At 48.1% G+C, this 118,240-nt stretch overlaps 7 protein-coding genes across 14 annotated transcripts in view; 4 read left to right on the top strand and 3 right to left on the bottom strand.

Annotated features, from left to right (window-relative positions):
• Positions 1-430: 430 nt before the first annotated feature.
• Positions 431-1,856, top strand: TAF10 (TATA-box binding protein associated factor 10). Its single transcript, XM_032641868.1, has 5 exons — positions 431-700; positions 840-994; positions 1,235-1,299; positions 1,388-1,502; positions 1,686-1,856. Exons 1-5 carry the CDS (start codon positions 469-471, stop codon positions 1,773-1,775), a joined length of 657 nt encoding a protein of 218 aa, XP_032497759.1. The 5' UTR covers positions 431-468; the 3' UTR covers positions 1,776-1,856.
• ILK (integrin linked kinase) lies at positions 1,825-8,458 on the bottom strand. Of its 5 annotated transcripts, none has more exons than XM_032641862.1 (13): positions 8,342-8,458; positions 7,775-7,959; positions 4,493-4,658; positions 4,215-4,310; positions 3,931-4,027; positions 3,749-3,832; positions 3,552-3,637; positions 3,309-3,418; positions 3,071-3,198; positions 2,858-2,979; positions 2,659-2,758; positions 2,420-2,550; positions 1,825-2,236 (listed from the first exon to the last, which is right to left on the bottom strand). In XM_032641862.1, the coding sequence occupies exons 2-13, from the start codon at positions 7,861-7,863 to the stop codon at positions 2,087-2,089; spliced, it is 1,359 nt and encodes a 452-aa protein (XP_032497753.1). In that variant the 5' UTR covers positions 7,864-7,959; positions 8,342-8,458; the 3' UTR covers positions 1,825-2,086. The 5 variants fall into 5 exon arrangements, with proteins under 5 accessions (XP_032497753.1, XP_032497757.1, XP_032497755.1 ...); XM_032641866.1 differs by having other exon boundaries at positions 7,775-7,909; positions 8,342-8,438; XM_032641864.1 differs by having other exon boundaries at positions 8,207-8,349.
• Positions 8,459-8,461: 3 nt separating this feature from the next.
• RRP8 (ribosomal RNA processing 8) lies at positions 8,462-32,850 on the top strand. Of its 4 annotated transcripts, XR_004351216.1 has the most exons (9): positions 8,462-8,754; positions 9,956-10,325; positions 10,529-10,982; positions 11,073-11,202; positions 11,361-11,467; positions 11,552-11,648; positions 11,877-11,992; positions 19,825-21,171; positions 31,438-32,850. XR_004351216.1 is itself a non-coding variant. In XM_032641860.1 (8 exons), exons 1-8 carry the CDS (start codon positions 8,656-8,658, stop codon positions 31,463-31,465), a joined length of 1,401 nt encoding a protein of 466 aa, XP_032497751.1. In that variant the 5' UTR covers positions 8,462-8,655; the 3' UTR covers positions 31,466-32,850. The 4 variants fall into 4 exon arrangements, 3 of the variants coding, with proteins under 3 accessions (XP_032497751.1, XP_032497752.1, XP_032497750.1); XM_032641860.1 differs by lacking the exon at positions 19,825-21,171; XM_032641859.1 differs by lacking the exon at positions 31,438-32,850 and having other exon boundaries at positions 8,614-8,754; positions 19,825-26,073.
• Positions 32,851-34,417: 1,567 nt separating this feature from the next.
• Positions 34,418-100,732, bottom strand: DNHD1 (dynein heavy chain domain 1). Its single transcript, XM_032641580.1, is given in 58 exon segments — positions 34,418-35,026; positions 35,029-35,076; positions 35,262-35,405; positions 35,407-35,477; positions 35,480-35,723; positions 35,725-36,050; positions 36,274-36,423; positions 36,585-36,676; positions 37,465-37,666; positions 37,751-37,873; positions 38,067-38,253; positions 38,453-39,415; positions 39,548-39,726; positions 39,902-40,054; positions 40,277-40,363; positions 40,366-40,557; positions 43,808-44,279; positions 44,495-44,856; positions 44,859-44,929; positions 45,051-45,097; positions 45,099-45,227; positions 45,479-45,595; positions 45,597-45,629; positions 49,319-49,421; positions 49,497-49,701; positions 49,900-50,108; positions 50,291-51,890; positions 53,053-53,155; positions 53,157-53,342; positions 53,573-53,765; positions 53,936-54,113; positions 54,314-54,545; positions 54,547-54,678; positions 54,680-55,051; positions 55,054-55,110; positions 55,112-55,606; positions 55,608-55,679; positions 55,681-56,860; positions 56,862-57,211; positions 57,316-57,413; positions 57,711-57,836; positions 59,220-59,427; positions 59,966-60,060; positions 60,434-60,632; positions 60,734-60,861; positions 66,453-66,799; positions 66,801-66,937; positions 67,434-67,591; positions 71,981-72,224; positions 72,314-72,579; positions 83,377-83,428; positions 83,562-83,699; positions 83,809-84,063; positions 89,265-89,421; positions 91,423-91,533; positions 91,613-91,816; positions 96,529-96,702; positions 99,986-100,732. Coding segments are annotated over 58 exon segments (13,956 nt in total). The 5' UTR covers positions 100,483-100,732; the 3' UTR covers positions 34,418-34,723.
• Positions 100,733-107,282: 6,550 nt separating this feature from the next.
• Positions 107,283-109,920, bottom strand: TIMM10B (translocase of inner mitochondrial membrane 10B). Its single transcript, XM_032641886.1, has 3 exons — positions 109,820-109,920; positions 109,537-109,632; positions 107,283-109,339 (listed from the first exon to the last, which is right to left on the bottom strand). Exons 1-3 carry the CDS (start codon positions 109,856-109,858, stop codon positions 109,163-109,165), a joined length of 312 nt encoding a protein of 103 aa, XP_032497777.1. The 5' UTR covers positions 109,859-109,920; the 3' UTR covers positions 107,283-109,162.
• A 118-nt stretch (positions 109,921-110,038) lies between these two features.
• On the top strand, positions 110,039-114,861 carry ARFIP2 (ADP ribosylation factor interacting protein 2). Its single transcript, XM_032641814.1, has 8 exons — positions 110,039-110,156; positions 110,960-111,100; positions 111,358-111,454; positions 112,187-112,305; positions 112,482-112,703; positions 113,217-113,374; positions 113,524-113,698; positions 114,127-114,861. The coding sequence occupies exons 2-8, from the start codon at positions 111,002-111,004 to the stop codon at positions 114,280-114,282; spliced, it is 1,026 nt and encodes a 341-aa protein (XP_032497705.1). The 5' UTR covers positions 110,039-110,156; positions 110,960-111,001; the 3' UTR covers positions 114,283-114,861.
• Positions 114,862-117,074: 2,213 nt separating this feature from the next.
• TRIM3 (tripartite motif containing 3) overlaps positions 117,075-118,240 on the top strand; it is a 24,606-nt gene continuing 23,440 nt past the window's right edge. The window contains exon 1 of the mRNA XM_032640664.1: positions 117,075-117,237. The gene's annotated coding sequence lies outside the window, so the exon portion shown is untranslated. The remainder of the gene's footprint in view (positions 117,238-118,240) is intronic.

Genomic DNA, 118,240 nt, shown 5'->3' with positions numbered 1-118,240 from the left:
CTGTTGCCCTCACTTCTTTGGGCAGCTGCCAGGGAGAGAGGCTATCCAACTCCACTACAAACCCTTAAAAGGCTGAATAAAGGGACTAGGAAGGATGCAGACTGGCAGGCGACCAACGGTCGAGAGGTGTCGGGGCGATGGGCCCCAAAGCAAGGTTTTCGGGCGTCAGGCTGGGTGAGGGGTCCCAGACCTACGGAAGAGACTCCTCGACATTCAAGCGTTCCCATCCCAGCGGATCCGCCTAGGAGAAACGTTCGCACTATCGCTGTTCTCCAACACTTTGTCTCCGCCCGTCGGCCTCCGTCATCTAGCCGCCGGAGGGGCCGCGGAAAGAGGCGAGCAGCCTAAGGGAGGAGCGAACGTGACGTGGGAGGGGCGAGTCGCGAGGCGTGTGACGCCAACCCTGGTGCGTGCGTAACGTGAACGGAAGCGGAAGCGGTTCTGTTCGCCGCCTCTCCCACCGGCCCGATGAGCTGCAGCGGCTCCGGCGCGGACGCCGAGGCGGCGCCGGCTTCTGCCGCCTCGGCCTCGGGCCCGGCACCCGCGGTCTCGGCCCCCGCCGCGCTGCCCGCCGGCGTCGCTGCGGAGAACAAGGCCAGCCCCGCGGGGACAGCTGGGGGGCCTGGGGCTGGAGCCGCGGCAGGGGGCACGGGAGCCGTGGCGGCGCGGGCCGGGGAGCCGGCCGAGCGGCGCGGAGCGGGTGAGGGCCGGGACGGGTGAGGGCGAGGGCCGCGCCTTGGGCTGGCCCCAGCGGCGGGTGAGGGCAGAGGGTTAAGGCGGACCTAGCTGGGCCCCCGCGCCTCCCACCTCCGTGTCTCAGTTTGCTGGTTCTCCTCCAGCTCCGGTGACGGCGGGCGGCGCGGCGCCCCCGGAGGGGGCCATGTCTAACGGGGTTTACGTGCTGCCAAGCGCGGCCAACGGAGACGTGAAGCCGGTGGTGTCCAGCACGCCTCTGGTGGACTTCCTGATGCAGCTGGAGGATTACACGCCTACGGTGGGCTTCCCGCCTGAACAGGCTGCTGGCCCGCTGTCACGTCAGCTTCTGCCACGCCGCCTGTATTTGCAGCGTCCTCTTGCGTTTACTCCCCTACTAGCTCTTGTGATTTATCCCTTCTGCCCACCCAAATGAGGAGCTTCCTGATAGCCAGGCTTGCCCTCCATTTCCCTTACCCTCCCACTCTCAGCCCCACAGTACACGGGGCTAACACTGACAGTCGTCTGATTGACTTCTTAGATCCCCGATGCAGTGACTGGTTACTACTTGAACCGTGCTGGCTTTGAGGCCTCGGATCCACGCATGTGAGTAAACTCCGGGCAGGTTAGAGCCTTGGGTGCTTGTGTGGAGTTTGTTGTCCACCTCCTTCTCACACCATCTTTTTCTCTCTAGAATTCGGCTCATCTCCCTAGCTGCCCAGAAATTCATCTCAGATATTGCCAACGATGCCCTACAGCACTGCAAAATGAAGGGCACAGCCTCTGGCAGTTCCCGAAGCAAGAGCAAGGTGTGAGGCGAGGCTCGTTGAGTCAGTTATTACGTCCTACAGCAGCAGAGGCTTAAATTATACTGAAACCCCTTTGAGGGAAACTAAGCCCTAGGGGAGGTGAAAGACCTACTCAGGGTCACCCACCTGGGATTGAACTCTGGAATTCCTGTGTTCAGTTGGTGCTCTTCCCTTTTCCCTCAGGACCGCAAGTACACTCTAACCATGGAGGACTTGACCCCTGCCCTCAGCGAGTATGGCATCAATGTGAAGAAGCCGCACTACTTCACCTGAGCCACCCAATCTAAATGTACTTGTCCATTCCCTTGTCCCCACACCAGCCTGTTTTCATAATAAACTTTATTGTGACAGGCAGGGCTGATCCCTCCCGTGCTGGGAGACACCGTGTGGCAAGTGACAAAGCTTTAAGCCCATTCCCTTTTTGGGCCACAGTGGTAGGGATGGGGGCAGGGGATGGGCCCCATGGCTGGGGTAGTACCATGACTAGAGGCAGGGGAGGCAACCAGAGGCCTGCTGCTTTGGGGAGGTGCGCTCCCCTAACCGTGTCCTGACACCTCTGGAGTTCAGACAAGGACTTTCCAGCCCTACTTGTCCTGCATCTTCTCCAGGATAGGCACAATCATGTCAAACTTGGGCCGCTTAGCAGGGTCTTCATTCATGCAGATCTTCATGAGTTTACATACATGGGGGGAAATGCCTGGTGGGATGGTGGGCCGAAGGCCTTCCAGTGCCACCTGCAAGCACAAGGGAAAACAACGTGGGTCTCAGAACTTGAGTCTCATGTGGGGAGCGGCCTCTAGCCCTCAGGACAGGATTCTGTATATTTGAACAAATGTAGGAAGAGCCCAGCCCCACTACAATTATTGTCACTACCACCACCATTCCCCCAACACAAGTATATCCAGTTGTGCTCTCACCTTCATTCCAATTTCCATGTTGGAGAGGTCAGCAAAGGGTACCTCCCGTGTCACCAGTTCCCACAGAAGCACTGCAAAACTCCACATGTCTGCTGAGCGTCTGTTTGTGTCTTCAGGCTTCTTTTGCAGAGCTGGAGGGACAGGACTTAACTGTTCCAGCTGCCTATCCTGTCTCTGCTTCCCTTCCATTACTACTGAGCTGCCCCTTCTCTGCCTCCCAATATAATGCACTCACTCACCTTCAGGGGCCACCCAGGCAGGTGCATACATGCGTCCGGGGCACTGGAAGGAGAACTTGACGTCGGCCATACTGATTCGAGCAGTCATGTCTTCATCAATCTGAGGAGGAGAAGATAGTTGTGTGGAAGGAGGTAAGTCCTATTCTAGATAGGGAAAGGGCTTCTGGGGCCTGGGCCGGGAGCGAAGTTGTGACCTCACCATTACACTACGACTGTTGAGTGCATGTCGTGGGATGAGGGGCTCTAGCGTGTGTAGAAAGGCCATGCCCCTTGCCATGTCCAGCGCAAACTTCACAGCCTGGCTCTGGTCCACAACGAAATCTAAAAGAGGAGGCAAGAGTTAAATAGTTTGGAGAGGCTTACACTTCTTTCCCCTCCCCCGCCACGACGAGATTTGGCATCCCCTACTCACTGGTGCCTTCGTGTAGCACATTGTACAGGGATCCATATGGCATCCAGTGTGTGATGAGGGTGGGGTGAGGAGCAGGTGGGGACTGACAGGCACCGAGCACTGGGAGCACATTCGGGTGGGAGAAAATCCTGGAAGAGGGAGAGAGTGTCCCTGGCTGAGACCCAGCATAAAAGATCTCCCTCTGGGTGCTGGGCAGGGTTCCTTGGAACCCAGGCTTCCAGTTTAGGCCTTGCCGCACCTGAGCCGGGGACACTCCTCGTTGAAGTCCCTACTCTTCCTTGTACTCCAGTCTCGAACCTTCAGCATCTTCACGACGATGTCATTCCCCTGCCAGCGGCCCTTCCATAGCTGAGGGACAGATATGGGTTAGAAGGCTTTAACTAAGGCCACTGCTTTCCTGCCCACTAACTGGAGGAAAAACTTAAAATGAGTGCAGAGCAGGTAATGTGTCGGGGGGTGGGAGGGCAAGGGCAGGGGTCACCTCTCCAGAGTGATTCTCATTGAGCTTCGCCAGGAAGTTGAGCTGTTTGAAGTCAATGCCGGAGTGTTTGTTCAGAGTCCCATTTCCTGAGGGTACGGGCAGGTCAGGTACTTCCCTCTAACCAGCCTCCCTCTCACCCAGCCCCAGGAGCCCAGGCTTATTCTCTATCACCACCCCTCCCCTCACAACTGACTCACGGGGCCGAGTGCGGGTAGTCCCCTTCCAGAATGTGTCCTTGTATGGAATACGGTTCAGATTCTGGCCCATCTTCTCTGCCCGCTCTAGGGAAGAAAGACAAACAGTCTTGGCCTCAGCTGTTGTGTGGTGGGAGGAGATAGGTTGAAACATGATAAGACACGAGCGGTGGGTGGGGACAGACCTCGGAGAAGCTCTCTCAAGGGTGCCTTGGCTTTGTCCACAGGCATCTCTCCATACTTGTTACAGATGCTGACAAGGGCCCCATTAGCCACGAGGTCCTGTAATTAAAAGGTGGCTGTGATGAGGGCAATCACAACCAACCATCAATGTAGATGCAGTACAAACCCTGTGAATGTCGAGAGTACTGGGCAGTACTCATAGGATGGGTTGAGGGTCCTAGAATCTCCCACTCAAGCTCAGACTTTGCTTCCCACCCATCCCAGAACTCTGGGCCTGAGTACTCACCTCTGCCACCTGATCTTGGCCCCAAAAACAGGCATAGTGCAGGGGCACATTCCCATGCTCATTCACTGCATTGATGTCAGCTTTGTACTGCAGCAGCTGGTCCCCATGGCCAAACGGAAAGAGGCAGAAGGTACAGTCAGTCCCAAATGAGAGGTGTGTGTTGAGGCATGCAAGGAGGGAGAAGAGTATACATACTTTCTATGGTATGTTATAGTGCCTATGGCTGACTTCCAGGCAGGTACGTCAAGTAGATGACAGAGGCAGGGGTTCATACGTACCTTCTGTACAATATCACGGTGCCCATGACTGGCTGCCAGGTGCAGAGGGGTGTCATCCCCACGGTTCATCACATTGATTCGTGCCCCGCGCATGATCAGCATCTCGACCACAGCAGATCGGCCTTCTCGGCAGGCCCAGTGCAAGGGGGAGAAGCCATGATCGTCCCTTTGAGGAAGGGGCAATGGTCATTGATCTGGAGGTGGGATGGGGGCAAAGGCTTTGATACAAAAAAAAACTGATAGTCACTCTTCATACTCTCCCTGAGAAACTTTACCTCTAGGACTTTGATTCTCATTCATGCCAGCAACTCCCAAAGCTGTCCAATTCAGACCTTCCCCTGAGCTTCAAACCCAACCAACCACTACCTGAAATCCCAACAAATCCACATGGTTCATTGTCTCCATCACCAACTCCCACTAGCCTTTCTTCCCTGGCATGCCCTCATTACATGGTAACATTCTGCATCTGGTTTCCTTTGCACCCCTTTTGCAACATCTGTTGGTCCTTTCTGTTTTCCGCTGCATCTGGCACATCCCCCTACTACGGTACTTGTCACACTGGATTGTAAAAATCTGTTAGTGGCCTGTCTTGTCTATTAGACTGTAAGCTTCTTGAGAGAAAGGAGTGACGGCAGCTGTTCAGTGCACATTAATGGGAAGGAGGAGTAGGTTTGAAAAGGAAAGCCGCAGCTCATGGGAGAGGAAGCAAGCTTACTGATTGGTTCTGATACTGAAATTAAGATCTAAAAAGGGAATGGAGTTAAAATGATGGTTTGGAAGGGTTTATAATGAAAAGGAGAAATGCTTTTGATAAGTCATTCATGATGAAGTAGATACCACCACATAAGACAGGATTCCTCTACTCAAGCAATCCTGGGCACAGAAAACAAGAAAATGAGAATGGCTTCTTTAGAAAGAAAGCTACACCTGACTTTTTTCTTTTCTCAAGAACTTGTATTTTATAAAGTAAAAGAAATGTACAAAAAACAAAAACAAACAAAAAAAACCCAACTGTGTGGAAGCTAGGCCGGCCTGACAGCCTGGGGCCATAAAAGGAAATTCCCTCCAGTCCTGGGCTGCAGATCCAAGGGGCGGAGCAGGGGGGCAGTCCGTGGTCTGGGCCGGCAGCCTCGGGATGCCTTAGTGCTGCGGTCACTTCCCGTGTGCGGGCTCTGGGCGGGGCCTGGAACCGCCACCGCGGGCCACCCAGATGTCCACACAGCCAATGTGGGTGGTGGGTGTGGCCTTTAACTTAGATTTCCCTCCACAGCTGCCCTCTTCTGCTCCCAAAGATAGCCAAAACCTTTCCTGGGAGGTGGGTCTTCCCCTTCCTCTTCCTAAAGCAATCACCACCCCCTGCCTATCAGTCAGTTTTGCATCCCAGCTCTTTAATTTGTGCCCCAGCTTATCAGCCTCTGGCAGTCTGTAGCCCCAGAGCAGGCCAGAGCCTGAGAGCAAGAGCAAGAGTATAGGCACAAGGGTTCTGCCCACTGTCAGGCCGCCGGTCACCTCAGAACCTGAACTTTAGTCCTGAAGAGGCCAGCAGGAAGTTCACCCTCACTTCATATCCAGCATATAGCCAGTTGGGCCCTATCTACTCAAACCAGCACCAGTTACGCTAATGCCACCCCTTCACCTTTTGGCAGCTGAGTCTTCCTAGATGCCAGGCTCACTGGACAACCTCACCTGACCCGTTACAACCCCACCAACAAAATACTAACTGCACTCGCTGTCTTTATCAGAGCACCCTTTGAAGAATTATATGAAAAACGGAAGGAGTGACTGCGAATTATGGAGAAATAGCATAGAGCCTAATGGAAACCTGTAAAGCCTGGATGAAGATGACAGGTGATCCTTACCTCTCAAACCTAAAAAATAAAATCTTCCCAACCTCAAAAACTAAAATTTTAAAATAAAATTAAAATCCACCATCCTGAATCAACATCACTACTGCTTTTCTTGTCCTTTCTCAGCCAGCCTTAAAGAACTTGTCTACATTCACTTTCTCTACCTACCATTCAACCTGTCACAGGGCTGCTGCCTTGAAGGCGAGCATTATGTCTGATTCTGGACCTCTAGCACCCAGCACAGAAGTTCAGTATAGTTCTTTAAATGAAGGAACCTAGTCTAGTTTCTTCACCTGTTTTCCTCTGAAACAGCCCTCACAGAGATCATCAAATATATAATTAATTGTAAATTCAGTGGTTACTTTAAAGTGCTCAAGTTCTTTGACCTCTCAGCAGTCTATAGTACCGTTGACCACTCCCCTTTTGTTGAAACATTCACTTCTCCAAGCCTTACTAGCATATTTTCCTGTTTCTCCTTCAACCTCCAGTTGCTCCTTTTTGGTCTTGTAGGTTTCTCATCCCCTCTGTTTCACACCCTCCTCTTCAGGTGCCACCTACATGCTAATATCTCCCAAATCTGTCTCCAAGTCATATCGCTCTCTTGAAATCCAACAGCCTACTCAACATTTCCACTTCACTGTACTGTCACTTTAACATGTCCAGAGTGGAACTCATCACCCTTCAGTCTTGTCCATGTCAGTAAAAGGAACCACCATCTACCCAAGTGCCCAAGCCAGAACCCTGGTCATCATCTTTGACCTTCCTCACTTCCCACACCAAGTCTCACCAATTCTTTATCCTAAAGATTTCAGGAATTTGATCATTTTTTTCTTTTTTACCTGCCCCAATTCCAGTACAAGCTATCACCACTTCTGCTGCCACTCTTCACATCAACCACCTGCTCTTCACAAAGCATCCAAGATGACACTTAACAAATGGACAGTCTCATCATATCATTACATGGCTTTAAACCCTTGTTCTTGGAATAAATGCATTATTATAGTCTAAATATTGTTGCATGATCTGGCTGACCCTTGCAGACCTTTCCAATCTTATCTCCTGTCGTTCTCCGCTTGTACCCAGTGCTTCAGCCCACAGAAGCCCACAGAGGTCTTCTATCCTCTAGCCGTATGGAACTCCGGACAATTTCTGGGCACCCTCTTCTGGGTGTCTTGCCCCCTAGCTTTTGCCCATGCAGTTTACTGAGGCTAGAAAAGTTCTCTGCAGCCTCTGCCTGTGAAATTCTTATTCAGTCCAGATTCAGCTCAAACAACAGCTTCCTGTGTGGAGACCCTCTGCCCCGCTGACTGGCTGTGCTTAGTCCTCATCACACTGGATAGGAAAGTCAGCAGCCCGCACCAGACGTGAGCACCCCACATCAAGGAGAGGAGCATGTCTTTACCCTTCCTCTCCCCCACCAGCCACCTCAGCTCACCCCTGGTTGAGGTCGTTCTCCGTGTTGTCCAGCCACAGGCGGACGGCAACCGCATTGCCCTCCCGGCACTGAGTGAAAATGTCGTCCATAGCAGCGTCCCGGCGCTGAGTCCCCTCGATTGGGAAAGCGTGGGGACTGTAGAAGGATCCAGGGAAGGGGGGGGGGGTGAGCCCCAAGCCTTGTCCCTTAAAGGAGAGAAGTGTTTGTGTTGGGGTGGGGGTCTGCGTCCCCGGCTACTGGAGGTCTGTGAAGGGGTTAGGGGGGCAGCGGGATGATCCCGTACTGTGTCCCCTGGGCGCGAGGGAAAGGCGGGTCGGGCGAAGTAGGGGGTGATTAAGAGGCAGTACCTCCCGAAGGGATGTCAGAGAGCAAGCACAGAGACCCTACCCGCGGACAGAGCTGGGGGGAGGGGGGAGTTTAGGCGCCCTATACCCTGGGGGAGGGGATCGGAGGTCCTTCCCGGGGATGGCCTTCGTTCCCCACTCAGAACGGAGTAGGCGGAGTGAGGGGTGACCGCCTGGTAGAGCTCGAGACTTGGGGAGGGGGCACGGGTGCTCCCACACTCACCGGGACTCGGGCTGGAGGAGCCTTCTCCGGGGAACTCCCGTCCGGCCGCGCCCGCCGCCCGGCCCCGCCCCTGGCCCTCTCTGGCTAGCGCGGGCCTCCTTCCCCCAGCCCTCCAGCCCGCCTTCCTTGACCTTCTAGCCCACCAGTGTCTAAACTCGGTGGTTTTCGGCGCTGAGCCGGCTGCTCTAGCCGCTTTAGCCTTCACTCTTTGGTTTCCGGCCCTGTGTTGGAGGCTCTGAGCGCTTTGACTCCTGGAGACTGGCTGGGCACGTGGAGAGGCTGGTGGACCGCGCGACCTCGTTCTCCCCAACCCCATGTTCGAGGAGCCGGAGTGGGCCGAGGAGGCCCCAGTAGTCGCGGACCTCGGGTCTGTAGCCTTACGGCCTCGGACCACGGCCGACTCGCAAATCAAGGTGAGTGGACCCGCAGGGGCACTCGGAACGGACCCCGCTGGATCCCAGAGATGGGGCGCGCCGCATGTGTATTAGGGGGAGGGGGGCGCCTGCGACCGCCCGAAAATCCCGGAACTTCCGAAAGAAAGTGACGTTGGAACTGAGAGAGACTTGGTGAGTAGAAGTTAGTGAAGCAAAGAGGGTTTCTTGGAAGGAAAAGCACGTGCAGAGACCCTGGTGTGAGAGAGCACGTTCTGCTAGGGTCACACACCTACACAGAAATAATCTGTGTAGTTGGAACGGAGAGAGTGAGAGGGGGTGCTGTAGAAATTGGAGAGCTAGATTAGAAGCTTTGCATACGGTAAAGATAGAGAGAAGCCAGTGGAGTGTTTTAGCAGAGGAATGATTTCTTCAGATTTGCATTTTGAAAAGGTCCTTGGGTGCTGTGTGGAGACTGGAGAGAGCAAGAGTGAACGACGTTGAAGGGTTGTCAGTACTACCTTTCAAAGGGAGGTGGTGCTGAGGGGAGCTCCAAGATAAGTGCCTGGCTTAGGACCGCCCAGTAGGACTTCAACCTAGAATGGCCTCCCAGACAGCAGACCTTCTCCTTTAAGCTTTTGCCGATGTGAGGGCTGCTGCACTTGCTCAGGCTCTTTCTACACTTCGGTCAGCCTCCAACATGGAATCTGTCCGCTTTATTCCCTCCTCTTCAACCCCTCAACCCATTGCTGTAGTCCGTGCCACTGGCCTCTGTCTACAGCTTGTCCTTTTCAGTTTGTTCTCTACACTACAACTATTAAAGGAGGCACCTTTAATACACACACGTGTGATCCCGTTACTCTTGTTTTCAGAAACCTTCCTAACTTTTATAAAAAGGTATTAGTTAGAGGTAGAAACCTGAGCGTGAGGGTTGGAACTCCTGGTCCCTGGCCTTGATCTTGTAGCTTGGAAGGAAAATCACGTGCAGAGAACGTTTCTCTGGGGAACCCCATTACCTCATCTGCACAATGAAGAAAGTGGGGTGGATGATTTCTCTGCCCTCCTTGGGATGGCGACTTGAAAGTTCTTCAGGGTCTGGCAGTCTTCATGACAAGTTAAGTTGACTGGGAATAATCCATATGCCTCTAACCAGTGTCTGAATGAGGTCCCCATCTCTCCTTTCTTATTCTCCAGGCCCCATCCATTCTCCTTGCCCCTGCTCTCATACCTTGTTTTCCCCCAGGGCTCCAAGCACCGCCAGCTCTTGGCCACATTACGGGCCCTGGAGGCAGCATCTCTTCCCCAGCAGCCCCCCAGTCTGCCTGGCAGTGACGAGGAGGACGAGGAGGAGGTGGTGCAAAGAAAGAAGAAACTCCCAAAAAAGGTCTTGTTTGCCAGCACTTCTCCTGAAGTAAAGAAGAAAAGGAAGAAGAAACGTCAAAAACAGGGCCCACCTAGCAGTGACTCCAAGGAAGAGGAAGTGGAAAGGAAGAAGTGCCACAAAGGGGCTCTTCTTGGCAATGACTTTGCTGCAGAAGAGAAAAGAAAGAGGAAATGCCAGAAACAGGACCCTTCAAATCCTGCCCAGCCCCTGGACAATGTTGACCAAACTGGTATTAGTGCATGTGGGACAGGGAGGGGGGATCGGCTGATCCTAAATATGACAGAGGTTATCTGCCACCACTAGGTTTGGGGTTAGGGAATAAGAAGTACTTTCATCTAGGCCACAACCTCTGTCTCAGGTTTAGTCTCTTGCTAAGCCTCTGAATTCAGGGGATATTGCCCCAAATATGCCTTCCCATCTCACTCCCTGCAGGTTCCAAAGCCTGGAATTCTAGTGCTGCAAATGACTCCACCAAGCCAAGCCCTGAGACCCCTTGCTCTAATCCTCCGCATACCTTGAGTCGCAAGCAGTGGCGGAACCGGCAGAAGAACAAGCGTAGACAGAAGAACAAGTTTCGGCTTCCTCAGGCGCCAGAGCAGGCCCCAGCCACAGCCGCCGCAGAGGAGACAGAGGTGTCTCCTGCCCCCAGTCCAGACAGCCATGGAGCCCGGGCGGAGGCTCTGCGAGCCCGCATGGCCCAGCGGCTGGATGGTGCCCGGTTCCGCTACCTCAATGAACAGCTGTACTCAGGGCCCAGCAGTGCTGCGCAGCGCCTCTTCCAGGAAGACCCTGAGGCCTTTCTCCTCTACCACCGTGGCTTCCAGAGCCAAGTCAAGAAGTGGCCACTGCAGCCAGTGGACCGCATTGCCAGGGATCTTCACCAGCGGTGAGTGGGAGTTGGGCATTGTGAGAAGCGAGGTGTGTCAGTCACGGGCTCAGACCAGACCAGTGAGCTGTTCCTGCCTTCCACTTCCAGGCCTGCGTCCCTGGTGGTGGCTGACTTTGGCTGTGGGGACTGCCGCCTGGCTTCAAGTATCCGGAACCCTGTGCACTGCTTCGACTTGGCCTCTCTGGACCCCCGGGTCACTGTGTGTGACATGGCCCAGGTAAACCCCACTCCTTCCACGTATCTGGCCTGTGCCCTAGGCCCAAACTTCATGGGCTAATCTCTAACATGCCCTCTCTGCCCGGCACCCCTAGCACTCGGTGCTGGCTTTCTCCTCCCCGTAATGTGTGCTTCATACAATACTCTCACCCTCCATAGGTGCCTCTGGAGGATGAATCTGTAGACGTGGCTGTGTTCTGCCTTTCACTGATGGGAACCAACATCAGAGACTTCCTAGAGGAGGCAAATCGAGTGCTGAAGCCAGGGTAGGAGTCCCCAGGAAACAGATGCATGCATATGTGCACATGCGTGTGTCTGTGCATTTACCCAGAACTTTCCATCCTTTTCAGGGGTCTCTTGAAAGTGGCTGAGGTCAGCAGCCGCTTTGAAGATGTTCGGACCTTTCTGGGGGCTGTCACCAAACTGGGCTTCAAGGTCATCTCCAAGGTGAGGGCCCCAAGAAGTCTGTCTGTATTTTTGTCACATGTGTGGCCCTTCAGGGTAGTAGTGGTGTTCAGGATGGAGGTCATAATCAGACACAGACGTTTGCTCCTTGAAGGCATGACTTGTGGGAGAGCCCTGGGAAGCTTTCTGGGCAGGGACGGGATGTGGACGGAGGTGGTTTGAGGAGCTGGGGTGAGGATTTAGAGCTCACTGGGTCTTTTCTGTCCCTAGGACCTGACCAACAGCCACTTCTTCTTGTTTGACTTTCAAAAGACTGGGCCTCCTCGGGTCGGGCCCAAGGCTCAACTCTCAGGCCTGAAGCTCCAGCCTTGTCTCTACAAGCGCAGGTGACCTCTGGACCCCTCTTGAAAGGGGAGGCAAGTCTTAAACTCCAGGCTCAGTACTCTGAAGTACTCAGGCTGTGACCCGGGGCCTGGTACCACCCTTACTCCATCCCAAGAACAAGATGTAATGAAACCCCTGGCTCAGCCCTGCTCTAATGAAGGCTTCTTGGTTCCAGGAAGCATGAAGTCATTTGGGCTAGCTAAAGAATAAGGAGTTACTGTGAGAACGCAGGAGTATCTGGGAATTGTGGATGCGCCCTTAGTGTCATGGAAAAGACATGGTTTGGAATTCAATGCATCTCTGGGTGTGGCTCCTCTTTCCATCTCTCAGGAGCCACGTGGGCTTTCTGTCCTAGCATCTCCACTCTCCTCTATTGTCCTTTTCCTGTTTGCGCATCAGCTCCTTCTGCTTACCCATAGCTTCTACAGCTTTGGTCTGCCCAGGCCTTGAAGGCCTGGGGCAGGCATTGCTTCTTGGCTCTGGGGCAGCTGGTAGCCCACCAGCATCCTGGCTGAGCACGTCAGTCTGGGCTTCTAGGTCAGGATGGTTTGATTGTCCCTGTACTGAGTGCTTCTTTCCCCTGATCCTTATCTCCATCTTTGGAGCCGTATGGCCCAAACTACTCCTAGTATCTGTTGTCCCATAGGGCCCTGGTGTGTGTCTGGCTGAGGGCACAAATTTTGGAATCAGGTAGGCCTGCCACTGATTGCTGAGTCTTTTAATCTTTGAATGTCGTATTACTCATTTGGAAAATGGTAGGATTCTTGTCTCATGGGATTGTCGTGTGGTGTGGGTTAATGAGGAAATCTGTAGCTAGGGCTGGGTGCACAGGAGGTGCACGATAGACTGTAGCTCTGGCTGATGTGTGTCATAAGCATTACTGCTTTCTAAAGACCTTCTCCAGGCAGGGTTAGGGGCTGAAGAGTAAAGAATGGACTTGTTGACTGAGGAAGACTCTGGGAGAGCTCAAGGTAGGCCTTTCAACAGGCTTATTTTATAGGATTTTTAGAGATTCTTGACAGATTGTGAGCTGTTCTTGGAGGGGGGGTGGTGCAGGAGCTGGGCCTCTTCATAAATCACAGCTGATTGATGCTATTTGGGGTGGAGATTGGGCTGTTCATTGGCAGAAGAGTCTGTCTGTTGTTTCTGCCTTGTAGTGGGCCCAAATCAGCATGTCTTAGGAAAGCTATAGGCAGGGAAGGCTAGTGCTGGGAGAAGATGGACTGGGATGATAGGTCCTTGGCCCCTTCCAGAAGGCATCTGCCATGGGCCCAGGTATAAAGATATAGCCTGTTCTACCTATTTCAAAGAACAAGAACTGAGAGTGACCACTGAGACACAGGTTCCAGGGCTCTGAGCCAGTTGGGTGCCTCCAGTAAGGTGGGTGTTTTGAGGCAGGCTGTGTAGGCCAGAGGGCATGTTTGGAGACTGGGCTATGAACCATCCAGCAGCTACTGCTCAGTACCTTTGCATGTGCTTCTCTCTGCTGAATACTCATCTGATCAGCAGAGTCTTACTCATCCTTCCAAACAGCCTAGTTGTTTCCTACTCCGTTACTCCCAAAGCAGAACTAACTTCCTCATCCGCACTCCCAAAGCGCTACGTGAAGAGTGCAATTTCAGCATTTAAATACTGTGTGGCAGTTGCTTTGTGCATTAGGCTGCAGTCTTCTCGACTCTTTATCTTTGTATTCCTGAGCTGGTCACTTGAGATCCATCTAAGGAGGTGATGAGGATGACAGGGTCCAGTTGAGTGGGACCGATGAGAAGCAGGGGTGTTGCAGGAGCCCAGGTTCGGGCACATGATGAGGGCACTGTGAACTAGTGACGGTGGAATAGGCGGAGGCGGTTGGGAGAACTTCAGTGAGTAGAACTGGTGCGACATTGCAGCTTGGTGAGAGAAAGGAATCTGAAGCAAGTCTTGGGTTTCTGGCTTGAGCAACTGGTTGGGCTGGTGACGCCATTCAAAAGGTTGGGTTTTTGGTACCTTGATGTTCACTTGGAAGTGGGACAGAAACTCAGCAGCCGCAGGAGGTAACTCAAGTCATAGGAATAGATAAGGTATCCAAAGTAAGAGAACGAGAAGAGAAAGTGGCTTGGAATAGAACTCTCAGGAGCATTTAATGGATGAGTAAAGGAAAATGAACCAATAAAGGGGACAAGAAGAGAAGGTGGGGCCAGAGATGGAGGAGTAAAACCAGGAGAATGAATTTCTTAATGTGGAAGGAGTGGGGAGGTTTTCGGCCGACAGATGCCGTTGAAAGGTCTATTAAGATGAGAGAGAGGTCAGGTCGCAGCAGGGAGAGGATTGCTGCATAGTGTTGAGGGCCTGGGGTTTGAATTTATAGTGGGATTATTCATGAATTTATAGTGAGCCCAATGCTGTGGTTCTCTCTACGTACTCAGGAATCTAGGTGTAGCTGTGGAAAAAATGAGTACTGAGGGATCATCCAGAGTTGGAAACTTGCCATGCAATTGAAATAAACGAGCAAAGGAATTTCAGACCGTTCGTAAGTAAGTGATTGCTATGCTGGACCATGGAATTTGGTAGAACAGGTGAGTGGAGTAAAGACAGGAGTAGGTTGTTGCAGTGGGGGTAACTGAACAAGTAACCTAGAAGGATGGGAGACTGTGGTCAGAAACTGGAATGCCTGAATAATTCATATTGGAAGCAGAGCAGCTCCAGGCAATGGCTAAGTTTAGAGTGTAGGTATAGGGGTGAGTGCCTGAGAGGCGTGCAAGGGAGGTTGCCCGGAGATTGGTTAATGCATGGAGGCCTCAGGTATTGAGAGAGGTTCTGCGTGGACTTTGAAGGTCTCCAGTATGATGGTAGACATAAGCGTGGAACAGGTGCCAACCTCTTGAAGAAGGGGGCAGATCCAGGAGATCTGCAAAGAGTAGGAGAGGCGGGATAGCGTGAATTTCAAAGGGACAGAGGGTTCACACAGCCTACTAGAGAGACTTCCGTCTTGGGGGTGAGGTGAGGCTGGTGAGTGGAGCTGGCTACCAGGCAGCCAAGACAAAATACCCTGACAGTCCTCTCCAGCTTGGTAGGATTCACTGGGGATTGTTGGGGAGACAACTGTTGTGGCAGCTCCATGGGACAGGAGTCTCCTGGGATAACAGGGAGGGAGGCAAGCCATAAAGTCTAAGGGATGTTTTGGAGTAGCAGGGCATCTGTCTCACCGTAGTGCACACATCGCCTTTTTATAGGCGATAAATCTCTGTTTCCCAAGTGTTATTTATATTCCTAGATCTTGATTAATTTTCCCTGCTTTATTATCATGCTCAGCAGGACAGCTGGGGTCTGCCTTCCTCCCTCTTTTGCTTTCCTCCTTTACTTAAAATTTGGATTCTTTCTTTGCCTGTTCTGGCTCCAGCCACCTACATGAACATCTTTCTGGGTCTCACTCAGGATCCCGGCTCCCCTAACTCAGCCAAGCCTCCATCTGCGTTTCTATCAATTCTGAAAGCAGGACTTTCCTGAGTCTGGGTCCCCCCGGCTCCATCGTCAGCTTCAGGACGAGCTGTTCTTCAAGTCCATGCCTGGGCTTCAGTGTCTAATGTTAAGAGCCTAGACTGAAGAGAGAATAATATATATTTCTTTAAGAAATAACAGCATGCCAGCTGTTTAAGGAACAGTGAGATCAGTTTAAGGAACAATTGGAGAACAGAATGAAGGAGTGCAGTCATAGTAAGAAGTAAACAAGAGTGGGAAAGAGTGTAATTGGAGATTCCACTGGGAGCATTTGGGAAGCCTGAGGTATTTATTCCTAAAGCCAAGAAATGGTGAACGTGGAATCTGACTCCTGCCCTGGAAATGCGGAGGGCAAACAGAGATTCATTAACTGTTTCAGGGGTGGAGCCAGGGGAGTGCTGCTGCTTTTGCATTGGGCTGTGTTCCCAGAATTTGCCGTGGTAAGCCATGCATGAGTGTATCCTTTGCACCTTGCAGGAGAGGGAAGTGTCAGCTGGTCTTGAGTCCTGTCCGGTAGGACCATTTGAAGAGGCAAGGAGACCTTAGCACAAAGAAGCTAGGAGTGTGCCATGTGGGATGAGGAGGGAGTCTCAGGAAACCGCCCAGAATAAAGCTGCATCCACCAAGGTAAAGGGGACTGCAGAAAAGACACAGCACGATGCTCCCTTTAAATATCTAGCAGGCCCGTGGGGCACAGAAACACCCAGTCAAGCAAGCACTGTTTTATCCCCTTCCTCTCTGCAGTTGGGCCCAGAGCAGTCAGCAGCTCTTAGGTGGAGAGGAGGTGAGAAGAGCAGAGAGCATCCAGACCATTCCTCCCTTCCCCAGTGCAGGCTCCTTGACTTAAGTGGGACAGAGCTGGGAGGCGAAAATAGTTAAAGCTACAATAGGTGCAAATTATTTATTGTAACGTAGGATTAGACGTTGCAATCATCTGAGACTGGCTTTGTATCTGAAACTGATTCTAAGACATCTGTGAACTAAGAATGAGCTGAAAAGTCACAGGCTTGCTGCAGCTTTTCTCTAAATGAAAAAGGGTTGGAGGGGTGGTGAGAGACGAGAATAAAGTTGGGTTTGGCTAGCAGTCTGTGCTTATGCTTCCTCAGCATCCCTTTTAGAGGCTTATTGCCCCTGCAGTCATCGGGGTGCTCCAGCTTTTGTTCCTGTAACACTGTTCTAAGGGAGCACAGTTCCCGAAGAAGCAACATGGTCTTGGCAGAGACACAGCTCGGCTCCAGTCACTCAACCACTTACGTAATTTCACGAAGCCCTTTACAGATTATCACAGAGACCTCTAATTACGTTGTCCTCCATCCCTGGTGACCTCCCAGGCTGTCCACCTGGTTCTAGGACATTCGACTACTGCAGTAACCACCTTACTGGTCCAGTTGCTTCCACTCCTGTCCCCAGAGCAATTCATTTTCCACTCAGCCAAGTGAGCTTTTTAAAATGTAAGTCAGATATGTCACTTCTCTGCTGAAAATCCTTCAGGGGATTCACAGTGCTCTGAGAACAAAAGGCAAACTCCTTCCCAGGCCCTATGTGATCTTGCCTGGGCCTCCCTCTCCAACTGCACCTTAACCCACTGCTTCCACACGACACTGCAGCCACACAGGTTTTCTTTCCATTCCTCAAGTGTTCCAAGCCATTTCTACTTCTGGGTCGTTACATTTGCCACTCCATCTTCTCAGGATACTTTTCCCTGGTGAGTTCATTTTCATCTTCCAGATCTTCACACCAGCATCACCTTTTCCTCTGTGGAAAAACCGGGCTAGATGCTCACCAAAATGTCCTTTTCCTGGACACACAGTTAAATTACATTTCCCAGCACCTTGCATCAAGGTGGGGCTGTGTGCATCGTCCTCCCCAGTGGAAAGGGAGCAGAAATGACGTTTCACTACCAGACCAAGACAGTTTAAGAGTGGACGAGCCTTCTCCGTGTTCTCCACCCCCTCCTCTGCCTTCCAGGGTGACCTTGAAGCACGTGTTTTGAAGATGGAGTCAGAGCATAGAAGGACTCTGGATATTTAAGTCCCTGCTTAGAGGAGAATTGCTTGATCGAGAATATCCACACTTCTTTGAACAAGGAATAACCTCTGTTGCATTAGTGTTTAGCATGATATGCCCTGGCTAATATAGCTTCTCTGGCCACCCTGTCCACCTTGTCTTGATCACAGAACCCTTTCTGTTTCCTTCAGGGTGCTTCAGACATTTAATTAGCTTACCAGATGCCGGTCAACACTTCCCCAGTCCTATGAATTGGACTCCTAACTGGGGAAAAAAATGCTCACATGAGGAAGTTGAGATACTGATTTTATCAGTTTATCAGTTACATTTTGATTGTGACAAAAGCAACAACAAAAAAAGGAAATCCCCCTAAAGAATATCTTAAACAAAATAGATTTTTCTTCTAAAACTAGAAACCTGATGGTTGGTGGTTGTTGGCATTGGTTCAGGAATTCAAGGATGTTAGCAGTTAGGTCTGTGTGACTCTTGATCCTCATGGTCACAAGATGATGTGTTTTGATTAAGCAGAGACACCCTACTTACTATTACCCTTCTCAGGAGTCTCACAGGTAGCCACAGCCCCTATCTTTTTGGCCTTACTTCAAGGGTCCTTCTACATTGTTAGTACTCTGGTGTAAATATGTTCCATTTATTCCCTATAACATGGCTGAGACCAATCTGAAATATTACTATTTTAAATATATTTGTCTCCCCCGCCCCTTCCCACATCTCAGTGGCCTGTCAGCAACTCATCCAATTCAAAGCTGTTCTCCCTGCAGCTCAGTGGGGTGGGTAAACCTTCATGGTCTGTTTTTTTCACTCATTCTCTACCTCCTCTATCACTTCTAGGACTGGGATGGGGGAAGGCATGTTAGAGGCACAAAGGCTAAACTTTGATTTAGTTTAGCTTCATCAGTGTGTTCTACTAAGACAGGCATTTAAATGTTGGCTCAGTGTGTGAGGTATTGGGGTTCTCTGGAGTCCCGCCATGGCACTTGCGCACTAACTGGTTTTGGTTCCCTCCTTCCAATACTCAGCCCACACTCCCCCTTGGCTCTTCAGCTCCTGACACTGACAGCGTATGCACAGCGTCCTAGTGCTGAAGTCCCTCACCCTGGCGGGCAACCCTCCTGGGAGAGGTTCCAACAAATACCTTAGGAGTGGTTACCTTTTTGGGAGCTCCCGGGAAACTCATGCATGTTTGTCCTGCCGAACAGCAGAAGTGCAGCCCCGCCGGCAGCTGACTCCCCTTGCCCTGTCCCAGCTAGCCTGACTCTGACCTCTCCATATCTCTCTCTCTGGCTCCAGACCCTCACAAGTGACTCAGGTTACTTTCTCCCAAGAAGCCTCTGCCCCAGGCTCCACCCCAGTGGCCACATGGAGCCGGGTCTATAAGTTTCTGCGTGTAGCAAGCGTCTTGCTAGAGAATGTAATGCTGGATGAATATAAGGCCCCTCCCTCTCCTGGAAACATGAAATGACTATAAGCGGTTGTGTTGGAGCCCTCCTCGCTTGATTTAGGATGGCGGGGACAGCGCTGCTTCTTTACCTTTCGGGGAGAACTTCTCTCTATTCCTAGAAATTCCCGTCAATGAAGCTTGCATTTCTAACTTCACGTACAATAGGAAGGTTGGTGGGCCCTGGGTCAGCTTTATTACCTTAGAGTAAATTCTATGTAGGTATATCTAGCAGCCTTATTTAACATCTTCTTACTTGTGCAAGTATTCTTGTAAAATGTGAACTGTTCTCATGCATGTGCTTTATTTATAGAGTATTGTCAACAAATCTTGTCTTCTTTTTTTCCATCACTCAACTGTGTTTTTAATATTCATCTATGTTATCAATCAGGGCCCACTCAGGAAAACAGAAACCATACTAAGTGTTTCAAATAGAGGGCATTTAATGCAGAGAATTGATTACAAGTGATAGAGGCTGAGACAAAAGAAGATGCTTGATGTAATTAAAAATTAAGAACTGGAGAAATCAGATAATGTCCTAAGGCCTGGGAAAACAAAAGGGAAGAAGGGAAATAATTACCAGAAACTAGGAGCTCAGAAAAGGGGCCACTTTTAACGGGTCAGTACTCAGATCTTCATGGGGAGGCTCCCTCCACATACCTGGTGCTTGGACTTCTGAGGAAGGAAATGGCCTTGAGGGTGAGGGGGCAAGGTCTGACTGTTCTCTGACTGCCAGGGGGGGAGCTGATCTGCTGCTGGTGTCTCAGAAGTGTAGCAAAGCTGCTGCTGAGTGCAAAAGAAGCTAGTAGCCAGGGACAACTGTCTGCAGCTGAAATACTGTGACAGCAACTGGAAAACAGAAATGAAGACTCTCCCCCCATGTTTCATTTTCAGTTTCCCTCTATGGCATCCCTTTGGCAGAACCTAATGGAACCACCTGCCAGTGGATTCTGGGAAATACACTCTGCAGAGTCACAGCTGCAACAACACAACTCCAGAGGGTGTGTACGTGGGGGCTGAGAGGGAGGTGTACTGCAGAGGGAGATATGGAGAGTGTAGAAGCCAAAAGAAAATAGGTAAATAGCCAGTCTATTCCATGTAGCTGCTCATGCATCTAGATTGTTGCTTCCGTCAGCTGTGAAGTACTCCATAATATGCATCCACCATAGTAAACTTATATATTGGCCTGGTTGCCTCAAATTCTTTGCCATCTGGAGAAATTAAAATCCTTGCAGCTAGCGTTCTGCGTACAAAATAAGTGCCCCCGACTAGATGCACTCATTTGAGATTTGGGAGGTAAGGGTCATCTTCCTGCCGCTTGGCTGTTATTGCTGGAGGCAGGTGTAAGCGCTGGGCTTTCTGCAGCAGCGTCCCGCCGAAGCCAGGGACAAAATAGGGTGCCTGCTGTAAGGGCGAAAGGTCAGCATATTCTGGAAGTTCAGTAGGTAAAATAAATCTGCTCTGTACAAATTTGGCTTTAATAAGATGGTTAAGAAGAAAAATTATTGGAAGGGTGTCAATACGTTACTCAGAGAACTAATGGAAAGTCCAGGGAGTGAGGCTTAGAGGACAGACAGGAGCCAGGGGAGGATGAACAGGTGCAAAATCTAAGGTCAACTTTAGTCAGTCTGGTTAGGATGGCACTGCTGTCACCATTGCTACTTGACTTTACTCTCACTGTTCTGGGTACATAGATTGATGCTGAGAATTGAGATAATCCTCCTCTATGTTCATGGCGCTGTATTAGGACCGGCTCAGAAAGGCCCCTCTCCTGTTCTTTATTTTGTTTGTTTACTTTATTCCTGATTCATACTTCTGCTCCTCTTGTACCCCACAATGTGTTTGTTGTGTGCCCCTGGACACCTGTGTATCTTTGGCAAAATAGATGGTGGTTTTGGTATATGCATGCTGTGGCAGAGACTTGCCAGCTGTTCCTTGCACCCATTTTCTTCTTCCTGGGAAATTAGCTGTACTCTTTCCCAGCTTCCCTTATTCTTAAGTCTGGCCATGTGATTGAATCTAGCCAACTGGATGGTAGTGGAACTAAGATGTGCTACCTCTGTGACTTGGGTCCTTAAATTTTCCTATGCACAGTCCCTCATGTTATTTCCACTTTGGCCTTTGAGCATATAACCTTGAAAGCTACACGTTGAAGATGACGGAGCCAAAAGGTAGAAGGAGCCTGAACGTCACTTAGAGGAGAGCCACCCACCAATTAAGAACATCTGTTTTGGATTTCACGTGAGTGAAAAAGAAACCTCTATCTTTTTGAGCCATTATACCCTTGGTTTGTTGTTACAGCGACTAGTAATCTTTTTTTGAAATCCCTTTTAATTGAACACATCAGAAAAGTAAACAAAACACACACCCATACAGAAAAGTAAACAAAAATGTTAAGCCTAATGGTTTATCACAAGGCCGGTACCTGTGTATGCGCCACCTAGACTAAGAAACAGAAGGCTGTCAACACCCAGAAGCCTCTTTTATGTCACCTCCCAACTTTCTTCTCTTGACTTTGCCAAGTTACCGCCATCCTAACTTTCATGACATTGATTTCCTTGCTTCTCTTTATAGTCTTACCAGTTGAGCATCCATACCTAAATTGTATATATTTCCATGTGTATGGCTTCTTCCCATCCCATGGATGGGATTCATCCATGTGTTGAGTGCAGCTGAATTTCATTCATTTTTATTTCTGTAGAAATAGATCCCATTCTGTGAAGAAACCACAGTTTATTGATTGATTCAACTGTTGATGTACATTTGAGTTATGTATCCATCAGAATGGGCTGGATCATGCTACAGGAAACAAAAACCCAAAATATCAATGGCTTAACCCCACAAAAGATAATTTTTTACTATTGCTGTAGGTTGGCAGGGACTCTGTTCGTAGTCACTAAGGTAGTCAAGCTAATGAAACTCCACTGCAATACATGCTTCCGTAATCACTAGGCGAGAAAAGGGAACAAGACAGATCACACCCTGGCACCAAAAGCTTCACCCTGGAAGCGACACATGTCCTCTTTGCCCCGTTTAATTGGCCAAAACAAGTCTCATTGCCATATATACCTCCTGTCCAAGCCTACCGTGTACCCAGAAGGAAGAGAAACAGAATGTGAACTGCCTAATGATTAGTTTGTGGTTCCTACAGACAATGCTGCTGTGAACAGTCTCGCAAGTGCCTCCTGTGCGTGTGCACATGCTTCCTTTGGGAACATAACTAGGAGAAAACTGATCAGAAAGTATGTATATCCTCAACTTTAATACTTAATGCCAGACTGTTTACAAAGTTTTCAATTTATACTCCCTTCACCAGGGAAATGAGTGTTCACTTCATCCACGTGAGAATTCACTTTATTCCATATCTTTGCTACCTTGTGGCATTGTCCCCCAGTTCCAGTATATGTGTTATGTTATGTCCTTTGGTTTAACTTTTCATTTCCCTAATTACTAATGGGATTGACCTTTTCATATACTGACTGCTTGAAAATCCTCTTCGATCAAGTGCCTGTTGAAGTCTCTTGCCCATTTTTTCTAATGGATTGTCTTTTCTTTGTTGATTTTGTATTTTATACACACACACACACACACACACACACACACACACATACACACACACACACACACGTAATCCCTTCTGGTTATATGTACTGCATGTATCTTCTCCCATTCTGTGGTTTGCTTTTTCACTCTCTCAATGGGTGTTTATTGATGAACAGAAGTTTAATGTAGCCTGGTTTATCGATTGTTCGTGGTTAATGCTGTGTGTGCCTATTTAAAGAATCATTCCTACCCCAAAATGATGAAGATATCTTACTAACTTATCTTCTGGATGTGTTAGTATTTTGCTTTCCATAGTTCTACAACCCATGTGCAACTGATTTTTCTGTGTGGTTAGAATAAGAGCCAAGTTGAATTTTATTTCCATCTAGATATCCAATTAACACAAAACTGTTCATTGAAAAAAAAATTTTCCTCTTACTCTCTACCTTTCCATATTTTTCTATTAAGTGCGAGTTTGTTTCTGGACACCCTAATCCATTCCTTGGTCTGTACGTCTATCTTCACAGCAGTACCTCACTGTTTTAACTACAGTAGCTTTCTAATAGGTCTTAGTATGTGGTACAGCAAGTCCCACACGTTTTTCATCTCCAGAAGGACTATTGTTGGACCTTTGCATTTCCATGATTGTCAAGTTCCCTGAACACCCTGATGGGATTTTCTTATGCTGGATCAGTTTGGTGCGAATTGATACATTTGTAATACTGAGGCTTCCAAATCTGTGGTCTGTGTGCTCCATTTCATTAATTGCTGTCAATAATGTTTTATAGATTTATGTGCAAAGTTCTTCTTGCACATCTTTTGTTATATTTATTCCTAGGTATTTACTGTTTCTTTTTTAAACGTCTTGCAAGTGGGATCTTTAGAAATTTCATTTTCTCCTTGCTTTTATATAGAAATATAACCAATTTTTGTGTGTTGACCATGGAGCAGCACCCTTGCTAAATAACCTCACTTACTAACTAATAATTTATCTGTATTCTTTTATGCTCTACATATATTATACTCATATCGTCTCTGAACATCATATCAGTTTGTTTCACCCTTTCTAATTCTATATCATTTATTCTTATCCATGCTATACTCCACTGGCCAGGAGATCCATCACTATGTTCAAGAAGAGTGATGTTGGTGGAAGTCTGAATCATTGTCATACTTGAAGGAAAAGATTTCAGTATTTTGTCATTGAGTGTGGTATTTGAAGTGAGATTCTGATTAATGGCTGTCAGATCAGTAATGTGCTCTACTTGCTATTACTTGTATCATGAATTGGATTTTGAATTTTGTCAAATCCTGCTTCTGAACTGAGATGATCATATATTTTTAAAAATTCTGTCAGTGTAGCAAGTAAAAGATTTATTTCCATATGTGAAATCAACCTTGAGTTTTTGGAATAAAATCAGCTTAGTTGATTATACCTTTTTTATATATTGATGAAATCAGTTTAATAATACTTTGTATAGGACTTTTTAATCTGTGCTCATGAATGAACATAAGTGATATCTTCCTATAAATCTTCCTTTTCCCACTCAGCACAGTGCTTTAAGTTCTCTTCGTGTTGCTATATGTACCTATAACGCACTTTAACCTCTGCTTCACATGCTCTAATGGCTTCCCATCTCATTCATAATATAGCCCAGAGTTTCTTACTATAACCGAAAAGCCCTGTATTATCTGGATTCCCAATTATCTCTCTAACACTCGCCCCCTTCATACACACCTTTTCAGCCACACTGTCCACTTTGCTAATTATTATTGAATATTCTAGGCATGCCCCTGCCTCAGGGCCATTGTACTATTTCATCTACCTGGAATATATTTTCACAGTTATCTTTATGGCCTACTTCCACACTATATTTGGATTCTGTTCAAATGTCAGTCTATCAGGTAATCCCTCTCTCTAGCCAGTACTTTTTTTTTTTTTAAGCCAGTACTTTCTGCTGCCTTGTGTTTCTTCAAGGGACTAATCACCACCTTTTTAAATTACATATTATTTTGTTTATATAGTTATTATGTATTTCCTCACACTAGAATGTAAATTCCAAGAGAGTAGGGACTTATCTGTTTTATTTAATACTGTATCCCTGGGATCTAGTACATACTTGCATCTGACATCTGTTTAGTGTTCCAACTGTATTTTGTTTTAGAACATTTAACATAGCCATTCCTCTAAAGACATTTAGATTATCCAAACCCTTGTGACTACAAAAAAATGGGGGAAGGATTTTCGTATAAAGGTTCTCTTAAATGTATACAGTGTATATATGAGTCTTGGTTCCAGATTTCGAGTTTACTTTGTCAGGCCAGTTACGCCACAATTAACAACTATAAAATCTGAGCAAAATACAAAGAAAAAACAATATTTGAAGGCCCTGGAAAGTGAACAAAAGCAGGCAGGAAAGCAGAGGAGAATTTACCCATGAAAGACTTTAGCTGCAGTGGGTAAGAATTGTGATTTCTTGGTCTTTCTGTCTGAAGGTTTTCCTTCCCCACCCCATTTCCAGCCCCACCCTATCCCCAGTTCCAAACACAGAAAACCACAGCCTTACTCACTCAAAACAGCAGAGGACAGAGTTCAAGGCTGGTAAAAATGCTGGAAATTGAAGAGCAGAAATCCTGGAAGAGGAGAGTGGTATAAGCGGTTGAAACCAAAATTTGGACAAACTCAACCCAAATCTTTGGATGACTACTAAATTACACATGCAAAGGGGAGACTCAGTGGGACCTAGCAAAAATAGCTGGCAGAATCCAGTGTGGAGTCTATCTTCGAATGACAGAAATGCACTGGAGTGAGATATGCAAATTTGCTGCTTTTTTTTGCCTGAATACATTTCCTCAATTCATGCCAGCTTGGGTGGCAGCTGAAGTGTCAGAAGACGGGGTTTGGCAGTGGAGAGCAGCTGGAAATTTAAAAGGAAAATCCCAGAAGCAAAAGCACTATAGAGGAGATGAACCCCCAAAATCTGTCCAAGTCGTTTGGCCAGTGACTGACCTATGTAAATGCAGGTGAGATGCTCTGAGGCTAGGCTAAAAAAGCAGCTGCTAGAAGCCAAAAGAACTAAGTAGATATGTCAAACTGTTGTATGCACAACATAGGAAATATAAAATTTGCATTTTGAGGCCCCCCATCCCAAAATTCCTTCATAACAACACCAACAGCAAATCTTCAGAACATAACAGAATGAAATTTCCATTTGTTCTTTCTTGTAGTTTCTGTTTCTACAACATAATATTCACAATATCCAGTTTGTCAACCAAAATTACGAGACATGCAAATAAATAGGAAATTATAGCCCTATTATAATTATAAAAATATGAAATTATAAACAGTAATTTATACTCAAGGGAAAGACACTCAATAGAAACGGACTCTAGTGGGCTCAGATATTGGATTAAGTCGTCACAGAGTTCAAAGTAGCTGTTATTAATGTGTCCAAATAATAAAATGAAATATGGATAAGAAATTCAAGGAAAATATGGCTCAACGAATATACAGATGGAGAACCTTGCCAGAACATAGAAAACTACAAGAAAGAATGAAATGGAAATTCTAGAACAGAAAAATATAAATAACTAAAGGGGGAAAAAAAAAGGATAATACGAAGTACGTGATATGTACAACAGAGAAAATAGGCTGAAAAATTGATGGGGCCTGTGGGATTATAACAAAAGGTCTGACATTGTGTCATTGAAGTCCCAGAAGAAGATGAGAAGGAGGATTTAGCTGAGAAAAGCACTTGATGAAAAATATCCAGAAACTTCCCAAGTTGGTAAGAAATCCATATGGATTCAAGAAGCAATGTGAACCCCAAACAGAATAAACATGAAGAAATCTCCATTTAAAACATATATAATTAAACTTACGAAAACTAAATAAAAAGAAAAAATTTGAAACAACTAAAGAAAAATGACACCTTACCTAAAGGGGAAAAACAATTTGAATGACAGCAGAGTTCTTATCAGAAACCATGGAAGCTATAGGGGAGTGGCACAATTTTTCTCAGAGTTTGAAATAAAAGAACTGTTAACACAGAAACTTATACCCAGTGAAAATAAAATAGCCTTTAGGAGTGAAGGGGAAATTTGGATATTCTCAGATGAAGGGTAACTGGGGGGATTTGTCACCAGCAGACCTACCCTAAAAGAATAGCTAAAAGAAGTTCTCCAGATAGAAAGGGAATGATAAAAGAAGTCGTCTTAGAACATCAGGAAGGATGAAAGGGCACAAATATATGTGTAACCAAACATGTATGCATGTACAGCTAGCTTTCTTTCTCTTGAGTTCTCTGAATTGTGTTTGATGGTTGAAGCAAAGTTTATAACATTGATGTGGTTCTAAATGTATTAAGACAATTACATTATAAACAGGGAAGGATAAAGGGAGTAAGGTTTCAGTACTTCACTTGAACAAGATGACAACACCAGTAAACCATGTTAAGTAATGTATATATAATGTAATACATAAAACAACTACTAAAAAGCTATGTAAAGATATAAACTCAAAAACACTATAGATAACTCAAAATGGAGTTCTAAAAAATATTCAGTTAACTCACAGAAAGCAGAAAAAAGAAAACAGACAAAAATCAGAGTAAACAGAAAAACGAAAAGCAGATCTACTCCCTAGCATATCAATAATTATATGTTAATGAACTGAATACACCAATTAAACAACAAAGATGGGCAGAGTGATTTGAAAAAAAAAGACCAAAATATATGTTGTCTACAAGAAACTCACTTTAAATATAACAATATAGGCAAATTGAAAGTAGGAGGAAGAAAAAGATATATCATGCAAACATTATTTAAAAGGAACCAGGAGTGGCTATATTGATATCAGATAAAGTAGACCTCAGAGGAAAAGATTTTGACAGAGAGCGAAAGGGACGTTATATAATAATAAATGGGTCAATGCAGCAAGAAAGCATAGCAATCCTAAAGGTGTACACACCAAACAACAGTGTGCAAAGTCCATGAAGTAGATCTGATATAACTGAAAGGAGAAATATACAAATCCAAACTTGCAGTTGGAGACTCTCAACAATTGGTAAAACAACTAGACAGAAAAACAACAAGTACATAGAAGAACTCAACACCACCTTCAGCCAGTAGGATCTAACTGACATTTATAGAATACTCCACCAACAAGTCATTTTCAAGTACCCATGTAACGTATCATTAAGATAGGCCACATCTTGGGCTATAAAATAAATTTCAACAAATTTTAAGATTTGAAATCATATAGAGTATGTTCTCTGACCACAAAAAAATCAAGCTAGAAATTAATAACAGGAAAATTTCCAAACATTCAGAAGCTAAATAATACACTTCTAAATAACCTATAGGTCAAAGAGGAAGTCACAAGGGAAATATAAAAATACATTGAATGTAATAAAAATGAAAATAGAACATATCAAAATTTGTGAGGCATAGCTAAAGCAATGCTGAGAGGAAAATGTATAGCACTAAATGTATACATTGGGAAAGAGATAGCCTTAAATGAATGTAATCAAAGTTCCCACCTCTATCTAGGGGAAAAATGGGGGGAAATATATCCAAAGCAAACAGAAGGAAGGAAATAATAAAGGTAAGAGCAGAATTTCATGAAATTGAAAACAAACAACCAACCTGAATAGAACAACTCAATGAAACAAAGGGCTGTTTCTTTGAAAAGATCAATAAAATTACAAACTTCTAGCAAGACTAACAGAAAAGACACAAATTATCAGTATCAGGAATGAAACAACAAATATCACTACAGAATGTGCAGACAAATATAAAGGAATACCGCAACTCTGGACCTATATTTGACAACTTAGTTGAAATGGAACAATTTCCCCCCCAAAAAAGACACCAAAATATTACAATTCATGCAATGTGAAATAAATAAATAACCCTGTAACTATTATGGAAATTAAACTTGTAACTTTAAAACTCCCAAGAAAAAAGTCTCCAGGACTTCTGTGCTAAAAACTACAACACTGATGAAAGAAATCAAAGATGTAAATAAATGGAGAGACATGCCATGTTCTTGGATTGCAAAACTTAGTAAAGACATCAGTTGTGTACCCACATGGGTACGGAGGTTTAAACACAATTCCTGTCAAAATCCCAGCATGACTCTTTGTAGACACAGGTAAGATTACAGTAGTTCCCCTACACACGAACCTTCAAGTTTTGAACTTTCAAAGATGCAAACATGCGTTCAGATGTCCAGTCACGTAAGTTAGTTCACATGTCTGGCGTACATAGTCACATGCAGCTTGCCCTCCGTTTTCTATTGCTGATGGTCCTTCAGCGCTACCATCTCCCACCCCCTCTCCCTCCTCCAGTCAGTAACTCCTCTTGCCTGTTCCCTCGATGCCAGCCCCTGGATGCCACCTGTTGTACAGGACCACTGTATTTTCAAGGTACTGGACTGTAAGATTAAAAATGTTTTCTTTATTTTTTGTGTTTGTTTTTTATATATTATTTGTGTGAAAAGTATTATAAGCCTATTACAGTACAGTACTATATAGCCGATTGTGTTAGTTGGTACCTAGGCTAACTTTGTTGGACTTACGAACAAGTTGGACTTACGAACGTGCTCTCAGAACGGAACTCATTCGTATGTAGGAGACTTACTGTGTTCTAAAGTTTGTATGGAAAGGCGAAGGAACTAGAATAAATAGACAGTTTTGAAAAAGAAGAATAAAGTAGGAGGAATCAGTTTACCGAATTTCAAGACTTAACTACATAGCTATAGTAATCAAGACTGTGTGGTATTGATGGAGGGGAGGGTAGATACATAAATCAATAGAACAGAGAACCCAGGAACAGACCCATACAACCATGCCCAGCTGACTTTTGACAAAGGTGCAGACACAATTCAATGGGGGAAAAGTAGCCTTTTCAACAAGCAGAGCTGGAGAACTTGGACATCCATAGGCAAAAATAAATGCATACAGAAATACATAAGTTTTAATCTATCTGTCTTGACCTAGTCTCACACCTTGCACAAAAACTACCTCAAAATGTATCATGGACTTAAGTGTAAAATATAAAATGATAAAACCCTTAGAAAAGAGACACAGGAGAAAATCTTTGATATCTAAGGTGAGGCAGAGTTTTAAACTTGACATCAAAAATGTGATTCATAAAAGAAAAAATTGATAAATGGTGACTTCATCAAAATTTAAAACCTTTGCTCTATGAAAAATCCTATTAAGATAGGAAGGTACAGACTGGGAGAAAATATTTGCAAACCACCTATTTGACAAAGGATTAGTATCTAGAATATATATATAACTCTGAAAACTCAGGGGTAAAAAAACCTGATAGCCTTATATCAGGCTACCTTATAGCCTACTAAAGAAATTGAATTTGTTATTAAAAACTTCCTCAGGAAAACAAAACAAAAAAGGTGGCTTTACTGGAAAATTATATCAACCATTTTAATAATATCATTCTGACACAAGCTCTTTTAGAAAGCAGAGTAGGACAGAACACTTCCCAACTCCTTTTGTGTGTGACTCTCTAAGACCTAAACCTGGGAGCGAAATTGCTAGGACATATTGTGTTTAATTAATTTCCCTACGTGCTGGCAGGTTGCTCCCCAGAATACACTAGTATATACCCGTCTACCAACAGTGCGGGAGGATTCATGTTTTCCACTGTCCACCCCACGTTTGTTACATTACAGGCAATAGAATGCCATAGCGAGAATGGATTCTGGAGACAAATGCCCGGATTCAAAACCTGGCTCTGAATACTTTATAATAAGCATAAGTGGAGTATGGCCTTTAAAAATTGTGAACCACTATATTATATACCTGTAACGTACGTAATATTGTACATCAGCTATATTTCAATTTTAAAAAGTGCAAAAAGCGGGGGTGGGGGGGGTTGACAACACTCGCAGGATTGTTAAAAGGATTAAAGGAGAGAACGATTTGAAAGTGCCTCCTCCAGTACCTGGCATATGGCCTGTAGGATCTGCTTCCCAAAATGGGTTAATCTGTTCAATCTAAAAAGACTAAACACTCAAAAGGCCCATGTCTCTACCTTCAGTGCTGGCACCAACCAGTCTTCCAGCAGACCCATACTCTCCGGGGATGGGCTAATCGTTCATCCAAGATCAAAGAGGGGCCTCCTTCCCCCAACTCACATACACCTAGAGAAAGCCATATTCAGTGGGGCGAACTTGAATCCCCATTCTAACCAGTGGCTCAGATCCTCAGGGCCAGTGACGACTGTGCTGGATGTTTACTATCATGCAGAAAAAAGTTCAATATAAAGTAGTGCTGTCTTAGGTCCCATCCAAGAGGATTTGTCATCCTGAAGTGTTTAAAAGTACTCTTATTCAAAATGCCATTCCTTGCATGGCTCTCAAGCACAGGCTCATAGTCATATGGTCTAAAATGGTCCAATTTTCTCTCACGAAGTGAGAAAAGTATGTCAAGCAGAGTAAGAACTTGAAACCTGAGTAAGAGTACACTTTGCCTAAAATAAGACCCAGGTATGATTTTGTTGTAATAACTACTAAATTTTTTTTTTTTTTTTTGCGGTACGCGGGCCTCTCACTGCTGTGGCCTCTCCCGTTGTGGAGAACAGGCTCCGGACGCGCAGGCTCAGCGGCCGTGGCTCACGGGCCCAGCCGCTCCGCGGCATGTGGGATCTTCCCGGACCGGGGCACGAACCCGTGTCCCCTGCATCGGCAGGCGGACTCTCAACCACTGCGCCACCAGGGAAGCCCTGACTAAATTTTTTTTAAAGAAAGTATAGACAATAAAGGTAAAAAACAAACTGGCTCTGACTTTATGACCTTGAATAACTGACTGAATTTGTATCTCAGTTTCCTAATCTGTAGTACGGAATAATAATAGTACCTATTATAGCTACTATTACAGCTACCAGGGCTTCTTAGGCATTAGTGGGTGAACGGCACTTTTTTTTTTTCTCTTTCAGACATTTCTCCTATATATCCTATTTCTGAATGAGGATTTCAAATTAGACTGAAAAGCTGAAAAAATATGAGTTTCGGGTGAGCTGCAGAGCACCAATGAATGGAATTTTTGGTCTTTGGATTCTTAGTGCATACAGTGTACAGAGCAGGGTCACAAATTCCCTCACAAGTTTGGATATGCAAATAAAATTTAGCTCCTCTCTCAATTACTGATCTGATTTTCCTCACAAGTCTCACTCCCATTCTCGACTCTGCTGGATAGTAGAAGAGGCTAGAAATCAATTTGTTTCACTCTCTTTAGGTTTCATTTTTTCTCTTTGAAATCCAGGCTCCGAATTTCAAATTCTGAGCATTCTACCTTTGCTCCTCTCCAGAGTGGCATCTAGGTGTAGACAGGAGGGCTTGTGTGGCATTTTGATGTCAGAAGGAAGGGGTCCCTGGCCTAATACTGGTTCTTGGGTGTGCACAAGCTGGAATTCTCTGGGTATGGTTGGCCCAGTTCCACCCGTGGGCATCCTGCCAGAATTTGCTTCTAAAGTTGATGAATTTGTGGTCTTGTCTTTTTCAGCTGTCAGGGCCTTTTGCCCCTCCCTGCCAATTTGGCCTCCTCTCAACAACTCTGTTTGGTTGCTGCAGACCCCAGTGATTCTCTGCCTCATATTCCCTCGAGCCTAACAGGTCTCTATTCAGTTTCCACACCATGTAGGGATCAAGGGACACTTCTTCCTTTCCATGTCCCTCTGCCTTCTTTATCCTCTTGGGGCCACAGTAGGTCCATGCTGCAGAGCAGTTCCCTTCTAAAGTCCCAGTTAGGGAAGAGGGCAAAAGCCTCTGCCCTCAGTACCTCAGTTTACTGCTCAGATCAGGTTGATTTTGTCATATTCCTCCCTCCCTTGATTCCACTCCTTCATCCATCCCCCCCACCCCTGCCACCCCATCTGTCCAGACGGGATGGGACATGTTTCTCCCTTTTGTCATGTGTCTTACTTCCGCCTTCCTTTCATTGAGACTTTACTTCCCTAATGAAATTTTTTTTTTTTTTTTTGGCCACACCTAGCAGCATGCAGAATCTTAGTTCACCGACCAGGGATCCAACCCAGGCCCTGGCAGTGAAAGCACTGAGTCCTCTCCACTGGACTGCCAGGGAATTCTCCCTAATGAGATTCTAATTTATCTGCTAGACAATTTCAACAGTGAAATTGTCAAATCTGGAACATTTTTACACGCATTCATTGTATTTGAGCGGTGCTGTCACTTGGTACTTATTTTATAATCTCTGATTGACTAAGTTTAATAATTTGCTGGGCATAATTCAAGAATGAATTGCAGTCAATTATGCATCAATAAAGCTGAAATTTAAAAAAATAAAAGAAATGCTAGGTTACAAAAAAGAATAATTGTGGCCTAGAGAAGGATGTGGATTTGTAGAAACTATTCTGTGCTAACCAATTTCAGATGGTTTTACTCGTATATCACTATTGTTCCCTGTTCCCACTGGGGAAAATAGTACTGATGGTAAATATGGACAGAGGGTTCATTTATCCAGAAGGACTTCTTTAATACTCTTCTAATCTCCTCTCCTGAAGGAGTAGGCATGCCCCTGGTTGAGTGTGGAAAGGAAAAGGGAAGAGTTTCTGAGGAAAGAGAAAGCTTTTGCCTCTTTGCTTAGCCTTTCGTTAAGGAAATCAGTTGCACTGCAGTCACCAGCAAGTGGGATGACTGTGAAGAGGTTGTGCACTGATGCTCAGTATACACCTCTGTCTGCATTTCCTTCCACCATGTAGCTTGTACCGAATCATACAGCAAGGGGAGTAAGTTGTACCTAGTAAGTTTTGGTGCTTGGGGGCAAGGAGAGGAGCTGTTGTTGGCTTTTAGCTGGTGTTGTCTGCTATACTCTAACCCAGCTTTTGTCAGAGAGGTTTGCCCTGGGGTAGCAAGCAATCATGCAACTGATAATAACTGAACGTATCAAAGCAGAACGCCTGATTCCCTACCTCCAACCTGTCTCTCAAATTTCTCTCAGTTAGTGACACCGTGATCCACCCAGTTGCTCAGTCATCCTACGGTAGATTTGCCCATTTCCCTCACTCTTCGCATTCAATCCATCAGCAAGTTCTGCTGGCTTTGCCTCCGGAATATTTCCTAAATCCATTAATTCTCCATCTCCACTGTTAATGACCTTAGTCCAAACTCCATCATCTCTCACTTAGAATTACTTCAATAGCCTCCAAACAAATCTTCCTCCTTGTTACTCTGGATTTCCTTCCATCCATCCACCCACCATAGAACAGCCAGAGTGATCTTTGAAAAAGCTCATTTCCCAACTAATACTAATAGATTCCTTCTTTTAAAAAATACAAGCTCATTCTCATGAAAAGGCTCTAGTGATCTGCCCCTTTCTATACCTTTCCATCCTTTTGGCTTACTCTGACCCTCACAGTGCTCCAGCTATATGTTCTGTTCCTTGAACACCCCAAGGTTGTTCCTGCCTCAGCACCTTTGCATCTGCTGAGGGCTCTACCTGAAACCCTCCTAGATCTTCAAATAGCTCTTTCAAATATTCATCAGGCCTTCCCTGACCACCCAAACTAGATTAACTGCTCCCCTCTAGTCACTCTCTAACACATCAGCCTGCTTTGTTTTTTTTTATAGCACTTAAAAGTCATCAAATTTAACCCATTTATATGTTGGCCTTTTATTATCTGTCTCCCGGCATTAGAACAACCTCATCAGTGCCTGGAAGAGCACCTCGTTCAGAGGAGTGCTCATAACTAATCGTTGAATGAACATATGACCTTGTGTCTTATTTCGCTTGTGTGTGTGTGTACACGACTCACTCAGGATCCATTCTGGGGGAGGGGATGACCAGTAGGGCAGGATTGGGGCATTCCCAATAATACTGCTAACTGCCAGAAGAAATTATCTTGAGTTCTAATGTTCTCCCTTTAAAAATATCGCTTGTGGGTTTAGCACAAGAGCTGAGAGCACAGTCGAGAGCTGGGTAGGGATTCCAAGTCCTGTGTGTTAGCCATCCTGAGATCTGCCTAGCCCCTTGGGTACAGGACTAACCCCAGGCCCATCTCCCCCACAGTGTACGCACACTCCCCTCTCCCCATCGCCAGGCACACACCCTCTTCTGCCTTCACTGTGAACAGACCACCCCTCTCAGTTGTGTACACTGTGCTTTCCCCTCTGTGTGTCACATTTTCAGTGGGCACACACCTGCATTCCTTATTAAGTCTCAGAAATCTTTCATCAGAGCACTCCAACTTTATTCTGGCTGAGGGCTCAGGGCAGCGGTGGGCTGCACACGTGGACTCTCCGTTGGGCACAGGTGGCGGGGCTGAGCTTCGTGGGCAGGGGCAGGTGCATCAGGATCTTCCTGCTGTGCAGCCTAGCGGTGCCGAGGGGCCCTTCCAAGTACACAGGACAGGAATACACGGCCAGGCCGGCTGGGGGTGGCACGTCATTGGCCCGCGGGGCCTGGGCGCTGACTCTGACCAGAGGCAGAGGGCTGGGCTGACTGGAAGAACTGTCCTGCAAGGCCCCTGCGAGCGGGTCCCATTCGGCGTTCCCGGAGCTGTAGCCCACGTCAGCAGCAGCCCCACCTCTGGAACCCTGGGGTTTGGGCCGTTCACCACCTGGGGGCGCCAGAAACTGGTCAGGCAAGGCTGAGAAGCTGGGGCGTTCGTGGTGGAGTGGGATTAGAGAAGCAGATGGGGCCAGAGGGGAGTAAAACCAAGAAGAGGCAAGGTGGGGTAACTAAGAGGTGTAATCAGGGACTTCAAGGGGCGGAATTGGAAACGAAGGGGCAGCACGAGGATACCTGGATGTGCAGAGGGCTGTTTAGCTCCTGACGTTTATGGGGGAGCTGACCGGAGCTGGAGCCTTGGCAACCAGGTAAATTCGTCATGTCAGCCCCAGCAAAGGCAGCCTCCCAACGCAGTGACAGCAGCAGGCGGCGCGGGTGGCAAAAAGGCTGACAGTTGAAAGATGCGCTCTGGTACTTGGGTTCCCACACCCAGGTAGCGAACCAACAGCTGCCACGGCGCGATAGCTGTCGCAGCCAGTGCCAGGGCGGCTGAGGCCCGGCAGGCGCGTGGGGTCGCCAGGGCGAGGGTAGGCGGCCAGTCCAGAGAGCGTGAGCCACCGCGGCACAGCGCCGGGAGGCACACGGGGGCGCGCCCTTCAGCTGCTGCAACAGGCAATCAAGGTCCCGTTGCAGCGCGCCCACCAGCTGGTTCAGTTCCAGCACCTCCGTCTTGAGGAAGCCCTCCAGAGGGCCGCGGCGCACTCAGCCCCAGCTCCCCCCACCCCGCGCCAGACTCAGCTTGGCGAGTGGTCTCGGTCAGCAGAGCCTGCAATGACTCCAGCTTCCGCTTGGCTTGCACCAGGCGTTGCCGCAGCCGCCTTTCGGCGCGCCGGGAGCCTCCGCTGGCCTCCGGAACCCAAGTGGGCGAACACCGCTGCAGCGCGCTCAGGACAGCGCGACTCTGGCGTCGCAGCAGCCAGGTCTGGGGGCCAGCACTCAGTCCGCAGATCCGGGGTTCAGGTGGTGTGGGCAGTAGGTGCATCTGGGCCTTGCACTCTTCCATAGCATCCGACTCCCCTAGTTCTTGGGAGTGGAGGTGAGTGAGGGGTGAGAGATAAGACTGTCTCTTCCCACCCCAGACCCAAGGGAGTAGGCCTTTCTCTGACACTTTAAACCATCATCATCCCATAACTGTGAATATTGCCCCCTTCTACACCTTTATTGGTACCTCTGTTACATTCCCTTGAGCAAGGTGGTATTACTGTGCTGTTCCCCACCTCAACGCAGATACCTGACTGGAGCTTACCCGGGCTGGGCATCAGAGTGGCCAGCAGATACTGGGGTGTGTGTGGTTGGGCCCGGTTCCCGCTGCTGGAGCTCAGGCAGGCTTGCGTGAGGCTATTCAGGACCTCCCTGTCCTTCTCGTCTCCCACAGGACCCCCATAGAAAACTGAAGCTGAGGACGAGGTCAGAGCCCCTCAGTTACAGCCTCTCCAGTTTCCACCACCTCCCAAACCAAAGTTGTAGATTATGTCCCCATCTCAGTGCTCCCCTCCCTACCCGTCTCTGGGCTCTCCTGGGGGCTGGTGACTGCATGGGGGACAGGAGGAGTCTTACCAGCCAGCTCCTGCATGGCAGCACTGGGATTGCTCAGGCTGGCCCACAGGTGGTCTTGGATCTGCAGGACCCGGGTCAGCGTCACTTGACTCCTGGGGGTGGAGAGCAGGAAGTAGGGTTTCAAAACCATCTATATGCTGAGGACTTTCACATCTTTCTCTCCAGCCCAAACCTCCCTTCTGAGCTCCAGACCCACGAGGGCTCACTAGTCATCGCCACTTGGCACCACAAATACGACTTCCCTTCAACTGAAATCATCATTTCCTCCCCCACCACCCACCCAGTTGTCCAAGGCAGAAATCTGAGAACCTTCCTTGACTCTTTCCCTCTTCCTCACCCCATATTTACTCTCTCCCCACTGTGACTACCCTAGTCCCTACCACCTCGTTCCTCAAGCCTGCCAGAACCGCCCAAAAGTATTATGCTTGCCTCCAGCCCTGCCCCATCCGGTCCATTCTCCACGCTGCAGCCAGCGTGATCTTTCCAACAGACAGATGGGATCATGTGTCTTCTACTTAAAACCCTTCAGTGGCTTCCCACTGTCCTCAGGATCCAATCAGGTCCCTTGTGATGGTCTTAAAGGCCCTTTACCACAAGCCTCACCTCTCCCCACTCAAGCCCCAGCATGTCCACCTCAGCCACACTGAAGTCCTCTCTCCTGCTAAGCTTAGTTCCTTCTACTCACTGGCCTCATCTCCACCTGACCTGCCTCTGCTGTCAGGACTCAGTTCAAAGTGAGACCCCTACGTCCTCGGAGAAGCCTTCCTTGACTTCCCCCTGCCCTCACATTTTGGAGCTCCCCAGAGATGAATCCCAGCATGTGAAAAATATTCAGTGTTTGCTGAGTGACTGACAGAGTAGGATGGGCGGGGTCCCTCACCAGCACCCCCTGTGAGCTTGCAGCTTCATTCCATAGAGCTGCCGGTATAGCAGGAGGCCATGTAGGAGGAGCAGAGGCAGCACCCTGGTTGGGGATTGCACACAGAGTCCTTGCTGGACTAGCTCCACACTGTCGACCAAGACACGGGACAGCTCCAGGGACTGGTCCCAGAAGATAGGCATGGAGCGCTGAGTCAGCACGGCTGGGGAGGAAGGAAAGTGCTAGTCAGCACAATACAGTTACCTCCCCGCTCCAACCTGAGAGCCTGTGGGCGGAAGTTCCTCACCTGGTAAGGAAGCAGTAGCCTCTGCAGACACAATAAGCCAAAGACGGAAATCTCTGTGGACAGTGGCCGCGTTCTCTCTTGCTTGTTGAGCAGAAAGCAGTTCTAACTCCAGGTCGGAGACCACTAGGGGTCAGACGTGGGGCTGAGATCAATCGCTGGGTAAAGGGTCAGACATAAGCCTAGAGACAGACTTGAGGCTAGGGGGTTAGGAGTCAGATACAAAGGTGATTAGGGGATCAGCCATGAGATCTGAGTTCAAGCTCAGGCCCAAGCGTAGGATAGGGTCCTAGAAGCCATCTCTAGGCAGCAAACCCACCCTTGGCTCTGGCCAACAGCCCCAGCAAGGGCTGTAGCAGCTCTTTTGGCCAGTGAGGCATCAGATGACAGTTCTCCAGCACCAGCCAGTGCCCGCTGTGCATAGCCTTGTGGAGAATGCCGACCACAACCGAGACCGGGTCCCAGTCTTCAGAGCCCAGAGCTATCACCTTCAGATGCTTCTGCCCCTGAGGACCAACAGCAGAATGGCAGGGTAACTCAAAGGGATCCCAGGGTGACCCAAGGGACCCAGAGTAATGCCACAGATGACCTGAAAAGTCCCTGAGTAATCCAGAAAGATCCATGAGAATGCTGGGAGGGGAGACCCACACCCCATCCCAGCCCTAAGAGCCCGGTGGCTCTGTGGCCAAGAGGCTAGGCTCAAACCTGCTCGTGTTTGGCAGCCAGTTTCTGGATGAAGGTCAGGGGGTGCACGGTGGCAGTGGGGTGACCAGGTGGTGGCAACAAAATCAGCGTGGGCTGAGTAGCCTGACTGTGTTCAAAGGGTATGCTGGGAGCACACAGGTTTTCATCCAGGGGCCGGCCCAGGAGGCTGGTGGTGAAGGTTGCCAGGGCACTGGCCAGGCACTCAGGTCGCAGCACACGCCACAGGATCAGCTTCTGGAGGAGGCTGAACGGGTCAGTCCCAGGCCCCGGTGCAGGACCCAGCACTGTGGATGACAGTGACAAGTAAGCCTGCCAAGCACTGGAGTGGCCTGCCAGGGATGCACACAGCCCAGCATATGGGGGCAGTACCTCTAACATCTCACATTCGTGCCAGGCTCTCAGCCCTAGCCAGGCCGGTCGAGGCACACCTGGGACTGGTTTTCTGTAGCCTGTGCTGGGAGAGGCTGCCAGTCCAGGCCAGAGGGCCAGCCTCTCGAGCTCTGGTGCCTTCCTTGCCACTTGCAGCAGAGCCAGAGCACCCAAGGCACCCACCAAGGGTACTTGGGTTAGGCCCACTGTAGCAACAGTGCTGCCCAGTAGCTGGCGGGTCAGCTGTCTTTTTAACTGCAGCAGATGGCGGGGTAGTTCTTCCTGCTGCTGAATCTCACCTTTCATGCTGTTCAGAGCCCGCTTGGTGGCTGCCAGACAATTCTCTGGACTCATACGGAAAAGCGGTAGCAGGTTCCGCAGTGAGCTAAGAGCCTTTATAATGGCCATTCCATGCCAGACCACATGCCGATACGGTGCCCACAATGCCACCTCCTGCATCCTCAGCTCTTCTAACTCCTCGAAATGGGCACGCAGCCGACACAGCTCTGCCTGGGCCCTCACCATGTCTCGCAGGAACTTGGCTGGTTTCTGACGCCTTGGGTTCTGGAGCAGCAGCATCGTCAGCAGCCGCTCCTGCAAACAGTCCCTTGTTACGCGGACCCGGCCCTTTCCCACGTAGCTCCCGATCAGCAGCACTCATCTCCACCCCCGTACCTGGGCCGCTGCAAAGCTCATCCCAACCCACAGACTGGACCCCCCAAGTACCTCAGCAGCCTCCACAGCTTCCCAGGCGTCCAGGAATCTGATCCTCAGGTCCTGCCAGTGGCTCTCAAGCTCAGGACGCTCTGTGCACAAGATTTCACGCAGCATCTGTTCTTCTAGGATTTCCATGTTCATGCCCAGGTCCAGCACATTCAGCCCTTTCAGCAATTCACAGCCTAGCACTTGGAATCACATGGGAGACGCTTAACCTCTTCCCCGTGGCAGAGCCAGGGGTGAGAGGCACAGGAAGTGTGGCTCCCTGCTACGGTCCTGAGCCCGCTCTGGGCCAGACTGAGTGAAGCTCAGGCCCTGGTGTTCCCAAAAAGCTGTGCTGGCGACTTACCCACTGGGCCTCACCTTTTTCCAAAGAACTGAGGGGAAGGGTAGTGCTCAGATAGAGACAGAAGCCAGGCTGCAACTTGGGTGGGCACAGCTGTTCCCGCTGCAGTAGCCATTGCAGTTCTGGGCACTCTAGGCCCATCTCCATGTTGGTCAGTAGCACCGGCAGGCCTGCGAGGGGGAGGCAAGGACACCCTACCCACCATGCCAGCACCTGGGCACCCCCATGCACAAAATCGGGCTCCGATTGTGGCTCCCTCAGGGCTCTTCCACAGAGTTAGTGCCCAGGGTAGAGGCGGGGGCTGAGGTCAGACTGGGCTGTTGGAGTCCTGTGGGGCCACAGAGTACGGGGAGGACACAGGAGACACGTGGGTGCAGGGGATGAGTTCTCACCACCGGCAGCTGCCTCCTGGAGCTGAGGCCCCAGCTCTGGGTCAGCGCCTGAGAGGACTCGGGGTTCGGGAGGGGGCGGGACTGAGTCGCAGTCCCCGCCCCCTCCTCCTGTTCTTTCTCCTCTTGCTCCTGTGGCGCTTCCTCTTCCTTGTTCTTCTCCGTGATTCCCCTTTCTCCTGCCTTCTGTTCTTTTGCCTTGTAACACTCGTCGCTCTCATCATCTTCGTCTTCCGTGTCCTCCTCTTTAGACTCTTTTCCTTGATTTCTCTTGAAGCCCTTCCCTGTGGCAGAAAGATGAAGAGGGGCTCTTCTCAGGGAGGGACTCAGGCTCCTGGGGAGCCCCGTTCACCCAAGGGCTCCAGCTCATGAAGGAAGTTCTGCGAGAAGACACCTTAGGAAAGTCACTTAAGCTCTCTGTGACACGATTTCGTCATCTGCAAAATGGGGTTGATAGTGGTGAGTACCTCATAGGGTTACTGTGAAGATGACATGGAACAATGCATACAAAGCACTCTGCTGGTACCTACCAAGCACTCAGTAAAGGGTAGCTCTCATTATTGCTACTCTAAAATTCCAGGGAGGGGTTCTAGTCACCCCTGAAATCAGCTCCATTTCTGCTTTCCTGTAGGTTGGTTAGAAGAGTCAGTGCATTTCCCTTTTTGCCTAAGCAAATTCTGTCACTAACAACGACAAGAGTCATCACTAGCATAGAGGTCATTGCCTGGAAGTAACAGCTGGTAGGAGAAAGGCCATAGACTGCGGCATTAGCCACGCCACGGACAGTGCTGTGCACCAGGTGGCTAGCTGACCAGCAGCCGTCTGCAGCCCCCTTCTCCTTTGCCTCCTCTACTGCAGGATCTGGAAAAGATAAATACTTATTTTTTTTTAATTATCAAGAAATTTAAGGATTTTTTAAAATATTAAGTGTTCAAGAAGTGGGCAAGTGGAGGTTGCCAGGTCCACAATTTGGTGTGTTCGTTTCCTATTCCTTAACAAGTTACCACAAACTTAGCTAAAAACACACCCCATTTATTATCTCTCACTTCAGTAGCTTAGAAGCCTGATCAGGCACTGTGCTCAGAGTTAACGCTGGGCGAAAATCAAGGCTAAAATTGGGCTTCCCTGGTGGCGCAGTGGTTAAGAATCCGCCTGCCAGTGCAGGGGACACGGGTTCGAGCCCTGGTCTGGGAGGATCCCACACGCCGCGGAGCAACTAAGGCCGTGTGCCACAACTACTGAGCCTGTGCTCTAGAGCCCGCGAGCCTAGAGCCCACGCTCTGCAACAAGCGAAGCCACCGCAAAGAGTAGCCCCTGCTCTCTGCAGCTAGAGAAAGCCCACGTGCAGCAACAAAGACTCAACTCAGCCAAAAATAAATAATTTTTTTAAAAAAAGGCTAAAATCACTGGGGCTGCAGTGCTCATCTGGGACTTGCGTGCTCTTCCAGGCTTACTATTTTGGAGTTTTTTGTTTGTTTTTGTTATTTTATTGAAGTATAGCTTATTTACAATGTTGTGATAGTTTCAGATGTACAGCAAAGTGATTCAGATATATATATATACACACACACACATATATACGTATATATATATTTATTCTTTTTCAGATTCTTTTCTATTATAGCTTATTGTAAGATATTGAATATAATTTCCTGTGCTATACTGTAGGTCATTGTTGTTTATCTATTTTATATATAGTGGTGTGTATCTGTTAATCCCAAACTCCTAATTTATCCTCCCCATTCCTTCCCCTTTGGTAACCATAACTTTGTTTTCTATGTCTGTATGTCTATTTCTGTTTTGTAAATAAGTTTGTTTGTATGTTTTTTTATTGATTCCACATATAAGTGATGTCATATGATATTTGTCTTTGACTTGCTTCACTTAGTATGATAATCTCTAGGTCCATCCATGTTGCTGCAAATGGCATTATTTGTGCATGTATATATATATATATATATATATATATATATATATACACACACACACACACACACACACACACACACACACCCCACATCTTCTTTATCTGTTGATGGACATTTAGGTTGCTTCCATGTCTTGTCTATTGTAAATAGTGCTGCTATGCATACTGGGGTGCATATATCTTTTCAACAAGGGATTAATATCCAGAACATACAAACAGCTCATATAGCTCAATATCAAAAAACAAACAAACAAAAAACAGGGACTTCTCTGGTGGTGCAGTGGTTAAGAATCTGCCTGCCAATGCAGGGGACACGGGTTTGAGCCCTGGTCCAGGAAGATCCCACATGCCATGGAGCAACTAAGCCCATGTCACAACTACTGAGCCTGCGCTCTAGAGCCCGCGAGCCACAACTAGTATAGTTGTGCAGAGTTCTTGAGGAGAGGCATTATATATATATATATATATTTTTTTTTTTTTTTTTTTGCCGTACGCAGGCCTCTCACTGTTGCGGCCTCTCCCATTGTGGAGCACAGGCTCCAGACGCGCAGGCCCAGCGGCCATGGCTCACGGGCCCAACCGCTCCGCGGCATGTGGGATCCTCCCGGACTGGGGCACGAACCCGTGTCCCCTGCACCGGCAGGCGGACTCTCAAGCACTGTGCCACCAGGGAAGCCCATGACTAATGTTTTTGAGAACTTATTATGTATTAGGCACTGTGTGAACTCTTTTTTCATGAATTATCTTACTTAATACTCATAACAATTTATGAGATGGGTATAATTAAGACCCTGATTTTATTGGCAAATAAACTTGGGCTAAGAGAGGTTAAATGCCTTGCCTGGGTCACACAGCTGGCAAAGGACAGATATTTGACCCAGACAGTCTGCTTATAGAGCCCCTGTTACAGGCAAATTTATTATACACCTTCTATTCTAGATGTCTATTGTTCTCACCAGTACAACCCTCAACCCCTTCTGGGAAATAAACACTCTCCCTTCCCCTAGAAAATGCTCCCTCCGATGCTCTACCCAGATGGGTCCCTGATCCAAGCAGGACCAATAGAAATATTTCCCCAGAATTCCTGAACATTGGATACATTCGGGTAGTAAAGCTCTGAGTTGTAGTTCAAGTTTCTAACAGTGCTGAGCAGATCAGGATGCGGAAGATCATGGTCAGCCACGTAGATTCAGAATCATTGCAATATGGGCCCAAAAATGTAAATGTGACCTAATTCATTAATATCATGTTGGCTGGGGACTTCCCTGGTGGTCCAGTGGGTAAGACTCCGTGCTCCCAATGCAGGGGGCCCGGGTTCGATCCCTGGTCAGGCGACTAGACCCCGCATGCATGCCGCAGCTAAGAGTCTGCGTGCCGCGACTAAAAGATCCTGCGTGCCGCAACTAAAGATGCCGCATGCTGCAACCGAGACCCGGCAGAGCCAAAATAAATATTTTTTTAAAATATCATGTTGGCTGATGAAATCTGGGATACCCTGGCCATAAAAATTTAGTGTCTTCATTATGAAAGGGAAGAGCACATGTGGCTGAGAGTGTTGGGCAGCTCAGACACCCAAGATGCACTGTGTTTACTCTCCCTGGCTTTACCTCTGCTTTTGGTGGGACCTGTGGCCAAGCATCCAGTCTCTTCTAGAGGCAGTGGATTCAGCCAGATGAGGGCCTGGTTGCTGGGGTCAAGCAGCAGGGGCCAACGGCAACTGAAGTAGTGAGTGTAACTTCGCAGAAGCAGGCCTGCCAGGCGGGCTGACTTTGCCTGGGGCTTCAGGTCTCGGTCCCACTGTAACTGTTCCGATTCAGAGCTCAGCAAGGCCAGAAGGCTGAAGGGAGAGCGTGTGGAGAGCAGGGCTTTCTTTGGTGGCGTGATGACAGATTTCTGCATCTGCTTCAGTGCCTGTGCCACGTCATCTGGGCCCAGCGGCTCCTCACAGCCCCTGCAGAGAGCCAGCCACTTGTCGAGTAGCTCCTGGCGCCGCCTTGGTGGGAAGGGACCCAGGTAGCTGATGGCAGCTGAACACAAGACAGCATCTCCGAGCACAGTCGTGCTGTGCCCCTTCAACTTCTGGTGTGGAAGGGAAGACCAGAGGGTGTGTAGGCCGGCGGGGATGGTAGAGGCAGAGGGTCTGACAGAGAGGGAGTAAGGCAGGGTGTGGAGGAAAGCGTGGCAAGGAGGGCAGAGTGGGACAGAGGAAGGCAGTGAGGGCACGGGGGGAGCAGAGGACTGGGACTGTGGTGCAGAAATGAACTTTAGGGGGCAGCCTAGGAGGGGCTGGCTACCTGGAGCTCTGTAGTCCAGGAGTGCATGGGCGTGAGCAGTGCAGCTTTGATGGGCCACTTGTGATGATGGCCATGCCGAGCCTGACCGAGTTTCTCTGCCACATGCTTGTGGGAAGCCTGGGCATCTTCCAGCTTCTTGGACAGGGCCAAACTGTACGCTAGGATCTCCTGGGCCCGGAACTGGTACTGGCCCAGGCGGGCCTGCTCCCGAGCCAGTGTCGCCTCCGCCTGCTGCAACAGCAGGCCCGTGGGCAGTCCTCGGCGCTGTGCCAGCCCGTAGTCCAGAACGGCCCAGAGCCAGGCTGCCAGCCGTGCTGCAGGTGTGCTCACTGCTCGCAAGGCTGCATCGCTCATGCCTGGACTTTCAGAGCTAGGTTTAACTTTATCATCTCTGAGTCTGTCATCTTCTCCTTAGGGAAGAACACCAGCTCCTGGGAGAGTGTGTGTTAAGAAGGGTGGGGAAGACATAGGTGCTCTGAACCTTGCCCCACAGCCTGCCAATCTCCCCTCCATGCCTCCACTATCCTCCTCCATTGCGCCCCACATTCCCTACCTGATAAAGTCCTCAGTGCATAACAGCTGCTTGGCACTGGCCCAGCCTGTTTTCGCGGTGGAAGAGGTCACACAGAGCATCGGTCACCTGGACCACAGATTCTGGTGGCACTCGATAGCTCCGTTCTCTCAAAGTCAGCCACCTGTAGCTGGCTCAGGGCCCCAGGAATGCCTTGCCCATCTGAATGAGGAGAGATGGGCTCCTTGACGTGAGCTCCCAGAAAGTCCTCTTTCTTCAATGTATTCCCAGGAGGGATCATCTTCTCCTAGGGTCCCCAAAGGGACCATACCCCAAGCCATCTTATTACCTTTACCCCCCCTCCCCCAGGAGACTTCATGACAATCAAACCCTCCTCTCCTCTGGGCATCCGGTGAGGGTTGTCCTCTTCCAAGAGGAGGAGCAGTGCAGGGCAGGCAGAAGGGAGAGCCCACCTGCTCCAGGAAAGCCTCATGCTGGGCCTGCAGGGCATCCCGCTGCTTGGTCAGGTTCTCAATGAGGTTCTCCTGCTGCCGACACTCTGCCAGCTGCCACTTGTGCAGAAGCTTGTTTTTGGTCTAGCTGCTGATGCAGTCTGCCGAGGCTCTGTGAACAGAGTTCAGGCTCTGTAGCTCTAGATCCGGGCCAGGTGGGAAGACCCCAAGGGAGACCCCATGGGCTTGGACCCAGGCATACTCCTCACTACTCGATAGTCAGGGTGACCAAGTTGAACTCCAAAATAGGCCACAGATACATGCTGAGCTCTGAAAGTGTCATTTTCTTATCTGTGAGTTATACATCTAGTAACGCAGCCCCGAGCGGGTGGGTGCTTCTCCTGACCTACCATACAGGCCCAGGAAATCTGAATCCAAAGCCTACACACTTGACCACTGGGCTACACTCTTCATCTTACTTGACCCATTAGTGGCATTTGCCACAGAAGGCAGCTCCTCCCTCTTGAACATTCTCCTCCCTTGACTTCCATGAGCCCACGTTCTTCTTTGGCTTTCTCCAACTTCTGTGGCTTCTCGTTCTGTCTCTTCCTGTGCCATCCTTAAATATTTCTCAGAAATGCTTTCAGGGCCCCCTTCTCTTCTCAGCCTACACTTCTGGGCATCCTCCTAATCTCGTGTCTCTGATTACCACTTATACCTTAACAACTTCCAAATCTGTATATCTAGCCAGATGCTTTCCCAAGACCCACACCCCCATATCCATCTGCTTAGTGGGAATCTCCTCTTGGTGTCTCACAGGCCCCTCGGACTCCACGTGTCCAGAAGTGAACGTATTAGCTGTGCCTCGTCAGATCTCTTGCAATCGTACTCATCTGTTCATGTGTTCTTTTCTCAGAGAACCGTGGCAAAGTACATGGAAGTTTCCCAAGGAAGAAACCTAATTGTTACCCTGACTCCATCTCTTCTAGTCCCCCAGACCCAACCCATCTTCAAGGCCTTTGGTTCCCCTCCAAAACGTCTCTCGTATCTACTCCCATCCCCCACGCCGTCATCACGCCCATGCTCTCTCACTCCTGACCTCGGCACTGCCTTCCTAACTCCTACTCCCATCCTCTAACTGGCTTTTCATGCTGCAGCCTAATTGGTTTTTCTCAAAGCCAAATATCATATCATCAGGTCCCTTAACACTTGCCACTTTTTTCATTGGGTTTACAATGCCTCCATGACCAGGAGGCCTCTACTCATCTTTCCAACCTCATTTCCTTTTCCTCTCCCAGCACTCTGCCCTCCAGCCATTCCTGACTTCAGCTCCTCCAACGTGACCACATCCTCTTGCCTGTGGGCCTCTGCACCTGCTGTTACTTCAGCCTGTGACACTCTAACCCAAACCCTTTTATACGTATCTTACCTAACCTTCAGGTATCGACCTTGATACTTCATTCATTTGTTTACGTATTTAAGGAATGCTCTTGAACACCTGCCATGTTCTACACGTGCCTCTGTGTTACACACTGTGTGGCACTGTGCTTTCTCTAGAAAGTCTTGATACTTCAGAGCACCCTGGACTTGCTCTGTCATAACACACTGTTTTGTAATCGCCTGCATGAGCCTATATCTTCCAGTAAACTAGGCACCACGTAGGCAAGGGCAGTGTCTTATCTTTCTTATTAGGAGGCAATCTAATACGTGATAACATTTATCGGGCTCTTGCTATGTGCCGGCACTTTGAAGTGCTTTACATGTAAGATCTCATTTAATTCTCATCCTAACCTCTCTGGATCTGAGTTTTCTCATCTGTAAAACGGAAGAAAGGATGGCCTCCTTAGAAAAGTTGAGGCGAAAATTCTGTCTACCTATCTAGATGTAAGCATAGATGTAGACATGGACAAAAATATTAATGAGTGCTCGGACAAAAAGTATGGAGTTCAATGAAGTTTTTTGAGTACAGTAATAAATAAATGAACCAACTGAATATGAGAGGGAAAAGAGATGGAGGGGCCCAGAATGACTCCTGGGATTTAGCTTAAATGACTAAATGGATGGTGGTGCCATTTCCTGAGGTAGACAATGTTGAAAGAAGTACACACCATTATGGCTGTTGAGTGAATGCCCCTGAGACTATGAAAATCTCATATCCAGATTTGGGGGTTCTTATGTTGTGCTCTGATGCAACTGACCCAGGGGTCAAAGAATAATAACACCCCTAAGCCATATCAACAATTCCTGGTATTATCCATTTTGGGAAAACGTAAGGCCCAAGACACGAAACTGGAATTTGGAAAACATGGGAAAGAGGACTCCTGTCCATCTATGAACTTCTCAATTTTTTTGCATCTCAACTGAGTCTTCATGTTTAATCTAAGCTAGTGATCCTTTGTGGCTGATGGTAGGTGGGCACCAGTACTATGAGGACTGCACAGAACATGTGTGGAGTAGATACATGTACTTAGACACAACGTAAGCCATGCCCCTGGAGTCGCGCAACACTGGATGACAGCCCCGAGGGCACCCATCAGGAGAGGCAGGTTAGGCATTGGGAGCTGGAAGCCCTGAAAGTCCAGTAGAAAGTAACTCAGATTATCTGCTCATAAGCTGATCACTAGTTTACTTCACTGTAGCTATCCCTGAAACTTCATCAGAAAGTCTCGCGTAGCGCTTCCCTAGTGGCGCAGTGGTTGAGAGTCCGCCTGCCGATGCAGGGGACACGGGTTCGTGCCCTGGTCCGGGTAGATCCCACATGCCGCGGAGCCGCTGGGCCCGTGAGCCATGGCTGCTGGGCCTGCGCGTCCGGAGCCTGTGCTCCGCAACGGGAGAGGCCACAACAGTGAGAGGCCCACGTACCTCAAAAAAAAAAAAAAATCTTGTGTAGCAGGAAGGAAAAAGAAAATGCTATTTCAGAATTCCTCTTATTAAAAACAAAAGAAAAAAGTCTCTTTATTTTAGGAAAACACTATTAACTAAGAGTGTTTGGCTACAGAAGGTGTGATGACCCCATTGCTACCAGTTTTAGCCAGATATGAGCGGTTTGTTTATTCAAAGAAGAAAATTGCTCTGTATAAGAAAGCAACAGGATTTAGGGTTTGGACTAGAAGGAAAAATCTCTTATCACATGAGCACTGTATTTGGGGAGCTCTAAAGGGAAAGTGGGGTGGCTGAATAGCATTGCGGAACAGTATTGTGGAGATGGGAGGAGGATAGAAAAGTCCGTCACTAGCAAATGCCCTGTAGAGGAAGGTGACGGAGAAAAATTCAGGACACTGAGGTCTAGTATGCCATTTAATCTCTTTCTGGCTCTGTTCTAGAATGTAAATGGCCCCCACAGCCATCTCCCATCCGCTGTACATAACAGTGTATATTTTAATATATACAGTGTATATATTTGTGTATTTGGTGCTTTTGTGGAAGGAAGCCGTGCAGGGACAAAGCAGCATGGGAAGAGAGGACAGCTACAGGAGGTGTGCCAACTAGCAGTGATAGAGAATCCAGGAGAAGAGGATTACAATGAGAGGGGACCATGAGGATGTAATCCTGCCCCATCCCCAATGGGGATCTCTTGGGGAGCATACTGAAATTCACACAGTCAAGGTACTAGGGACAACAAGAAGCGGACACTTGGATTTCACGTGTTTAGAGGAACCAGCCCGATCTCAGCTGCGCCATGGGGAACTTTGAGCCTGTGCTCTAAAGGAGGAGGTGGCAGGAACTAGAGAGATCCCCTGGGGAAAGGGGGACTCTCAGGAGACAAGAACTAAGGTTCAGTCTGTATGGTTCCTCCGAAGTCCCCGGTTGGGCTCCCACTTGGACCCTGCTGTGCACGCCTCAAAATCCTCTCCCCTTTACCTTGCGGGAGTCTTTCAGCTGCTGCTCCAAGCTGACGACCAGGTTGGCGTGGGCACTGTGCTGCTCAGTCAGCATCCTCAGATTTCCCAGGGCATCCTGGATCCTGAAGACAAAGTGTGCCAGTGAGTGGACCTGAGGGAGCAGGAGGAGGTACAGGGGAGGGAGTGGGGCCACTCACCGCTGGGCCTTGTTCCTGATCTGCAGGGTCATCTGTTGCTGCAACAGCACGAAGTTGTCCAGGAAGTCCAGGAAGGTCTTGGGGGTGATGAGAGGCAATTCCGGGCACAGGTGCCCGTGGTAGCTGGCAGCCGAAAGGTGGATGAGAGCCATGGATTTGGCCACACTGGGAATTGAGGCCCGAAGGTCTGGGCACTTCAAGAAGTCTGCAACAGGCATGGCTTTAGCCTGGACTTGTGAGTTCGTAGGGGAAGAAATGACAGAGACCCTCTCCTGGCTCAGGAAGGAGGGCAGAAGAGGGGAAGGGGGCTCAACTAGGTTCCGGAGAGAGAGACTGACCTAAGTAATAATCCTCTTTAGAACCTGGTCAAGATGAGTGGCAAGGACAGGTAAAAAGGGCTCACCGTCATCAAGGGGTGGGCTCTGAGCCCCCTCCAGATGGTGCTGGGCCACACTGACCAGGGAATCCTGGTCCCAGGGTTCGTAGCAGTCGGTGCTGGCGATGGCCAGTTGAAGGAGCCTCAGGAAAAGGGTGGAAGGCAGCTGTTTGTGGGCCTGGTCATCTCCGATCAGGATGAACATGTGCAGGTGGCTGCACACCTGCTGGTAGAACCTGTGGGGCAGGAGCTCAGATACCGTCCTCCCCTTTATCCCTATTTGCCCAACCTGACGCCTCAGCCCTGCTCTCTGTGTCCTCACAGCAGCCCTTAGGTTGTGTGGGGGATTTGGGCCTTTGGCCAGGGTGGGGCAAGGGCAAGGGCAGAGCAGCCCCTAGCTTGGGGTTCTTGGCCTCACCTCTGCAACAGCATTTCCTTCTTGACGTTCTGTCTGACACTAAGGTTGTCCCTGGGGAGATGTTCTTCAATGTTGTCCAGGTCTGCCTCTGTGTACTGGTCAGGGAACCTGCCTGAGGTTGCCAGGGCCAGCAGGCGATGAAGGGTAGTGAGATCCACACCCTTGGGCACCAGCAGGGCCACTGGCTGGCCTAACACGCCAGCATGCCAGCTGGCGTCCCGCAGACACTGGAGAACGGTCTCCTCTGATCCACGTGGCAGATGGAAGAGGCGGGCCTGACAAATGCTAGCAGCCAGAGTGACGGCAGTACGGCGCCCAGTCCCCTGAGCCCCCGAGAGCAACAGGCCATGCTGCCTGGGCCTGGCTAGCACCCGGACCAGGCGGGCCACATGCTGGGCCATCGAGCGGCACCGGGCCAGGTGGGGGCTCAGCTTCAGCTGAGCAGCTGATGTGGCCAGCTGCTCCTCCAGGCTCACCCACTGCCGTTCCAGGTACAGGTGGGAGCTCTCCGAGCTGGACCGCAGTGTCAGTTCCTGACTGAAGACCAGGTCTGAGGGCTTTTCCTGGGGGCAGAGCAGTAGCACCGGGAGCAACAGCGGGGAGATCACGTCTACCTGGCTTGTCTTCTGCCACCAGTTCTTGGCTCTATTATTCAGCTGGAGTTTGCAGTTGGAGGTCCTTGTGCCTTCCTCCTGGCTTATATTCTGATTTAGGCTCCCTGTGGCCACCCTCCTTACTGGTGCTCTGGACGGCGCTGAATCATTGGACACGGAGCCTGTGCAGACCTGCAGGCCGTACGGGTCCTCGTCCTCCTCGGTCTCACTGCCGCTGTCGCTCAGGTCCCCCCACTGGGCCAGCTCCCCTTCGGACTCCACTCCAGGCACCTGCTCTTCCCCCTCCTCCTCCTCGTAGCCCTTGCCCAGGCTCGGGGGCGCTGGCCCACAGCAGAAGACATTCTGAGCTACCTCTAGGAGCAGGTTGGCACAGAAGGAGCGTTCCCCGGGGCTGCCCAGCTGGTCACAAAAGGTTCTCTGTGCCTCATGCAACCAAAGACGCACTATGCTGCACGTGGCCATCGTGACTGCCAGGCGGGCGCCGCAGAGGCCGGACACCCGGCGCAGGTGCTCCTGGAGGTTGGGACAATCCACAAAAGCCCGGGAGCCCACCCTGCTGGGCAGCAGCTGCAGGCTGCCCAGCAGCTGGCTCACAGAGTGCAGGGAGAAGCGGTAGTGTGGGCGGAGGGGTGAGGGCAGAAAGCACTTGCGCACCGCCTCCCAGGCCTCCGCCGACGCCTGGACCAGGGCTCTTGCTAGAACGCTCTCCCGCTCCACAGAGGGAAAGCTTTCGAGCCAGGCCTGGATGCTGGGCACATGCCTGCTCAGCAGCGTGGCCAGGGTCACGCTGCCCAGGGCCAGCACGGTGAAGAGCCGAGAGAGGCGTGGGCACAGCGGGAGCTCACAGAAGCCTGGCACTGTGGCAGTGGCAAGGAAGTTGACTATAGGCTGCAGCGTCTGCACTTCCAAGGTGCTGTGGGCGTACACGGTGCCGTCTAGGGCCTGGCGCAGAGTCTCCAACACTGGCTGACAGCTCTTCTCTGGGTCTGCGGGCCGTGAAGAGTAACAGAGAGAACAGGCGTAAGTCCGCATGACAGTGTCACCCCACTCTTCCTCTCCCTGCCTCACTGGGTCTGTTCCTGGCACACACGGGGTTCTAAGGAATTTTATGCATCTGGTGTGTTGGGACTTGGTAAGTTCTTCTCTCTCCCTTGCACTCTCCTTAGGAGTGAGTGATTTTTTTCCCCGTCTTCTGCCCCAAATCCTACCTCTAAGACCAATTACATATTCCTTAACTGAAGGTTAATGAGTAGGAAGGTTTGGAAACCGAGACTGGTGGAAACATGCTCAGAGTGGGATGGAAGAGGCAGGCTAGTAAACGTACAGTCATAAAACCATATTTGTCATAGATTTTTGTACAGAGCACAGGATGAGTATCGAACCTAGCCTGGAGGCCCAGACTTCCTGGAGGAGATACTGCCTGAGATTATTTGTAAAGAATAAGGAGGATTTAGCTAGATAAACGCAGGAGAGAAGGGCCGAGAGGATGGCGATCCCAGAGGCTAGAGGAAACCTAACTAATTGGATGCCTGCGTTACAAAGTTGAATCCAGTTAGAGGACAGAGCATAAAATCTACAGAAGAAAGACTCATCACAAGAAACCTTGAAGAGCATTTGCCAGAGCTCCCGGTAATGACTGCCTGAACCAGGGAAGATGGAATGGAAATAGGTGGAGAGGTTTGAGAGATACTTGGGAGGCAAAATTAAGACACACTGGTGACTGGATATTGGTGAGGGAGGGGAAGATGTCAACAAGATTTCTGGCTACAGGGACTGGATGGATGGTGGCACCAGGTACTGAGAGGGCACATGAGAGCAGGGTTTTGGGGGAGGATGATGAGTTCAGAGTTGGATCTGTGGTGTCAGTGGACAACCAGGTAGAGATATATGCAGACTGTTAGATAAACAGATCTGGTGCTTAGAAGAGGATCTTGGAGATGGAGATTTAGCAGTCAGAGCATAGAGATGGGTTGGATGAGGCCATGCAAAGGACAGGATTATTCAGGGAGCGTACGTAGACTGAGAAGATATTAAGAATGGAACACTGAAGTTTGGTCTGTAGGTATATGTTTGAGAGTCGAATACTGCTAGGGCTTATCCAGTCTCAAGAGACGACAATGACACCTTCCCTCCTCCCAGCCTCCTCACCGGAAGCAGCCAGGTGCAGATCTTCCAGCAGGAAGAGGAGAAAGCCTTTGGAATCCACGTGCCGCCCAGGCCACGGGCTGGCTTGTGATTGGCCCTGGACCCCCCCGACTCAGCAGGAGGCGAAGGTGGGTGGGACTGACGGCAGGGTGGATGGGGCTGGATGTGTAAGGGTGCTGTGGCTCCACTAGCACCTCCACAAAGGCTGACTTCCCCGTGGCTGCCTCTCCAGCCAGCAGCACCGGGTGTCCCTCTGACAGAAGCAGGTCCACCACGTACAAGAGCCGTTCGGTCTACAGGACAGGAGCAGGGCTTACTGTGGCAGCTCCAGGTTAGCACAGTAATCTAGCCGAAAGTAAAGGTCTAGGAATCTTGTATTAAAGCTGTATTTGCAGAACACTGCGTGCATTCTGGAGACTGTGAAAACATTTCAAGGAACGGGAGCAGGTAGGCCTAAGACATGGACCGCCCCAGGATATCTCTTTGAGCCCCAACCCCAGCTACTGCCCCACTGTTCTCACACCTGAGGAGAAGGGTTGAAGGTGCCCTGAGTTCCCTTGATGCGGCTGCCTAGGTATTGGCCAGTGAAGGGGGCCAGCGTCCCATCTTCAGGGCATACATGTAGATCAAACACCAAGGCTGAGGCTGGTAGCTCAGGGTAGTTGGAGAGGCAGCTAATAGAATCCCTCAGGAAGGTATCAAAGAGGGGCCAGAGCCTGCTCAGATGGACATACAGGCAAAAGTGTCAGACAGTAACAACAGTTCCATTTGTGATACACTCACACACTCCACCCTCCCCCAACAGTGTCACCTGGGTTTTGACTCCCATGGGCCACTCACTCCATCTCAGCCCTCTGCATCCCCCATCCCCCATCCCTGTAGATACCTGGAGGGAAGGTGGGCTCCAAAGCCCCAGATCAAAGCAAAAAGAAAGCTGCTGACAGCCAGCAAGTGCTCCCTGCCCTTACTAGGCACAGTGCCACTGTCAACCTGGTACTGGTGAGGAGAGCTGCTTTTCGAGGACTTGAAGCTTCGGGCCACAGGATCACTATAGCTGAGGTCCTCTGCAAAGGTCACCATGGCCAGAATCGGAGCCCCAGGAGGAAAAAGGGGAGGGAGTTGGGGGAAGAGAGTAGGGGTTGGCTATTACTTTTCCCTTTCAGTCCCCAGGCCCAAGTCCACCTAAGAACCTGGGCCACAGGCTCGAGCTATATCCCAGCTATCCTCAAGTCCACATAGCTCTCAAATCAGCCCTTCCCTTCACCTGGGATATAGGCCGCCTCCTTCTCATCTATGCGCAGGTGTGGGTCAAGCAGACAACGCAAGATGCGGGCGAAGCTGGTGACTTCAGCCACACCTGGGCAAACGGCCTGCTGCCCATGTACCTGCAGCAGGGAGCTGGCACCCTGGCAGGTGAGGAATCGGAATGTTGCAGGCACCAGCACTTCTGCCAGGTGGTTGAGTTCAGTGACAGTCTGGAGCTGCAGGTGGTACTCCCTGGGGCAGGGCTGCCATCAGGACGCTCAGCATACCCTGCCAAGTCTGCTCCCCACGGCACCAGACTAGGGCACAATGGCCCACCACTGTGGGAGACATGTCTGTTGCATCTCCCACCTCCATCAGAAGAAAAAGTACCTGGGGGTCGTGCTATTTGCTGACCATTGGGGAGGCTAAGCTGGGGGGGGTCACCCAGGAGGCAAGTGATGGAGTCCAACCAAGCACCACCGGAAGCCCCATCACATATTATCCAGTGATGAATCCCCACTGATTCCTGCACCTGCCCCCTTGGGCCCACAGTCCTTACACGACTGGCTTCACGAAGCAGCCTGGGGAAGACACCATGGTGCCAGCAGGGGCCCTCCAGCCATCCCAGGAACTCCTGGGGGCTGAGGACACTGGGATACAGGTGAGTAATTTCCACAGGCTGGCAGCAGCTCTGGGTCGAGGGGTGCTCCATGGCTGCCAACCAATTCTGGATCTTAAATAAGCTGCGCCAAACATGTGGTTCTTGCCGCTGCCTGCGGGTCCCAGGAGCAAGACACCTGAGGCCTGGCCCAGGGCCCTGACTCAGCTGCTCCAAGGACCCCAAAATATCAGGGCTGGGATGCAGGCCTCCTTGCTGCAACTCCTCCACCAGCAGTGATTTCCTCAGCCTGGAGGCTCTAGGCTCTGCCAGCACCTCGCTGGCGGTAGGGAAGAGCCCACAAAGCAGCTTTTGGAGGTTGCGCAGGTGGACCCCATCCAGGATGCTGAACGGTGGGGAGCGCAGCAGGGCACGCAGTAGGGCGGCTTCCTCGATGGCGGCTAGGCTGCAGGGCTGCTCGGACTCGGGATCCTCCTTGGTCACGTTTAGAGCCTGTATCATGTCTTCCAGCACCTTCTTGAGCAGGGGCAAGCGGCAGGGCAGGGGCCCAGGCACCAGCTCACACTCAAGGGAGAGGAATTCGGATAGGCGGGTAGCCATGCGGGAGGCGCCCCGTATCCCCGCACCCAGCAGGGTCAGCTCTGCCACTTGCCGCAGGTCAGGCAGTGTCAATGCCACAGGCCTCAGTAGTTTGGCGCAGGTTGGCAGGCACGGCAGGGCTCAGGGCACGCATCGTCAGGAGACAGCCGTAGCCAAGGCGCATTGTCCACGTGATGTTTCTCAAAGAAGCCACTGCCAAGGAGCTGGGGGTGGGTGGGGTCGACGGTGCTGGTACTTTGGGAAGCTTCCTGGTACAGGGGGGCATAGAGGTGGCGCAGTTTGGCCAAGCGCTGGCCCAGGGCAGAGAGTAAGCCAAGGGGCAAGTGCTGAGCTGCTTCTAACAGGAGCCAGGCACCACCCTGCAGGGCACCGTTCAGGTAATTGCTCAGGCTCTGGGCCTCTATCTGAGGCAAGCAGGGCACCACCACCAGCTGGCGCCCCAGGGCCTGCGCTAGCGTCTTCACCATAGCTGCCTTGCCCACACCATCAGGGCCCAGTAGGGTCCCACAGGCCACCTCTTCCAGGGCCAATAACAGCACTAGGGCCGGCCGCTCAGGAAGCAGGCTGGGTAGAGACCCCAGTCTGGGACCCAGGTACTCGTAATTGTACAGGAAAGACCGGCCCAGCACATCTATCCAGCATGCAGCTGGTGACAGAGAAGTCTCAGTAGGTGCGAGAGACTTGGGACTCTGCAGGGGCTTTGGGGAGTGGTGTGGGGTGAAGCCAGGCGGGTACTTGAGTTGGCGGGCCCAGTGGAAGTCCGTCAGATCACTGACCTGGCGCTCCTGCAGCAGCTGTGCTATATCCCGGTGAGTCACTGTCATGACCAACAGGGCACTGAGCAGGCTGGTCTGGCGGACAGAGGGCAGGGGCTGCTCACCCTGAGAGGCCCTCCGGGCCCGCAAAAAATTCACCAGCACGTCAAGCTTGCGCACGTGCATGGGGACCGCGGCCAGGGCCTTCCCTTCAAGCAGAGCCTCCTCCATGTTGGCCCGCCATACCACCTCCTCTGCCACCAGGACACACTGCCACGGGAAGGCCTGGACTAGGTCCAGCCAGTGCTGGACATACATCTGCGGGGGCAACTGGCTCTGCTGGGGCAGCTGCCTGAAGGCCTTGTCTAGGGACGGGCCCAGAGCAAGACGGGCAGCCACACAGTCCTGCAGCAAGTGCACCAGGGCCAGACGCAGACCCTGCTCCAGGGAGGCCAGCCACCTGGGGAGATCTGAATGCAGAGGAAGGGACCCGGGCAGCTTCACCTCCTCCCCACCTGCCCCGAGCACGGCAAGTGCCTCCAACTGAGTCTGTGGGCTTGGGCTTGACTCCCGGTCATCCGTGTTTCTAGCAGTTTCGGCTGGACTTGAAGCTCACGGCATGCACGTGAGGGAAACAGCGTCGTGCCCATAGCTGGGCCTCACAGGACTCCAGCGGGGCAGCTAGCAGGGCCACCAGCTCACTGCCACTGAGGAAGAAGAGGCGGGGGAAGTGAGCACATATGGCATAGAGCACGCTCTCCAGAGCCACGATGATGCCCTCCAGCTCCACGGAGCCTGCTTGCAGCAGCTGTTGCAGCTGCTGGCCTTGGAAAGAAGGGCTCCGCTTGGCACTGGGCACTATAAGTGACAGAACCAGGGGGTCAGCTACAGAGATCCTCATCAGGGTCCGATACTGTTCGTCCGTGGCCTCGAAACGGGAGCGCTGTGGTGAGAGAGAGGTAAGAGTGAGGGCGGCATCCCCCTCCCGCCCTGAGCCCCACTGTCCAGTAGCACTTGTCCACCCTGCCACACACCCCCTTCCCTAACCAGGTCAGAACTAGGAAACTGGATCTTCATCTCATGCAGAACTTTATTCAAAAAGATCCACTTCTGCTGGAAAGTCACCCACACCTGCAGCAGGGCACCTGTGAGAAGCAGCCAGGGGAACACTGGAGGTTCCAGCTTCTGCAAGGGGGTCCAGCCTGCTCCTGCCCTCTTGGGATGCCCCACTCCCAAAAAACTCTGCTCAGCAGGACCCAGGGACCTTGCTCGAAGGAGAGAAAACCTGCAGCGTGAATAAAGACCTGGTCACTTCAGCCCAAGAAGTGGCCCTGAAGGAGGTCCTCACTCTGTCCTCACCCACCCCCGACCTCTCTCCCCGTCTTTCTGGGCCATCTCACCTCAGGACCCACCCATCAGCCCAGCTAGAGGCCTGCACTCACTCAGGCCATGCATGATAGTCACCCACTCCAAAGCCATTTGGTTTAAGTCTCCTGACTTCTGGGTGGCCAGGAACTTGAACAACACCTGAAGACTTTCCTGGACAGAATCCTGCAGGTTGCTGTAATCTAAGGAAGAGTGGGCTGGAGCTGAGCTGAGCTGGCAGTCAGATGGGGCAAGGGCAGGGGTGACTGATACCCAAAATACACTGAAACTCACAGATCTCAAACCACTCTCTAGAAGACACAAACTTTTTGGCTTCTACTAGTTGAACCTAGTATGCTCGCCAAGAGTCAGAGTGTGTTTGCAAACTTGTTTACGTGAGTTCCGTTTGTGTGAGTTATAATTTTAATTACAGAATTTAATCTTATATCATGTTAACCACTGAAATATGGGTGGCAAAATAGTTGCTGGTTCTATGGAAACTATGGAAGGGCTTCAGTAAGCCAATAAAAACATGATATTAAATTAGATATAGGCAAGGCGATTTTTTAAGATTGTGAAATTATAATAAAAATCTAGAAAAGTTCTGGATTCAGATGGCTTTACAAGTGTCCTCACGTCACTTCTCAACTTACAGAACTGAAAGTGGAAAGAGCAGATGATGTATTAACGCAAGAAAGGCAGTGAGGAGCTTCTATCACTTGACTGCAAATCAAAGAAAACCTCGTCTTTAGATTAAAAGGTTAGTAAATAAATGTACATTATATGATTTAAGCTAAAATAAAAATCTTAAGTCATGTATGCATATTTTATGATTTCCCCGTTTAACTAACTTTTTGAATTTGCCAGTTGGGTTTCAATTAGGCTGGATAAGAGAATTTCTCCTTTACTTCCCTAATTATACCATCTTGAGTGCCTGTACACATGCTGCTCCCTCTGAGTGGCATGCCCTTCTCCCCTTGCAAACTTGGCAAACGCCTACTCCTTCAGAAGTCAGAATGAGGCCTTTGCCTAAGGGAAGGGAAGATTTCTCTAACTCTCCCGGTCCTTTGATGTTGGTCCTCTTTCTGAGATGCTACTGCCCTCAGTTAGGCGCTCTGTCGTGCACCTGTCTCTGTTCTCTTGTCCCTCTCTCACTGGACTGGGAGTCCGCAAGGGACGGGACTTCGGTCTGTAAATCTCAGAGTCCCCCGCCTTTGGTTCAGAAGAGGCAGGTGAGTTTGATGAGGGAATGACAAAGGGATTAATGAGTGGGTGCAGTCTAGAGGACAGAGCATTGAAAGCTGGAGAGACGTGACCACGAGGAATTTCTTAGCACACCCAGAAAGGGGAGGACCTTTGCTGAAGAGGCCAGGCATTGGGTGGGAGGGAGTGGATGGGGGGCTCCCAAGAAGATTAAGACTGTATGAGGGCTACATGGAAGATATTGTCTCAGAACAGACTGATGGCTCAGGCTGTCCAGGGGGGAGGGGGCCCTGGCTAGAGAAGCCAGATCTGGCAGGGCTGGGGGGATGAACACGTTCCCCAGCAGCAGGGGCTTTCACTGGGCCACGAGGGCTGGGTCTCACCTGTAAGGATGAAGGTGCCACTATCCTTGCCCACCACCCGCCACTGGGGGCTGCGGGGCGCTTGTCTCTTGGAGCGCTCTGAAGCTGGGGGCTCATACGGCACATGCAGGATGAAGTGGAGCAGTCGCAGCTGTCGGGCTTCCCAGGCCCGCTGCAGCTGCAGTAGGGCCTCCCGGGCATGAGTCCGTATGTTTTCACACCGCCAGATCTGGAAGAGTTGGGTCTCAGGAACCAGGACTGGCTAATGGCTCAGGGGATAGCCTTGGAGCCGGGACTCAAGGGCCAGGGCCCAGGAGAGTGGAGGTCTCAGAGATGGAGAGTGGGACCATCAGGCTTCAAAGACAGGCCGCCAGCATCACACTGTGACCTAGGGCTGCTGCCCTGAAACCCACTTTTTTGCAAGGCTCCAGCTGAGCAGACAACGCCTCAGTCACAGCTCATGCTCTTCTGGGCCAGGGGACATCTGCCATCCTGTGTGCCCACAGCTTCAGGGCTGCCACCCACTTCCTTCCCCTGGGAGGGAAGGGACATACTTTCCATCACAGAGTGTCTGGAACGACCCATCAGATCCCCATACCCTCCAGGCAGGCTAGCAATCTCAACCCCACCCCACTACAAGCCAATACCCACTGTCCCCCTTGTCTCAAGGGGCTGCTAAGCCTTAACTGGCTCTATTAGAGCTTAGCAAACAGGCCCTGGGCTTGGACCACCTTTCCTCTGTGGGTGCAGAGCGGGGGTGAGCCCACCTGGTTGATTCGATCTGTAAACTCCAGCAGGGGACAAGAGAGCAGCTGGCCCACTGTTAGGAGCTCTATGTTTTGGAGATCGCCTAACCCTAAGCCTGGAGTGGGAGGGACAACAAGTCAGAGCAACTCTCCGTCTTTGGCACAGTCCAGCCCAGCCCCGCCCAGCTCCCAGACAGCACGACACAGAGGCAAGGGCCCAGAACCTAAGGTCCAGAGCACAATTCAGAGTCCAGAGGTAAGACTCCAGCCCAGCCCAGCCCAAGTCAGCAGAGAGGACCCACATGGTAGTGTGAGAGGTTAAGAATGTTTGTCCCTGTGGGGGAAAGGAGGCTGTGGTCCGTGAGGGAAGGCCAGGGCAACCTGGGGAGGAAAGGTGTTTCCAAAAAGAGCAATAGGGAACTTAGTTGTCCCATTGTTCAAACCCTACGTCCTTCCCTTCCCCTCCCTTCTGACTCTACCCAAACCCACCTCGCAGGAGGGCTTGCAAGTTGACGTTCTGCAGCTGGAGGCTGCCCAGCCTGGTGAGCAATGGCAGGAGGCTGCGGAACTCCTCCAGCACGTGCATGCAGCGCTGCAGAACTGGGCTGTGGAGCCCCGGGGTTGCACTCATCTGGGCCGCCTCTGTGAGCCAGCCATCTGTCTTCTCCTGGGCCATAGCCAGATTGAACTGCAGGGAGAAAGGCACATTGGCAGCTGGAGACCCTTCCCCACCCCGCGCCATGCAGACTCTCCACTCCCAGGCAGGGGGTCCAAGGAGGGTGTCAGCACCTTGGCAAAAGCCATGCACTTCCATTCGCTGATATTTTCAGAGATGACTCGGTACAGGTGCCAGATGCCCTGCTGCTGCACAATAGGACGGGTCCCACAGACTGGCAAGGGCACAGGACTCTCGTCCCCTGTGGGATAGGGCTTGCTGAGGCCTAGGCCATGTGCAGGGCTGGGGGTGGGGGCAGGATGGGGCATGGTCAGTCAAGAGCCCATAATGACAGAAGGGAGGGTCCTAAAAGTGCCAGGGACGGGGCGGGTGTGGTTGTCCAAAATTGTTCAGTACAGTAATCCAAGGGAGAGTTAGTCCAAGGAAGGAATATCTAGGAAAATGTGACAGTGATGAAAGGGAAGGATTCCTCTTCTATTAGTCTCTGTCTCACTTATGCCACTCTGGCCACACCACACTCTTTACTATTGCTCAGATACACCAGGCATGCTCCCTCCTGCTGAGGGCCTTTGACGGGCAGTTCATTCTTCCTGGAACACACTTCCCCTAGAAAACCACATGGCTCACTCCCTCACCACATTCAAGTCCTTGCTCAGATATCACCTTCCGAATGAGGCCTACGCAGCCCACCTCATTAAGAACTGCTAGCCACCCTCCCTGGCATTCCCAGCCCCTCCTAACCTGCTCTACTTTTTTTCTATACCATTTGTCACTTTCTAACATATTCCATCATTTGGTGATATTTTATGTTTATTATTTGTTGTCTTTCTCTCCCAGCTAGAACGTTCAGTTCATGAGGGCAAGGGTTTTTTTTTTTTTTTTTGCGGTATGCGGGCCTCTCACTGCTGTGGCCTCTCCCGTTGAGGAGCACAGGCTCCAGACGCACAGGCTCAGCAGCCATGGCTCATGGGCCCAGCCGCTCCGCGGCATGTGGGATCTTCCCAGACCGGGACACGAACCTGTGTCCCCTGCATCAGCAGGCAGACTCTCAACCACTGCGCCACCAGGGAAGCCCAGGGCAAGGGTTTTGTCATTTGTTCACTGATATACTTCACGCATGGTGCACAGTAGGCGCTCAACAAATATGTGTTGGACAAACGAATGAGTTCAGTGAGATGCATGTGAGAAAGGATCTGGCCCACAGGGAGGACCATAGGGGCAAATGGTGACGCTCCCTATCGTGTCTGTCTCTGACCATCATTCCCTCCCTTCGTCTCACAAGCTTCTGCATTAGTTCTTAACCAAAATTTATATTCCTTTTTGAGATATGTGTCAAAAATAATTTGTTATTAATAATAATTATAGTACTGAGGTTTGCAATTTACTGAAAAGACATCAGACCAGATTCAAGAATATTGCAATAAAACTGTCATCCTCATTCACTTGAATTCCACTGTACCTTCTTGAGTGAGAGCAAAAGCGAAAAAGCTACACCCAAATGCTGAGAATCACGCATGTTACATGATGCATCATCCGTCATGGAGGTCTGAGGATCGCGAGGCCATCAGAGCTCTGATCGAACCAAAAAACAAAACCAAACCCAGAAACCACACATACGAAGTCAATTAAACTCTTTAATCAAATCTTCTTTCATCTGAACTCAAAAGATCCAGCTAGAAACCCATATAATCTTTTTTGTTTTGGCTGCGCCACGAGGCTTGAGGATCTCAGTTCCCAGACCAGGGACTGAACCCGGGCCAGAGCAGTGAGAGAGTTCCGAAGCCTCACCACAAGACCCCCAGGGAACTCCCCCCATATGGTGTTTGATAGCAGTTGTCTTAACATTAAATATCGAACAAGTAAAGAACTCTCTTTGTAAGAAGGAGCAGACATAGTATCTCCAGACACACGAGAAGATAAAGACAAACTTGAGGATTATCTATTTCGTAAATTCCATTGCATTTTAAAACTTTTTATTTGGAAATGCTATCAAACTTTTTAAAGTTGCAAAAAAAAAATAGTAAAAAGAATTCCTGTATACCTTTTATCAAGATCACCTTTTGTTAACATTTTACCCATTCTCTTTACCATTTGTGTTTACGTGCTCTGTGGGTGTCTGGGCAGGTGTGTATACACACACAAACGCATAATTCTTCTCTGAACTATTTAAACTAAGTTACATATATCATGTCCCTTTACCCCTGAATACTCAAGTGTGTATTTCCTAAAAAAGGGATATTCTCTTCTACAACATTGGTACAATTATCAACTTCATATATTACACTGACATAATACTTTTATCTGATCTATTGTCTATATTTCAATTTTGTCAGTTGGCCTAGTAACGTCCTCTATAGCATTTTTTTCCCCTGAAGTACAGCAGACAGTCTAGGGTCAAGTACCATATTTACTTGTCATGTCTCCTCAACTTCTTTTAATCTGGAACATTCCCCACAGTCTTTTGTAACATAGACATTTTTGAAGTAGACAGTCCCCTTTCTCCCTTTTTTGTTAACAGAAAGTTTCTTGTGCTGTGTTTGTATGCTTCTTTTCATGGCTGAGTTTGTAAAATCACTCCCAGCTGGACTGTTGAATCGGTAATGTTGTGTCCTCTGGGTATCACGTCTGGAGGTACGTGATGTCCATTTGTGTCTCATCTGTCCCTCATTGGAGATATTAATTTTGATCACCTTCAAAATGTTGCCCAATTTCTCCACTGAATTATTACCTTTGCAACTAATAAGTAGTCTCTGAGGGAGACTCTCTAAGACCGTGCAAATATTCTGTTCCTCATCAAATTTGCCCCCAAATTTGGCATTCGTTGATGATCTTCACCCAATCCAATATTTACCATGGTGGTTAGCAAAATGATGGTGTTCTCTCTCCAGCCCTCCCTTCACACTGCCCAGCTGGCTCTGGCATTCTACTGTAAACACAAGTCCTCATTTCTCCCTCACTGATTTATCATCTACTTAGTACTAGTATGGATAATACATTCCTGTTTTTTTCAGTAGTTTACTTTGTACTTACCCTGGTGGTCAAATTGTCCCAGATTTGTCCAGTTGGCATCCCTTCTGTGTCCTTGTGCCATGTCCCATCACTTTTATCAGGACTTTTTTTTTTGCAGTACGCGGGCCTCTCACTGTTGTGGCCTCTCCCGTTGCGGTGCACAGGCTCCGGACGCGCAGGCTCAGCGGCCATGGCTCACGGGCCCAGCCGCTCCGCGGCATGTGGGATCATCCCAGACCGGGGCATGAACCCGTGTCCCCTGCATCGGCAGGCGGACTCTCAACCACTGCGCCATCAGGGAAGCCCATATCCCATCACTTTTAAAAAGAACTTAACACTTCCTTACTTTCTGGCTTAAAAAGATATTCCACTCTCATCTTGTAGCTACCCTGCCGTGGCCCTGGAATCATTCATTCTCTGAGGAGCCCTGATTTCGTTTAGTGGGGAATGGTATCTGGGCACAACGTGGCTCCTTGCTATTGGAGTGTATCTCCTTCTTGGACTCTTCAGTAGACAGAGCTGGGAAGTATGTTCATGTATATATACTCATATACATACACATGTGCACTTAATCATACAAATACAACACGTGTGTGTGTGTTTTAAAATGCAGTGGAAATTGCAGGGACTGCCCTGGTGGCACAGTGGTTAAGAATCTGCCTGCCAATGCAGGGGACACGGGTTCGAGCCCTGGTCCAGGAAGATCCCACATGCCGCGGAGCAACTAAGCCCGTGCGCCACAACTACTGAGGCTGCACTCTAGAGCCCACGAGCCACAACTACTGAGCCCACGTGCCACAACTACTGGACCCCGTGTGCCTAGAACCCGTGCTCTGCAACAAGAGAAGCCACCGCAATGAGAAGCCCGTGCACCACAATGAAGAGTAGCCCCCACTCGCCACAACTAGAGAAAGCCCACGCGCAGCAACGAAGACCCAATGCAGCCAAAAATAAATAAATAAATATTTTTTAAAAAAGCAAGAAATTACAGAGTAGACACCACAGAAACTGGAAGCTTATAAGACAAATTCACATTTCCCCAGAACTCAAAAAAAAAAAAGAATAAAAGAAGTAATGATGAAGCAGATGAAAGAAATGGAGGAGAGATCCAGAAAATCCAACATACAAATAAAAATTCTGAAACGGGAGCAGAGCAACTGTAAAAGCCATTATCAAATAATCGAAAAAAAGATTACCTACAAAGGAAGAAAATCAGATTGGTATCAGATTTGTCCAAAATGATAAATGTCAGGAGACAGTGATGTAATATCTAAGTCTGGACCAAAAAGTGTTGTGACTTCAGAATTCAATATCTAGCCAAGCTGTGATATAAGGACATTATACAGTCATTCTTAGCCATAAGAAGTTTAGAAATTTTAACACCTCCAGCTCCCTTCTTAGAAAAAAGAAATACTCAAAGAATTATTGCAGCCATCCAAGGAAGGAGTGAAAATAATGAAAAGATGTGGTACTTTAAAAATTGGCAGTGGGGGCTTCCCTGGTGGCGCAGTGGTTGAGAGTCCGCCTGCCGATGCAGGGGACATGGGTTCGTGCCCCGGTCTGGGAGATCCCACGTGCCGCGGAGTGGCTGGGCCCGTGAGCCATGGCCGCTGAGCCTGCATGTCCGGAGCCTGTGCTCTGCAATGGGAGAGACCACAACAGTGAGAGGCCCCCATACCACAAAAAAAAAAAAAAAAAAAAAAAAAATTGGCAGTGGGTAAACAAAACCATTAAACCTTAGATATCAGAGTAGTTGTTAACACAGTTACAGAACAAAACAAATGTCAAAGGTAGTAAGTAAAATAAAAGATATGTAGTGGAAAATAAAGAGTAGTATTAACGGTCTGGATCTAAGATCCTAGATTAATTTTAAAAACCGGAAGTTTGGTGAGGAGACAGGGATGGAAGAAGGAAGTAAAAGCAATGCTGTGGGGTTTCCTGGGCCTAACCCCACAAGGCCTGAGTCCCCTGCTCTGCTTTTCCACAAACACCCCAACCACTAGCAGGAAAGGTCAAGGTCTGGTCTACATCAGTTAGAATATAGGATGAGGGTCTCCCAATACTTGACCAAAGAAAAAGCCCCTTGTTTGAGGATGGTCCCAGAGTGTCTTCCACCTCACATCTGGTCAAATGGCCCTCCCTGGGATTGAGGATCCCATAGGCAGGGATAGTAACAGTTGGCAGTTGGCCAAGAGGCAAGTCAGAAGCAGTGTGCCCTTCCAAGGGATACAAGTGACCGACAGAAGTGATGGCACCTGAGAAGAGAAACTGGAGCCTACAAAGTTCTTTACGTGCAGAGGGGAGCCAGCCTAGCTGCACCACTGCACGGAAGGGCTAAGGCCAATAGTTCTGTCCTGGTCTCCTCCTAGGGGCTAGTGAGGCCTTTAGCAGCCACCTCTCTCCACCACACTGGCTGGAAGCAGTGGCCGTGGAGCATCAAGACCGTTTTTATCTGGGACCTGCCGCCTGGTGTAGGACTGGGCTGAACAGGGCTACACAACTACGACGAGGACACCTTTACATTTCTCCTGCACAGGCTTTTAGCCCTCTGACCCCAACACATTCTGATGGAACGCTCACCTATTTGCCTTCTCTACCAGACTGTGTGCCCCCCTATCCCCACCCTAAGCACAACACTTGACATACCCAATGTATTTAGATTTTGTCCTGCAATTTTCACATATAAAAGAGACTAAAATGAAGGTATATGATTCCCAAGACTTCCTTAGGGTCACCCAAGATGCAGGTCCCTGAGTCCCAACCCTGATCTCAGTGGGAGGGGGCATCCCAGGGTGGCGATGGAGGGGGCGGGACCCTCGGTACCGGTGAAGGTGGTGTAGGCATGGTGCAGTTCACTGAGCCTGCTGGCTGTGTTCTGGAACTGATGCTCCAGGGAGATGAGCTGGAGTTCAGTGCTCCTCTGCTCCTGCATAGGGTCCATGAAGGGACCGGACAGGGCCGTCCCAATCAGGCCCTCCAGCTCCGCCAGCGCCGCCGCCATCAGCCGCTGCAGCTCCGGCACGATGGCGTGTCGCTTACTGAGCAGGAACCCTGAGGCCTGGCTTTTCTCAAACTGGAATGACTCCCACGTGTCCAGAAGCTGCGGGGCAGGCAGAGGGTAGTCAAGCAGAGGTGGTTATGGGGGAGGGGCTCTGGGAGAGACGGGAGAGATGCCTTCTCACCGAGATGTCCAGTGCCTCATTCTCAGCACTGAAGACGCCAAAGTGGTTGCGGACGAGCTCACAGAGTGACCGCGTATATTGCATTCGCTCCTCCAGCTCTGTGTACCGCTCGTTGGCCTCGTTCAGCTGCAGGGACAACAGTATGAGACCAGCACTCCCACAGCCCTTTACGTCCTGAGGGGCACTCCCACCTGCTAGAGGCTCCAGGCCCCAGCAGTCGCCTTTTAACCAACTGGGATCAGGGCAATCTGGGATCAGATCCCCCATCTGACCTAAGTCTCCCTGAAGACAGCACAGTTCCTCCCCCATCAGATTGTTGCCCTGATGGCAGGGTATGGATCCCTACTTGACTGTACAGAGAGCAGAACTCGGTCTCTGAAAGCCAGACTTTCTCTCTCTCAAAACAGCAGGCCCTCCCCCTCTCATGAGGATATCGAGGGCCACGTGAACAGGGCCCTCGTGAACAGGCCTTGCCTGCTGGCAAGGGCAGACCACACACGTGAGCACAGTTTAAGAGCGTCAAGCCCCATCGAGAGCCCAGCTGAGACTTGAAGGGAGTGTGCTGGGCATGCGAACGGGACGGCCCTGGATAAGCTGGGAAAGGAGAATGGGGAGAGCCCACCTTCTGGGAGCACCACGTGAGGGCGTGGACGTCGGCGTTGATGGTTCGGAAGGCCTTCGTGAAATCTGTGAGCTCTGTTATCAGCTGCTGACCGCGGCTCCGGCATTCGTTCTGTATCTGTTCAAGAATGTCCTTCCTGATGCCCACCAGCTTGGATTCTGAAGACAGGAGAGAGTTAGGCATGAGGGGGTGAAGTGCCAGGGGAGCGTGGCGGGGCCGGAGTGGGAGCAGGTTGAAGGGGCAGCCAGAACGTGAATTCGTTCCCCCAGTCGCTGAACACTTACTGGACCCCTGCTTGGTGTCCAGTCAGCTGCAGTGCACTTGGGCCTGTGCTGGGCACTGGTAGACAAGAGTGATGAGTGAGACAGAAAGTGTTCCCACCCTCAGAAGCTCACAAAATGGCAGCAGAGACAGACATAGAAGGGGATAATCACATACCAGTGTGGTAGATGCTCTTCAAAGAGCCCTCAACCTGGCTCAGTGAAGGGGCAGGAGGCCTGAGGACGCTGGGGAAGGCCTCCTCAGGGAAGGGGACATTGGAGCTGACTGTACTGAGTGGTTAAGGCTTCCAGGGGCACGCCAAGTGGATGAAACCGTGTGCAAAGGCACAGGGATGCTGTATCCATGAAGAGCAGAATGTCCACCACAGACAAACATTTTCTCTCTGAGGAGTCTTACTGCCTCTGCTGTAGTAGAAGAGGTACCCAGAAGAGTGTGTAATCTGCCTTTTGTTTTTAAGGATTAAAGGAAAGAGGTTGTCAGGTGGACTTGGGGCGAGAAGATAATCTTGGAAGCTGGCTTTGGCAATAGGAACACCTCCACTGTCGCCGAGGACAGGAATGATACCAGCGCGAAACCTCGTCAGATCTGAGATGCCACTGATTGTAAGAAGCACCATTATTTTACACACACCATGAAAAAAGAAAAAATGATGCCATCAATTATAATACACCTCTTAAGTTCAGAGATGTTAAAATATGCACAGAGCTGCAAAATCCAATATAGAAATAGGGCATGGAGTATGCCACAAAATATAGTATAGAGTACTTACTACACGCCAGACACAGTATTACCTGTATTAACCCATTTAATCCTCACAAAACCCTTTGAGGCAGATACTATTATTGCCCCTGTTTTAAAGATAAGCAAAGTGAGACTCAGAAAGTTTAAATATCAACATCACACAATGCTAGAGCAAGGATTCAAACTCTGGCAGTCTGGCTCCACTGTGTTACATTTCATGCTTTGAAGGGTGAAAAGTAAATTAACTCATCCTCCATGAGCATCTCTGCAACTGGAAAGTAGGACAGTGAGTTCCAGGCACAGATAATTGAGACATACAGGGAACGGACCTGTTGGAGCTTTGGAGGAGGTAACGAATAGGACTTGGCACCGACAGCTGAGACTGAGAAAACCAAGACAAGGGAACTTCTGAGGGGTACCCAAGGTTGAACAGAACACAAAGAGGTGCACTTATCCTTTTTCAAACTATCCCATTGACCTATGACAGTAGCTAGGCCACTGCAATGGTGCCGCCTTCTGACCAGCAGCACGGGGCCCGTGAAGACAGAGAAGAGCTCAACAGTGACACCGTGTGGTATAAGGGAGCAATGGACTGATAAAATAACCAGGGCTCCTCGGGGTTGGAAGTTGGAGGTGGATGGGAAAACACATTTGAGAGATATTTAGGAGGCAGAAGAATGGAAATGATTTGATGACAGGCTGGACGTGGTGGAGTTAGGGAGAGGGAAAGAGTAAAGTATGAAGTCAAGTTTCTGGTGAGGCCAACTCATAACAGTAGGTAATTCAAGTATTCAAGGGAGCCCAAGTAGAAGAGGAACAAAGTTGCAGGATAAGAAGATAGAATTAGATCAGCAAGAAGGATGAGAGTGGACAGAAGGGAGTAAGGTGAAATGAAAACAATTAAGCATCTACTGCGTGCCATACTCAATGCTAGGAACATTGCAAATAATATCTCATTTAATCCTCCTTCCCATAACCCTGTGAGCGACTACATTGTTATGCCTATGTTACAAATAAAGAAACTGAAGCTTAGTGATCTGAAGTCATGCAAGCCAGTAAAAAACAGAGCCAGGATTCTGAGCCCTGTGCTTTTACCTCTCCATCTGCTCCTCTTGAAGAGGCCAGTTGAACCTGGACTAAGGACCAAGAAGCCAACAGACTAGAAAGAACACTGACTTCCTGAGCAAGAGTGGAGCGAAGCCTGCCCAAAACAGGGTCAGAAAGAAAGCAGGCCAATCACAGGTCCTCCTTCTGCCTGGCCAGCCTGAATCCCCTGTGCATTTAGGAGCGAGGCTTGGGGAAAGAGCGGGGAGTTCTGTGGTCTAGACGATACCTAAGGAGGTATGTGCTTTCATCTGTGGAAGAGCAAAGGCAGGGAGGGCTAGGCAGGCAAGCACTTTCAAGCAAACTCTTTCAGGCCCAGCTCCAAGGCCTCCCACCTTATAAAGAAAGCAGGCCTGGAGACTTCCCTGGCTGCGCAGTGGATAAGACTCTGCACTCCCAATGCAGGCGGCCCGGGTTCGATACCTGGTCCAGGAACTAGATCCCACATGCATGCCGCAACTGAGAGTTCACATGCCACAACTAAGGAGCAGGCGAGCTGCAACTAAGGAGCTGGTGAGCTGCAACTAAGGAGCCCACCTGCTGCAACTAAGACCTGGTGCAACCAAAGAAAGAAAGCAGGCCTGGAGGCCATGGATCTGAGAGTATCTAGTCTCTGCAGGAAGCAGACACGATTGGTTACTGCCGTTCATCGGTGTTAGGTGACAAAACCTCTCTGTTTCCCAGAAGAACAAATCACCAGCTTCCCAATCTACCCCTCTGTGTGTTTCTCCACAGCCATCTCTGGGTGGAGGCACTTAGCTAGTAACCAGTAGTATGAGACATCCTTCCCGTGGAAAGGGAGGAAGAGAAAAGACGAACAAGGTTAGGTCTTAAACCAGATTTCTCAGAGACCCAGGGAGACCAACTAGGCCTTGGCCTCGTGGGGGTAAGTAGACACATGAGGTGGGAAACTGAGATGGGCTGAGCAGGGAACAGACAGCAGAGTGGGCTCGAGCTCCACTTTCCGTGTAGCACTTTGGGAAGATACCTCCTTGCAGGGTGCCCTCATGCTCATGTGACACGAGATAGTCACAGCAGAGCAGAGATCATGGTGTGATGTGTTGTGGCAGAAAGAGGGCCAAATATAACGTTCCCAAGTCCGCCACAGCTCCCAAATGGCAGGGGATACAGGAGATAGTGGAGAGTTGATAGCCAGTGGGCCCAGATAGGGTTCCTGTGTTGAAGGGCGAGGGACCCTTAAGCAGAAGCTATGGGGTGGCCAGCCTAAGACAAAGACTGGATGAAGGGTTCACTAAAACCCTAAGGATATGTAATGTCAGCAGGAGCCAATGCAGAGCCGAGTCAGCAGAGGTAGACACTCTGGGCTCCTATTAGCCAGGAGAACACACGCCAGCTCCACCAGCTCAGGACACAGCTTCACCAGGAGCAGCAAGGTCAGAAGGAGGGCAGAGACCTCAGGCAAGTCAGCAGAAGCCAGCAAAGAAGAGCACACAGCCCAGAAGCCCTCTGTAATGCCGGGGGCCACCTCGGGGAGGAGAAGGAGTAGAGGACACTCGAAAATCAAAACAATCCAGAACTGTAGTATGAATTTTGAATTGACCAAATACCCAAAATAGACTGAATTAGACCAAAAGTGCTGCTTTAAATAAGAAAATAATGCGACTTTCAATTGGAATACAGTTGTCCCTTTGGGGGATTGGTTCTAGGATCCCTGAGGATACCAAAATCCACACATTTTATAAATGGCATCGTGTTTGCATATAACCTATATATGTCCTCCTGTATACTTTAACTCATCTCTAGTTTACTTATAATACCTAAAATGACGTAAATGCTATGTAAATAGTTGTAAATACAAGGTAAATGCTATATACACAGTTATCGGTTCAAGTTTTGCTTCTTGGAACTCTCTGGAATTTTATCCACAGACACAGAACACGCAGATTGGGAGGGCCAATTGTCTCTTTTTTCACCATCAGCAGAATTTAGGGCTACAGACTAAGCCAAGATCAGTAAAAGAGAGTAGCTTTTTATACATGCAAATTGTAGTGTTGATTCTGACTGCTACATGTGGGGAGAGGGCACCCTTGATTCCTGAGAATCTCTGTAAACAAATTGAGTTCTCCTAGCCCAAGGAGCAGGCTAGGATTTTTCTCAGTCACATTTGGTTTGAACGACTTCCGTGCCGTAAGAACACAAAGTGCTAGGAGACAAGGACACACAATGCCTAGGGAGTGTGGTGAATAAGTAGAGTCAAGACAGGCGGAGAGGCTGTCCTCTGCAGTGACCACACCTTCAGCTGCAAAGGGAAGGGCCTGGGACCTGGGGCTTTGGGAGGCGCTACAGGTCCAATGAGGGGCCTGCACCAAAGGTCCCTGGAGGACACGGAAGGCCCAAGAAGGGCTGTGCGGATAAGGTACAGAAGGCAAAGGAGAGGAGGGGGGTTAAGCAGCACTCACCCATCTCCACCTGTATGTCACGGCAGCTCAGCCGCAGCAGCCTGCCTTTTGTGATCAGCTCCACGGGGATGCTGGAGACGCGGGCCCGCCAACCATTCAGGCAGCTCACCAGCATCGCGTAGCTCTTGACAGGACAACCTCTCATAGACTCCAGCTTCTGAGGCCCCCAGGCTTGCAGGAACTCATAAATGCCTTTCATCCAGTGATGGTCCCTGCAGAATTCCTGCACCTCCCGCAGCATGCCCTAGGGGCAGACAAGGTGTGTAGGGCAGAGGTGGGTGGCTATGATGGGAAGTGGTGGCCAGGTCCCATTCTTTAAACCTCCGTCCTCACCTCCAGCAGGGCCTGTTGTACAGCCAGTGCCTGCTGGATTCGAGCGCTCTTGTCCAGATCCTCTTGCAGCTGCTTATAATTGGGGGGCAAGTACTGGCCCCGCAGCCGGTGCCCACAGACCTCCAGGGCTTCAGTAACTGTGTGAGACTTCCAGGGCCACACCAATCCTATACTCGGGCCGCAGAAGATGTCCACAGCATCGCTGGGTTGGTCCTGGAACTTAGGCATCATGAAGTCCGTGTCCAAGTCCTCCTTTTCATGTTCTTCTAGTGGGGTACATGCCATAATTGTCCCTGAGTGTCCTCCAGGGACCACATACAACCTCTCCCTCTACCCTGAGTGTGTACATACACATTACACACGCATACAAACACACACACACATTCTCTGTTCATGAGTGCGTTTACACATACATCTACATCATAAACACAGTACCAGACCCACCAAGGGAATTTATTAGTTAGGGTTCAGGTGCAGAGAACAGATTTCAGTCTAGCTAGTAAAACAGGGAGGAAATTATTATAGATTATTACATGGGTTGTGAATAACTGCAAGAGCTGAAGAACAAAAACACTCTAGGCCAAGTGTCTATGGCTTTGTGCTGCCTGGCAAACTGGGGTGTCACTGCCATACCACCAGCTACATAGGCACATGGGCATAAGCGATTACGAGCCCCACCAGCAGAACGGACGGCATACGCCCTGCCTCTCTGCCCTACTTACCTCAATTCTGAGCTGAAGTCACATACAGATCTAAATCACATGTGACTCTCAGCCGCAAGGGGGTCTGAGAAGCACAGTTTATAGCACTCGAGCCTCTGCAGGACAGAGGAGGAGGTGAGAAAGGAAGGTGAGCAAGCCAGTCCTCAGTATCCGTCTTAAGGAATATCCTTGAACTTGGCCTCCCCCTTGATTCTTAGAAACTGTTTAATTGCCAGTTTTAGTATTTGTGTTAAAACTTTGCACAAAAAGGGAGAAGAATCATCAAAATGTTCAGAAATTAGATCCATACTGCCAACATCTAAGCACCACAGGGCCCGCAAGGGCCCATCCTCAGATCCCTTCTCTTCCCCATCAGTACTCACTTTCTAGGAGAGCTCATCCAGTTTCATGGTTTTAAGTACCACCTATTTGCTCTGAAATATATGTCTAGCTCAGATCTCTCCCTGAATCCCAATCCCACTTAAACAGCTGCCTAGCCTACATCTCTACTTAGATGCCTAATATATGCACCTCAAACTTTTAACAGCCCAAAATGAGCTCTGATCTCTAACCGCCCCCAGATTGCTCCTCATGCAGTCCTCCAACGTCAGTAAACGGGAGCTCCATTCTTCTGGGGGCTCCAGTCAAAAACTTTAAAGCTATCTTTGACTCTTCTCTCACATACAACACAGCCAGCCATCAGAAAATCCAATTGGCTCTATGTTCAAAATATATCCAAAATCCAACCGATTCTCACCACCTGTACCACTGCCTTCTTCTCTTTCCCCAGCCCAAGTCACCATCAAATCTCACGGCATTATTGCAATACCCTTCTAACTCGTCTCCCTGCTTTGGTCGTTGCCTCTATCCCTTTGCAGTCTGCCCTGCATAACCAGAATGATCCTTTAAAAATAGTGCCAGAAGGGGTTCAAGGAAGATGGTGGAAGGGGCAGCATAATTTTGAAATCTATTCCAAACTCCCACATGAATTTGGTATATAAAATTGACAGGGCAATTAGACAGTAAAACGGAAAACCCATCTGGATAACATTTTTTTAACAAAATGAAGACAAAGGATCCTTACAAACACTAAAATATAAGTGGGTGGGAACAAACCACCTACAGCCTCAAGACCCAAGTGGCATTGCCATTTATGGGGAAGGAAGCAGAGGAGAACAATGGTATGCCAGACTGACCTGAGACTAGGAAAACTCCTCAACAGCCAACAGACATTTTGTGGAAAGAAGAGGGCTAATTCGAGAACAGCAGGTAAAAATGGAAGGGGATTTGCCCGCTCCAATAGCAGGTAGGTAAGGTCCGTAGAAGCTTTAGCAGTCTATGCCCAATGAGCTCCTAAAACCAACCGGCGAGGGCTCCCTTCTGGGACAGTACTCAGCCCTAAGGTGAAACTGCTGGGGGTAAAGTAAAAAGGGAGCAGAATGGAAGCAATAGAGAAAAAGAAAAGGTCCAAATAAAACTGGGAGAGAGAAACAGAAACCAGGAAACCTCAGAAAGTTAGCCCCCATTTTTTGAACACTACAGAAAATCAACAGAAAAGGAAATTGAAAGGTTAGAGAATCAAGCTGTCTCCTAAAAGTTAGTAAAAGAGAACTTTTCAGAAATGAGTAACAGAAAAGTACCAACATCAGACCCCATACAAAGCTAGTATAAGGAAAAAGAGAACGGGGAATAGAATAACATCTTTATAGACAATGAAAGCATGTCAGGAAACAGATCAAAACAAGCCCATTTCAAAACAAGTCAAAAGACACCAGGAAAATGGCATAACCCATGAAAGAAAACCACATATCAGAGTTAGAAAAACTCAGAAATTATGCAACAGAGCCCAGGTAAGAATTAGAAATAAAAGAAAACATAATTTTGGAATGGAAACTGAACTAAAAGGAAGATAAGAGCAAATAAACTGAACAGGTAAATAATGTCTTAAGAAAAATAGAAGGTAAAAATAAGGATAATTACAAAATAAAAAAGAAATAAGGATTAAAAGAATATATTTCAAGAGAAAGGAACATACATTGGGGGAAAAGTGAAAAGTGATAAGGACCTAAAACACATGTAACAGGAATCCCCGAAGAAAAATCCAAAGCAAGGGAAGAGAACAATACTAAAAACCTTAATTCAAGAATACTTTCCTGAAATAAAAAAGGCTTAAAGCTGCATTATAAAGGAGCATACCTGAGAATACTATCTTAGAATGTTCAATACCAAGACATATTCTACTAAAAATTACTGAATTTCAAGGAAAAAATATTTTAGGTATCTAGGCAAAAAAAAAAAAAAAAAAAAAAAAGCAAGTGATTTATAAAGGAAATAAAATTAGATTATTATCAGATTTTTTTGACAACAACTTTTAATGCCAGAAGAAAATGGAGTAATATCTTTAAGATATGGAAAGGAAGAACATATGAGGCAATGATTTTACAGCTGGTAATACTAACTTTCAAAGGGTACAAACTATTATCAACATAGAAGAACTTGAGACTTCTCCTCCCACGAGCCCATCCTGAGGAATCTAAATAGAGAAGGAACTTTGGACAAACAAAATGACTAAAAGAGACATCAACATAAGGGCTGCTGGTGAGCATATTGTTACTTGTAGAACTCAACTTAAATGAGGTTTTATTCAATAATAAAATTATTAGAAGGGTAAGAATATAGCAGAAATGACAATGTAGAGAATGCTGGCGATTCTCTTCCTTGCCAGGAGGAGAGAGCCTATCTGAAGAATGAAACCTTGGAAGGCATATTACTTGGCCAACTAATAGCCATTCGCTTCTCCCTTCTTCCATGGTGGTAGAGCCTATCTTCCACGAGAAACTAAAAATATCAGCCCTTTGATTTCCCACACCTGGATTTTTACAATGAGATGTAACAGTGCATCTGCTGGGGAGTTTCTGGAGATTTATTTTTCTGATAATAAGTGAGAGTCAGGCTAGGAGAGCTTTCTCTCTAACCTTGCTTCCCCTTTTTAAAACATGACTTTGCTTGAGAATGGGATGCATGGAGCTGCAACTGGTCTTGCAACTACAATGTAATAGCCTGAGGATGAAAAAAGATTTTTGATTGCAGCCTCCCCTAGCACACATACCCTTCCAAGAGGATCTGTCGTTACCTAGAGCTAAACCCAGAATGGAATTGGGGAAGGATATAAAGAGCCTGGTACTTGATGCCATTTCTGAGCCACTGAACCAACCCTGGAAGCTACCTGGAGACTTCTTGTTATGTGAGATGATTGTATTGTTTAGGCTACTCTTAGGTCTTCTGTTACTTCCAGCTGACGGCATTCTCAGTGATGAATGCAAACTCACAAGTAAAATCAAAGGACTAAGACAGAGAGATAAAGCCTTGATGACATTGCCTGAGCCCTGAATCCAGCTGAGCCTGAATCCAGCTGTATTCATTAATTTCTTAGTTATAGGAGCCAGTAAAAAAATCTCCCCTTTTCCTTACCTAGTTTTGAGTTAGGATATGTAATCCAAAACCAACTTGCACATTTAGGCCCATATAATAGATGTTTATAGCCAGGACAAGCATAGCTGAAGACTGGAGCCTCCTCCACCATATACACCCTTCTAAGAGGATATGCTCTGACCTATAGCGAAAACCAGTTAATTTGTACCATGGCCCATTACTCTTGCCAGATCTTATGGATACATGACTCTCTGTAGGGTAGGCTGAATCAATCATATTTCTTGTCTGGAAAATTTGAACTAAGTCACACAATCAGGAAAACTTAACTGAAAGATCATATATAGAGTCAAGAATGGAGCTGGTGGCATAGAAAGTCTAAGTCATTTGGAAGCAATGGTTATATAAGGGAGCAGAAAGTTCAAAGGAAGCAGGGACAGCTAGTGTTAGGAGAGAATCAGGGGAATTGGGAAGAAGCAAAGACAGAAGTAGAGATGAAAGGATAATCACCAATTTGAGAAACAGGGACTCTCTTCCTGACTTTCTAGTTTCAATTTCTCTGAAGTTTGGTGCTGCTACATCTTTTCTGCCTTTGAATTTGGTAACTCTCTGTTTTGTGAGCTCCAAAACAAAGATGGGGTTGAAGAACTGTGATTCAAGGTGCCAAGACCCATGAGAGCACTCAGGCAATATGATGCTATACAGTCAATTCATGTGTGCTTCTGAGCAACGGAAAGAAAAGCTAGTGCATTTTTAATATAATTTGGCGAATGCAATATCCCAACAGCACAGAACACTAATGACTTCTTAGCCAGAGTAAGAGTGAAATAAAGAGAACTGATATCAAGTAAATCAAAGAAACATAAGTTACCTGTCACTGCTGAGTGATTTGGGCTTCCATTTAAAATATATATGTTTTAGTATAACACCTATGAGTCAACATGGAGCTGCATTTTAAAATATCCATCCAACTTGAAAGACCTAAATAATGATAGGTCTTTACAGTAGGTTTTCTTGAAGGAGTAATTCAGACATTTCACACAGAGCAAAGCATCTTGTCAAACATATTTATAGGACTTTTCATCGTTTCAAAATTTCTTACAGAGTGGCAAGAAAAAAACCTCCTTCCCCTCTCATCTATGAATCCGCTCACTGTTACACTGCTTCCATCTATACTTCCTCTTGCTGGTCATACTGTTCACACCTCACATTCCCAAGAGACCCTCCCTGCCATATGCAGCCCCCTGGAAAAATATATACTAAGGACAGTTTCGTTCTTTGCATTATAGCTCTAAGCTAACTTCAACACCATTCCAACAAAAATCTACTTCAAGAAATTTTTATAATAAAAATGAAGTAATCCTTTGTCCCTTACAAAGGATTTATCTTACCACAAATATCAAAAATATATTCTTTTATTTTTAAACTTCTTTATTGGAGTATAATTGCTTTACAGTGTTGTGTTAGTTTCTGCTGTATAACAAAGTGAATCACCTATATGCATATGTATATCCCCATATCCCCTCCTTCTTATGTCTCCCTCCCACCCTCCTTATCCCACCCCTCTAGGTGGTCACAAAGCACTGAGCTGATCTCCCTGTGCTATGCAGCTGCTTCCCACTAGCTATCTATTTTACATTTGGTAGTGTATATATGTCCATGCCACTCTCTCACTTCGTCCCAGCTTACCCTTCCCCCTCCCTGTGTCCTCAAGTCCATTCTCTACGTCTGTGTCTTTATTCCTGTGCTGCCCTTAGGTTCTTCAGAATCATTTTGTTGTTGTTGTTTAGATTCCATATATATGTGTTAGCATACAGTATTTATTTTTCTCTTTCTGACTTACTTCACTCTGTATGACAGACTCTAGGTCCATCCATCTCACTACAAATAACTCAGTTTCATTTCCTTTAAGGGCTGAGTAATATTCCATTGTATATATGTGCCACATCTTCTTTATCCATTCATCTGTTGATGGACACTTAGGTTGCTTCCATGTCCTGGCTATCGTAAATAGAGCTGCAATGAGCATTGTGATACATGACTCTTTTTATAGTTTTATCAGGGTATATGCCCAGTGGTGGGATTGCTGGGTCATATGGTAGTTCTATTTTTAGCTTTTTAAGGAACCTCCATACTGTTCTCCATAGTGGCTGTATCATTTACATTACCACCAACAGTGCAAGAGGGTTCCCTTTTCTCCACACTTTCTCCAGCATTTATTGTTTGTAGATTTTTTTTTCTTTCTTTCTTTCTTTCTTTTTTTTTTTGCGGTACGCAGGCCTCTCACTGTTGTGGCCTCTCCCATTGCAGAGCATAGGCTCCGGAGGCCCAGGCTCAGCGGCCATGGCTCACAGGCCCAGCCGCTCCGCAACATGTGGGATCTTCCCGGACCGGGGCACGAACCCGTGTCCCCTGCATCGGCAGGCAGACTCTCAACCACTGCACCACCAGGGAAGCCCTGTAGATTTTTTGATGATGGCTATTCTGACTGGTGTGAGGTGATACCTCATTGTAGTTTTGATTTGCATTTCTCTAATGTTTAGTGATGTTGAGCATCATTTCATGTGTTTGTTAGCAATCTGTATATCTTCTTTGGAGAAATATCTGTTTAGGTCTTCTGCCCATTTTTGGATTGGGTTGTTTGTTTTCTTGATATTGAGCTGCATGAGCTGCTTGTATATTTTGGAGATTAATCCTTTGTCAGTTGCTTCGTTTGCAAATATTTTCTCCCATTCTGAGGGTTGTCTTTTCATCTTTTTTATGGTTTCCTTTGCTGTGCAAAAGCTTTTAAGTTTCATTAGGTGCCATTTGTTTATTTTACTTTTTATTTCCATTTCTCTAGGAGGTGGGTCAATAAGGATCTTGCTGTGATTTATGTCATAGAGTGTTCCGCCTATGTTTTCCTCTAAGAGTTTTATAGTGTCTGGCCTTACATTTAGGTCTTTAATCCATTTTGAGTTTATTTTGTGTATGGTGTTAGGGAGTGTTATGATTCCATTCTTTTACATGTAGCCATCCATATGTGTGGGGGTTTATCTCTGGGCTTTCTATCCTGTTCCATTTATCTATATTTCTGTTTTTGTGCCAGTACAATACTCTCTTGATTATTGTAGCTTTGCAGTATAGTCTGAAGTCTGGGAGCCTGATTCCTCCGGCTCCATTTTTCTTTCTCAAGATTCCTTTGGCTACTCGGGGTCTTTTCTGTTTCCATACAAATTGTGAAACTTTTTGTTCCAGTTCTGTGAAAAATGCCATTGGTAGCTTAATAGGGATTGCACTGAATCTGTAGATTGCTTTGGGCAGTGTAGACATTTCCACAATGTTGATTCTTCCAATCCAAGAACATGGTATATCTCTCCATCTGTTGGTATCATCTTTAATTTTTTTCATCAGTGTCTTATAGTTTTCTGCATACAGGTCTTTTGTTTCCTTAGGTAGGTTTATTCCTAGGTATTTTATTCTTTTTGTTGCAATGGTATATGGGAGTGTTTCCTTAATTTCTCTTTCAGATTTTTTTATCATTAGTGTATAGGAATGCCAGAGATTTCTGTGCATTAATTTTGTATCCTGCAACTTTACCAAATTCATTGATTAGCTCTAGTTTTCTGGTAGCATCTTTAGGATTCTCTATGTAGAGTATCATGTCATCTGCAAACAGTGATAATTTTAATTCTTCTTTTCTGATTTGGATTCCTTTTATTTCTTTTTCTCCTCTGATTGCTGTGGCTAAAACTTCCAAAACTATGTTGAATAATAGTAGTGAGAGTGGGCACCCTTATCTTGTTCCTTATCTTAGAGGAAATGGTTTCAGTTTTTCACCATTGAGAACAATGTTGGCTGTGGGTTTGTCATATATGGCCTTTATTATGTTGAGGTAGGTTCCCTCTATGCCTACTTTCTAGAGAGATTTTATCATAAATCGGCGTTGAATTTTGTCGAAAGCTTTTTCTGCATCTATTGCGATGATCATATGGTTTTTCTCCTTCAATTTGTTAATGTGGTTTATCATGTTGATTGATTTACATATATTGGAGAAATCCTGCATTTGTGGGATAAACCCCACTTGATCATGGTGTATGATCCTTTTAATGTGCTGTTGGATTCTGTTTGCTAGTATTTTGTTGGGGATTTTTGCAGGTATGTTCATCAGTGATATTGGCCTGCAGTTTTCTTTTTTGTGACATCCTTGTCTGGTTTTGGTATTAGGGTGATGATGGCGTCATAGAATGAGTTTGGGAGTGTTCCTCCCTCTGCTATATTTTGGAATAGTTTGAGAAGGATGGGTGTTAGCTCTTCTCTAAATGTTTGATAGAATTCACCTGTGAAGCCGTCTGGTCCTGGACTTTTGTTTGTTGGAAGATTTTTAATCACAGTTTCAATTTCATTACTTGTGATTGGTCTGTTCATATTTTCTGTTTCTTCCTGGTTCAGTGTTGGAAGGTTGTGCTTTTCTAAGAATTTGTCCATTTCTCCCAGGTTGTCCATTTTATTGGCATATAGTTGCTTGTAGTAATCCCTCATGATTCTGTGTATTTCTGCAGTGTCAGTTGTTACTTCTCCTTTTTCATTTCTAGTTCTGTTGATTTGAGTCTTCTCCCTTTCTTTTCTTGATGAGTCTGGCTAATGGTTTATCAATTTTGTTTATCTTCTCAAAGAACCAGCTTTTAGTTTTGTTGATCTTTGCTATTGTTTCCTTCATTTCTCAAAAAGATATTGCGATCTTGGTAGGATATTGCCATAGTAAAGTTAAAGTAAGAACTTTGAGGTAATAGTTCCTGAACTTGACACCTGCCAGATGAGGAAAATGATTATCTGATTGTATTTCTCAGTTTTAAACTGCAGAATATTCCTGATAAGACTGTAAGAGCATCCGATAGTAACATTAATAACCTCTTTTTGGTCTCAAAATGTTCCAGTTCTAAGACTGTCCTCTGGAAAATGTCATAGAACATAGCTTATGAACAGAGAATATGTTACAAGCACTTTATTAGTAAAGCACTGGGTGTTCTTCTAGGGACTAGAATCTAGTAAATATATAATTTTCTGTTATAAGGGGCTTATTTTTCATATTTTTGGGTGTAAATGGAGGTACTGAAATCATTTTGTAATTTGGTTAAAATGCCATACAAATTTTGCCTCATTTAAGTAAAAGATTTCTAAGATGAATGAATTTCTTAAAGACTACTTTTAGTGTTTTACCTGCTACATGTTTATTGTATATTACTCTAATTTTCATAAAGAACTTACAGAAAAATCCCAAATCAGAACTTTGATTCTGGTTCCTCCACGGTATTAACTTGATTTTCCATGCTGGTCTTGTTTTTTCCCTTCAAATTCTGATTTTGAAAAATCTCTAACATGTAGAAAAGTTTAAAGGATCTACACACTCCTTTCTTTATCTATCCACTTAGACTCAACAATTATTAACATTTTGCCACATTGCTTTTTTTGTTTTTCCTTCCCTTTTTCCTTTCCCTAAACTATTGGTTTGGCCAAAAAGTTCATTCAGGATTTTCCGTAGTTATGGAAAACCCCAAATGAACTCTTTGGCCAACCCAATACTTGCAAGATATGAGTATCGTGACACTTCACCCCTAAATACATCAGTCCCTGATGCTTTTCTAAAAGTAGAAGGGATAACCCAAGACATTGCAAGTGAATATTCTCACTTTCACTAGAATTTAGAATAAAAGTTGAAGGGGTTTTTGTTTGTTTGTTTTGCCCTTCAAAGGAAAATACTGGAGCATATGCATAGTATGAATTAGTACATCATATAATGAGGAAGCACTGTGAAATGTATGATTTACCTAAATCTTTAATACTACTACGAATAAGATACTATCTGTAACATGTACTACTATGTGCTGAGCACTATTCTTAACATATTACTCTTTTATTCTTCAAAACAATGCTGCAAGTGAGGTATTTTTGTTTTCCCATTTTACAGATTAGTGAACTAGCCTGTCTGACTTCGGAGCCCTTCCTTTTTCCACTGTACCATGTAAAACAAACATCAATAATCTCTATTGATTAATCTAGATTCACTTGAGAAAAAAATGTGCTGCAACTGGTGTGATTTGTCAAAGACACAGGGTCGGGAATTCCCTGGAGGTCTAGGGGTTATGACTCCGAGTTTCCACTGCAGGGGGCACTGGTTCGATCCCTGGTCGGGGAATTAAGATCCTGCATGCTGCGAGGCGCGGCCAAAAAACAAACAAAGAAAAGAAAAACACAGGCTCCTTTCAATGACCCTTTTTCTTCCTTGTCACCTAATTCCTAAAATTAACCTGGTGTCTTTACATTATCTTAATGAAGACGTACTAGTTGAATGGGAAAATGAAAAAGTACCTACATGTCAGAGGTGACTGAATGCACTTAATGGTTTTATCTGTGACAGCGTGAGTATTCCAAATAAAGGGAATGTGAAGGTGTATTTCCTCCCTGACGATTGATTTACTAGTTTTGAGGATTGATAATCAATGATAACTGGTAACTCTAAAATAGCTCAATAATACTAATGAATTATTCTATATGAAATGAAAAAGAGCTGCATGAAATAAAGCAAATATTGAACAGGCAGAGTTCTTCAAACAAGTACAAATTAACTTAGCAATCAAATCCAACTGTAAATGAAACGCCATTATGACATTAGAGAAAAACCTCATGGAGTTACGACAAATCAGAGGACAATGTATTCACACCCTTTCATACACCTCTCACTGCACTCAGGTACGTGCACGTACATACACATAGGCACATGCACGAGTGAGCAAAAACATGCGTCCACTCTCCTACCCCCCAACACATGTGCCGACCCAGGTTAGAGCTGCTCCATCCATGCCCAGTGCCCGACTCTCTGGCCATTAGGACACTGCACGTGACCTTCTCCCTCCTTCCACCCTTCCTCCCCGCTGCCTAGGGCTCCTTAAATACCTTCAAAATACAGGGAATCCCAGAAGGTCTTCGGGTCTGTACACTGCATTACCTTCATGCCAAGGTACAGAGAAGGGGCAGAGATAGCAAACAATGAGGGTTCAGACCAGGCTGAGAGCTTCTGATTATACAGAGGATAGGAAGTGGGAATTCCTACAGCCAGCCCCCTGTCCAATCCAGAATACCTTCAGGGCAGAGACCTTCGTAGACCTTAGGCCCCCAATTATAATCTGGATCATATTTTCAATACAGGGCTCATGAGACAGCTGGCCACAACTGTCAAAGACCAGCTGCGCTGAGAGAAAGGGTTTCTGCCTTGGGGCCTGTAAAGGAGGGTCAGGAGAGGTGGTGGGGCTAGATGTCAGTATCCGCTCCCTACCAGCTGGCCCCTGACCGCCCGCCAACCTCCACACATGCCACCCACCACCTCACTTGCAAGATGTTGGCCACAAAAGAGGTTATCTCGTCCTCTATGATGGACACGAGGTTCTGGCAAATCATGTAGTCTACCAGGCGGGCCAGTTGTCCCATCTGCAGCAGCCAGGCTTCTGCCTGCTTCAGCTTCTGCTCCAGCTGCTGGCACTGCACCCTCTGAAGGTATAGGGAGCCCTGGCCTGTCCTGATCCTCTTGCAGTTTTTCACTTGCTCCTGCAGGCCCTGTTGCATGTGGTATGTATCCTCGTGAATCTGTCAGAATAGAGAGTGGAAAATTCACTGGAGAAAGGGGGATGGAGACCAAACTGGCCACCCACTGGCCCGTTGCAAAGCTCTCAGGTCATGGAGCCTAAAACCTAGATATACACATGAATGGCTGCTTTTTAGTACAGATTGGCCCTGGAAATCTTTAAGCGACCAGGGAAGATGTGAAATGGAGAAGATACATTGAGAAGCTACAGTGAGTTATTTTGATAGGCCAGGCCTGTCTGCCAAGAGCCCCCAGGATGGAACTCAAATAGAAAATTTGTGCATGTGTAAATAGAGAGATTCACAATGCATAGATTAGACAAAGAAAAAGAGAGACTGGCTAAGTAAGGCTCAGCAATTATTCCAGGATATGGAGTCTGATCACCAGGCCTGGGTGATGTGGCCTACTGACCAGCGCAACACTGCCTTCTGTGAGAGTAGAAGCTGTCTCTGGCTACTGACATAGACTTTCTAGTGGGGGACAGGGAATAGGGTTGAAAGCCTGGGGACCTTTTTGTGGGTTCTTCTCACAACTGGGAAGCTCCTCAGCCTACAAAGGCGGCTGATAGTTGCCACCTCTGGGCCTGTCCTGTTGCGGAACAGAGGGGAGACACCAGAAAGACATATTTGGCCAGATGGACCGTTTGTCCTTGCTGCTCTCCTATTCTTTCTGATGCTCAACAGAGCTTGTGATTAGAACTACGGGTTGTCTGTGGATTGTATTCTGCTAACTCTGAGCTCAGATCCCAGTCTTCTGAGATCCAGACCCAAGGCAGTTGAGACCTAAGCTAGGTGTGTCATATACGGACATGCCTTGGACTTGGCGAGGTGTCCTCTCCTGTGCTCTAGCAATACCCTCAATACCCAGTGCTTCCCACGTCATAGTCCTTAGTCCAGTGTACCATTATCTACTCGTGTGACTCATCCACTACACTGTAAATTCTCCAAGGAGGCCTCCGTCACACCTTATTTCATGTCTCTACTGCTTAACACAGTGCCTGGCATGGCCCGTTCCACAGTAAATGTTTATAAAAAGAATGTACCGCCTCACACTGAAAGGGCTTACTGAGTGACAACTAGGATAAAACCATAAAAACAACAACAACAATAGTTATTGGGTTGGCCGAAAAGTTTGTTTAGGTTTTTCCATAACATGTTATCAGTATATGTTTTTAAAACCTCATCATTAGGGGCAATATCTTTAGAGTTCTAAGGAAATTTTTAAAACCTAGGATACTGTATCTAGCCACAGTATCACTGAAGTTTGAGGATGAATAAAGACATTTTTAGATATACAAAGACTAAAAATTCACCATCCACAGATTCTCTCTGGAAAAAATTAACAGTATATTTCTGACAGAGGAAAATGAATATAAGAGGATAAAGTGGTCTACAAGAAGCTCTGATGAGCAAAAAACAATTTGTGAAACACATCGTTAATTCTAAATGAGTAGCTGTAAAACAAGAATGTTCATGACAATCTAGAACTAAAATTCCAGGAGATATCAAAAAAGCATAATGAGAAGGGCAGAGAGTGGGGAGAGGAAGAGAGGAGAAAAGAGAGGAGAAAAATTCTAAATGAGTAGCTGTAAAACAAGAATGTTCATGACAATCTAGAACTAAAATTCCAGGAGATATCAAAAAAGCATAATGAGAAGGGCAGAGAGTGGGGAGAGGAAGAGAGGAGAAAAAGGAAATTAGAAGAGTGCTAAGGTTTTATTCTGCTTAGAAGAAAGATATAGACACAAACTCAACTTGGCATTCATTCAGTCAACAAATATTCACAGAGCACCTACTATATGGCATAAACTATAGTAAGCAATAGAGACATATTAATGAATGAAACAGATAAAAATCCCTACCCTCTAGTTGGGGGGGGAAATACAAGAAACATAATAAATAAATAATATACAATAAACATATAAATAATAAATTTATATTGTATGTGAAAATTATAAGTGCTGTGAGAAAAACAACAGAGCAGAAAAAGAGGAATCAGGAGTTCTCGTAATAATGGAGCTTTTACAATCTCAAATAGGGTGACTAGAGAAGGACTTTCTGAGTGGGTGTTTTTAGGAACAGACATGAAGGAAACATTGTTATAAAAATACAAATTGAACAGCTACCTCTGTTAGGCAGGTGTATAAATGTCTTACATAGGCATTCAGCTGCAAGGAAGAGAAAACCAGAAAAAGTATGGCTTAAGCAAGTAAAGGTTTATTTAATGCAGTAAGAAATCCACGGATGGCATATTGCCCCAATAATATCAGTCAGAACAAAGCTCCCTCTATCTTCCTCTTCTTCCATCCTCAATATGCCTTTCACCCTCATCATGGTGAGATGGCTTCCCCAGCACCAGAAATTTCATCCACGGGTTAGGCAATAAGACAGGAATAAAGGTCCCAAAAGACATTCCAGTTGGATCTGCCTCTTTTTAAAAGTTTTCCCAGTGACTTCCACTTAAGTTTCATTGCCCAGAACTGAGTTACAAGCCTTTCTCCAGGTAGGAGTCTAAGAAAAGAAATAAAATCAAGATTCTGAAACTAAGAAAGATGAGTAGACACTGAGTAGTTCCTGGGCAATCATGAGAAGAATAAAATGTATAACATCCAAATCAGAAGAGGATAGCAATAGCAACAAAAATGTAAAACAACCCAATGAAGGACAAAAAACACAAGGAAGACTCAAATAGAAAGCGTAGGAAATAGAAAACACCAAAATGAGATGGGAAAAACAAAGCCAAGCCTGTAATAGACCCTCAGACAAAACGTTTCCCAGCTCTTTCTAAGAGATATATATAAAACAAAGTAACAAAGGGAGGTTGAAAACAAAGGGATAGAAAAAGATAGTTCAAGCAAATGCTTGATGCTGTTAGTATCAGACAAAAGAGAACTCTAGTAGAAAAGTAGTAATAAGAGTGAAGACATTTTCATATCAATAAAGTTATGAACCTTTATGCACATAACAACATGATTTTGAAATACATGTTGCAAACCGAAAGAGCATCAAGGAGACATTAATAAATCTATAGTCATAGGAGGGGATTTTTTTTTTTTTTTTTTTTTGCCGTACGCGGGCCTCTCACTGTTGTGGCCTCTCCCGTTGCGGAGCACAGGCTCCGGACGCGCAGGCTCAGCGGCCATGGCTCACGGGCCCAGCCGCTGCGCGGGATGTGGGATCTTCCTGGACCGGAGCACGAACCCGTGTTCCCTGCATCGGCAGGCGGACTCTCAACCACTGCGCCACCAGGGAAGTCCACAGGAGGGGATTTTTAATGTATATCTCTCACTGACCACTAAATGTGATGTATGATTCTGGATTGGATCATAAAGCAGGGAAGAAAACATAGTTAAAAAGGACATTATTGAAATAATTGGCAAATATTTAATAAGGATTGTGGGTTAGATAATAGAAGCTATCAAAGTGAAATTCCTAATTTTTTTATAATTGTACTATAGTTATGGAAGAAAATGTCCTTGTTCTTACAAAAAACATACTGGCATATTTAGGGGTAAATGGACTTGATGTCTGCAACTCACTCTCAGATGGTTCAGCAAAGTAATGTATATACACATAGGGAAAGAAAAAGAGCATAAATGATAACATAAAAGGGAAAAAATAACCATCTGGGTGAAAGGTATATGAGAATTTATTACACTATCCTTGCAACTCTCCTAATAAGTGTGAAATTACATCAAAATTAAAAGTTACACAAGGAAGGAAAGAAGGGAGGAAGGAAGGAAATGGGTTTATCCCAGTAATGCAAAGGTGGTCTAACACCGACAATTCACCATATTAACAGACTAAAGGAGAAAAATCCCATGATCATCTAAATAAAAGTAGAAAAAAAATCATTGGACAAAATTCAATACCCATTCATGAAAAAAAACCTCTTAACAAACTAGGAATTGATGGAAACTTCCTTAAAAATTGGTAAGAATGTCTACCAAACACTTGCATTTAATATCATTATTTATTTGTTTCTAATCTATTTGAGTTATTCAGTAATGCTACATTTTGATGGGCAGCAGCATGTTTTTATTTAGCACAGATTACAAGCTTGGTTCTGTAACAATCCAGTTGCCAGCTGTGTTGATTACTCATCCTCCCTCACTGCCCGCCCCCCACCTTTGGGGTGACTGCCAACGGGGACGGGTTCCATTCACTCTACATAGCAGCACAGAAAGAGGTAACTGTTGCATTTTCTTGTCCTTTCACTCTTTTTATGGTGATTTTTTTAAAAATTAATTTTAATATAGACAATTTATTATTTTTATGGTTTATAATTTTTATATTTTAAGAAACCCTGAAATGATAAAAATATTATCCCATAATATCTTCTGAAAGCTTTTTGGATTTTTTTTTCATATTTAATGTTATTCACAATAGCAAAAAACTGGAACCAATGTAAGTGTCCATCAACAGGAAAGTTAACAAATAAATTGTGGTACATTTTATAGTAAAACACTACATAGCAATACAAAAGAGTGAACCACTACTACCTGCAATGTTATGGATAAATCTCACTAACACAATGTGGAGTGAAAAAAAGCCAGACGAAAAAGAGCACATGCTGTCTGATTCCATTTACATGAAATTCCAAATCGGACAAAATTAATCTATGGTGACAAAGGTCAGAGTAGTGGTTACCTTTGTGGAGGCACTGATGAGAGAGGTACCGGGGAGCTTGCTGAGGTGCTATAAATGCTCTATATCTTGACCTGCTGGTAGTTACATGAGTGTATACATATGCAAAAATTTCAATAAACTGTATTTAGGTGGCATGTATCACAGATACAAAGTAGGCGCACGAAGGAAGGACTCCACGACTGGATGCTTCTACCAGCCACAGTGGCCTGTCAAAGGTTCAAGATATGCTCAGACATGAGCCTAGCAGCACGAAAGATGAGGATTCCAACTCTCAAATTCTCTAATGCTCCTGGCACGAACAACTGAAAAAAACAGACTTCGTTATGTTCCTTTTCCTCTCTGCTCAAGGCCTTGGGAAAAGGTTGAGTCCAAGTCTCTGCCTACCTGTTATTAATCCATCCACCTAGAGCAGAGACTGCTGTTGCTGGACAGGACAATGGCTCTGAGGCAACTGCAGAGTCCAGAACACACAGGCAAGCTTAAGCCAAGAGAAGGCTGAAACACTGGCGAGTTCAGCTTGGAGAAAAAGCTCACAATAAATCGGAGCCTCTTACCAGATGAAGGATGGATGTGCAGAGGTGCAGGCAGCGATGGAGCAGCCGCAGAGCTTTGTGGTTTTCCTTGGCTAGAGCCCGCCGTAGGTCCAGCAACTCGTAGCACTGATCTGCTTCATGGGGGAGCCAGGACACAGAGCGCAGCTCCTGCAGAAGCCTGGAATCAAGGACTAAACTGCTCAGAGCCAGCGACTCTGCCCTCTTACCTTGGACACCTCTGACTTCTTCCTAGCCCAGCTCGCATCAGAATGAGCAAAGGTTTAGAGAGATTATAATATTCCCAGGGACCAACAGTGATAGCCTCCTCTTGAGGGTTCTTTGGAAGAGTTTAAGCCCAGGAAGTTGCTGGCTGGGGAACTCTTTGGGAAAGGCTTGGGGTATGTGCAAATGTTTTTTGTTTTTTTCTGTTTTATGTATTTAATTTTTTTTTAATTTTACTTCATTTATTTTTTTATGCAGCAGGTTCTTATTAGTTATCTATTGTAAATGTTTACACTGAGTTACCTTTCTGCCAGGAAAGAGGGTCAAAGAGATCCCAAGGTGTGACTCAGAAGGAGAGACTGCAGAGCCTTCTTCCATGGAATAGGGGAAGCCAAGGGCCCTAACAGTCTAGATGGACAGGTAGGTTTTATTTTATTTTTTCTTTCTTTCTTTCTTTTTAACTATTTTTTAACATCTTTATTGGAGTATAATTGCTTTACAATGTTGTGTTAGTTTCTGCTGTACAACAAAGTGAATCAGCTATATGTATACATATATCCCCATATCTCCTCCCTCTTGCGTCTCCCTCCCACCCTCCCTATCCCACCCCTCTAGGTGGTCACAAAGCACTGAGCTGATCTCCCTGTGCTATGCGGCTGCTTCCTACTAGCTATCTATTTTACATTCGGTGGTGTATATAGAACAGGTAAGTTTTAGAATCAAAGGTGAGGAACCTCCAACTTCCCTATGGGGAAGTTTCATCCCTGACGAAACCCCACTTCTCTTATTCATTCCCCAAACAACCACCCTGAAAAATCTACATCTCTAAATATCCTTGAAAAAATGAAGGACCCCCCTAATAAGCAGAGGATGATCACAATGGGTGTAATTTATTCAGTACCTATTGGGGCACTGAACATGGTACTTTATATTCACAATCTCATTTAATTCTCACTAGAGCTGTGAGTAGCAGAAATCTTCCTCTCTTGTTTTCAGATCAGGAAACTGGGGCTCAAAGAGTAAAGTCCCTTGCTAGTGTTCAGGACTTAAATTCAGATCTGTGCAGCCCAATTATGCCATGATGATTAAGCTAGACTGGAGGATACCTAGAGCAGAGGTTGCAAACTGGTAGCCCATGGGCCGAATTCAGACTGAAAAGGTTTTTATATGTACCACTAAGAGTTGGCCAGCACCGTGTTTTAATAAAAAATTTCACTAACCAGGTAAAATTAAGAGATTTGACAACAAAATGTGGATTCCCAGGTCATCCTGAAAAAATAATGTGGCTGACACACTGGACCCATGTTCCCCATGGCAACAGTCAGTTGGAACTAAGTAGTGACTGTCCTCTTTAGGTGCAATCTCCAAACTGATTGCAGTCCCACACTCCCTAAAGTCTTGAATCGAACCCACTGCATTTCTTCCATAGCTCCTCCTTGGGACCTGTAGGCATCTGAGCTTGCAACTCCTATCACAGAACATAACTGGAGTGGTTGAAGAGTTGTGCAGAGAAAGCAAGAAAGTACTGAAAATAGGAGTAACTAAGCTTTTCTTAAAAAAAAAAAAAGAATCCAAGTAATACCATAGTAAGAGCAGAGTTTCACACACCTGCATTATCATCCTCAAATTTGATATTTAATAATTGTACGATCTGGGGCAAGTTGATGTAGAAATTAATTAATACATAGAGCTATGTTCAGAATATATTATTCAGAGAAAAAAACTGGTTACTTAACAATATGTAAAGTATGATCACATTGGTATATGTGATGGAAAAAAAGACTACAAGGATATGCGACAGAATGTCTGTCATGGTTATCTGTAGATGGTGAGACTGAAGATTTTTTTCCTTTGTGCTTTTTTTTTGTATTTTCCAAATCTTCTACGATGAACGTGTTGTTACTTCTTGTAAAATAATTTTTTAAAGTTCATTGAAGTTGTGTTTTGAAGACCTCACCTGCTAATATGGAGTAGCCCAACTCCAAAGTGGGGCACGGCAAAGAGCAGATGCTTCTCTAGGAAAGTCCGGTGCCGGTGCAGCCTCTGCAACTTCACACGCTTCTTCCAGCTACAGATCAGAGGGCAGTGACAGTGGCTGTTGCTCTTTATGACACTTCTTCCCAATTCCCATACCCGTCATCACCTACCAGGCCAAGGCCTTGCGTAAGAGGAAATACTTGAAGAACGGAATGAACTGGAGCTGTTGCCAGAGGACAGAGCGGTGGTGCCAGGTACCCAGCGTCATTGCCTCACTGCCCTCCACAGGATGTACGTGCAGGACCCCAAAGGGAGAGAAGATGTAGTGCTCAGAATTCACCTTGTTGGGTGGTACCACCATCAGGCTGTAAGGTCTTTAAGAAAGGGCACAGATCAGTGGGAGCCTTGCAAACTTGTGCAGACTCCAGGGAGGGACAAAAGAAGGACAGGAAGGGGGAAATAAGGAGGCAGGAAAGAAGGCGGAAGAAAGTGGGAAGAGGGGAAAGAGAGCAGAATGATCTTCAAACCAGAAAGATGGAATATTAAGAAGAAACAGAAGCCAAAAATAGGTGGGAAGAAAGAAAAAGACCCCTAGCCAGTCCCAAGAAGTTCCTATCTCCAGACCCAGAGAGCTAACATCCCATCAAATCTAAGATGCCATCAGTTGTAAGCTTGCAGCATTTTAAAAATTATTTATTTGTTTGTTTATTTATTTAGGCCATGCCAGTTCCTAGTTGCAGCATGCTTGCGGGATCTAGTTCCCCAACCAGGGACTGAACCCACGCCCCCTGCATTGGGAGCGAGGAGTCCTACCCACTGGCCCACCAGGGAAGTCCCTAGTTGCAACATTTTCTTATGAAATGCTAAAATTTAAAAATGCCACCAATATGACATGCCACCAATTTGTAAGCTGCATCGCAATTTCAGAGATGTTGAAATGTGAAAAAAAATGTGCATCTTAGAAATGATAAAATACGTATATCCCTAGATGCTGAAATAACATGCAGAGATAATCAGGGAATGCTGTTTGGAGTAACTGAGAATGGGGAAAAGCAAGAGTAGCTAGAAGACTATACAGGCCAATAAAGAGGAAAACTGCCACCTAGTGAACCAGACAAGTACCTCCAGAGCCATCTTAAAATCCTACTAAGTTGTCTTATTTCAAGAAAATGCACCTACATCCCACACTAAATACAATTTATATGTAACTATATAGTAGTTGCAGAAAACTAGTTGCCATAATGCTTTGTTTGGGCACATTTAATAAAGCATTTATTCATTTTTAAAAATATTTATTTTGGGGGCTTTCCTGGTGGCGCAGTGGTTGAGAGTCCGCCTGCCGATGCAGGGGACACGGGTTCGTGCCCCGGTCTGGGAAGATCCCACGTGCCACGGAGCGGCTGGGCCCGTGAGCCATGGCCGCTGAGCCTGTGCGTCTGGAGCCTGTGCTCCGCAATGGGAGAGGCCACAACAGTGAGAGGCCTGTGTATCACAAAAAAACAAAAAACAAAACAAAACAAAAAGAACAAATCTACGTGACTCAAGCCCCCTCTCTTAACCACTGGGTCAGTTGGCATCCCACAGGGTAGCTACCTACCCTAACTGAAGCCTGACTTCCCAAGGGAACACTCCTTCCCCTGTGGCCTTCTTAATGGAGGCTACTCTTCCTGCACAGAGCCAAGAGTCAGGGATAGCTGAGCAAAGACTCTAAGGAAGTCAAGGAATATGTTCTCCCCTAAGTATAAATCAAAATCTAGGACAGGGAGTTCCCTGGTGGCCTAGTGGTTAGGATTCCGGGCTTCCACTGCTGTGGCCCAGGTTCAATCCCTGGTCAGGGAACTGAGATCCCACAAGCCATGTGGTATGACAAAAAAAAAAAAAAAAAAAAAAAAAAACTAGGACAAATAAAAGAAAAAAACATTTTTATAAATTTATTTATTTTTGGCTGTGTTGGGTCTTTGTTGCTGCACACGGGCTTTCTCTACTTGCAGTGAGCGTAGGCTACTCTTCGTTGTGGTGCACGGGCTTCTCATTGCAGTGGCTTCTCTTGCTGCGGAGCACGGGCTCTAGGTGCGCAGGCTTCAGTAGTTGTGGCATGAGGGCTCAGTAGTTGTGGCTTGCGGGCTCTAGAGCGCAGGCTCAGTAGTTGTGGCGCACGGGCTTAGTTGCTCCGTGGCATGTGGGATCTTCCTGGACCACGTATCGAACACATGTCCCCTGCATTGGCAGGAGGATTCTTAACCACTGCGCCACCAGGGAAGTACCAAGAAAATTTCGATAAATGCAAATACTTTGAAAGGAAACCTGTTACATGGCAAATAAATAAAGTGAAACAAAAAGTGCCAGTTTCCTCTTTTACTGATGGTGCACTTGAAATTTGGACCAATACTCCCACTTGAGAACAACTAGAAAAACTGGGCGAAGTATCTGGATAAAATATGAAAATCATCAGATAACCCACAAATCAATCCCCAGGGCTTCCAGTTGGGATCCTGGTAACAACACAGGTTGAACCAGAAAACACCTCCCTCCTTGGTGTGGGCCCCCAGCTGCAACTTCTGCTGTTTAGCTTTCTGAGTCTGTTGAAAGCTCAGCTCCTCTTCTACATCTTTCAGGAGCATATAGTAAAACTGACACACCATTGCCTCTACTGGAATCTCTGGCGAAAAGCAGAACCAAGTGCAAAACTCACTTCATTGGGTCCCTTCTTTGACAGATGTTGGTGCTGTGATTATTCACTGCCTTTTTAGTTCGCTTGCTCATGGTGTCTTGTCTCTCTCTGTGCCTAATTGTCTTTGATTGTGCTGCTTCTCTGACTGTGACTGAGCTGATAGTTGAAAGCCCTAAGCTTGTAATTTTCTTTCTGTAGGCTCTCCACCATGGTCAATAGGCATCTCATCCAACATTGCTACCATTACTATCACTACTGCTGGACAGTCAAGTGTAGCAGCCGCTAGGTGTCAGTAGGTAGGTTATCACTTTCAACCACAGTGACTAATTAATTGTGATGCCACTATAGGTCATGGATTACTAGTATACTATTTCCCATTAAGAAGGAGGCTGGTACTGTCCAAGGCCAAGGACATTACCAAAATAATATCAAAATCCCATATTTGAGGATTGTTTCCTGGGACCACTCGTAATATCAGGTACTATATCAGAGTTCGGTCAGGAAAACAGAAATTGCATTAGGAATTTCAACAAAGTGAATTTAACAGAGAAAATGTGTTTTAGAAAAAGTGTCACAGGACACCTAAAAAGCAAAAAGGGAATATTAAGCGCAGAGACAATAACTGCAGGAAATGGACGCCAGCCCTAGAACCAGAGGAGCAAAAGGAAGAGGTTTCTCTAAGAAGGAGATGCTGCCTGGCTGTTCCTAGTATATAAGGAGTTTGCAGGGGTGTGTGTCGGGGGTGGTGCCTTGCAGAGCGGTGACTCAGAACTCTGATGGGAAGATGCTACCCAGCTGGCGTTGGTCCCTCTCAGGATCAGAGGAGGCTGATTCAGAAACTTCCAGCTGCTGCCAGAGTGAAAGACATGAAGAACAAGCCAAGGAAGGACAGAGTCCCTTCTCCTCTCATCCTGCTGTCCAGTCTCCTTCTAGCACCCCCTATTAATCGAACCTAACAGGACGCTGGCTGAAAAAGGAGAAATGAAGTTTGCAGTCCCAGCCCCAGTATTACAAAGCAGGGAGAGGAGAGCAGAACTAGAGCCAAGAGACCATGGCTTAAGAACTGGCACAATGCTCTCAGTGAACTTTCGTTAAATGAACGGATCAGTAAATCAATGGATGGCACAGCTCACTAGCGCCACCTAAGTTCAGAAGCAAGAGGTCACTGTATGCAGGAAATAAGGCTCCCTGGGAGTGGGTATCAGATACTGCTTAACAGTGTGGACATTTGAGTTAAGACAGTCCTAGGTTTACGTCCTTTTTCCATCACTTACTATGTGGTCTTGGACCGGTTACTTAACCTCTCTAGGCATGTCTATTCATCTCATATATGGAAATAATAATGGCACCTATCTGGTAGGTGGGGATTAAATGACACATGTATATAGAAAAGCTTGATTAATGGTAATTATTATTGTTATTTCTGGGAAGAGAAGAGACTTGAATAGAGCATTTAAAAATACTAAGATTTGGGCTTCCCTGGTGGCGCAGTGGTTGAGAGTCTGCCTGCCGATGCAGGGAACACGGGTTCGTGCCCCGGTCTGGGAAGATCCCACATGCCGCGGAGCGGCTGGGCCCGTGAGCCGTGGCCGCTGAGCCTGTGCGTCCGGAACCCGTGCTCCGCAACGGGAGAGGCCACAACAGTGAGAGGCCCGCGTATCGCAAAAAAAAAAAAAAAAAAAAAACAAAAAACTAAGATTTGGATCTAATGGAAGAAAGTGAATGAATGCTTCTCAAGTCATGTGGATTGAGACTTGTTTTTATCGCACAGAGATAAAATTAGGACGAAAATGTAGAAGTAAAAAGAAAGTAGTCTAAGAACAGGATGCCTTGCAAAACACAAAGCTTCCCTGAGAGTGTAAAGATTTAAACAAACACCAAGATTCTTGCATTGGAGTTAGAAGAGATCACCATTAAATTCCCTTCTGAGGCGATGACCAAATGTTTCTATCACTCTAGGACAGAACAAAGAAGACAGAGAAAAAAGTAGAAAAGAATGACTAAGACAAAAAGCTATGAGAGGGCTTCCCTGGTGGCGCAGTGGTTGAGTCCGCCTGCCGATGCAGGGGACACGAGTTCGTGCCCCAGTCCGGGAGGATCCCACGTGCCGCGGAGCGGCTGGGCCCATGAGCCATGGCCACTGAGCCTGTGCGTCCGGAGCCTGTGCTCCACAACGGGAGAGGCCACAACAGTGAGAGGCCCGCGTACTGGAAAAAAAAAAAAAAAAAAGAGTGGAGAGGAAGCTGAGGAGAAGGGAAGACAGAGGGAAACCAGGAGACAGAGGAGAAATGAGAGGGAAGAGGAGAAAGATAGGAGAGGAGCGGGTCTAGAGAGGAGGAGGTGGGTGGGGAGGCAGCACGGGAGGAAGTCCGGGGGCGGGAGGAGTAGGACAGGGGTCTAGGCGTGCGCTCTCACCGAAAGTCGCGGCTGGGAGCCACGTTGAGATAGAGGAAGTGGATCTTCTTCAGGTATCTCTCTGTCTTCATTACGGTCATTATCTGGCTACCCAGGAGGGAAGTCTGCGGTAAGAAGCCAGTGCTTCTTTTTTGGAAGATCTCCTCCCCAGGAACCTCCGAGTCAAGCTGAGACCTGTATGATAAAAAATCAGGAGAGAAGAGGCACAGCAAAGCGGTCAGGTGGCCACTGTCAGCCAGTGAATGAAGGAGCTAGATCAGGTGCCTGAGAGGACCTGATGTGACCTTGTCAGAGCCTGTCGACCATCTACACCCGAAGGTTCACCTACTGAGCAAATACAGCCCATGAGGAGATACAGTCAGGCAACTATATTCGTATACCTGTGTGTGAATAACCTCTCCCTTTCTGATAAGTGAATAATCATTCTGGATTGGTTGTGATTACTATGATGTCAGTATTACATAATACTGAGTAAAAGTAATGGGAATACTTGGCTGTCCCAACTCATCACCTTGCAGGCGCACGGTCCTGGATTTCTTCCCTCTGGCAGCCTTCCTAACATTCTTGATCTCCTATCTTTGCCCCCGTTATACCTGCTTTCCAACCCTGCGTGATCATGATCTCCATGCTTGTGATTCTTTCTTACTCTTCCTCTATCATCACCCAACTTCCAGCTTCACATCCATCTCTTCCCAGCCGGGATCCGATGATGCATCCTTCAGCCCACTCAAGCCTGCACCAGTACCAACAATCTTCCTACACTTCTACCATACCAGTCGATAAAAATGGTATTAAAATTAATTATTCAAGAAGCCAAAAGTCAATTACCTGGACTAATAATTTTGGTTAGAGCACAAAAATAAAACTCTCTGAAAAATGAATCAAAGTATATTCGTGTCATTAATTGACCCAAATCTAGATCAACAGAACAAGTTACCCCAGGGATACAATGCAATCCTATTCTAAAGTTCACATCAACAGTAGGGTTTATGATTTTGACGTCAGATCAGGACATCTTAATGGTGTAACTGCTATTAAAGATTCATTTCCTCAATAATTAAAGTGCTACATGATCTAAGTAGGTTCAAAAGATCTCAGAACAAAGGAATGTCATCAGCTCCTCTATAGATTCCTGGTGTCCAGTCTCCTCTGTGGGCTCACTCTGCTTGATGTCTTAGTGCAAGTCCTCAGGGAGCTACCCCTTGCAGTCTCCTCAGCTGCTATTCCAGGCCTCAACCTACCCCCCCCCACCTATGCCCAGCCCTGCTGAGCTCCCAGTCACCTTCTCTGCCTCCATCTCTGCCCAGGGGAAACTGAGGCTCTCAGCCATGAAATAACTCCCTCAAGTTCAGCTGCCTTTCCACACATTTATCTGTACATATTTCCATCCTAATCTTGTCTCCTAATTTGCAAGGAAGGAGTGACTTTCTTCTCTGCAAGGCTAACTCATCTATTTGTGCTCGGGATCACTTATCCCGCCTTCATGATGCATTTTTTCTTTTTTTAAGATTTTTTTTTTGATGTGGACCATTTTTTTTTTAAGTCTTTATTGAATTTGTTACAATATTGCTTCTGTTTTATGCTTCGGTTTTTTGGCCCTGAGGCATGTGGGATCTTAACTCCCCAACCAGGGATCGAATCCGCAGCCCCTGCATTGGAAGGTGAAATCTTAACCACTGGACCGCCAGGGAAGTTCCCTTCATGATGTATTTTCAATCTCTTCTTCTTTGACTGTTAGCCTATATTTATTCATTCACTCTACAAATATTTATTGAGCACTTACTTCTCAAGCACCGTCTTAAAGACTATAAACATCTCTCCATTTTTTGGAGTCCTACTCAGACACCACTCTTCTTTCAATCTGCTGTCCTAATCTCTTACCCTTTCAAGCCAAGCTTCATGAAAGAGTAACAAAACGTGATTTCCACTTCTTCACCTTCCATTCACTCCTGTATGCACTACAGTCTGCCTTCCTCCTCACAAAATGCCACTGAAACCACTCTCACCAACCTCTTCCTTATTGCTAAATTCAATGAGTATTTCTCAGGCTTTTCTTAACTTGCCTCGGTAGCATTTAACACTACTGACTGCTCCCCCCTCCTTGAAACTTTCCTCTTTATTTCACCTCCTAATCTTCAAGCTATTTTGTTAACCCTAATCTAAACCCAAACTCCTCTGACGTGCTTTCCCCTAACTCTGATGTGTACACACACACACACACACACACACACTCCAGAGGAGCAGCCAGGGGAAAGGCAGTGTTCTTAGATTTTTATAGCACTTAACACAAATTGTAATGATACTTTACTTAAATCAACGTACTTAACATCTATCTCCCTTAACTAAGCTGTAAAACCCCAGGGAAGAGCTTGAGTCTCTCTTACCACTTCTGTATCCTCACCATCTAGCAGTTCCTGATATATATTAGATAACCAATAATACTTCTTGAATGTATCAATGCCTGGGAGGCCAGGCCTGGGGAACATGGTACAAATTAAGTCACATTAGCTAGGCCTCAGAGGTTTACCGCCCGCTCCAAAGAGAGGACAAAGAACTTGGCTTCTTGCTAACATCTCAGCCCATTCTCACTCAAGTTAGGTTTCCCCGGGAAAGGAGACTTATACTTAGGGCCCAGGGAAGATCTTTGACAAGAAGAGTCTGCTGGGGTTACTGAAGGCATACACTGTTGGCACTGGCCACCTGTCATCAGGCCCCCAGGAGCCTGCCTATCTGCCCACCATTAAGACTTCAGGAAAAACTTGACCCAGCCATTAACTTAGAGCAAAAATTGAGAAAGCCAAGCTAGATTAAAGGTAAAACTACCCTTCTTCCCAGACAGTGAATATGTCACAGACAAGCTGGCCAGAGGACAAGGAGAAATTCCAAGATTAGAGTTAGAGAACTCTCAGAAGAGGGGGTCTCTGGAGGCATTCTGAAACCCTGAAGAGAGCAGTGAGAGCCAGATTGGGGAGAAAATCACCTCTCCAGGGGCCAGGATCCCCTCACTCGCAGGGCAGGAAGAAGGCTCTGGAAGGTCAGAATGAAAGTCCTATCTGTCAGTGCTGCCAAATGTAATGTGCCTTGGAGCTGGCTTAGTTCACACAGACATGAGTGGGAAGGGTCCTCAGACAAGCGCTCACCTAGGAGCATCCCGAGGGAAGGACCTGGATCAAACATCCAGCACCCAGCACTAGGTAGGCCCAGAGGCCAGACTCAGGCATTACGAACAAGTGAGAAAAACAACTAAGCGCTATATGAAAAGGAAGTCTAGAAACTCTGGAGACTCAAGCTATTGTCTGAAGCTTTGGCTTCCTCATCGTTGACTTTTGATTTTCATTCATGTCTGCATTTCCCTATGGGGATTAACACTGAGACCACTGGGTTTATTTTGCAGACAGAAAGGAAGAGGGTTCTTCCTCTTTTTTGCTCAAAGCCCCAGACTAGGTCCCTCACTTACTTAGTCTCTCTTCTTCCGACAGGCTCCTCTTCTGCGTTGTCACCGTCACTGCTTTCATACTGTACAGGGATGTCCGTCGCTAGTGCCAAGGGCAGGAGGCTAAGGCCATCTAGCCAGTGGGCCTCTTCCAGGGCCACCTCAGTACCAACAATACCCAGGCTGTGCTGTAGCTCAGGCAGTGTCAATGGTCGTAGCCATGTGGCCAGCCCCTCCTCTACTTGCTGCCCTCCCCACCGGGCCTGCACAAAAGGGCAGGCTGGGCGTGGGGGCCCGTGATGGAACCTCTGCTTCTGGGGAAAGCAGTCAACATGGGAGGTGCCCTCTAACAAAGAGGTGTCTCGGGGAAAGGCCTGGTCTATGGCACCTAGCAGGTCCAGCTGGAGCTGGGCCTGGACCCAGGGTGCCCAGCGGTATAGCCGCTCCAGGAAAGGCAGCAAATCAAGGCGACCAACAAGCAGCGCACGATATGGAGGCAGCAGACCCAGCACTGCGTACATGTAGTACCAAGCTGCAGGGCTGCCATCCTGCAGCACTGCTGAGACCAGAGTTTGGAGCTCAGCTACCAGGAGCTCCAGCACTGCAGGCCGCCCTGGCTGAGTCACTGCCTTCAGAAACTGCCTCTGTTTTCCCTGACAGGCCCAGCGCTGCTCTGCTGTGTCTAGGACACCTACAGAGTGCCGAGATCCAAGGGCTTTAGATGACGCCTCTTCATCCGAGACCAAGAGGAGCCAGGCATTCAACTGCTGTCGAACTGACCCTGCCCACTGCTCAGGATCCGACTGCCAGTTCCAGGTTCCTTGTTGCTGGATCTCACCTGCTTAGTTCAGCCCAAGAGAGGGCAAGAGAAGGGGGCTTAGGCTCTGGGCAGGGTCAAAGGGATTGGGAGAAAGGGGAAGGGAGGGACTTAGGGACAGGAAAATGGATGGAGCTGCAGGACAGAGCTAGACCAGCAGAGGGCCTTTCCTGAGACCCTCAACCGACCCCACAGATTCCCCCCAAGACTGCTAAAAAGCAGGCCCAGGACAGAGGTAGGGCCCTCCCTGCACAAAAGTCCCTTCCCACTGCCCAGAACACTGTCCCCTCACCTGGCCTAAGGGGCACAGGAGGCAAGGGAAGGGAAGAGAGTGGTATCTGCTGGTGAGGTTTCATGGGGAAGTGCCTGCTGAAAAAATGGATGAACTCAGACTTGGGTCCCAGGCACAGGCTCGCTCTACTCACAGCCACCTCCACCTAGAGACTCGCACACACACGTGTGATCACTTGTAGACACACACACACCGAAAGGGCTCACTCAGAGGACCTTAGAACAGCAGGGAACTGTCACTGGGATTGGAGCCTGGCGATCGCCTGAAGGGAGGAACAGATCGTCACTCAGAGGCAGCAAAGCCCCAGTCCCATTTGCCCATGGGCTGAGGGATGTGTCGAGGACAGAAAGCAGAGGGGTGGGTACAGAGAACTACTTGGTTGGATGGAGTGGGGCGCGGGGTAGACCGGAGAGGGCCGGGCTGGAAGGAGGAGGAAAGAAGGAAGAGGAGGGGAGGAAAGGGAGGGGAGGAGGGTCCGTAGGAGCGCAGGAGAAGGGGACACGCCTGGGGGCAGTGGTGAGAGTGGGTGTCTCGGGGGCGGTGCGGGGTGCGGTGCGAAAGGAAGCTGATCCCCAGCAGCAGACTCACCCGCAGCCCCACCCCCTCCCAGCGGTTACAACAGTTACTGGATCGCTTGAGGCCCGAGCCTCCTTTGAGAGCCCGGGCGAAACCAGAAAGGGGCGGGGCCTAGGGGGGAGGGGCCGAGCCCAGGCCAAACCCGCAGGCTGCCTGCCGGCCTTGGGAACAGGCCGTCTGACCGGTTGGGTCTGGAAAAGAGCTACGTGGTTGATTTGGGGAAGTCGCAATCCTGAGGGCGTCGTGGGCAGGTGTAATGCACGTGCCTGTTTATCTATTACTGAGCCTGTAAGCTGCCACGGGCACCAGCAAGCAGTCTTTGGGACACTCCCCAACCCGACACACACTCGCACGTATCTGCCTAGCCCAGCTCACCCCCTGCAAAAAACCCAACAAGACAAACTCCTTGATCACAGGGAGCTCAAAATTGGGGTTGGAGGTGGGGGGAACGCCTGAATGATTACAATGAATAGAAACTCAGCACGTGATAGAGTCCCACCTCTGCTTTATAAATCTGATAAGAATCCCAAACTTAAAAACTTAAAATGTCCAAAACCAGACTCCTAACTGCCTCTCTTCCAAATAAACCTGTTCCTTTCACTGTCTTCCCCATTTCAGTAAATACCAAGTCCATTTTTCCAGTTGCTTGGGTCAAAATTTAGCGTCACCTTTGACTCCCCTCTCCCCCCGCCACACATCCCATGTCTAATGCTTTAGCAAATTTTGTTAAGCTATAGCTTCAAAATATATCCAAAATCCTACTATTTCTCACCACCCTAAGAGCTAAACCTTGGTCTAGGCCACTATCACCTCTCACCTAGATTATTCCATAGACTTCGAACTGGTCTCTGTTTCCTCCCTTGCCCCTACAATCTGCTCTTTTCAGAGCAGCCAGTGACCTTTTTCAAATACAGGCAGATGCTATGACTCCTCTGCTCAAAGCTCACTAATGCCTTATCATCTCATTCCCTCAGGAAAGCCGAAGTCCTACACAGCCTACAATTTGCTATCTCATCAGCTGGCTGCTACCTCTGTGGCCTTTTGACCATCTATCCCTATTCACACCACTCCTCTGTGCCTGGATCACACTGAGCATGCTCCCACCCCCCACCCCCCCCGCCAGAGCCTTCATAGAGTACATCTCTGCTTACGGTTCATTTAGAAGACAGAGAAGTTTTCTGTGGCTGTGTAACCAATTGCCACAAACTAAGCAGCTTTAAAACAACGTCCATTTAGTATCTCACGGTTCTGTACATCGATGCCCAGCATGGCCTGACTGGGTTCTCTGCTCAGGATATCATAAGCCTGAAAGGTCAGCTGGGCTGAGTTCTTGTCTGGAGGCTCTGGAGGAAAATCCTCCTCCAAGCTCATTCTTGTTGTTGACAGGATTCAGTTTCTTGCGGTTGTGGGACTGAGGTCCCTGTTTCCTCCTGGGTCTCAGGGGCCACTCTCAGGTCCTAGAGGCCACCTGTCTTCCTTGCCATATGGCACCTTCATCTTCAAACCAGCAACAGTGCCTCAAATCCTTCTTATGTTTCAAATCTTTCTGATATTCTCTTCTGCAACAAGCCAGAGAAAACTCCCTGCTTTTAAAAAGTTCATGTGCTTAGGCCAGGCCCACCCGGATAATCTCCCTTTCTTACAGTCAAGTATGTCATATAATACAATCTAATCACAGAAGTAAAATCTGTCATATTCACAGTCCTAGGGATTATACAGGGTGTGTACACAGGGGGTGGGAAATCTTGGGCACCGTGTTAACATTCTACTACACATATGCTATAATAACAAAAAGACCCCAAAAATACGATGGCTTAAACATAATAGAAGCTTACTTTTTTTCTCACACGACTGTCCAGGAATAAGTACTCCAGGGCTAATATGGCAGCCTTTTAGTTGTTCTGCCTTCTTCAAGGAAGTGGTCCTTATCTTCAAGGTCCAAGACAGTTCACCACCATGTGTGTTGGGCCCCATCCCAAGTAGTGAGATGGGGGAAAGAGTAGGAGAAGGCCTACCCTCTCCCTTAAGGGCACAACCTGGCAATGCATGCATCACTCAATCACATGGACACACCTAGCTGCAAGAAAGTTGCAAAATCTGATCTTTATTTTCAGCCACCATCTGCCCAGGTTAAAGTCAGGGGTTCTATTAGTAAAGGAAGAAGGGGACAATGGATGCTATGGGCAAGTAGAGGCTGATGCCACAGTGAACACTTTTTCCAGATGTCCACGAGGCTTCCTCCCTCATTTCAAGTTTCTGCTTAAGGAGACCTCATTAGCGAGTTCTTCTCTGACAACCTAGCCTAAAATAGCAACACTGTCCCCAGCTTCCTTATCCTTCTTACCCTGCATTGATTTTCCCCATAGCACTTACTACCATCTCATATCAATACTTACTTAACTGCTTACTGTCTGTTTCCCCTGACTAGAAGTATAAGCTCCACGGTGACGGTTTCTGACTGCTCTCTGCTGTACCCCCGGCCTCTAGTGCTAGGCACCATGAGTAGGTGATCAGGAAATATTTGTGGAACAAATGCATAAATGTATAGCCATCAATTGTCATTAGTGAGAAAGAGGGCAGACTCTGGAAGTCACACCGACTGGATTGAAAACCTGACTCCACCACTTGCTAGTCATGGCATATTTTACTGCAATTTTATTTTTTTGTGTAAAATGAAGATAACAGTAGTACCTACTTTACACGGTTGTTGTGAGAATTAACTGAGTTAATGTATATAAAATGCTTAGACTAGAGTCTGGTAGGTAATACACACGTGATATAACTGATCTGTGTGAGCTATGTGCTTTGGTTGTTGTTTATGGCACTCTACCAAGTGCTGTGGACGTAATGGTGAACGAGACACAAAAGGGTTCAATGAGGGCACAAATAAGAATCCTTCCTGGAAAGGGCAAGGAAGAGTTACAGGTAGGCCTTAAAGTTTTAGGCCTTAAAATAATAGTTTTTTTCCAGTTATAAAATAAATTATGGGGATGTATAATACACAGAGGAGGGAATACAGTCAATAATATTGTAATAACTTTAAATGGTGACAGATGGTGACTAGACTTACTGTGGTGGTCATCTCATAAGGTATATAAATGTCAAATCACTATGCTGCACACCTGAAACTAATATAACAATGTATATCAATTATACTTCAATTAAAAAAAGTTTTCCAGACAAAGCCAAAAGGGAATTCTGTTCAGTAACCTCTACGGAGCCTTCAACACTACCTAATATTCTAATTATGTTCCTTTCGTCAGTTCACTCTCTCATTCTGTGCAATGACTATTTCAAACCTTCTGCTGTACTTTCTCATCTTCCATTTTCTTTGGCTTTACTCTCTGATGATAACTTCACTTCTGAATTATCAGTGACCAACGCTCAAAATGGGGATGAAACAATCCCAGAAAGATTACACTGAGAAATAACAGGACCTTGAGAAACTTTCAGATTTAATGGCTGGAGGTGGGTAAGCCCGCAAAGGAGGCTAAGAAGCTGTGGCCAGAGGTAGTAGTGAAAACACAAGTGGAATCACAGACGCCAGTGAGAGTGTCCATGAGGAACAAGTCGATAGTACCAGATGCCACTAAGAAGTGAAGCTGAGGAAATGACCACTGGATTCAGGGATATGAAGGTCACTTGGTGAGCTAGGGTGACCTCAGGAAGAACTATTTCAATAGAATAAAGGTTACAGAAGTCAAAATAGGGTTGGGGGAGAAGTGGGAATGGAGAAGACCAAAGTATCCACTGTTTTGAGTTTAGCCGTAAAATGGAAAAAAACTGGACGGTACCTGTGAGGTAGAATGGTTTGTTTGCTGTAACGGGAGTCTTCGGCATGCTTAAACACTGATGAGAATTTAGTAAAGTGGGAAAAAGTCAGGGATCTCCAAAGAAGGAAGGACTAGGATTCAGTGCACAGGAATAGGCACTGGCCATGAGCGATATTTGTCCTGTTTAACAGGAGGGAAAGAGGAGAGAATGGTGCAGATGTAGATGGGTGACCAAGTTTTGAGTTGCAAGATGTGGAAGTTCCTAAGTGATAGCTTTTACTTTTGCCTATGAAGTTAAAATAAGGTTACCTGCAGAAAGTGAAGAGAATCATGGGGATAATAAGAGGCTTAAGGATATTGGTTTGGGGCTTCCCTAGTGGCACAGTGGTTAAGAATCTGCCTGCCAATGCGGGGGACATGGGTTCGAGCCCTGGTCCGGGAAGATCCGTGGAGCAACTAAGCCCGTGAACCACAACTACTGAGCCTGCGCTTTAGAGCCCATGAGCCACAACTACTGAGCCCACATGCCTAGAGCCTGTGCTCCGCAACAAGAGAAGCCACCAAAATGAGAAGCCCGCGCACCGCACCGCAATGATCAGTATCTCCCACTCACCGCAACTAAAGCCCATGCGCAGCAAAGATCCAATGCAGCCAAAAAATAAATAAATGTATATAAAAAAAGGAATATTGACTTGAAATAGTCATTGCAGGGAACAGGAAAGACAACTAGAAAAATCTAGTGGGATTACAGGGCCTCAGACTCCATTTGAAGTTGATAACCATGGATTCATAGCGATATAAATCTGCTCTATAGTTATTACCTTGGGCAGTTTTTAGATGTCCAAATGCAGGCACAAATGTTTCATTTTACCCAGGCCCAACAAAGAAATGAGAGGGAAGGAAATTTAGCCTATTCCAAAAGAATTACTAGAATTTCATAAGGACTTTGTTTTTGGCCACGCCCCATAGCGTTCGGGAGCTGAGTTCCTAGACCAGGGATCGAACCCAGGCCCCCTGCAGTGGAAGAGCGGAGTCTCAACCAACGGAGGACCAGCGAAGTCCCAAGAATGACTAGAATTTAAGCTCGACAGGAATCTAAAGACAGGAAGGTGTTAATGGAGAGAATGTAGAAGCAATGGTCTGAACGCTGCATTGAAATTTAGAAAAAAATAATGGTAGAGGAATAGTCCAATAAACAAAGTGGAAGGAATACAGTCAGTGAATAAGATGCAAGTAATAGATGGAGCAGTTTGGGGTGGTGACAATGGAAAGGATGTAAGTAAGAGTAGCGGAGACAGAGTAGAAATCATCAGAGATTGGGTCAAGGAACTAAGAGACAAAAAACGCTGAACGGACTGTCTTGTGTAACATTAAAGTAACAAGAGGAAGACCAACGGCTAGCTCTGCAGAGGAAAGTAGGAGAGTGGCAGTTACTACAGATAAGTAATAAGAAAGATGGTACAGTTGAATAGGCTCAAAGGAATTAGACTTTGCAAAGGAGTAAGCAGTTAAGTTCTGAAGCCACAAGAGCAAGAACAACCCTGTCTCAAATACGTGTTTGTGATAAAGGGATAAAGCTTTGTCAACATTTATCCTCGTGTTGTGCCTGAAACGTCACATGGCTCATTATACCAATGGCTAAGTATTGAACCTATTTATAAACAGAAAGGAAAGAAGAGATTAAAAAGTCTTGGTGGATCAGACTGAGGGACACTTGTCTTTCCATGCCTAGGGAAAGGTTGACTGCAGGTGAGCAGGCAAATATAAGCTCTGGAAGTTCAAAGGACATAGGCTTTAGTCAGACAGATCTGTGTTCCTAGCCCTTCTCCAGCAATTACTAATTACGTGACATGGAAACATAGATAATTCACAGTGGAAGTTTATTGCAGGGATATACATAAATATCGATGGAGAAGAACCCTCCCACCATCAGAACAATATCCCAGGTCCCCATTCCTGTCTCTGGGAATTGCAAAGTTCACAAGCTGCTTTACCTGCATTTACACTTTTCAAGGAGAGAAATTTATTGGGCAGACATGAAGCCACTCGGTAGGAAAGTTCCTGATCAACAACTTTTATTAAGGAAGGGTCTTAGCAAACCTTTCTGTTCAAGATTTGTTCAGCTAATGAGGCAAAAAGCTGATCAGAGCCACTTTTCTCAATAGGTAACTGTGTATAAGGTGGGCTTCTGGTACATACTGAATTCTTGCTTCCTCATCTGTTAAGTGGGGATAATACCAAGACCAGAACCTATACAAAGCGGGTGCTCAACAGATATTTTGAAAGGCAGCCTGGTGTAGTAAAAGATTTTAAAGGCAGGTCTGCATTTTCAGACAGGGTCTGCTACCAGAGAATTTCAACATCCTGATCTGTACAGGAAAGAAAACATGTACTTTGTGGATGGTTGTAAGTTTTCTTTTATTTTGTTTTTTTTTTTTTAATGACTGTGGGAGCCAATGTCTACAAAGTTCTACTTCCATTTTAAAAATCAAACATGGTCACCTGATGGGGAATAGTCAAGGGTGAGGCAGGGGATTAAGGAGAGCAATGAAGGTGTAAAATAACTGCCGTAGTGATTAGGAGAGCAAACAGACCAGGAACTCACAAAGGGTTGCTTGTTTGTAACGAGGGCTTGGTTGAGGTTGGAAACCTTGAATGTTTAGTAGCATTCACTACACAGCTTTGTTTTTCTCTAGCAGTGTGAATGGAGGAACAGAAATGTTAAAACAGCTGATACAAAAAGGACACAAAAATGGCAAGAAAATTCAGTGATGTATAGGCCACTCAGATTGCTGAATACAGAAGTAAATTCCACACGGAGGGAAGTAATGAGGAGAGAACAGACAGGTTGGAATTAGAAATCACAGAACAGGCACAGTGGGAACAATCTGGGGTAGACGGAGAGATGGAATCAGGAGATTACAGACAAGCAGTGAGACATTAAGGTAACATTCAAGAAGTCCTGAAGATTTGGCTTTCTTCCTTTTTTTCCCATAACCATCACCATCTACTTCTCCCTTAGGTTTTTATCCCTCGAGTCTGACTGTACTGCAGAATATGGTTCCACAAGTTTCCCCCTTTCTGACTGCTCCTGAAGACAAGCACACAGATCTTCTTTGTTTAAAGATTTTACTGCTCATCCTAAGAAGACAGAAAATATTAAGTAAGTAACAACTTGAGGAAGTGGTTGACGTTCCAGAACACCCCAGAATTCTTACAGGTTTCATCTCTGTCTGAGGCTACTGACTTCCCAGGAGGTAGCGCCTAAAAGCCCTGTGGATTCTGAATCTGCTGTCCTTAGATATCTCTAAGTGAGCCATTTAAGTCAGACACATTTAAGGACAGCCAGACAGAGTTCCCATTTTCTGTCATCTGGGCAGAAACCAACTTCTTGTCGCTATTACCAGTCTTAAAATTGTACCCACAGATGCCGCTTTAACCAGGTGCCTGGGAATGCTGACATTTTCCTTCTACACATTGAAGGCAATTTCTCTGCTGCCAGGGCTGAAGCATCCTGACAGAATAAAAAAGATGGTGCCAATCAAGTGGGCAAAGCTTCCTTGCCCAGAATATAAACCAAACAAAGTAAAAGTGGGTTTATTAGCTCCAGGAAAAGGAGCAACAGTACCCAGCTCTCAGGCAACTCCTCACTTTCTGTATACAGGTTGCACCCAGCCCAAGGTCCACTGGCTCCTTAAGTATGAGGGTCCATCCAGTGCCTCCCTTCCCGGGGTTGGGGACGGCTAGCTCCCTGATGGCGAGGTTTCGGGCTGTTCGGCAGCAACAACTGGCACAGATGAGGCAGCCTCGTAGTCTGCGATGCGGCGCTGTACCAGGGCAGGCATGAGCTGCACGTAAGCGGCCATGAGGCGGTGATTGGAATGGATCAGCTTCCCAGCACAGCTGTGCAGACAGGCCTCCTGGAAGGAAGACAGGGTGGAAGTAGAAGCCAAAGGTGTCTCGTCAGGTCCGTCTCCTTCCTTCCCATCCCCAGCCTAGGGGCAAGGGTCGTAGAAAGGCCAGGGCCAGAGGTAGGGGAAGTGGCGAAAGAGGGAAGCAGTCTACGGTTAACTCTGAGGATCGAGGGTAATCTCCCTACTCGGTTCCCCCACCTAACCTCCTCAGCATCCAGAGCTCGGTGGTGCAGGCTGGGCACGCAGCGCTGGAAGCAGAGTTCCGTCATCCGATTGTAGACCAACAGGAAGTCCCGCAGCTGGGAAGAAGGGGGACAAGGAACTCAGCGAAGAGGGGCCACATCTCAAGGCCGCACCGCCCGAGCTTTCCCAGGACCGCACCCCATGGCCCGATGTTCCCAGCCCTCTGATGCCTGGTTCCTTGGGGTTCCCGCCATGCAGACAGGGATGCTAGCTGAACGCATGGCCCCAAAGCTTCCCACTCACGTTTCTGAGCTGCTGCTGCTGTTGCTGCTGCTGCTCCATCACGCCACCGGCGCGTGCCCTACGTCACTTCCTTCACAGCTTCTCGGTAACGCCCGGAAGTGAGCTCTCGTGGCTCCCCAGGGACAGAGGGGTTGGCTCCAGGATAGCCCTGCCCCCCAGATGCAAACGTCACTTCCGCCCTCATAATCTGCGACGTGGCCGGCTTCTTCTGCCCGTGAGAGGACGTCACTTCCGCCGAGTCCCTGACCTGCTGCTAGGATCGCGACAGGAACTGGAGCCCGAGGTCCCCGCGCGGCCCGGGCCTGGCGCCCTGAGGGGAAGAGCCGCCCGGCCCGAGGTGAGAGGGACGTGCATGGGCGAGGGCAAGTTGAATGCACGAACCTGACGTGAGGGCAAGATGCCTCTGAACCCTGGGGAAGGATGAGGACTCACCTGATGCCCAGGTGTATGGGGGGAGGGCGGAGACTCACACACCTGGGGAGACATAACTGACTTTGGAAGGGATCACCTACCTATGTACTGGGAAAAAGAGGCTTTTCCCAGAGATCGTGAACTTATACCAAGTGATTCAACAAAGGCCTGAAGGGGGAGGGCCCGAGGAAGAGGAGGTGCATGGGATGGAGGAAGGGGAGACCCCCTGCAGGAAAGAGGAAGAAACACTAAAGGAGTGTGAGAGGCCAGGCAGTGGAGAACATACCTGAATGGGGGTACACACCTGAGCCCTGGGAAAGGGGTTCATCTCCTGATGGGGAGAAACACCTGCATGGGCATACGCTTCTTGAGAACACAGACTTTATCTCTCTTGTTCACTGCTGTATGTCTATTGCCTCAAATAGTGCATGACACATAGTAGGCACTCATTAAATGTCTGTTGAGTGATTGAATGCATGAATGATCACCGGAGTCCTGGTAGGATAGGGGGTTTCATGAGAACATGACCTCAGGTCAGGCACACCTGAGGCCTGGGTGTGCGTGTTACAAATATGCACCTTGGAGGGAAGAAATACATATACTTCAGGGAAGAGTAGTGGCCAAACCCCAGAACACTGAGGCCCTGGGACAACCTCCGAAATGGCAGGGGAGATCTTCCTCTTTGGAGTACTGGCCAGTTTCCAGAACTGTCTGTGTTGGGCTTTGCAGGGCGCTGGGGTAGAGACTTTGACTCCAGACCCTTCGCTAGCCATGACGGACGGGATCCTAGGGAAGGCAGCCACAATGGAGATCCCCATCCACGGGAATGGTGAAGCTGGTCAGCTTCCTGAGGATGATGGGCTGGAGCAGGTGCTTCTGTTTGATTCTTCATATTGTTTCAATTGAGGAATCCCAACTCATAAACCCTGAACTCTTGTCCCTATTCCAGTAGCCTTCCCCTAACTTACCTAATCTCCCTTCAATCTTTTTACAAATCTTTGTTCTGATTCTGTGCAGACTTCCCTTGTGTGCTCTCTCTATGATGCTTCAATCCAAGCTTGTTTTCACCCCCAAAATGCTTCAGCTGCCCCTATGTTCCTGAAGCCCCCCTCTTCTCTGGCCTATAGGACCTCCAGCAGGTGATGGTGTCAGGACCCAACCTCAATGAAACCAGCATTGTGTCTGGTGGCTATGGGGGCTCTGGTGATGGACTCATCCCCACAGGTATGAATGATCAGAACAGGACAGGAAGCTTGAGTGGAGAGGGGGAGAGTGGTGGTTCTAGGGAGCATAGAGTATGTCTAAGAAGGCTTGAATTATGTCTGGAGATCCTGGGAACCTCTGCTAGTATGAACCCTATGGAATCTCAGCCCAAGGCCAGTTCCCAGAGTTGTCCATCTGCTCCCACTTGTCATTTAGCCCCACTTGTCCTTTCTCTGCTGTCACCACCTAAGTCAAGCAAAGAACTCTGTTTCACAGGCCTCCCCCGCCTGCTCTGGAGCCTGAATCTGATTTGGAACTTTGTGAGGCTTCTCAGAGTTTTACTTTAGACTCTAACATTTAGAGGAACAAACAGCTCTGAATCTCACACTGACTAGTATCCACATGGGAATGTCAGCCGGGTTTTCTGTTCGATGGACCCACTATCCCTGATCAGTCACCCCATACTCGGCCTATTTCTTGCTGTTTTCTCTACCCCTGTACACTAGCAACTCCCTCTTCCCTCCTTCTTCAATCCCCACCGCCACTTCAGAAGGCGGCTGGATGTATATTGGGTTTTGGGTCTCAGGGCACAATGTATGAGTTCCTCCTAGTGAGTAGGAGAATCTAATTGTCTCTAGCTTCTGCTTCTTCAGGGAAGTCATTTTCATGTGCTGGGAGGGAAGTATGGGCGGAACCACAGAGGTGTCTGATTGTATCTGAGAGAGGCTGGTGTCAGAGAACTTGGTCCTTTAGGGTCTGGCCGCCATCCATCTCACAATACCACTCCTGCTGGCCCCGGAGATGAGGTGGCTCGGGGCATCGCTGGAGAGAAGTTTGACATCGTCAAGAAATGGGGCATCAACACATATAAGGTGGGATTCAAGCACCTCTCCCTTCCCCCAAACTCCCCTGGGTACCTTTTCCCCGTCTTCCAGATCCTAATGTCCCATCTATGGCTGAGACTAGGAGCCTGGGGATGCTGGGGTAGGTACGTTTTGGGAGGACAGGGTGCTAGGGTCTCTGACCTATTCCCTCACTTCCCAATCAGTGTACAAAGCAGCTGTTATCAGAGCGATTTGGCCGAGGCTCCCGGACTGTGGACCTGGAGCTAGAGCTGCAGATTGAGCTGCTGCGTGAGACGAAGCGCAAGTACGAGAGTGTCCTGCAGCTGGGCCGGGCACTGACAGCGCACCTCTACAGCCTGCTGCAGACCCAGCATGCACTAGGGGACGCCTTTGCTGACCTCAGCCAGAAGTCCCCAGAGCTTCAGGTGCCTCAGCCAGGCCTGAGAGGGTGGGGGGCTGGGCCCGGGCCCGCCAGGCAGTCACCCCTCAGCCTCCCTCCCTCCTGCAGCCCAGAGGGAGAACCCCTCCAGGGCGGGCCCAGCTCTGCCCCCAGCAGCACCCACCTGTGGAGGCAGGGGCTTGTACGGAGGTCCAGAAGTTGGAGGGGGTGGGGCAGGCGGCACACCGGGTGCCTCGCAAGTACCCCTCTCTGCATTGACAGGAATGCCTTCAGTGCTCAGCCTAATCGGAGCCCCGCCTTTGCCTGCTGCACTAGCTTTCCCTACTCCCGTTCTGTGAACTTCATCTGAGGCCCTCACTCCCACATTCCTGTCCCAGGCAGCCCCAGGGCAGTCCCACTAACTTTCTGGCTAAGAGAGCCTTGCTGGAGGCAGTGCTGGGTTGTTCCACTTTCAGTGGCTGGTTCCTCCCGGGAGAGGAGGGGAAAGAAGGGCCCTACAGCCTGTTACTCAAGGCCTGTCCCTCCCTTCTGCCCTCAGGAGGAATTTGGCTACAATGCAGAGACGCAGAAGCTGCTGTGTAAGAACGGAGAGACGCTGCTAGGGGCTGTGAACTTCTTCGTCTCTAGCATCAACACGTTGGTAACCAAGACCATGGAAGACACGCTCATGACTGTCAAACAGTATGAGGCTGCCAGGTGTGGGCACTGGCAGGGCCTAGGGTTTGGGGCATTTGGCTGGCATGGGTGGAAGTTTGAGCTTTAGGGGCATAAGAATTGAGAAAAGAAAGGAGAGTATGTGTGAAGGGCAAAGGGGTGGAGACCAGCCCATATCACCCCCTCCCCAGGCTGGAATACGATGCCTACCGGACAGACTTAGAGGAGCTGAGCCTAGGCCCCCGTGATGCAGGGATGCGTGGTCGACTTGAGAGTGCCCAGGCCACTTTCCAGGCCCATCGGGACAAATATGAGAAGCTGCGGGGAGATGTGGCCATCAAGCTCAAGTTCCTGGAAGAAAACAAGGTGCTAACCCCACCCCTTTAACCAGCCCACCTTCCCATCTGTAACACTGACCTCACCCCCCCGCCAAAAAAAACCCTCCCCATTATTGGATGGGGAAATGCGGCCTGGCTAAGGAGTGGGATCTTCCCCAGCCCGCTCAGCCCCTGGACCTTTCCCGTCACCCTCCCTCTGATCCCTTGAGGATTTGGCTGCTGAGCCCAAGAACATAACTGGGAAAAATCCACCCCTTAAGCTTGGGTGCCAGAACCTCTGGCCCTGCCAGTCAAGTCCGGTTTCTCCTATCACACTGGCTTTTATCCTTTGGCTCCCTTGATGGAGGTCAGCCCCCACTCCAAAAGCACCATCAGAGCAGAGTCCATGTGCCCCTGGTCTGGGCTCTGAGGAAGGGTGTCTGAGTCCAGGCTCAGCTGACCTTGCTGGGCCCCCAGATCAAGGTGATGCACAAGCAGCTGCTGCTCTTCCACAACGCCGTGTCAGCCTACTTTGCTGGGAACCAGAAACAACTGGAGCAGACCCTGCAGCAGTTCAACATCAAGCTGCGGCCTCCAGGAGCTGAGAAGCCCTCCTGGCTAGAGGAGCAGTGAGCCACTCCAGCCCAACCTGGCTGTCAAGGACATTGGGAGGGGCAGTCCCAGGGTGGGGGAGATTTGGACATGGGACATCCCTTGCCACCTGCGCTCTGGCTTGGGTTCCCTTTCCCTGGCTGGGGCCTGACAGGAGGTCTGCAGGCCCAGCAGCTGCTGCCCTGTCCTTTATCTTCCTGGCCACTGGGCTTCATTCCCGGATCTTTTCCTTCCACTCCACAGCCAAAGGCTATGACAAAAACCACTCCCTGGCCAATGGCATCACTCCTCAGGCCCACCCCAGTTCCTGGGGTGTGCCCCCTGACCAATGGCAGAGCCTCAAAAGGCCCTGTCAGCCAATGGCAGCTCTTCTTGGGCTCCCCTGGGCCAATGATGTTGCCTCCAATATCCTTTGTCCCTCCTCAATGCGTGCCCATTGCAGAGAAGGGGACTGGGACCAAAGGGGTGGGGATATGGGGAGCCCCATTTCTGGCCCTGCATCTGAATGGGTCTCCCCTCACCTACCCACCCAGTTTAATTGTGCTTAGAGCCCTGGAAGATTGGGACCTAGCACTAGGAATAAACCTTTCATAAAAGCAGGCCCAGTGAGGTCAATTTGTGGGGGACTCTAGGAGGGTGGTCTGGGTAGAGAAACGCTCAGTCTAATTACACACCAAAATCCTATCATTGCAGGAGAGCTGGGGCCAGATAGCTGAAGTCACAGGTTTCGGGAACAATCTGAGGGCCTACTCTCCTCCCCCAGCCCCAGTAAGAGCCAAAGCTTTATTTGCCCTTTAGGCTAGCACCGAGATAAAAATGGATCTTAAAACACAGGGCCCAGAGGGGGTTGGGCCCACTGACCTCCATCATCCAATCATTCATACAGCAAATATTTACTGAGTGTTTTTATTTGCCAGGCACTGCGTTAGACCCTGGCGAAACATCAGGGAATAAAACACGGTCCCTGCCCACAGTGCTTACAGCCTAGTGGGGGATAGAGGCAAGTAACTAGGCAACTACAATACAGTGATAAGTACTAGGATACAGAATACAGAAGTACAGGGGGCTATGGGAGCAAAGAGGAGGGGCATCTAGCCTAGATAGGTGGAGATGGGGATGTCAACTTGAAAGCTGAGACCTGAGGGTCACTAGAGGATAGCCAGGTAAAGAGTAGGGGGAAGAGCATCTTAGGCAAAGAGGCCAACATACGTGAAGGCCCTGCGTAGGAACAGGAAGGAATTCAGCTTGGGAAAAATGAAGGGGGAGTGGCTAGAGGATGACTATAGAGGTAGGGTAGTAGATCATGCTGAGCCTTTTCAGGCTGCTTACGGGCTTTTGCCCTTTGTTCAGAGGAGCTGTGAAGCCTTATCAGCAGGCGGTTGATGACACGGGAGTTTAGGACTGAGGAAGGGAGTCTTTGTGAGACTTAAAATAGTGTTATACAGACCGGAGTTGCCTGATATCGAGTAGTCTCTTAGCCCTGGCCCCATATTCCAAAGCAAGGGTGAACCCTGTCTGAGGCTCATTCACAAGCACCAGAGCACCTGCGCTGGGTGCCAGAACTGAGGTAGATTAGAAGTCAGGGCACTTCCCAGGGTCCCTGCTGCAGCCCGGTGTTGAGCCCAAATCTGAACCTTGTGTGATGCGAGAAAGCTCCCCGATAGCACTTTGATTTACTCAGGGACCAGGGACCATCACCCTATGCTCCTCGACCAAGGGATGCTCCAGATTTTTTCAGCATTCTCCCCTACCTCTGGAAGGGTGCAGTTATCTGACTGGAGCTTCATTATAGAGTGGGGTGGCCCCTCACTTTGTGGGCCACTGGGGCTTTTTCAACATGAAAGGTACTGAGGTTCCAAGTGACTGGAGGCAGGACCTATAAGCAGAGCTCAAACCCTGGTTCCAGCACTTTCTGCCTGAGTGATCAGGGTTAATGTCTGGGGAGCCAAGGGCCCTCAGTTATTTCCGTTGCAAAACACGGCTAATAAAAGAAGCTACCTATTAAGATTATGTGTACTAAAGAAGATAATATATGTAAAGTGATTCGTTATGTGTCTGGCACATAATAAGCACTCAGTCCTTGTTAACTGTTATACTTTTTATTATTTTCCACCGGGGCTGCTTTTCCACAAGGTGATGATTCTGAGAATTGCTCTGGTCTTTGGAGGGTGGAAGGGAGTCGCTGGATGGTCTGAACCATAATTTCCTCGCGAGGGGCCTCCTGAGAGAGAGCCAGGCACCTTGAACCAAGTTAAGTCCCCCATCTTTCTACCCCGTCAGCCCCTTCTCCCCAGAGCTCTGCGTACTGCCCTTCTACCCTGGGGCTCGTCCGCCGCCCAGAGATCCGTGCCGAGGCACAGGCGATCCCTGTCTCCCCCTGCTCAGCAGAGACCACAGTAGCATAGTCCGTAGGAGCCCCCCCAGGAAAGCCTGGAAGGGCACCTCCAGGAGACAGCCCTTACCGGCTCCCAGAGTCCGAACACCCTGCCGTCCAGCTGCCTTTTCGTGACGGAGCGTCCGCCCAGTCCCTGAGACCCACTGCGCTGCCCTTTCCTGGAGCCGTCGGGAGCCAGAGGCAGCTGGCGGGGATCGAGGATCCGGGATCCGGGATCCTGCTCAAGGGTTCCCCAGCCCGACAGGGTAGGCAGCTCCTGCAGGAGCTTCGGGAGAGTTGGAGGAGCGGTGCGGGTGGGGTTGGGGCGGGCGGGGCCTCCGTGGCGGCGGGCGGGGCGTGGGTGGGTCTTCGGTCTCCGAGCCGCCCCCTCCCCCGGCTGGTCCGCAGCCCCGCCCCGGCCCCTCCCTCCGGCCTGTGCGGCGGGTCCGGCGGCGGCGCCGGCGCGGGGACAGGCGGAGGCGCGGGACGTGGGGCGGCGCCGCGGGCAGAGCCGGGCGGACGGGCGCTGGCAGCAGCAGCGCCGCGGGCCCTTCGGAGTGGCCGCAGTCCGGGTCTTGGCCCTCCCATCCTGCCTCGCCGCGGTGAGTGCGACGGGCGGCCCCCAGGGGTGCGTTTGTATCCCTGTCTGCCCAGGTCCCGGTCCGGGTGCGAGCGGCGGTGTGTCTGTCCGAGTGTCTGTGGGTGAGGGCATAGATGCTTTTCAAAAGCTGTGCCTGTCTCTGTCCACGTGAGGCGTGTCCCTGTCCGTGAGAGCAGTGGGGGGATTCTTCGGGCTGTGGCTGCTCACGTGAGGTCCATGTTTGAGGGGGGAGGCGCGGGTGGATGGGTGATGCTTCCTTGGAGGAGCGCGGGGTTTGGGAGCTTGTGTATGTTGGCGGAGGGTGTCGAACGCTGCGGCCGAGGATGGTGGGGGGTGGGGGAGCGGGTGGGGCTGCTGAGTGGGACTCTGGAATCTTGTGGCCCAGCTTGTCCGAGGGTTCCTTTCTCCCTGGTGCAGACACTTCCACCCTTTGCTACCCGCTCCCTCCTCAGGCACCTAGAGGCCCACCAGCGGGTATAGAGGACACCCTTTCCTCCTCTAGCACTGGCCTCTGGACAGGAAGCCGCATCCGGAGGCTGTTTCTTGTAGGAAAGGACCCTTCTGTTTCCCCTGCAGCCTGGGCCCCGCCTGGAGGACCCCAGGCTCCTCCCTGGTTCTGGCCTCCTCCCTTCTGGACTTGGCTTCAGATCATGGGCTGCAAACCTGCAGGGACAGATGGTTGCAGGTTGGAGGGGCAGGCTGCACCCCAGGGAGGTCAGTCCACTAAAGGCCAGCCCTGGGCTTGTTCCTGGTGTGGGGGTCTCCGATGTGGAAAGCAGAAACCCAGGACTGGCCCCTGTAGGAAGATGAGATCTGGTAGGTTGGAGCAGGTGCAGAGGTCTTTTTCACAGGTCTCTCCCTGCCTGTCTGTCCAGCTCATCAGTGCCCATTCATCCCCTAAGCAGGGTTCTGATTTGCTGCAGAATTGGAATCAGAGCTGCAGGCCTGACAGGTGCCCTGCTTCTCTTGGCTTGCATGCCTCCAGTGACAGAGCACTTACTACT

The sequence above is a fragment of the Phocoena sinus genome, chromosome 8 (assembly GCF_008692025.1).
Source record: "Phocoena sinus isolate mPhoSin1 chromosome 8, mPhoSin1.pri, whole genome shotgun sequence".
Classification (NCBI taxonomy): Eukaryota; Metazoa; Chordata; class Mammalia; order Artiodactyla; family Phocoenidae; genus Phocoena; species Phocoena sinus.
The sequence above is the reverse complement of the archived record's forward strand: the minus strand, read 5'-3'. Positions and strand labels throughout refer to the sequence as shown.

Bases quoted from the DNA above. Each gene is read 5' to 3' on its own strand.
- TIMM10B (XM_032641886.1), bottom strand. From the start codon at position 109,858: ATGGAGCAGCAGCAGCAACAGCAGCAGCAGCTCAGAAAC. The intron at 109,633-109,819 runs GTGAGTGGGAAG...CCTTCTTCCCAG, and splicing joins AGCAGCAGCAGCTCAGAAAC to CTGCGGGACTTCCTGTTGGT. The intron at 109,340-109,536 runs GTTAGGTGGGGG...TCTTCCTTCCAG, and splicing joins GAGCTCTGGATGCTGAGGAG to GAGGCCTGTCTGCACAGCTG.
- ILK (XM_032641862.1), bottom strand. From the start codon at position 7,863: ATGGACGACATTTTCACTCAGTGCCGGGAGGGCAATGCGGTTGCCGTC. The intron at 4,311-4,492 runs GTACGTATGAAC...CATGGGGACCAG, and splicing joins ACCGTGATATTGTACAGAAG to CTGCTGCAGTACAAAGCTGA. The intron at 2,759-2,857 runs GTGAGGTCACAA...TCTCCTCCTCAG, and splicing joins TCAACAGTCGTAGTGTAATG to ATTGATGAAGACATGACTGC.
- ARFIP2 (XM_032641814.1), top strand. From the start codon at position 111,002: ATGACGGACGGGATCCTAGGGAAGGCAGCCACAATGGAGATCCCCATC. The intron at 111,455-112,186 runs GTATGAATGATC...TTGGTCCTTTAG, and splicing joins TGATGGACTCATCCCCACAG to GGTCTGGCCGCCATCCATCT. The intron at 113,375-113,523 runs GTGTGGGCACTG...CCCCCTCCCCAG, and splicing joins AAACAGTATGAGGCTGCCAG to GCTGGAATACGATGCCTACC.
- RRP8 (XM_032641859.1), top strand. From the start codon at position 8,656: ATGTTCGAGGAGCCGGAGTGGGCCGAGGAGGCCCCAGTAGTCGCGGAC. The intron at 10,326-10,528 runs GTATTAGTGCAT...CACTCCCTGCAG, and splicing joins GGACAATGTTGACCAAACTG to GTTCCAAAGCCTGGAATTCT. The intron at 11,993-19,824 runs GTGACCTCTGGA...TTTCATTTTCAG, and splicing joins CCTTGTCTCTACAAGCGCAG to TTTCCCTCTATGGCATCCCT.
- TAF10 (XM_032641868.1), top strand. From the start codon at position 469: ATGAGCTGCAGCGGCTCCGGCGCGGACGCCGAGGCGGCGCCGGCTTCT. The intron at 701-839 runs GTGAGGGCCGGG...GTTCTCCTCCAG, and splicing joins GGCCGAGCGGCGCGGAGCGG to CTCCGGTGACGGCGGGCGGC. The intron at 1,300-1,387 runs GTGAGTAAACTC...TTTTCTCTCTAG, and splicing joins GAGGCCTCGGATCCACGCAT to AATTCGGCTCATCTCCCTAG.